Source organism: Triplophysa rosa, linkage group LG25, assembly GCF_024868665.1.
Source record: "Triplophysa rosa linkage group LG25, Trosa_1v2, whole genome shotgun sequence".
Taxonomy (NCBI): domain Eukaryota; kingdom Metazoa; phylum Chordata; class Actinopteri; order Cypriniformes; family Nemacheilidae; genus Triplophysa; species Triplophysa rosa.
Window position 1 is genome coordinate 13,585,740 of NC_079914.1, and position 141,015 is coordinate 13,726,754.

The 141,015-nt window shown below is 38.6% G+C and overlaps 16 protein-coding genes and 1 pseudogene across 30 annotated transcripts in view; 4 read left to right on the forward strand and 13 right to left on the reverse strand.

The window, feature by feature from the left end:
• Nucleotides 1–11,925, reverse strand: part of ccdc71 (coiled-coil domain containing 71) — a 19,613-nt gene extending 7,688 nt beyond the window's left edge. Inside the window, exon 1 of the mRNA XM_057326285.1 lies at nt 11,814–11,925. The gene's annotated coding sequence lies outside the window, so the exon portion shown is untranslated. The remainder of the gene's footprint in view (nt 1–11,813) is intronic.
• Nucleotides 11,926–16,182: 4,257 nt separating this feature from the next.
• Nucleotides 16,183–20,024, reverse strand: kctd6a (potassium channel tetramerization domain containing 6a). Of its 2 annotated transcripts, XM_057325841.1 has the most exons (3): nt 19,730–20,024; nt 19,184–19,277; nt 16,183–18,555 (listed from the first exon to the last, which is right to left on the reverse strand). In XM_057325841.1, exons 2-3 carry the CDS (start codon nt 19,208–19,210, stop codon nt 17,869–17,871), a joined length of 714 nt encoding a protein of 237 aa, XP_057181824.1. In that variant the 5' UTR covers nt 19,211–19,277; nt 19,730–20,024; the 3' UTR covers nt 16,183–17,868. The 2 variants fall into 2 exon arrangements, with proteins under 2 accessions (XP_057181824.1, XP_057181825.1); XM_057325842.1 differs by lacking the exon at nt 19,184–19,277.
• Nucleotides 20,025–20,630: 606 nt separating this feature from the next.
• On the reverse strand, nt 20,631–23,334 carry pdhb (pyruvate dehydrogenase E1 subunit beta). The gene is made up of 10 exons (XM_057325804.1): nt 23,260–23,334; nt 23,102–23,161; nt 22,490–22,597; nt 22,321–22,383; nt 22,197–22,232; nt 21,836–22,121; nt 21,655–21,765; nt 21,426–21,517; nt 21,167–21,308; nt 20,631–21,072 (listed from the first exon to the last, which is right to left on the reverse strand). Exons 1-10 carry the CDS (start codon nt 23,293–23,295, stop codon nt 20,927–20,929), a joined length of 1,080 nt encoding a protein of 359 aa, XP_057181787.1. The 5' UTR covers nt 23,296–23,334; the 3' UTR covers nt 20,631–20,926.
• A 677-nt stretch (nt 23,335–24,011) lies between these two features.
• On the reverse strand, nt 24,012–35,864 carry pxk (PX domain containing serine/threonine kinase). Of its 2 annotated transcripts, XM_057326016.1 has the most exons (19): nt 35,613–35,864; nt 34,323–34,373; nt 33,930–33,977; nt 33,557–33,743; nt 31,541–31,618; nt 30,998–31,071; nt 30,683–30,757; nt 29,611–29,715; nt 29,369–29,470; nt 28,941–29,102; nt 28,736–28,853; nt 28,549–28,627; nt 28,160–28,208; nt 27,990–28,067; nt 27,681–27,767; nt 27,528–27,591; nt 26,745–26,807; nt 26,270–26,297; nt 25,351–25,464 (listed from the first exon to the last, which is right to left on the reverse strand). In XM_057326016.1, the coding sequence occupies exons 1-18, from the start codon at nt 35,724–35,726 to the stop codon at nt 26,281–26,283; spliced, it is 1,551 nt and encodes a 516-aa protein (XP_057181999.1). In that variant the 5' UTR covers nt 35,727–35,864; the 3' UTR covers nt 25,351–25,464; nt 26,270–26,280. The 2 variants fall into 2 exon arrangements, with proteins under 2 accessions (XP_057181998.1, XP_057181999.1); XM_057326015.1 differs by lacking the exon at nt 26,270–26,297 and having other exon boundaries at nt 24,012–25,464.
• A 738-nt stretch (nt 35,865–36,602) lies between these two features.
• Nucleotides 36,603–37,424, reverse strand: LOC130548847 (hydroxyacyl-thioester dehydratase type 2, mitochondrial-like). Its single transcript, XM_057325876.1, has one exon. The coding sequence runs from the start codon at nt 37,422–37,424 to the stop codon at nt 36,912–36,914; it is 513 nt and encodes a 170-aa protein (XP_057181859.1). The 3' UTR covers nt 36,603–36,911.
• On the reverse strand, nt 37,415–39,032 carry rpp14 (ribonuclease P/MRP 14 subunit). The gene is made up of 6 exons (XM_057325877.1): nt 38,966–39,032; nt 38,414–38,539; nt 38,224–38,308; nt 38,017–38,093; nt 37,774–37,852; nt 37,415–37,527 (listed from the first exon to the last, which is right to left on the reverse strand). The coding sequence occupies exons 2-6, from the start codon at nt 38,485–38,487 to the stop codon at nt 37,456–37,458; spliced, it is 387 nt and encodes a 128-aa protein (XP_057181860.1). The 5' UTR covers nt 38,488–38,539; nt 38,966–39,032; the 3' UTR covers nt 37,415–37,455.
• Nucleotides 39,033–39,394: 362 nt separating this feature from the next.
• On the forward strand, nt 39,395–45,737 carry rbck1 (RanBP-type and C3HC4-type zinc finger containing 1). The gene is made up of 13 exons (XM_057325726.1): nt 39,395–39,574; nt 40,023–40,075; nt 40,226–40,370; nt 40,465–40,561; nt 40,675–40,873; nt 40,952–41,046; nt 41,451–41,627; nt 42,716–42,876; nt 42,962–43,073; nt 44,192–44,371; nt 44,472–44,570; nt 44,676–44,819; nt 44,911–45,737. Exons 2-13 carry the CDS (start codon nt 40,039–40,041, stop codon nt 44,989–44,991), a joined length of 1,527 nt encoding a protein of 508 aa, XP_057181709.1. The 5' UTR covers nt 39,395–39,574; nt 40,023–40,038; the 3' UTR covers nt 44,992–45,737.
• Nucleotides 45,738–45,847: 110 nt separating this feature from the next.
• Nucleotides 45,848–51,366, reverse strand: tbc1d20 (TBC1 domain family, member 20). The gene is made up of 8 exons (XM_057325727.1): nt 50,973–51,366; nt 49,662–49,847; nt 49,424–49,504; nt 49,162–49,348; nt 48,921–49,022; nt 48,284–48,425; nt 47,335–47,516; nt 45,848–47,215 (listed from the first exon to the last, which is right to left on the reverse strand). The coding sequence occupies exons 1-8, from the start codon at nt 51,028–51,030 to the stop codon at nt 46,948–46,950; spliced, it is 1,206 nt and encodes a 401-aa protein (XP_057181710.1). The 5' UTR covers nt 51,031–51,366; the 3' UTR covers nt 45,848–46,947.
• Nucleotides 51,367–51,793: 427 nt separating this feature from the next.
• bloc1s1 (biogenesis of lysosomal organelles complex-1, subunit 1) lies at nt 51,794–53,345 on the forward strand. 2 transcript variants are annotated; one of them, XR_008962079.1, is made up of 5 exons: nt 51,794–51,952; nt 52,097–52,169; nt 52,476–52,608; nt 52,756–52,922; nt 53,146–53,345. XR_008962079.1 is itself a non-coding variant. In XM_057325729.1 (4 exons), the coding sequence occupies exons 1-4, from the start codon at nt 51,892–51,894 to the stop codon at nt 52,864–52,866; spliced, it is 378 nt and encodes a 125-aa protein (XP_057181712.1). In that variant the 5' UTR covers nt 51,794–51,891; the 3' UTR covers nt 52,867–53,139. The 2 variants fall into 2 exon arrangements, 1 of the variants encoding a protein (XP_057181712.1); XM_057325729.1 differs by lacking the exon at nt 53,146–53,345 and having other exon boundaries at nt 52,756–53,139.
• A 112-nt stretch (nt 53,346–53,457) lies between these two features.
• rdh5 (retinol dehydrogenase 5 (11-cis/9-cis)) lies at nt 53,458–57,010 on the forward strand. Its single transcript, XM_057325728.1, has 6 exons — nt 53,458–53,666; nt 54,844–54,909; nt 55,035–55,357; nt 55,440–55,698; nt 55,773–55,936; nt 56,071–57,010. The coding sequence occupies exons 2-6, from the start codon at nt 54,878–54,880 to the stop codon at nt 56,289–56,291; spliced, it is 999 nt and encodes a 332-aa protein (XP_057181711.1). The 5' UTR covers nt 53,458–53,666; nt 54,844–54,877; the 3' UTR covers nt 56,292–57,010.
• Nucleotides 57,011–57,900: 890 nt separating this feature from the next.
• On the forward strand, nt 57,901–62,978 carry gls2b (glutaminase 2b (liver, mitochondrial)). The gene is made up of 18 exons (XM_057325689.1): nt 57,901–58,207; nt 58,338–58,440; nt 58,898–59,019; nt 59,114–59,243; nt 59,321–59,400; nt 59,482–59,645; nt 59,879–59,937; nt 60,455–60,487; nt 60,565–60,623; nt 60,705–60,771; nt 61,051–61,101; nt 61,442–61,618; nt 61,694–61,825; nt 61,911–62,003; nt 62,115–62,176; nt 62,259–62,335; nt 62,424–62,487; nt 62,669–62,978. The coding sequence occupies exons 1-18, from the start codon at nt 58,026–58,028 to the stop codon at nt 62,829–62,831; spliced, it is 1,818 nt and encodes a 605-aa protein (XP_057181672.1). The 5' UTR covers nt 57,901–58,025; the 3' UTR covers nt 62,832–62,978.
• Nucleotides 62,979–65,767: 2,789 nt separating this feature from the next.
• On the reverse strand, nt 65,768–82,385 carry LOC130548755 (natural killer cell receptor 2B4-like). Of its 2 annotated transcripts, none has more exons than XM_057325757.1 (6): nt 82,108–82,385; nt 67,623–67,931; nt 67,222–67,527; nt 66,951–67,061; nt 66,773–66,846; nt 65,768–66,571 (listed from the first exon to the last, which is right to left on the reverse strand). In XM_057325757.1, exons 1-6 carry the CDS (start codon nt 82,166–82,168, stop codon nt 66,527–66,529), a joined length of 906 nt encoding a protein of 301 aa, XP_057181740.1. In that variant the 5' UTR covers nt 82,169–82,385; the 3' UTR covers nt 65,768–66,526. The 2 variants fall into 2 exon arrangements, with proteins under 2 accessions (XP_057181740.1, XP_057181739.1); XM_057325756.1 differs by lacking the exon at nt 82,108–82,385 and adding an exon at nt 68,319–68,761.
• On the reverse strand, nt 70,994–78,590 carry LOC130548757 (natural killer cell receptor 2B4-like). 2 transcript variants are annotated; one of them, XM_057325760.1, is made up of 4 exons: nt 77,924–78,590; nt 73,132–73,200; nt 72,622–72,716; nt 70,994–72,164 (listed from the first exon to the last, which is right to left on the reverse strand). In XM_057325760.1, exons 1-4 carry the CDS (start codon nt 78,126–78,128, stop codon nt 72,120–72,122), a joined length of 414 nt encoding a protein of 137 aa, XP_057181743.1. In that variant the 5' UTR covers nt 78,129–78,590; the 3' UTR covers nt 70,994–72,119. The 2 variants fall into 2 exon arrangements, with proteins under 2 accessions (XP_057181743.1, XP_057181742.1); XM_057325759.1 differs by having other exon boundaries at nt 70,997–72,164; nt 73,132–73,245; nt 77,924–78,575.
• Nucleotides 82,386–85,219: 2,834 nt separating the features above from the next.
• LOC130548756 (uncharacterized) lies at nt 85,220–95,941 on the reverse strand. The gene is made up of 3 exons (XM_057325758.1): nt 95,652–95,941; nt 93,540–93,863; nt 85,220–86,441 (listed from the first exon to the last, which is right to left on the reverse strand). The coding sequence occupies exons 1-3, from the start codon at nt 95,872–95,874 to the stop codon at nt 86,107–86,109; spliced, it is 882 nt and encodes a 293-aa protein (XP_057181741.1). The 5' UTR covers nt 95,875–95,941; the 3' UTR covers nt 85,220–86,106.
• Nucleotides 95,942–103,254: 7,313 nt separating this feature from the next.
• On the reverse strand, nt 103,255–114,695 carry LOC130549270 (uncharacterized; annotated as a pseudogene).
• A 14,073-nt stretch (nt 114,696–128,768) lies between these two features.
• Nucleotides 128,769–136,114, reverse strand: LOC130548285 (uncharacterized). 5 transcript variants are annotated; one of them, XM_057324950.1, is made up of 11 exons: nt 135,696–136,114; nt 133,984–134,319; nt 133,498–133,773; nt 132,925–133,044; nt 132,563–132,630; nt 132,348–132,482; nt 130,998–131,086; nt 130,151–130,756; nt 129,714–130,013; nt 129,539–129,632; nt 128,769–129,423 (listed from the first exon to the last, which is right to left on the reverse strand). In XM_057324950.1, exons 1-6 carry the CDS (start codon nt 135,757–135,759, stop codon nt 132,432–132,434), a joined length of 915 nt encoding a protein of 304 aa, XP_057180933.1. In that variant the 5' UTR covers nt 135,760–136,114; the 3' UTR covers nt 128,769–129,423; nt 129,539–129,632; nt 129,714–130,013; nt 130,151–130,756; nt 130,998–131,086; nt 132,348–132,431. The 5 variants fall into 5 exon arrangements, with proteins under 5 accessions (XP_057180933.1, XP_057180934.1, XP_057180935.1 ...); XM_057324951.1 differs by having other exon boundaries at nt 130,151–130,344; nt 130,449–130,756; nt 130,998–132,482; XM_057324952.1 differs by having other exon boundaries at nt 130,998–132,479.
• An 812-nt stretch (nt 136,115–136,926) lies between these two features.
• Nucleotides 136,927–141,015, reverse strand: part of LOC130548284 (uncharacterized) — a 6,108-nt gene continuing 2,019 nt past the window's right edge. For 3 of the 6 annotated variants that reach the window (XM_057324947.1, XM_057324941.1, XM_057324943.1), the window contains 5 exons: nt 140,629–140,934; nt 140,062–140,334; nt 139,471–139,584; nt 138,937–138,996; nt 136,927–138,842 (listed from right to left, as the gene is read on the reverse strand). In XM_057324947.1, the coding sequence (XP_057180930.1) occupies nt 138,730–138,842; nt 138,937–138,996; nt 139,471–139,584; nt 140,062–140,334; nt 140,629–140,934 (866 nt within the window). In that variant the 3' untranslated portion in view covers nt 136,927–138,729. The remainder of the gene's footprint in view (nt 138,843–138,936; nt 138,997–139,470; nt 139,585–140,061; nt 140,335–140,628; nt 140,935–141,015) is intronic. The other 3 variants (XM_057324946.1, XM_057324944.1, XM_057324945.1) reach the window with 3 other exon arrangements.

A 141,015-nucleotide genomic window follows, 5' to 3' on the forward strand; every position in this document is an offset into this window, starting at 1 on the left:
AATTCATTTTTGTAGTGTGTTTTTGGGCATTATTCAAATATTGGTTCCCAACTTCCAGATTACATCACACCAATAGAATCCAACCAGTGTACACTATTATAGTTTCCATTAAAACAAATACAACTCCCATTGTAACCCTTAAATCCATAACATTTTCTATTGTGTTAGTGAATTATTAAAATAGTTCATAGGTTACATGGGCTGATTTATACTTTTTTAAGTATGTGGGATTTTTTAAAACAAGTTCAAAATGTGCTGAATGTTTAATTTCATCCAAGTGAAATTAGCAAAACAGTTAGATAGAATTTACATTTGTTTGAAACGCGGAGATAGGCGTGAGTTGACACAGGGTGCGCGCGTGCGTCAAGCCTCGTCCATATTGCCAGATGCCCGTGTGGAGCCGGACTCAAGTAGCCTACTATAAACGTCATTACGAAACAGCTGTGTGTGCGCATCAGTTTAAACGGCTCGTCCGCGAGTGCGCGAGTGTATGACACGCTGTGTGTGCGCATCAAGTTTAAACGGCTCGTCCGCGAGACCGCGAGACGCGCGAGTATGAAACAGGCTTGTGTGCGCATCAAGTTTAAACGGCTCGTCCGCGAGACGCAGCGAGTATGAAACGGCTATGTGTGCGCATCAAGTTTAAACGGCTCGTCCGCTAGACGCGCATGCGGGAAGATCGCGCGAGTATGAAACAGGCTTGTGTGCATCAAGTTTAAACGGCTCGTCCGCGAGACGGGAGTATGAAACGGCTATGTGTGCGCTCAAGTTTAAACGGCTCGTCCGCAGACGCGCAAGTGGGGAAGGCGAGTTACACAGGCTGTGTGTGCGGTCTTCTGAATTGGAGGTTCCTTAGTATTTATTTGCCTAAATGATCGATCTGACTCTGCAGATGCCATAATAACACACTCTCTCTCTCCCGCTTTCTGTTTTTTTTTTTTTTAATGTCGGACGTTTACGCAGTTGGCTAGGGCAGTTCTGATAGGCATAACAGAGGTGCGCTCACTCAGTTGGTTAGCAAGAATGCCACTCGAAGCGGGCTTGGAACAGACGCGTTTCTTATTTTTCACATCGCTTCCACATCGCAGCCTCTTGCGATTAGCAAATCGCAACGTCTCACATCGCGATTGCGATTCGATTTCGATTAATCGTTCAGCCCTAGTGCCTATAACTAAATTTCTTTAACTACCTGGTCTGAAAGCCCTTATACTTGTAACTAGGGCTGCAACAACATTATCGAATAATAATCGATAATGAAAATAGTTGTCAACGAATTTCATTATCGATTAGTTGGTCTGTGACGTCACTTGCGAGCTGCGCAGTTATAAATCAAGCCCTTCCCTTTTAAAATTACAATTTTAGACGTGTCTCTCCGTGCAGCATGAGCATTGCAGTTTTAAAGTCAGACGTGTCTCTCCGCGCAGCCCGAGCTGCGTTGTTTTTAAGTCAGATGTGTCTCTCCGTGCATCTCTGCGTGCAGCGCGATGTTCGCAGTTTTAAAGTCAGATGTCTCTCCGTGCATGTGTCTCTCTGTGCGGCACAAGTTGCACAGTTTTAAAGTCAGATGCCTCTCCGTACTGCGCGAGATGCGCAGTTTTAAAGTCAAACGTGTCTCTCTGTGCGGCACAAGTTGCGCAGTTTTAAAGTCAGACGCGTCTATCCGTACTGCGCGAGGTGCGCAGTTTTAAAGTCAAACGTGTCTCTCCGTGCGGTACAAGTTGCGCATTTTTAAAGTCGAACGTGTCTCTCCGTGCTGTACAAGTTGTGCAGTTTTTAAGTCAGATGTGTTTTGCATGTATGGTGGTTTTTCTAGACATATTATTGACTTTTCTTATATTCTAAATATATTACTGAGTTTTCTTATATAAAAGAATACATTTAAAGGTAGTTATAGAGGTCATGTACATGATCTTAACAAGGGCTATGGGACTCATGTATGAGTTTGAACACTTGAACACCTGCGTACACACCAAATATCTTATCACACTAAGACAGGAACTGCACGTACACCACACACACTTTTGAGAGAAGTTTAATTAAGAACGCTGGGTTGTTTATCATTTTCACTAAACAATGAGCTCATTTTTAATAAAACCACACACGTTTGTAGAGAAGTTTAACTTATCGCATACAGCCAAGGACGCTGGGGTGCTCATTATCACGCTAAACCATTAAGTTTATTTTAATAAAATTAAAATAATTTTTTAATAAATTTAATTAGTTAATTTTTAATAAAACCAATGTTAAATCATGTATTGTCTGAAAGCCCCCGGAAAGGTGTCAAGATAAAGAGCACATGATATACGTATGTGTTGATTGAGAGGTGCTCCCTACGAATAAATCCTAATATGGTAGGCCGGAAATATAACTGTAGCGAGTGCAGGCTGAAATGTAACTGTAGCGAGTCATAAGGGGATGGACTGATAAAAATAAGTGATGTCATGTAAAACCTGGTTGGTAGAAGATGATGTCAGGTAAAACATGATTGGTTTGAACTGTGATAACGACTTAAGAACAATGTATAAAAGATGGAGTCAGATGTGTATTTGGGGGACATCATTGGACATCTTCAGATGAACTCTGTATGTCTCTCTTTGACTTGTTCAAACAAATTAAAGATCGAAACCTTTGAAACTTGGCTTCTTGGTCTTTGTGATTTCTCTCAACATTTGATGATCGATTTTGCCACAACACATGCAGCTCTTCAAGCCGCGCAGTTTTAAAGTCTAAAGGGGAGAGGTCTTTAAAATTACAAAATTAAAGATTTTATTAGTAAAACCCAATTTGTGGCTACATACTCTGATTAGGGGGTTTATTTGGTTAAGAGGTGGGAAGTAACGAAGTTTATTATACATTTATTTGTACTGTACTTAAGTACACTTTTTGAGTATCTGTACTATTAAGTTTTTTTTTTTTCTAAGTAGGCCTACTTTTTACTGTACTTCACTACATTTGAATAACAAATATCTCACTTTTCATGCCACAAAAAAATGATTTCCTTGGCCAACCGTCCCCTCCCTCCCACGTTTGGGAGAGACTATTGTCAGCTGCTTTAATACGACGTACCTGAATCAACTCATCAGCCTTGGTGTGTTTATTAGGGAGTCATCCACAACATTTTGGGAGAAAGTCAATGAGCTCAGTTGTGTATACTTTTCCCATTTCTGATTTAGTTATAAGCAAGATCTAATTAGACTTTTTATCCGATTAATTGAAAAAATAACCGTCTAACTAATCGATTATCAAAATAATCGTTAGTTGCAGCCCTAACTTGTAACTAGGGCTGTGACGGTGGCAGTTTTTTACCACCGCAGTGGTAATAGACAAATCGACCGCGGTGGTGCGGTGGTTGAGAAATATATATTATTTATATAAATAATATTTATATTATTATATTTGCGTGTAGCAACCACATGACGAGTGGAAGAGAAATATAGACCTTATTTAAATACTTGAAATTGTTAAATAATTGAAATATGATATCTGAAATAAATGAGGATGAAACATCCGTCAATGTTTAACGTGCAAATCCATCAGTGAAACGGCACACTACAGCATATAAAACATTTAAATAAACATCAGTAAATAATGAAAACTTAAATGATATAAGAAAGCTAAATACTAAATAAAAAAGCTCTTGTTGCAGTAACTTCAGTCAGTGGCGTATTAACCCTTACAGTCCTTAACAATTCCATTTGAAACAAACTGTTTAAATCTTCATTGGCTTTCCTATTCAGATTGTCATAAAAACTTTACTTTTTCCGACTCGTTGATGTGAAAATTACTTGTTGACATTGTCCAGATTAAAATGTGTACAGCTGCACTAAATGCACGTTCAGAAGATGTGCACAGGAGCGCAAATGAAGAGATGTCTCTCCGCAACCGCGGCAAATCCTGCGCGCACTCCGACACTAAGCAAGCGGGTCATAGCAGTTTTGATTTTACGTATCTGTTCATTTCACAACAAGATTGTAGCGAGGAAGGCGGGACGAGAGCCGTGGGGCAGGAAGGCGGGGCCGATGGCGTGAGTGATAATGAGTAATGCTTTTGCGTGTGCCCGGATGGGACGAAGAGCTCACTGCCATGTGCCTGGGTCGAGGTGGGGTGGCTGCCATCCGAAAGGGAGCGGAGAGGTTAGCCCCGCTTGCCGTGGGCCGGAGCCTGCTGCCGTCCACCAGAAAGGGGAGGAGCAGGAAGCGGGGGACCTGCTACCGGCTGCCTGCAGTTGGAGGAGCCACCGCCAGCCGCCAGGACACCAGGGCCTCGCTGCCGCGCCCCTGGGTCGAGGTGGGATGGTCTGGGAGTGAGCGGAGGTGTCAGCCCCGCTTGCCGTGGGTCGGAGCCTGCTGCCGTCTGCCGGAAAGGGGAGGAGCAGGAAGCAGGGGAGGAGCTACCGGCTGCCCTCAGCCGAAAGAGCCATCGTCGGCCGCCAGGGGGCGGAGGAGGAACGAGCCGTCCACCGAGCGTCCAGTACCACCGCATGGCACCGCGAGGAAGAGCCTCTCGGTTGGCTGAGGACCGAGCGACAGCGTGTCCAAATTTTTTTTTTTTCTGTTTCCTCTCTCCCCTCTCTCGCCCCTGTCGTTCCTGGTGCTTCAGTCTGCAGGGGGTATGTAGCGAGGGAGGCGTGACGAGAGCCGTGGGAGGAGGAAGCGAGGCTGGGACGCGATTGATAATGAGTGTCAGCTGTGCGTCATTCCGGCCTCGTATCTCTCACGGAGGAGATCGGAAGCATAAAAGGACGAAAGGCAGGAGAATACGGCGAGAGAGGACCAGGCCCGGACATTAGTTAAGTTTTGTTTATGTTTGTGTTGCCGGCAGTCGTCCGCGAGGGGCTGCCGGCTTGTTACTTTTGAATTTTTGGTGTATTTATTTTTGATTAAATGTTTTGAATGTTCGCCGGTTCCCGCCTCCTTCCTTCCCGTTTTATTGAGCTTTATTACAAAGATCCATTGCAAAACCCGCAGAATAACCTGGGTTTTGCCGTGCAGGCCCGTGCTCGAACGCACCAACGGAAACGTATGCCAATAATTTCTGTTAAAGTAAAATCTTTTGAATAAAACCATCCACAACTGAAAGGCTACAACTAGCAATCGTTATCGCAACACTCATATTTATTACACCTATATTTGTCAGAATGACGTGCACTACCGCTGGTGGCAGTTCTCCACCATCATGGCACTTTACCACAGCGGTGGTGCAGTTGTCACAGCCACAGTCACAGCCCTACTTGTAACCATTTTATCGTTGCTGCGAGAAGCGTTAGAAGGCATTTGCACAAACAATCTGTTCATGAAGTACAATCAGTCTTTCAGGAAGGACACTTAGCCTTGATTGTATCCTATTGTTCCGCCGACTATCACTCAAGTACAATAGCTGCAGAACAACCTCGCTGATTGTAGGGCTGTAGCTATCGATTATTTTAGTAATCGAGTATTCTACCAATTATTCCATCGATTAATCGAGTATTCGGATAATAAGTACTTTTTCTTACTTTTTTGTGGGTTTTCCTGAATGGGCAAGGCGTTTATGAGTAATGAATGGGAAACATGTGCCCTTTCCTCTGGTCACATACGATCATGGTCTGATGAAAGGAAATGATTGGTTGCTACCAACTTGACACAAAGGGGAATTACAACTTGCCCTCGTTGTAAAATTTTAGCGTAGCTAGCGGACCAAGCTAACTCTTCAACTGTCAGGAATGCAAATGGCAATATAATCCATGCAATTTTGGCGCTTTAGTTCGGCTATTTGTTTCTATGTGGTATTCAGAAACACGTAAATATGAGAAGTGGTGAGACATAACTCATATTTCACCTTAGGTCAGCAAGGCTCCGCCTTCCCCCATTCTTCTCCACGTGAGGCCGTTTACATCAGAGTGCGTGACTGCGCGTGCGTATCTTGCTTACGCGAGTGTGTGTGACGCTTAAGCAGTATAAACGGAATGTTTTATCCAGTCAAAGGAAAAGATTTTTCATCACGGTGATTTGACGTGCCCGCAATAACACTACCGTGCATTTTCACTACCGTGGTGTACCGTATTACCAAACACCGGCACATGTCTAGTTGACACAACTACAAAACAAGCACCAACAGGCGGATGAGTCAACACACTGACAGCACATTTTTAAACATGGTACAACTACGGTATTTTAGACATGTGCCATTGTGTTTTTTCAAGTACACACAAGCACCACAACAAACTGATAATATACATCAAAGTACCATGCTTTACCAATTGATACCTTTACTGTACCACTGAATCAAACCTTAACCTCGCCTCACCACTAGGGTAATCAAATCCTGAGCAACAGTTATTGATAAACAAAAGGTTTTGAACGTAATTATCATCACAAACAGGTTTCATTAACATATTTTTACATAATGACAGAAGGATTAAATTTTCACTTTGAACAAGACTTTGAATAAAAACAACGCTTTCCTATAGACCTATTCACACTAGCGACAAAAAAAACAACCCCCCTGGGACCCCTGATTGCATACTATACATTTTTATCAGACATAGAAAGACAGCATTCTTATATCTGGTTCAGACCAGATAAAAGCGTCTGCCAAATGCATAAATGTAGATGATTTTTGTCTGTTACCATAGTTTACGTGATTCTAACACCTAATTTTTAGCTGTGTTGTGGACAAGACACAACGTCAGAATATACTCTTTCATCTTGTGATGTGCGTTAAAGGGGTGTAACAATACATCGATATGGATCGGATGTAGTGTTGTCAAAAATATCGATACTTCGATACGTATCGAATCGATGTTAGAAATTCCAGTACCGTGACAACACTAGATCGATGTAGTGTTGTCACGATACCAAACTTCGGTACTAGTCGGTACTAAATGTGACAATACTTGCATTTCCCACTATCATTTTGAGCGCTGTTGAACAGATTATGAAAGACCTCTGATTGGCTATTGTGTTTCCAAGCTCATCGGATATGTATTTGAATGGCTCCTTACCGAGCGCTTGCGCAACCAAACCCAGAAGCGCGTGAAATGATAATTGCATCGCACTCTCTACCGAGCACTACACAGATACACATGGAAGCGTTTGAAAGTCTATCAAAGTAAAAATCAAACGCTTCCGTGTGTATCTACTAGGGTTGGGAATCGAAAATCAATTCCAATTTGGAATCGGAATCGAAAGGCTAGGAATCGGATCGGAATCGAAAGGAATAGGAATCGGATACTTGAGATTAAAATTTGAATTCCTCTTATCAATTCCTGTGTGCATTTTTCAGAAAAGTACATGCGTTGCATGATCTGCTGATATCTCAATAAAAGCCCTTATGAAAATTATTGATATTTTTTACTATAGTAAGCATAGTTTAGCTATAGAATTTGCATTAAAAGCACAGAAATCACAAATTAACCATAGTTGTATTATAGTAACTGCAGTTTAACCATGATGTAGTTCAACTATGATAATACAAATTGTAATAAATCAGAAAAGGTGTGTTTCTATGTGTAAATATACACAAAACGGTGCTCATACATATATAAATATATATATATATTTTGCAAACAAGTCAATAAGCAGGTTAAATGACCATACAGGTTGATATATAAATGTTTTACTTCAACTGTGGAATCGAAACTGGGAATCGATAAGAATCGAAATTGATAAGCAGAATCGGAATTGGAATCGGAATCGATAAAATTGAAACGATTCCCAACCCTAGTATCTACTGCCCCGCAAGGGCAAGGTCTCGCATTCCTGGAGCAGAGATCACCTCTCTCTCTCAGCGTCGAAGTTTTCCATCTCCCTTTAGTAAGAGTATCTCTGGAGAAGCAACACATTCAGTTCACCGTACGGCGGCCGACTCGTGAATGAAAGAGTAAAAAAGCTGTTTGATATATAAATATGAAACAGACAATATGTACATGAGAATGGCTTTACTGGGCAATATGCTGTATTAAAAAATGTTTAGAAAGTAAAGCAAAACAGGTCTGAAGTTGCAACACACAAAACTACGTGATAACATTATCATGAATATATTAATTAGCCCATGACATCATCAAGCCCCATAGTTCTATAACATCCTAGCAGAAACAATGTAGTTTATTGTTGTAAATGTCCCATTTGGACAGAGAGTGTGCAGCAGAGGGATGTGACGAGACACTTATCTCATGAGACGAGATGAGACACGAGACTGGGTTCACGAGAACGAGACAAGATTTTTAGACGTTTTTAAAGGCGCAGTTCTTGAAAATCAGCGGCCACTAGCCGCTGATCACCTGATCACCTGACCACCTTTTGTAAAGTCAGGAACAACCGGAGTACGTACCGCAGGGACGGAAATACATTATTATTCGGAGGTCATATGGCCATTTGTATAAAATGCTAACGTTACCGTTTCAACAAAACAGTTGTTTGGTAAACATTGAAAAAGTGGAAACATTGAAAATGTTGAATTATCTTACCAGTCTAGCAGAAAACAGGCAACGCCTTGAAAACATTTGTCTTTCAACAGTGCCTTCCATCTGGTAATAGATACACCGATGTTTATCCTGGATTTCTGCCGCCGGTTGTCTCTAATTCGTCTGGCAGCATCACGTTTGAGCTTCTTTGACGACGGAGATTCACGCTCTGTCGGCGCTTGTGAACAATACGCATGGTCCTCCATTTTATCAAAACTTCTAAGACAGAACAATCAGTTGCTTCAGCTAGACGACAACTACTCCTCCTCTCCGTACTACGACTTACTACTTTGTGCGTCTTCAACTCAGTGATGACGCAAGCTGCGTCTAAAAACACACACGAAGACCAACATATACGAAACGCGCTCTGTAGAGCTGTTTGTCCGTTAGAGCTTACTGTACAAAACATGGCTGCGCAACATAACAAATTCCATGTAGATAGGCCCGCACCCTATGTAGATACAACTAGTTTATTCTAAGGTAATAAAAACATAACTTTTCATTACGTAAGGTTTTTATACACATCTAAAGACACAGTTTTGTATGTTATATTGCATTTCTGTTAATAGATCATACAAAACATACCGCACTGTACCTTTAAAGAAATCCGCAATGATGAAATTTATAGGGGAAAATATTCTTTTATTTATCTTAACACAAAATGCAAAAAATGTTGGCATTATAAAATCAACTTGTACTTTATGAAACACATTAAAATTCTATTTTAATTAATTATATTATGCAGTAATAAACAATATGTAAATACTGCAAAATGTTACGCAGGAGACATGCGCGAAGGTTGAAACCGTCCATCTAGTGCGTGTTTACATAGAAAAATGGTGGGAAAGTAGCACCGCAGGATCACGTTGTCTATGAATGGCCGGGCCGGTCACTGTAGCTCACAGCACGGCATGCACATACTTTGTGTCGTGATTAGCATGTTCTGTACAGTAATGAAGACAGGTCACACCAAAACAAAATGTGCACTCACACAAATGCTCCCAAATATATTTTGAGGTTGCACAGGTTAAATTTAGGAAGCATATGCGACTAAAAGGGTCGCAATTTCGAGCTCAGCACTCCATCATGCCAATTGTGTAAGGAAAGTCTCGTCACACCCCTAGTGAGAAGTTTTCAAAGAGTTTAATTAAACGTTCATCTTATATATTTTGCTTGCATTTGTGAGTTATTAAAAATGTAACTGCTTGTGTAAACTAGGCAAGTAATATCAAAATATCAATCATATCGGACAAAATTCTGAGGTATCTGCAAATATCGCATCATTGGTGGAGAAGATCGATATTGCATGGTATCGTGATGAACTGTCCGATTTAAACCCCTACTGAGTTACGCCTCAGAGAGCATAAACAAGAGCATAAACAAACAACCACTGCCGAAACTGTGTGTTTTGTACAATCTGAATTCAATTAATGGTTTACTAGCTTCATACTCCCAATACTCACAGGGTTGCTATGCGCCTCTACTATCGTTTAGCAGCATATATCTTTGATTATTGTGTCATGGTAGTTCATTGATAAGGCATGGTAAAGATTAGGGATGTAACGATTCACTCAGCTCACGATCCGATGCAAGTCACAATTCTGATCTCACGATGCGATTTATTCACGATTTACTCACGATTTATTTTTACAAAATGAGTTGAAACAAATTAGACCCCTTGCATTATTTCTTAAATGCTTCACGTTTCTTTGTGTAATAAAATAATGTTTTATTTCAAATAACAAAACTAAACTGCAATTTTATAAATTAATAATAGAAAAAGTCTCTTTAATATAAACAAACTAATACTGTCTGAGCTTTTCTTGGATTTTTTTGCATTTAAGAAATATCAGCATGTCCACGTTTAGGTTTGCAGTGAAAATAGCGGCCCCTGCTGTTCAAAAAATGTATTGCGATTCAGTTCACACCTCAACCGATTTGAATCGTCACTCATTATAACCGATTTTCAACCGGCTCACGGTGAATCGTTACATCCCTAGTAAAGATGGAATTACTGTTGTATATGTTGTCGCATGACGATAAAGTGCTGCATCCTGACGCCCGTTGTCATTTATGAATCACTTCGACACCCTACGACAAACAGATCAGGCCAATATTCGTATTGCATTTTAAACTTCTACAGGGATTAAGTCCATAGTTTATTTCAGTTTTATACATGCGTTACGGCATGCATAATCGCATGATCTTGGATTCCTCGCAAAACAATGGTTCAGGTTGGATCATAGACCTAGCGCAAACGATTACGCATGAATGCAAAAACTGCATGCAGGGTGCGCGTTAGTTATCACACACGTAAAAAAATACGTTTTAAGTTTAAAAATTAAATAAGGGACGTTTTCAACATTGTGCCTAATCTTCACAAACAAAAAAATATAAATAAGAAAATAAAATGGGTCGCTAAGATACACTGTTGTTACATATGTTATGATTGGTTGTGCAAACGATTACGCAAAAATGCAAAAACTGCATGCAGGGTGCGCGTTAGTTATCACACACATAAAAAAGACGTTTAAAGTTTAAAAATTAAATAAGGGACGTTTTCAACATTGTTATAATCTTCACAAACAGAAACATCTAAATAAGAAAATAAAATGGGACGCTAAGATACGCTGTTGTTACATATGTTACTTTTGGTTGCTGTATGTGCGTCGAAAACAAAATAATCACAAAACTGTAGATTGTTTACATGTAAATACTACTTACACAATTTTGACTGAAAAACAGATCAGTTTGAATACATAAGTATTAATAATTACAGGCGATAGTGTTAAAACACAGCCCTAAATTCATATACATGAATTTGTCTACGCAGATATGCATGTAGCTAGATCGCGCAGCGACACTTCACGCGGTTTGACGTAACTACGCGCATACTAAAACATAGATCCTGTCTCGCTATTTTAATCTTCCTTAGCAACCAAAGCAGCAAAAAGGTCCAATGATACGTAAAAGGCGAAATGATAGCAAAACCAGCGGTTTGTAGCAGTGAACGTCAATGATCTACAATTACATTTAATAAGATTTCCAACGGCGATGCAACGCAATACAATAGAGGAACATTCAGTTGACAAAAAGGGGAGATAAACAATCGCCTTATACTTGCCAGTTGGACATTTTAACGTTACGTTACTAAACAAAAGCACTTTAAAGACAACATACGTTATTCAGCCCCACTTTGGGTGTCTACTTGGGAAAACTAACAGGCAAAAAGGACCGACTGAAAATGTAGTTGAGCATATACCGCAAGCGAGGTCTCAATGGCGTAACTGCTCGAAATAAACGATATACTGATACAACACCACGCTTCGTCGATCAAACAGATGCATAATTTTGTAAAAGACTGTCTTACCATATACCGAGTACCTTCTGATAGCATTAAAAAGACACCCAACGAGCTCTGTGTGCCATGAAACAAAAATGGCTCTCACAGCTTCTGAGGGCGACAGTTTCGAGTGGCTGACGGGCGAAGGGGGCGGGGCCATCGCGAAAATCGCTAGCTAGGCTTTAAAATAAGTTTATATTTGAAGTGCATATTTAAAAAAAAATGGTTTAATGTTGTTGCGGTGGTGGAGGAATGTGGAACAAAAGCGATGTGTCATATTATGTCAACATAATTCAGGAACAGCCGAATTATAGATTTTTTTATGCAGGGCGACCACGTAATAAAGCGTTGTAAAAATAGTTTGAACATAGATATAGAGACATAATAGCCATAGTATGTAAAAGCTTATTCATACTGATTTATACTGATTTAATGACTGACTTTTGGAGTGATTGGTGTTTTTCAACTAGTGAGTGGGAGCCCACAATAATGAAAAATTGCTTTCATTTAAAATTGTAGTAGCCGTAGTTTTTTGTTTTATTTGTAAAAACCGAGGTCAATTTTTGTAAGAGAAGAAAAAAATGTATGATATTTTATCTAGCTTGTTTTAATAAAGTTAGATAGTTTCATAGAGGTTAGCATTAGCAAGCTAGCTAGCTTTGAAGGCATACAAGAGAGAAAGATCCCGCCCCATGTTTTTCAGAGACGTCTGTTTTTGCAACTAGTGAGTGGGAGCCTACAATTATGAAAATTTGCTGTCATTTAAAATTATAGTAGCAGTAGTTTTTTGTTTCATTTGTAAAAACCGAGGTCAATTTTTGTAAGAGCAGCAAAAAATGTATAATATGTTATCTAGCAAGCTAGCTTTGAAGGCATACAAAAGAGAAAGATCCCGCCCTCTGTTCAGAGATGTCTCCAAAACCACGCCTCCCCATGACAATTACCTTATGACTCCTGCTGCCTTCACGTACACTCGAATTCGATAATTCCCACTTCAACCCGGAAATAATTTATGCCACGGTGCTCTTTTAAGGTTAGCATATACTTGTAACGTTTTAATGATACTAAATCATTAGTAACATTCATGTTTTAATGTTACTAAATACTTCTAATGTTACTCATTCCAGACGTTACTTCCGGGTTGAAGTGGGAATTAACGAATTTCCGAGAGCACGTGAAGTCAGCGGCAGTCACCAGAAAAAATAGAACATTAAAAACAAATTACGTTATAATAATATTGAACGCAAACAAGTTGTGGGAACTTACAGTGGTTTAAGCTTATGTTTATGCTGACAGGTGATGTGGTAAAAGTCGATCTTGAAGTTCAAAAAATCTCTCAGACAAAGAAGGTTCAGGTGTCAAGGAGTTAACTTTATTTGATCAGGCCAAACAAAGTGAGATGTCCCAAGTCATCTGAAAACCAAGTGTTTTCCAGCCTACAGTTATAGAGAAACTTAGGAAAGGAGGTGCTTTCCTAATCCAATCAGGTAAATTCCCTTTATCTTTTATTTTTTATTATCCAATCATTCTAGTCTGCCACTATTATTTTCTAGGCAACAAGGTTTGTATCTAATGGTGGAATGTCGGCCTTCACTTAGTTTTTAAAAATAAGTTTTCCTGTTGGTACCAGTTTTCAGGCCACAAAGTGAACAACATGTTCAACCTTCTGAACTTTATCTAGGTCAGGCCTTAAACAGATCTCAAAGACATCACTGAATTTTGTATTGCTGAAATCTGTTCTATACTTGGTTAAAATGATTAAAATATACTTGTATGTTCAAACAACACTCAATCATTGCTTAAGTATACTGATTATATCATTAAATCATCTTCATATATTCACTTGTAACACTCAATCATTGGTCTGATTATTAACACGTCTATGGTAATATCATTCCTATGAATACTTCTTATAAGTGGGGTGTACAACAGAGCCCAAAAGTGCAAATACAACATCAACAAAATGATCAGAATTATGCACAATACAGGCAGGTAGAAAACGTAGAACTAAACCACACTGTTCCAATGCTGAACCAGAAGAACTTTATATTTCAGTTTTTAACACTGTGCAAGCGTTTTAATAAAATACAACTAACAGAAGATTTATAAACTGAATCGAAATGTTACATGAATATTTTAAGGTTAAATTACACGTGTAAGATTAGAAAATGGAAAAATAAATAAAAATGATCCCGGAAGAGCTTCTGGGCCAGTGTTTACATCTTGCGAAGAGGTCTATACATTGCTGTAGACTAGAGTAACCAGAAACATGTAATCTGGATTACATAATCAGATGATGTGATATTTTAAAATACTATGATTTACATTCTACATTACATGTTGGGGTTATGTTACATTTATGTAACATTTTGTTTCTGTTCTTCCAAGTGTTCCCTGTTTATTTGAATTCATTACCCTGTTAGTTTCCTTGGTTACAGATTGTGTTCTCATCTGTTTCTGTAGTTTCTAATTAACACCACCTGTGCCTGTGTTTATTTTATCTGTATATATTCTCCCTGTTCAGTTTGGTTCCTTGTTGTGATAGGCTTCTTGTTATTATCAAGTGTGTATGAAATGTTATTTTATTGGTGATATCTGTGGTAAGCCTGTTGCGTCGCGTCGCATTCTGTCGCGTCGCGTGTTGCGTTGTGTGTGTTGCTTCCCTTTTCCCTTCAGCTAATTATGAGTCTTTATTGATCTCCATTGTCAGTTGCCTTAGTTACTCTTTAGCACCACCTGTTTTTGTTTAGTTGTCTTTGTTAGTAGGTCAAGTTTTGTTTGGTTAGCTGCTGGTCCTCAGTTTGGCTTGGTGTTGTGTATGTACATTTTGTCCCTTTAAGGGCAACGTGTAATTTCTAGAAAGAATTTAGTAGATTCAACAAAAAGTGTTTATTATAGAAGATTCTTGAATCGCATATATGAAGCAGGCATGGGCGAGAATGGAAAAACAAGTGGCAATGCACAACATTTGATCACTGGATGTATAAAAGCTCTAAGGCTAGGGTCTGAGGATATTACTCTTCACGTGCATGCTCAGACTTTTAAACTGAACAGTTTACCAACCAAATGCATGCATTGATTGTATGAAATATATTATATTTCTTAAAATAGTCCTTCGTAATGCTTCTCACAGAAACAAAGCTTGGGAAATGCATTAATGAAGCAGCTGTTGAGGAACCATTTAAGAGCATATGTTGTATTATACCCAAGGTGGCTTTGTAAGATCGTTTGAGCTGGTTATGGTGGTTTGAATACTTTTAGCCTGGCGAATATGGGCTGTTGTAGATATACGTAGTTTGCAAATACGGTATATTTTCACAGATTGATCACTGTGAAAATGCAAAGCATCACTGTACTCTTTTAGAAAACAACCTGCATGCACTTTTGACACCATGATTTGTACATGTATTTGAAATGTATTGCTTTTATCTTATATATATGAAATATAGTCCACCTGTGCTTGCACCACATTTAGGGAGTAGACAGGGAAGTTATAAATATCGGTGGCAGGGCTGTGGAGGACCGCCAAAAACCAAAGAATGTAAATCACCCGATGATGAAATAATTGGTTGAAATGATATGAAATGGAAGCTGAAACTTTGATGGTACATATTAGCTTTGTTGTCCTGAGGAATAAAGTTTTGATTTCTTGCAACATTGAGAGACCATTTCTTCTAACTTAGCTAGCTGACAAATGTCCAAACCCATTTAAACTCTTAAACTAGAATCTCCTGTATGTATTATATATATACATATATATATATATATGTATGTATGTGTGTGTGTGTGTATATATGGTATGTCTTCATGTAAACATAGTAAAGATTAATCACTGTATTTTACATTCCCGAGTAAACAGCATTTGATTTGATTGACCTTGATTAATATTTTGTAGTTTGTAGAGAAAGTCTGGGTGTTTTCCAGGTCGCTACCATACCGTTTCAGCTCAGTAGCTTTGGGAAAACAAGTTTACCTGCACCATGGTAAAATAATATCAAGCGTTTTGTAATATGTGGTTTTTAACAAGTTCACTTTAATAAGTTTTTATAAATAGACTAGTTGGCGACTACCATTACAAAGAAGCCTAGAAATAAGAGAAATAATTGGGGGCAAATATGGGATGTGTTTATAAAAACTAACGATAACCCAATGAAGCCTGATCTGAGGATATCTGCTTTCATCTTTTGACATCTGTGATTTTTTTGCAGCATAGAGAGACCATTTTTGTCAGACCAGCAATGTCCAACAATGTCAGACAACATATTTTGAGTAAGTTTCATATTTTGTTATCACATTGGCCAAATGCTTTTTGTTTTGTTGTGCAAATGCTTTTTGTTGTTTTGTCTCCCTTGAAAAGAAATCCCAAGACGTCAAAAATCAGACTTTATTGGCTAAGACAACAAATTTGAAATGCCTGCATTAAACATCTAACATTTGCTGCATGATGTCATCTGTAGGATTTTCACTCTCTTTTTTTGGGGATCACCTTTCAAGTTATCACATTATTTTCTTGACTTCTTTTTAACAGTAGCACAAGTACAACTGGATACATTTTATTCTAAAATGATAAGACTTGGTTTGAAAAACCAAAAACTCAAACCACGTGTTATGTCTAATCAATATATCAGGCTGCAACTTCATTTGACGCCACTAGAGGCACAAAAACTACTGAATCTCTGAAAGCTACACAAATAGAACCATCTTTATCAAACATTTAGAATTTTGACTAAGTATTTAATATACAAATCTGTTCCACTGTAAAATGGGATCATTAGCCATCTTTTTAAATAAAGGTTTTACATATAATGGATGAAATCACATTTGAGATTGTTAGTTCAATTAAAGCGATAGTCCACCCAAAAATGAAAATTCTTTCATCATTTACCCACCCTCAGGTTGTTTCAAGCCCGTAAAAATGTATTTGTTCTTTTGAACACAAAGAGAGATATTTGGAAAAATGTTAGCACTTTTCAGTTCTGGGACATAAAATACTACCATAGTAATAAAATACATATTTTTTTGTTTTGTTGGACACAAAATGTAAGAATTTAGAAAAACAAACAGTTCTGGAGCACCTTTGACTCCCATTTAATTTGTCCTGCTATGGAAGTCAATTATGTTCCAGAACTGAAAGCTGCTAACATTATTCCAAATATCTTTCTCTGTGTTCATCAGAATAAAGTAATTTATAAAGGTTTGAAATTAAAGGGCGAGTAAACGATGACAGAATTTTCATTTTTGGGTGAACTATCCCTTTAAAAAGCAGTGTGTAAGGAACACAAAATGGACGATGAAACCTTGTTTTTAATGCGTAGGTCAATTTCATTACAGACATGATGGAACTCTTTCACAAACATAAAATCTGTCGGACTCAAGCCGTTAAATGTCCAGATGCAATTCAGTATTGGATCGATTTTATTGTGACAGACCTGCTTTGGCAGTGCTAACCCAAGTCCTATATACTATTATTTTAGAATGGCAAATTACCATTCACAGTGCAATTTAGTCCACATCCTGTCCAAATCTATGCACTTGAAACCATCCATAGAGGTATTATATTGATAAAAGAGTACATGTGGCACACTGGACACTCCAGCAGTTTCAATTATGCAACAACATGCGAATTACAAAGTATATACTTTACATACTAAAAGGGAAGGAACATACTAGATGGACAATCATGCAAACCAACACACCGAGGATCCATGACGCACAACTTACAGACTCACAAATCACACAATAAAACATCGGCAGAGATATTATACATACACAAGCTTAACACTGATGCCATATATATTAAAAATATTTTGATTCAGTTTTGCATATACAGATTTGAGAACAGGTATATGAGGTATATATCACTTGTCCTTAAAAGAAAACAAAATAAATTTCTCCAGTTCCTTACGTCCATAATCGTTTCTAAGGTACCTCTACACATTTAACGTTTGATAGAGTAATTTTATTATAGCCACATGTTTATGTTGCGCTATATTTATTCGTCAGTATTTCATCAACGGTATTCCATCAATGATAAAGTGATCATATGGATACATTTTGGCAGTACAAGCATTGCCATCATTATTTAGTCCTCAACCTTCTGCGCAACTCTACAAAACGTCCAATGGTGCTCCACCGTGTTCTCATTGGCTCGTTCGCTCATGTGATGCACCCTCGTGTTTCGAATCGTAAAACCTTGCTTGGAGATGTACTCCACTAGATGCACCCTCAAGGACACCTCCTGGTGGTAGTCACATGGTCCAAACGTAAATGACAATTGAAAGTCTCTAGTGTCCATCATATGTTTATTCCATCTGGTGAAGTTGTTGGAGATGCCTTCAAGCAACGCATGAACTTTGGTGGTGATGGTGAGCTGGGTGATAATGACAGCCACAGGGTTCGAATACTTGGACAGCTTGCGGGTGCTTGAAAGTTCTACCACCTGCTCAAACGTGTCCAGAGGGTAAAGCGGCTTGGTGTCGCTTAAACACTGAATCAACGGCTCTATCTGGTAGAAGTCTGCCTCCTTCCTTAAAAGTTCGGTTTCTTTGAAGTCAAAAGGTAGAGTCAGTTTTGAGGTCCGTAAGAAGTTCAAGATGTAACGGAATAGAGGGCCGTCACGATCGATGAAATAGTTACCCCGGGCATCTCGCGTGGTGGGGAAATCGCCACGGAACATGGCACCCAACATGGAGTCCGGATAACGCTGGAGAGTCGTCAGCGACGTTGTGTACAAGTGGCCACCAACATTTAGGGTAACGGTATCTGTCATCTACAACAAAGATCACAAAGGATAGATGTTGCAGTGTGTTGTTGAGTTAGCTGGCCATGATGGGGGGCAGCATTAAATAAGATTTGTTGAGCTGAGCTGACAATACTGCTATGAACAATGGTTACTATGGAAACTATAGTATGGCAAATAGAGCTTCAAGGATTAACTATTGTTAAAAATATCACATCGAATGTTAGTACTGAGGTACTAATTCATTCGGATGACATTTTGTGTGTCAGTAAGACCAGTGGATCTCAAATGGTGTTCTTTGTGGACATCAAATGGAGAAATAAGATGATGATTTACATTTATGCTGTTATTGCAGACATTTTTATCCAAAGCGAAAAAAAATGGTGTGTTCTGAGGATCGAACCCACAATCTTTGAGTTGCTAGCGCAGTGCTCGGTGAATTGAGCCATTATTTAATAAGCGATTACTATAAATCAAACAAATAAATTAAATGAACTGTAACACTTATTAATATTACCAAGAACTGTTCATACCAAACACTATACAAATGTAGTGAGAATTTGGTTTATAAATATTTTTATACATAAATGTAAAAATAAATGAATATATATAAATAAAATCGTGTTATTATTTTATATAAATAAAACAATTTACAAACCGTGTGTGTCCAGTCGCCATTCTCCATGAAGCCAATTGTTTGGTTCCTATTCAGTTCGGTAAAAAATGTCTGCAGCCTTCACCAACTTCACCTGCTTTAACAATAAAATGCACATTCATTTCAAAGTTTAAACTGTACATTACAAGTGTAGTACAAATGAGAGTCAGAACAGAAACATTCGTTATATATGCGTGATTATATTTTATAGGTGCGCACGACTTTATGCAGTACTGCGCAGACCGATCGGATTATGACGTCACGGCAGCGCGAGATCATATGCGCATACAACAACGCCCACTACGGGTTTCCCTGCATCCCACCACATAAAGATGCAACGCAATAAAACACAAACAAATAAATACATAAATGCAACTAGCTGTATAAAAAACTACTTCTAGATTATAATAAAACTTTCAATAGTGATCAAAGTCGATGCATTCGCGCATCACCTAAAGCGCCTGCAAGAACGCCGTATTAACGCCAAACAAACACTAATTAACGAATCGATTACATTTATGCGAATAGAAACGCTTGTATGTGTATTACCTCGTTTGAAACGCGTCTGATTTTTAGCCTCGACTCTTCGTCCGATGTAAAGTCCGATGCATCAGAAACATGGAGGACAGTGTAGATCTGTAAACGCGGTCGGTTGGTTTGCGTTCATGTGGGCTCAGTCTGATTCTTTTGGTAATTTCATTAAATATAAAGGCATTGTAAAGATATCGTTTCCCAAAGCAAATGATTTTACATGAGTACAGTTTGTACAATAAACGTAAAGTTGAGGTTAAAGATGAACAGGACAGATGAGACAAATAACAATGTGGAGTGACCGGAAGTGACACGCCCACCAAAAAGCCCCGCCCTATTGTTGCTCTCTAGCAAGTAGTTTTAATCTTTTCGAATCTAATCTACATTCATATAATATATATCTATATCACCTTAATAATCTATTACTTTTTCATTAAAAATTTAAATAAAATGAAACGAACAACACAGCATATTTCTTCTTTACAAAGATTGGCCCAGATATTGCCTGGCCTACTGTCCCCCACAAAATTAACAAATTTTCCCTCCCAGGTCTTAAACTTAAAGGTGTTGAGGTGTCTTGATCAAAAACAAATTCCACTGACAAATCTTAAAATATATCAATGTGATTGTGTTGTCTCAGATGCACACCAGTAATATTTTTTGTAAAGTATATATATATTTTTAATTGACTTAAATATCCTAATTTAACTGTGGCATAGTCCTGGTTTAAGATAATCCTTTTCCGGGATATCGCCCCATAACACTTCACACCACCCCTGAATACTGGCAAACACTCCACAAACTCTCTCATACAAAGTATTTAAAAGCGTCCTGGACTATAAACAACATACAAACAGGCAGTCTCAACAGCAGATACATTTTTCCCTAATGATATTTAAGAATCACGGTCAGTCTTGCAGCCCTTGTGATAAAAGTTTATTTTTCAGGTAAAGAATTTACATAATAATAATAATAATACACATGGTTCTTTGTTTATGGCCGTAATTTATGTCTGGTATGACATCATTTTTTAGTCAAAATGAGAACATTTTAATTTAGTGTGACGGCACCAATGCGGAAACAGGAAAGACCCGTGTAACAGAAAAACATGTACAAGATATAAGAGCAATTCCTATTCACCGATCACCGATGTAGAAACGGGAGAGCAGATGCGGTATTTATTATTCAACGTTGTCTTGATAGGGAGATAATGCGTTAAACATTCAACGTCTTTTTGATGGAGAAGATAATGTCCTTGATTTGTGGCATGCTGTTGTCCTCCAAGATCTTGGCGTATGGCATTGGAATATCTACGCCGGTGACTCGAACAGCCGGGGCGTCGAGGTAATTGAAAGCAGGACCTTGAATTGAAAAATAAAACAATCATTTATATCCGAGAGGCCTACAGAGGACTGTTCAGAGCTTATATCAAAACAACCACAGCAATGTTTTTACCCTCCATGAGTCGGGCAAGAATCTCCGCTCCCACTCCGAACTGAGGCCAGCCCCCCTCTACAGTGATGAGGTGATTGGTTTTCATGACGCTCGTCTCGATGGCTTCAGTGTCAAGTGGTCGGATGGTGCGCATGTTGATAACCTGCAGATTTCAATTTACTTAGTTTTGTAAAAATACAGTCATCATGCAAAAAATGCAGATTGAAGCTAGTGGTCTTCATTTAAATATTAAAGAATCAGTGAAAAGACGATTCAGTACCTCACATTCGATGCCCTCCTTGGCCAAAACTGCAGCAGCGTCGAGACACAGTCCGACCATTCGTGAATGAGACACGAGCGTGACGTGGTTGCCTGCATCATAACATTGATATTAATAACACGCAGTGATCAATTTAGCCCCAAAAATGTACCCTATTTGCATTTAGGGCTTCATAAACATCGATTCAATTTACAGCAATTCTACATTTATACATTCCACAGTTACCCACCCTGTCTTTCAATCTTTGCTTTCCCGATGGGTACGAGGAAGTCTTTCGATTGTACCTCTTCGGACATCTCAAACGGTACTCCATACATCAGTTCGTTCTCCAAAAACACCACTGCAATCACACAAAATGTCAGTCAAGAGTTCAAATCGTGAACATCTGCCTCATCGGCTGCAAAGCTCACCAGGGTTATCGTCCCGTATGGCGGATTTGAGGAGCCCCCTAGCGTCTTCGGCGTTCCAGGGACTGACCACCTTTAGTCCGGGACAGTGTCCATACCAGGCGGCGAAGCACTGGGAATGCTGGGCCGCCACACCGGCGGACGCTCCGTTGGGCCCGCGGAACACGATTGGAACGGACTGCAACCCAGCAGACATGTAGTTCGTCTTCGCAGCGGAGTTAATAACCTGGTCAATGGCTTGCATGGAGAAGTTGAAAGTCATGAACTCGCAGATGGGCCTCAAACCCGCCTGAAAGAAGAAGTGAATGTTTGGGATTTTTTCCTTTTAGCAGTCATATCCTGTACAGCTTTAGCAAAAACTCACCATGGCCGCACCGACAGCAATACCAGCAAATCCCATCTGAGAACATCAAAATATGAAGCAAAGTTCCGTTGTTAATAAAGTACATGGTATAACGTGCACACAAGGCACAAGAAAAAACTCTAACCTCTGTGATTGGTGTGTCAATGATGCGCTTGTCTCCATACTTTTTCCAAAGGCCTCTGCTAACCTGTAAGCCGAGCAAACGTCATTCAACCCATGTCCCTAACAATCTACAAATAAAAAACATACTACTTAACATCAGCGTCCTCATCACATCCTCGGATAACACTTACTTTATATGCACCGTCATACTGTGCAACTTCCTCTCCGAGCAGGAAAACCCGTTCGTCCCTCTCCAGCTCCTCATCCATGGCCTGGTTAAGGGCATCTCTGACTGTTATCTGCAATAATTCAAAGATTGTTAATATTACCGTGGTGCCATGTCCAATTCCTATGGTACGTGACCAAATTACAAAGCACACATTCGGTATTACTATGGTACACAGTAGATGTCCAAAAACAAGTTATTACTATTGTGCATAACCTGAAACATATATTGCAATAGTAGATGTAAAAAAAACGAGTTATTATTAATGTACACACCTCATAACATAGTATTTCTATGGTGGTAGATGTCCAAAAACCCCGAAAATGTCTAACAAACCGTTATTGCTACTGTACACAGTCCCAAACGAAGTATAACCACGATAGACGTCCAAAAATAAGTCACTTCCATGGTCTCTTTTTGTTAGTGCAGTTTAGTCTTGACATGCATGTAATACTAAACTTAACTGAAATACCAAAACATACTAATAATCATGTATAAAACATGGCGTTAAGAATGGTTATAAATTCTGCGTATAATGTAACGCAGAATCTGCTGAAGGTGAGGCAGCATCACTGACCTGCGCAGCAGCCGGCGGCGTCCTGTGAAACTCCCTCCGCAAAACCACTGAAACGGCATTCTGAGAGACAAACACACATCGAATATAATTCATAAAACGCTCTGCTAAACAACACGACTGTTATATCTTACAAACTATTAATATTTCAGTGTAAATACCCTTCCTGAACGCAAGAAACACCTCAACGACGCCATGTTTCACTGTCCTCTGTGTGGGGGCGGGACTGTCCTGACAGCGGTTTCGGCCAATCAGAGAGCGCGTTCTAAAGGCTGAACAGGAAACTCGGTGACCGCAGCCAATCAGCGCAGGGGAGTCATGACGGATTCGGAAGTTTCCGTCAGACTGTCATTTGGTGTCCAAGGGCAAGACCGAAATCTTTTTATAGAATACGAAAAATCAATCATTTAAAATCGGTTTGCTGCCCAACGCTTGATAAAATGTAAGGAAATTATGGAAATAAGTGTTAATCAAATGAAGGATAATTCATATACGTTTAGTTAGATACGTATCTGCAATATATTCTAGGTTATTATAATTAATATAAAATCAAATACACAATTATTATACACAACTAATTATAGCTTTAATGCGATTAGTTATACAAACAATATATACTTTGTACATACTTTATTATAAATATTATTGAATGTATTATTTTATCATTGTGTTCTATGGTGCGACAAAGCAAAACATTTAGAAAAAAACTAAAAGGTTTTTTATATTATAAATATGAATATATAAAATTATATATGATTAAGTTTTCAATTTTTTCCAGTCACACCATAGGACACATTTAGGGTTTATTACTTACCATTATGTATATATAATGTTTATATGTAAACATAATTTCATATTAGATTTAAATTATAAAGAAAATATATAATAAATAAATCACATAAGATCAGTTTGATTGACTTTTTGTCTTTACTTCAATGTTTACAACTAAAAACACAACAATAGAATTCTTTTAAAATATTGCCAATACAAGTTTTAGAACAGGAAAAACATTTGTTTTTTTAACCATTGAGGATGTTCACCTCCAGTGCTTTTAACTATGGTTGTGGCAACGTTACAGAGGGCAAATTTCTTCATTTTTAAAGATACTCAAGACATTGTCCCCTACTGACATAAACTCTGTAAACTTTATTTTTTCAGGACCACTGCTAAATATTCAGCGGTAAAGTGCTGCAGCGAAAAATGAAAACATTGTTCAACTTTTCCCCCACAATAATAATAAAGCAAGGAATTACTGTATTTAACTGCTATGAGTCTATATACAAATGGTTTTACTGTCACAAGAGCAAAACATGACGTTAAAGGTGAACTACTGTGCATGACTGTACATCATTCAGGGTTATAACTGGATCTTGTTTTCAAGTTGACCCTGAAGAAGTTTCTTTCTTCCAACAGGTGTGCAAATTTAGAATTGATTTTCTACTTATCAGCCCACTTGCTTAAAAATGATAACGACCAATAGGAATGGATTGCACAAATGACATCACAATGGCCATTATACAATTATATCAATGGTAAATCAGTAAATGTACTTTTATAGTCGTCTCATACAGCGTGTCGCAAGGGGCATAAAAATAAATGCATTTTCTTATTATTTGTGCAACGTACTGATTGTGATCTTGCAGAACAGGCATACAAATATTGATCTAAAGAGAAAATATGAACAATGCAGCTCCAAATTACAAAGAGAACAAAGAACGCTCTCAGCTTTTGTAGGCACAATGGTAAATGCGGCAAATGCTAAAAATCCTCACACCAAATTCTCCAAAATGAACCAAATAGGAAAACAAAACAGCAAAATACTGCAAGTCGTAGAATTAAAATGTCAGATTCAATTCACCTCATGAAATCATTGAAAATATAACTCTGCTGCGCGTTTTATGAACCAACCATAAAATCCAGTTTTTATTCATAATAAATGTGCCAGACAGCTGGTCCAAGCAGAATTTTTTGAGCAGCATAAGAAAAACGCTGACTCAATTATCATGGAAATAAAACAAACAAACAAGTGAACAAACATCATAGAGGTTTAAATATAAACATTTACAAGTCATTCTTCGCCCGCTGGACGCACGTAGCTAAAAGCCATGAAACAGTTCGAGTGTACGAATTGCCGCATTTTCGCTCCAGACTTCTTCACAAGCGTGGACCTCTGTGATCGACGGTTTCTGATTTTTTAAGTTTGCCTTTGTTGAAGGACTGGATGGAGCTGAGAAGAGCCCCTCGGCCCACGCCGTTGGCACTGGGGGGTGTGAGGGATGGCGGGCTGGGGTCGGTCCCTGGAGGAGGGGGAGGTGGTGGAGGAGGCGGAGCAGCAGGAGTGGGAAGAGGAGGTGCTGGAGGCGCTCCTGCGTTCATCAGAGGAAACAGTCTATTAGAATTGGTTACATTTTGAAAAACATACACACATACTTACCACAACATTTAAAGCCAACATGAAATGTTTAGTCGCACATTTCGTTATAAAACTTATTTAAGAGTGATGAAGAGTATTGAAAAAATGTAAGGCAGGACTAGATATCATCTATTGGGAATTGTTATATCATCAAATGTGACTGTTTTATAACATATTCGACTCATTTTTTTTATCTCTAAATCTTGCAAAAAATGTTATTAAGAAAGTGAATGGGGACACCTGAATTCACGTTGACTTTAAAGTATCTTGGTGCTGATTGGATACAAGGTGCACTTACAATCACCTTCAGAGAAATGAGTGATTGACAACATTGGTCATGCCTTTCTTAAGCAACCAGTGCAATGTCATCTCTTCTATAAGTGCACTTGTTTTCCTTATCCAAAATATTTGAAAAATCTAAAAAATGATCAATTATTAAAATAAATAAATATACATTCATGAGGAAAAAAAATCACATCACAATCCACAACATCCCAATCAAAGTGTCATGAGAGTTTGCTGCCGGAAAACAAAATCGCACTTTTTTCACCAAAACAGACCATTGCAGATTGTGAGGTTTTAAAGTTGCACAACCCTTCTCGGTAGACTAGGAACACCTCATTTGCATGCATCCGCATACATTAATATTGATGAGCGACAGGTTTATGTCGGTTGGGGGGGAATCGGAAGACGCTACTGAGGAAGGGTGAGTTGCAACTTTATGTTGGAAATAGATTATTATTATTGAATTACTTTACCCCACACATGTTCAAAATGGCGCATGCTCTAGTTTTGAAGACAGCCATAAGAAAGAGAGAGAGAGACAGAGAGAGAGGCAGACACAAGTTACTGATAATTTAAGAACGAGAAGACACATCATATTACAAATGATGATCATGATCTGGTAAAATGAATGCAGATGGCAACCAATTTCAGAGGATTAGGTGATCTGATGACTAATCTTGGAATTAGAAGGATTAGAGATGCTCCAACAGGTCAAGACTAGTCATTTTTGAAAAGGGAGAATGGGAAAAAAGAGGCCGGTGTGAACACATTGTCTAAAGCAAGTTACAACCAAAAACATTTTACCACATCATACGACAAATATAAAATACAGACCTGCACGTAATGTAGAGAAACTGTGATTGTATTGCTAACACTCACGACAAATCAACCAAGAAAGACAAACTCATTTGATGTTGAAGGATTGATGGAGTTATAAATGAGTCGTACCTGATCCAGGAGGTGGGGTGGGTGAGGACGGACAGGTGGGAGGTGAACTCGCCCCAGAACCTGCTAAAGGGCGAAATAACAATTCAGAATGTGAATACTCTGCCAAAGAATCTTTGATGTTGTTTATGAAATGACAAACGCTTCTGTAGAAGCCGCGAGTCAGTAATTCAACGTAATAAAGAAAAACGGCGAATTATAGGTTTGGAATGACAAAAGGGTGAATAAAAGACAGAATTTATTTTTAAGTGAACTATCCCTTTAACTTCAACTAATGTTAGCTAGCCTAGCTATCTACCTACGATCCTGCAGCAGGAGGGCAATCACCGTTACCATGGAAAGTATTAACACAGCGCTAAGCTTTGGCAGGCTAGGTAATGTTAGCTAGCTGCTTACCGATAATCCTAAAGCGAGAGGGAAAGCAGAGAAACTGCTGTTACCATGGAAACGGTAGTTAATGCTAGGTAATGAAAATGTATTTATGCAATTTGCATTTATGAATTATGCATTTTATTACCTAATTTGTATTTATTTATTTAATATAAGACACATAATTGATGACATATTAATTATGTATTTATTGTTGTCTTTTTATATATTGTGCAGCACTTTGTTTTAAAATAAAAAATACATAAAAAAGATCAAATCTGAACACCAATTGCAGTGTCCTCAGTCTTAAATATTTTGTAATATTTCATTATTTTTTTTAAATAAATGCTGCAATTGATCTTTTTGCTGGTCATTTTAGTTTATGGTTTGATTAAAAAATGCTTAAACAAAACATACCAGAGTTATTATTGTATTTCACAGAGAGATCCTCTTCATTTTCGTAAGTCGACTGTCTGGATTTCTGTAACCAAAATAGCCAGATTGATTTCAACATTATTTAAAAAAAAGACATTTTGACCACGCCACATTCAGTTTGTGAAACTCATTTACCTTTCTGGCCAAGATCTTCCTTTTCCTCTTCTCTTCCTCAGACCCGTGGTGTGACTGTGCTCTAGACAGCCTCTTCTGCTGATGGATCTGAAACACACAAAGTTTCAGTTACGTAATTTGACAGGACTTCTAAGAACAGTTTAGTACACACAACCAGACATCAGGGTTCATGAAAAAACAGGAACGTAATCCATTTTTTCACACTGATGTCATCAATTCATCTTTATTAAATTGCAGAATTTGCGTAACATTTCTTAAATAGAGTTAACACTATTTCCGCAAAAAAATACAACACAGACATGAACTGACCGTCCTCTGTTCCTCCACCAGACGCTTCTCTAAACATTCTTTAGACAATTTCAATGCCTCCTTTAATTTGGAGCTGATCTACAATTTCAAAAGAGTGAAAAAAGTGAGATTTTCCATATAAATGAGCTTTTAAATGTAGGTTATTTTCACCTCAGTTTGTTTTCTTTTACCTTAAACTGGGGTTTCTCTGAGTTAAACAGCGACACGTCACTGAACAACCTGTTACGACAAGAGTTTCTTTATAATATTGAAAATCACAAAAACTACAAACAGCTTTCAATGATGACAACATTAACAATTGTTTTTAAGTTTCCAAATGATTTAGATCTTAGATATTTACATGTCAATCTGAGCTACAGTCACTGTTAAAAAACTTAAATTTTTTCAAGTATTTTTGAACGACAGTAAAAAAACCATCAAATTACAAAAAAAGACTGCAAATTTACAAGAAACAGATGCAATTTTACGTAATATTTATTTCTTTTACGGTATATTTCTGGCGCTCCAGCTGCCTGAAAATTGCTTTTTTTACAGTGTAGGCCTGAACGTGTAAACTCACGGTGTTTGAAGGAGCTGGGAAACAGTTGGCATTCCCGTTTTGCAAGCATCAGTGGACAGAATGGATTGAAGTACAGATACTGCGGGGAAATTGAACAAACGGTCAGTGCTGCTTTCCGACACCTTATTGCTTGGTTGTATCCCAGAAAATATTTATACGATTCAAATAAACAGATGATTGTACTGACCTACGGAGGGGAACGGAGCGGGAGGGTACTGATCCACAGGTACAGCATCCGGCGGGCGTCCGTACATCATTTCATAAAGCAAGTGTCCGAATGAATAGACGTCAATGCTTTCTGTTGTCTGATAAAAAAAAATCAATCATATATAATATTGTGAGGGCGAATGATGGTTTTACCATTTAAGCAAGTGTCTGTAAAAGAAGCTTACGTTAATTTTCCTGAACTGTGTGAAATATGGTCTATAATATGACGCCAATCCCAGTAATGAATTCTCTATATCCAACAGTTTGCACGTGTTCTCTTCTACCAGAACATTAGATGCGTGGAGATGTCCGTACGGGAAACCCTTATCATGGAGAAATTTCAGTGCCTGTGATAACAAATGATACAACAAATACAAGATTTTCAGAATTAAATTAAAAACAATATTAAATTGGGAATAAGATTTTAGGTAAAATGATGCAAAAAGTAAGGGAAGCCAAACAGAGAGTAATATGAAATATTGATGAATAAATACATAGACACAAGATTACTCTATATATACACAAAACAAGTCCAGTTGTTTCATCATTATGGTTTGTGTTTAAGAAACAGAAAGTCTGAAGAGTATAAATAAATTGTTGTATCAAAACAGACCTCCAGAATCTGTCTTCCATATGTTCGGATCTGTTGCAGCTCCAAACCCTGGATCTTTTTGGGATTGCAGTACTTCTTCAGAAAGGGTTCTTTTGGCTTCACCTGAAGAATTGGCAAAATTCATAGCCAAACAAGGAAAGAAAGAAAAGGAATGACTTTTAATTTAACGGCTAAAAACAGGAAATACAAAAATATGTATGTAAATTCTTTTGCATATTTTAGAGCCAAGAAAACCAACTGACTTTGCAAATGTGATCCCTAAGCGTTCCCTTCTCGATGAAAACCCGAATTATTAGTGCAGACGATTCGCTCGCGGTGGCGAAACTGGCCGTAGAGATGTTTGGATGCTACACGACAAAAACAAAAGCACATAAAAAAACACAAACAACTCCAAAGAAACATTTCTTTTTGATTTTCTATAGCAATGCTCTCGCTTATTTGCTGGCATTCAGAACTCCTACATATTTTCCCAAGAGCCAAAATGACCTTGTCATGTATTTCACATTAATCGCTCGTATCGCTGTTGGGTTGTTTTAATCTGCTTCTCTGGAATGCAGACATCATGACTATACGTCTTCTTAAATCTGACGGTTCAGTTGAACTTTAATTCCCAGTTAAATTGTCTTTAAGTAACCATTTTCTATAGCTACGCTATTATACTGTATAGCACTTCTATGTTCATTTTGCCTAAACAGACTCTTTGTGAGCTTCATCTGTGAATATTATTGTACAGCCGCTAAAGTCAAGGAAGAAAACCAGGCGAGCAGGAAAAACAAGAGCACATGATGCCGCCGCATGACAGTCGCATACAAAACATCCAAAGATTCGGTCCCACACACAAAGAAAGGGTCAGTTCATCCGCAGGAACATCTTCACAACCAGCAGACTGTCTGCAACACTGCCATTATAGATCAACATGAAAAAAACTTTTTCAACAATGTTCAGATTTATAACACAAAGTACAAGGTTTCTGATGCACTTCAGATGCGTTTCTACCTGATTTTTTAAAGGCTTGTTTTACTTGTCCTAAACAACCACCCCAAAACCTTTTAGCAACCATCTAGTAACGTTACACCAACCATCCAGAATACCCTGGCAACCACTTAGCAACAGCCTCCTAAACTCATGCAAAAGCCTAGCATTGTGGTCTGTAGTTTATGTATGGACAAAGTGAATATATTTTCTTAAGAAACAGCCAATCATAACAGAAGGTCGAGGCCTTAAAGGTACAGGACACAATTTATTAAAGGTTTAGAAATAGACTGAAACGTATACAAGAAGTGTATATAGAAGTGTAGTATATAGAGGACTTACAGACAAACTAGGAAGCAGCTTCATTGCAGACTGGAGATCTTTGTCCGACAAGAATTTATCCGGACCCAAATCGACCTAGAATTGAAGAAACGTTTTATTGCTGATATGAATGTTGCTAAATTTCAACTTCCGCCACAAAACTGTTGTATAATGTGAAGAGATTAATACGTTTGTTAAATGGCGTACAAACAACACAAAGATCTACATCAGGGTTACATAATAATGAGAATTAAACATGTCGAGGTCAAAGTTCTGGATTAACACAAACTAAGAACGCTTTTATGCCTATTATTGCTTTGTGTTTGTGAAACTCACCCAAATTAAAACTAGTTTGTCTTTGGGCTGATCTTTGTCTTTGACTAAAAAGTACCGCTTTCGTAACCTCCAGCCTATAAAAAAACAAACATCAACAGTTTAAATCTAAACCTGTGATTGCAAATGATAAATCATCTTGAGTAAAGAGCAGAGAAAGTTTCCTCCCAAATGCATCCCGACTGTGAAACTCGCTTTGTTTTTGGAGGAAATATTTCCCACGAGTCTCTGAAATGGAGGTGTCATGAACACTATACATCTCAAAGTAAACTGCAGCGTCTGACACCCGGGTCTGAATATAAATGGTGTCATCACGAGGAACAAATCAATACAACTTTATAATTATTCTTTCAATCAAGGCTGATCTTTTTATAGATTTTGCTGCAACAAATAATTCTGATACCAATGCCAAACCACGACACGGCACTGACTACTTTTTCTTGCAAAATCTTCTTTGTGAAACAGATTTTTAGCAATAACGTATCAGGACAGATACAGGAACTATAGAAACAGAGCTTTAGATGAAAATTCAACGGCTTTACTCACCGATGTCTTTTAAAGGCTCGACGACCTCCCATTTTGGGTCAGATCTAAAGAACATGGACACCTGCTGTAAGGCGATTTCTGTAAAAAAAAAAAAGTATTATAATGCGCTTGATCTGTGTGTTTTAGGGCTGTCACGATATCAGATTATCGTAAACATAACGTACGCACTTACGACGTTATCACGATATCCATTACTTTTATCAATTTTTTTATAATGCTATCAGTCGAAATCATCTTTACTAGTTACCACTGTGGCTCTTGTTAAAGCAAACTTTTAAACAAGCACCGAATTATTTACGATATTACAGTGTAGTATTAAAGGGGCAATGAATTGGCCGTTTTTATTGTTTTATACTATTGTCTGAGGTCTACTTATGACGTTTGCGTGGTTTTTACATTCGAAAACATCCAAATCAATAAGTAACAGGCTATTTTCTACCCTGGTTTTGAGGCCGGCTGGAGAAAAGCTCGGTTTTTAAGGGCGGGCCGCATAGAAGACTTGGAAGTAAACACCCACTGCTATGATTGGATAGCAGCTTGCGTAGTAAACTTAGTTGGAGCCTTCTGTGAATTTGGTTAGACACGTAACGTTAGGTTACACATTAGCCCTACTGGCACGAGATTAGTATTATCTGGGGACCTGGTGTGATTTAGAAATGACCTCCCTACATCTGTATTTCATGTGGCGCATTCGCCTGTGATTTTACTCAAATTTACGGACTTATTTCCCGGATGTGATGGCAAGGCTTTGCGTATAGTTTGTATAGCCTATAGTTGTATGGTGTTTAATGATATATGACCGTAAATGTCAGCATTTGATATCAAAACACTTCAAAACAGCCTTCACTATTCGCAAACGGTGGATAAAACCTTGAAAAATGATATATGAGCCCGCCAAATCACAGAGATGCCGATTCGCACGGGACTAATATTATCACAAATATTATCGTCAAAATATGGTAGGTAATTTGTGGGGGAATTTTTACTTTACAAATTACAGACATGGCCGATTCGCACGGGATTAAGATCACAGACAACCTCTGCAATTATTACAAATGACTAGAGGTCCCCAGGTAATACTAATCCCGTGCGAATAGGGCTGTGACACATCGTACAGATATTTTTACTCGCATAAGATTGCTGCGCCATTCCTATTGGATCCAATATTGACGGCACAGCACTGCTTTTTAATTTTAGTCTCTCCGCAAATCCAGCGTCGACCTGTGGCATGTTCAAGGAATCCGCGGTGAAATTAAACGAACAAACGCTCAATGTTTTACCCACGTGAGCTGGAACGTCTTTAAAAATAAACTTCCAACCACGCATTACTAATGTCAGAATCCGAAGGAAGGTTATGCAGCGATTGTGTTCCACAACCAGGCACTGCACAATATTTTGCAATCTTTAACGGCATGTTTATTGCTTGCTTGCTCTATCTGGTTCCGTGCAGCTTGTGTTCAGTACTGTCATGCGCGAACCAGTGGGCAGGGCTAGAGAAGTAGTCATCGATATTCTTCTGTAGAGGCGGTGTTCAACCTAGATAGGTGCATTCCAGGACCAGGCGTTCGCTGGACCTGGTGTCAATAACAGTTGTTATTTCAGTAACAAGGGCGTTTTCAGGTCTGACACTTACAGGATGTTCGCTTGAATACGATTCCCTCTTATATAACAAAAGCTCGGGTTAAAATTGAGGTCTTAATTCATTGCCCCTTTAACACAATATATTGTGATATTTTTATAGCGTTTTTGCCGATTACAGTATATTGTGATACTCTGCCGTGTTTACATTTCTCTTTTTGGCACGTGGCTGCACGCGAGTGCACCACGAAATACAATTTTTTTTTTGCGGTTGACATTTTAGTCTGCTGCAACGATATATACCGCCCAGCCCTAAAGTATATATCCGTATAGGTAATCGTAAATAAATCGCAATAGTACTAAAAATGCTATCGCCTAAAATATCTTTGGGCATCCTAAATCAATAATAATCTTACAAACCAGCTGTGGTTCCCTTACCTGTGTAATTTGCGGAGTAATTGTTAGTATCGAGAAACTTCTTGACTAGCTCGCAGCTGGACAGGACGTGGTGATGCGTGATGTAGTTGAGATAGGCTTGAAGACCCTTCTGCCGTTCAGCTATAAACTCTCGGTCCATGTTTCCTATCAGCTTCTTAGGAGGAAGTGGCAGGTTCAGACCAGAGATCTACAAAAACGGAGGGTGGTGCATGAGAACCGGCCTGTAGATACTCTTTCACTTTACGGGAAGGGTAAAGTTAAAAGCTATTTGTATGGAGTCAGCAACAGTGAATTGTGGGCATTGTGAGAGCGATGCATTTAAATCATGCTGATCGAGCAGCAATGAAAGACCTTTTTCCATTCGGGCACTCACCAGTAAACTGTTATTTAGCATATCAAAGTCGCTGTATCGTCGGATGACCTGGAAAAAATCATGACAGCAAATCAATTCCAAGTCTACAGAATAAGATCATGGACAGATAGATATTAATAATTGATGTGCAATAGTGCTGAAAGGATCCGGAATAAAAAGGTACAGTAGTGTAACGTTCTGGAAACATCAGGGTAACGTAAAAAGAACGTCATGCCTAGTTTTTGGCACCCAGAACGTTGGCTGAACGGAAATAAACATTAAAATTCTAAATAACGTTCTGTTAAGAAAACTTCTGGGAACCAATAACCAACTGACGGATTTCACAATGTGTGAAATCAAGATTGCGTAGCTCCAAAGGTTTGCATTCACAAGTATGTTTCCGGTTTAACTTACCGTCCAGCTGTTGTCTGTGGAAACCCCCCTTTGCACCCGAATGATGTACTCCTGTCAACAGATGAAAACCCAAATTGAGAACTGCACAAAACCTCCGCAATCACCAAACTAGACCAGTCTGACAACTGGAAACCAGCTAAGACCAACGCACAACATATACATAACATTTCATTTTAAAAATAATATATGAATAAATGATGAAACAGTATTCTTTTGCCATGCTTATAGTAATAAGACCATAAACATTCTGGACTTTGCTTCACAATACTGTGCGTTCAGTTGACATAAATCAGGGGTTTACACATTTGTGGTTTTCACAGCAGAATTGTGAAGATGCAATCAAACAGGAAGTCTAAAGACATGCATCGACGGACGTTATTCTTCTGACACCCAGCAGCCCCCTCCGAACGACCCTGTCATTCTGTTACTCATACACTTTAATGTTTGACTCACCTTGAAAATATCACCTGACGCTTTATAAGACCAATGCATACGCTCAGTGCTTTTATTTCCATCATGCTTGAGAGGAGCACGACTATTTCAGATGACATCTGTTATATGACTGATGTTTCCGTTTACCATCAACAGTTTCAGCTTGTGCAATATATAAGGATAGATATCTATCAACAAACTATGATGGATATAAAAACATTCAGCCTATAGATTGACCACACTGTAAATAACTGACTTGTTATTACAGTGGACCATAAACAAAGTGTAAAGTTTACACTACTGAGAGCTGAAAGGTGTGCAGTTTCGTTTACAGAATAATGAAGAGTGAATTGAAGACAAAATGAGACGGAAAGCCAAGGTCTCTCATGTGGTTTTGGTTTCACAACATTAGGAAATTTCTTGCAGCAATAATACAAAGAATCATATTTAGCCATGAACCCACAAGATCAGCTCCAGAGCAGTTTATACTGTATGTCACATGAGACACATCTTTATATATATATGATTTATATTCGCCCATGATTTATATATATATATATATATATATAAATATAATTAATATAAAGATACTCAATAGTAATATAGACTTATTATATATATATATATATTAATATATAATAACCAATTAATAGAAGAATCGGTTCATCAACAACAGCTTATAAATCCAAAAACGTAAAGTTGGATTTGAATTCCCATTAACTTCACGTTCACGTTTCCGCCACTAAATGTATATTCATCATCTATACTAAAAGCTTTATGGATCAATGTTCGTCTACACGACACCCCCGGGTCTCACCCCGGACATAATCAAACGATCAAAGCGGTGGTTCAGTTTACCGTGTGCGACTGTAAACTCTGGCTGGCCTCGATCACGGCGATCAGCGGCACGGTGTCGTCCAGCGGCGACTTCCTGCCGGACAACGGCGCCGTCTGCTGCTCCATGAACGCCATCCCGGAGGTAAACAACACGAAACTGCCCCGATTCCGTAGCGCTGGGTTCGGTGCAACCGAGAGCCCGCCCCGGTCGGTAAAGGGACGTGACGGGGTTGCGCTTCACTTCCACTGCGCGTCTCCGGCGCTTGTGACAACGTGGGAAACGCGAATCAGAATGCGTGTTCGACTTCTCGCGCCACTGCGTAGATCGATCGGCAAATGACATAAATTACCGCGAGAGCAATTCGAGTGCTAAGATTTGGACTCACTCTCGCGGTACTTTGATGTCATACGTGCATCAGTCTGCGCAGCGCCACGGTCGAGTTGTTTACCGTGAAAGACTTCTTTTTAATGTATTCTTATATCTAAAATAAACCGGGTTTCCTTATTGTACCGTTTATTTTTGTATTCATTTATGTTTTTACGTTGTGTGTTATATTCTACCAAATGTGTATAGTAAGTGCTCAAACAGGAAACCACATAGCGCTCACGGCTAAAATCAGTAATCTTTCTTGTGAGGCTCCGTATTAACAAAGAAACGGTAAGATGGTTAAAAATAAACAATTTCAGGTTCATGTTGGCACTTGCTTACTTTATCTATCGTTATAATCTTGTAAAACAAGAAAGCATCTTTGTGATCCCGCTAGCAGTGCAGCTAAAGGTTAGTTAGGGAGGGAGTCATGTGATCAGTCGCAGAGAGATGTCTCTCAGCTTCCTTTTTTATCAAAATGTAATTATTATTTGGACAATACAACACAAGAATATATACAACAATAAAGTACTCTTGGGGAGTAAAATGCCTTAAGGGACTTGAAGATGTAAATAAACACATTAGTCAAAAAGCATTAAATTGAACCTTATTTTGAAGACCATGTAGATGATGAACCTCGAAAAATATACAGGTCATCATTTCTATTTATATTGAGTCATGCTATTTCTGAAACAGTTGAGAATTTCAATACTTTTATTCATAAAATTTTTATTGCTATAAATGGCCACACACACAAAAAAAAACTCAATAGGTTGATTATTTTCTCCACATAAAGTTAATTTAAACTCCACCTTGAGAGAAATTCAAACCTCAGAGTTAATCCATTTTTTTAACAGAAGCACTAAATCTTTCAAAAGAACAAAAATAAATGCATTCCTGGCAGCACATTTTGTACATAACGCAAGTGAACAACAACATCCACTCAAAGTTTCTCACAGTCGCTGCGAGTTCTCTGGTATCATAACCATGACCTCTCCCTCCATGACCACTTTGTCTTTGACGGTGCAGGAAACAGAAATGAAAGCGAAGGACATTTTGATTTTTTTTATCTCTGCTTCCGCCACCACCTCCTCTCCAATGTAGAGGGGTGCCGGGAAACGTATTTCCTGATAGAGAAAAATGCAACCTTTGCCGGGCAACTTGGTCCCCAAAACTGCTGAGATCAGGCCGTTGATCAGCACTCCGTGAACAATGGGGGTCTCGAAAGAGGTCGTTTTGGCGTACTCGGGGTCGAGATGGAGAGGATTCGTGTCTCCAGTGAGCTCAGCAAAAAGCGCCACATCTCTGGCACTGAATGATTTCGCCAGTGACGCTCGTTCCCCGACGTAGAGCGACCTGTGCCTTACTGAAAGAGGTGGAGGAACTGTCAGTACCCCGGAAAATGCCGAGTTGACAACACGGCACATATTTCTGCTGAAAATATTTCTGCTCAGAATCATCGTCATTTTTCCAAGGTATGTGTTCTGTAGGCCCTCCTCAAGATGTCGAACTCTCGCCGAATTGCAGTTCTCGGCTATTTCCAGACAAAGCTAGCAAAAAAGGTGACACCTGCGATGAAAAATAAAATACCTTTGGAAAACTTGGAACATACAAATAATATTATTTATGTCAAGTCATTGCTGGCAGATTTACAAACCATTCACAAGCTCTTTACTGACATCTACTGCTAATTCAAAGAACTCAAGGTCAGGGCACAAAATAAACCACCCCACATATTCCAAAGCTAAAGAAGCTCATTTGATAAACAATATTTGAAAGTACAAAAGCTTTAGATGTAATGTTGGAAAATCTCACCTGTATGACCCTAAAAGCACAAGCCTCATTCTGATAGGATCCCAGCAACGTCAAAGCACTCCACAGTTTCACCAGCCCCCTGTGTGCAAATGCATACATGTAAATAGAAAACATTAAAGGTTATAGGTTAAGGAACATTGAATTCATTTGAGACACCAAACTTGACTATTGTCACCAATTTAACAGTTCTGTGCATTAAAAAACATAATGCTTTAATGCTATTGAAGCAGATGAAGTGCTTACTTGTTGTACACACGCAGTATAGCTGTTAGCGAGCTCGGATCGAACTTAAGCAAATCAAATGGAAATGCAGCTCCAACCTGCCATACAGAAGAATAAAACACTATAAAGCACGGACTATATACAACACAACTAAGAATCTAAACAAGCACAACCCAGATTTTATGGAATTTATTTACATCTACAATGTAATATACACTATTCGCTCACCTCTCCATACAGCTCCTTAAGAGCAGAAATGATCAACTGTTTAAACTGTGCGTTAGAAAAACTTCTCTTTCCATTCTCCAAATCTCTGATAACAGGACATACAATTCAAGGTGAATTGGAGAAAAGTCAATTACAATCTTGACAAAAGTATATAGTCCAGATCAAAACTGACCTGTCCCATGACACTTACAGGGATATCTTCATATAGTGATACACAGAGGCGTTTTTGTACACATGTCGCTCAAATGTTGTGGGCTCCTCCATAATTTGTAGTACCGTGGTTGTAAACTCGTCTTTTAATCATAGAATCTGTGATCTGTTTCGATAAAGGAAGATAGACATTTGTTATTAAAAAGTCAACATGATGAACATAATGCGTTTAATGTTTACTGCCAATGAGTGGTATTGTTTATGTTAGATTTGTTTAGCTCTATTTGGATGAGTCCATCAGAAAAATTCTAATGGTTTTAATGGGAATTTAATTGTTTTTTATGGAAAACATAATGGTCTCCCTGTTGAAAAAAAAGACAAAAGTATTTTCGTCTCGCATGTCTTCTTGTACCGTAAATAATGAGAGTAACGTTAAACACGCACATTGTTGGCAAGCACAGCGTTTTGCAACTCACGCGCGAGTTTTGCATTTAAAACAGCAAAGCTCCAAAACAGATCAATCCATTGAATCAAGCGCTATGTAACAACGTAAATTACATGTAAGTGTGAATAACAAAACAACCAAACTTACACAATCACAAACTGTCAACGTCCATCACGTGCAGCAGCCACAGCGCCATGCAGTTCTGTCTTTTAATTCTCGCGAGAACAGCGTCTTGCGTTTCTCACACAACATCAAATGTCGCGAGAACCGCACCACGCCTTTTCCAATATGCTTTTAAACCTCGCGAGAACAACGCATTCGACTCGTTATCAAAAATTGCAGATAAACTCACTTTAATTTAATTTCATTCATAAAGAGTTATAAAACTATTACACAATATTACACTATTATAACTATTACTATTACACTATATAAATGGTTTTATGATTCATGGGTAATTTTTATTCTGACTTTTCTCAGTTGAATGTTATTTTATTTATCGATTTGTTTAATCGTATTAGTTTGAGTCATCCAAATGTCTTCATGCATTTCTCAGTTCGATGGAGAGTTGCGCAACTCTCATTCAGAGAGAGAGACGCCTTGGTGTTATCTGGGAACTTCCTGAATACGAGCTTCGTTTCACTTTCCATTTCTGCGCAGTTGCTTGGAAATAAACAAATGTTTTAATCGTCAGTGTCCACTGTAAAGAAGAACGACGAAGAAGACAAAGATTGAATCAAAAACATTGGTCATATGGTAAGTTTATGTGTGTATTACACCGCTGTCACTATGTTGCTTTGCCTTCACGAGCGCGGTTTCTGTGTAGTTTCGCTGTTTACCATTACTTATACTTATTCCAGTTCCGCGCGTAATTTATGTTTTATATATTTTTACTAATATGACAAAGTTGTAAAACTATTACATTTAATGCTGCCGTTTTTTCCTCGACATTGTACCATGCACTTTTGATTTCACGAATGGTATAGGAATAAGGAAGTCATAGGATCGATATTATTGTTGCAATCTCATGCTATTACTCCACACAACTTTACATGACATAAGAATATAACTTATAATACAATATCATAAAATATACTGTAATTAACGGGATATGTCCACAGTACGTTTTAATATAATATAATATAATATTTATAATAAAATACAATATAATATTGCTAACTAAACTTGTTTGTGCGGTTTTTAGTATTCAGGATCCAAGTATGGCTGCCCTAGATGCTTCCAGCAAAATTAAAGAAGGTGGGTGTTTTTAATAGTTCTGCCCTTCATTCTCTACAGGTAAATGATTTCTAAAGTGAGTGTTACATCTCAATTAATAAAGTGTGAGATCTATGCTTAGTTTCACATCGAAACATATCTGAGATGAATGTAACATTGCTGTTGTCCCAGCGGAGGACGTGGCCCGGCTGCTGAGCCAAGCCATCAACTACAGAGATAAAGAAGAAGCCACCAAATGTCTCGAGCAGCTGTTGGATCTGAAGCTCCCCGTGTGTGTCAAACTCAGACCAGAGGCATACAGCCAAGAAACCATCAGGCATGCTGTCAAACCAGAACTATGTGTGCCGGCATTCTTTTTGTTGAGGATCAAACCTTGTTGTGATGTTCTCCTGTGCTCTGATTGGCTGCAGGTTGAGGGTGGGAGTGACGGATGCGATGTCAGATGTTTGCATCCCTATTACATTGATGGTACCTGTTTACACGACCATATCAGAACTGAAAGAGAAGGTAAATAATGTTCTTGTCATTGTTTGTTTATTAGCGATGTTCCAAGATCTGTTGTTTGAATGAATTCTGGACTTTGACTTCCACGCATCCAAAAATCTCCCCAAAAAATACAGATCAGTAAGGACTATGGATTCCACCCGGCCATCCAGCGCTGGGTCATCGGGAAGCGTCTCGCCCAGGACAAAGATTCGTTGTATCAATATGGGGTCAAAATGCACGACGACTCGGCCTTCCTCTTTGTTCTGACGGCCAAGGCTGCTAATCTGAGCCGGGAGCAGGAGAAGAAAGACAAAGGAGAGAAACTCATAGACGGTAATGAACCAGATTTACTGGTTCACATGGTATAACTCAAACACAAGATTATTGATTCTTATGTGTTTTTATTGATAGATATCATAGAAAACATTGAGCTTCTAGATATTGCAGCTGCATGCCCTCCAGATGTGCTTCCAAAGCCAAATATTGCTTTACCTCCCAAACCTCAGGTAGGTTTATCGGACGAACAGATTTTGTTCCCAGAACATTTTATTTATGAATCGTTTGAACACAATTGTTGTTTACAGATCAGTTTATTTACGTATTGTGTTATTTACTCTATTCTATTTCCGTATAAACGACTTATTTTTCCTCTGTTGTGTAGGAAGCGCTCTATTTGTGAACGCCTAACGTTCTAAAAACGAACAAAAACTAACTTTACATGCATTATTTCTGTATTCTTTATTTACTCTATTTACATAGCATCCTGCGTTCTATTTGCGCTGCCCTAATGATCTGGAAACTGAAAGCTAACGTTATATTTACGTTGTCCCAACGTTTATTCTATACAGTTAATTACTTGATTTGTCTAATAATCTAATATATAATCTATAATCTAATAATTATGTTACAGCAGATCGGATGGTCGTGTTCAGAGTGCACGTACCTGAACAAACCCACCCGTCCCGGATGTGAGATGTGCAGCACAGCCAAACCCGAGAATTACAAAGTTCCAGACCTGTACCGCCCGGACGAGGAGGAGACTAGGAGACTTCAGCAGGAGGAACTGGCTAGCCTGCAGTACGAGCAGGTTAGCTGAATGGACATCATATATTGGACTGCTTGAGCAGATGCTGTTTTTGTAGCTCAGCTGGTGGAGCATAGCGCAGGCAACGACATGGTTGTGGATTTTCTCAGGGACGCACATACTGATACAATGTATGTTTAATATACTGTGAGTCGCTTTGGATAAAAGCATCTGCCAAATGCATAAATGCTAATGTAAGTGTGATGTAAATAAATGGCTACGCTGATTTGTTTGTTGGGTTAGGGTCAGGATACTTAGATGGAAGTCCAAGTGAAAAATCTGATGCAGATTTAAATTAACAGGTTTAATAATAAAAAGACAGAAAATGAAAATAAGGAAAGTTTCCATTTTGTTTGTGCAATGGGTTTATTTCAAAACAATTGAATTACACAACCGTGTTTACATCACGTGTTGTTTTTGGTTATACAAAACCAAACAGCAAAAATATGTAAAGCGCAAAAAAGTGTTCTTGACACAAAATTTATTCAAACCCGTTCAATTGAAATGTTATTTCAACAGCGCTTTTAACAATTTTGCATTGTTGAAAAGCAGCTTTACCGAAAATCCATGTCTCTAGAACAAACAGTAGAGACATAGAAAAATACGAAATTATGAAATAAAAAAAGGAAATATATAGAGTACATTGTAATATATAATATTAGTGCTTTTATTATTGAAAGAAACTTGAATTTATTATGTTCTTAAGATCTTTTTTTTGTAATGTAATGTAAAAGTTTACATTGGAATTACACTAGAATTTGAAGCCATTGGCATAGGAATAGAAATTCGGCACACATTCCTTTATAATCTGTGTTTATTTCTACAAACTAGGGCTGTTACAATATCCGATTTTCATTACACGGTTATCGCGAACAAAGACCACGGTAACGATATTATCACAGTGCTTGTTCACCTTTTTAAAGTAGATAATGCTATTATTCAAATTCATTGCCAACCACATATAGGTAATAATATTATAATATTATCATTGACATAATATACATAATCACTGTGACTAATATCACGATTATTGCGATATAAATAATATAGAATACAGTAAAAGATCTAATAATTGTGTCTGGTTCCTCTAGTCTATTATGGCAGAACGGGAGAATAATTACCGTGACCTCTTGGAAACAGATACTCGCAGTCTGGTGGGCAACACGGAAGAACTGGATTGCGCAATCTGCTTTTGCACCATCCAGCCGGGACAGGGCGCTGTACTGCGAGAGTGTCTGCACAGCTTCTGCAGGTACTTTATGATGGGTTTATTTCATTTAACTGTAAAACAGGCTTGAACCGTAGACTGAAGTAGAACTTGTGCATGTCTCCTGCAGGGAATGTCTGAAAGGAACAGTGGTGAACTGCACAGACGCAGAAGTCGCGTGTCCTTTCGTAGACCAGGAGTACTCCTGTAACTGCAAACTTCAAGACAGAGAAATCAAATCTGTAAGATTAAAGTCTATTTAATAGAAATAGAAATTGTAATGGTTTAGATTACAATACCATTATGAACCATCAGCTGTTTACCATTAAAACCTATATACTGTAAATATCTTTATGTAGTGTGTTTTGGGTCTTATTCTAGTAGGTGTTTTATTGGTTTTCATCTGCCACATCCCTGCTGAAAAAAACCATAGAAACCTAATAGAAACCATTACAGAAATTCCAATGGTTTCCATTAAAACACCATTATGAACCATTAGCTTTTTCCATAAAACCATTACAAAATGCCTTTTTGTAGTGTGTTTTGGGCATTATTCCAGTAGGATTTAACATCCCACCAATAGAATCCATCACATACCAGTAGAACCATTACAGTTTCCATTAAAACCAATACAAATCCCTATAAAACCATTACAACTTCCTTAATGGTTTCTATGGTTACCATTATGAACCATTAGCTTTTTCCATTAAAACCATTACAAAATGCCTTTTTGTAGTGTGTTTTGGGCATTATTCCAGTAGGATTTAACATCCCACCAGTAGAATCCATCACATACCAGTAGAACCATTACAGTTTCCATTTAAACCAATACAAATCCCTATAAAACCAGTAAAACCATTATAACTTCTTTAATGGTTTCCCTGCTGAAAAAAAACAATAGAAACCACTAAAGAAGTTATAATGGTTTTATTGGTTTTAAAGGGATTTGTATTGGTTTAAATGGAAACTGTAATGGTTCTACTGGTATGTGATGGATTCTATTGGTGGGATGTTAAATCCTACTGGAATAATGCCCAAAACACACTACAAAAAGGCATTTTGTAACGGTTTTAATGGAAAAATCTAATGGTTCATAATGGTATTTTATTGTAAACCATTAGAATTTCTGTAATGGTTTCTGTTGGGGTTCTATTGTTTTTTTCAGCAGGGTTCTATTGATTTTTTCAGCAGGGATCCCACCAGTAGAACTCAACACATTACCACTAGAGACCCATAGAGACCATTACAGCTTCCATTAAAACCAATCCAATCCCCATTACAACCATTAAAAACAATTGAAATGGTTTTCAAACATTAGAACTTGTATTTATTGTGATTGGCTGTCATTTCTTTCCTCCAGCTACTTACCCAGGAGGAGTATCAGAAGTTTCTGGAACTGAGGCTGAGCATCGCAGAGTCCCGCAGCGAGAACAGTTACCACTGCAAGACGCCCGACTGCGCAGGCTGGTGCATCTTCGAGGACGACGTGAACGAGTTCACATGCGACATCTGCAACGAGACCAACTGCCTTCTCTGCAAAGTAAACACGTGCACTTGTCAACTTTTATTACTTTTATTGAAGCTAACCGTTTGAGAAATTAGCACTAGAACTCGAAACTAACACAAAGCATGTGTTACAGGCCATTCACAAGAATATGAATTGCAAGGAGTATCAGGATGATCTTCGTGTAAGAGCACAGAACGACGCAGCAGCCCGGCAGACCACCGAGATGCTTGAGGTGGGCAGAACGTTTTTGGCTTGATAAAGGGTTCATTTTTAGATATTGATAGAAATTATAAGTTGTACGTTGGTCATTAAAACACTTGCTCATATTTGACCTCAGCAACTTGTCCGAACCGGCGAGGCGATGAACTGTCCCAAATGTCAGGTGATCGTCCAGAAGAAGGACGGCTGTGACTGGATCTGCTGTCTGATGTGCAAGACAGAGATCTGCTGGGTGACCAAACAAGCTCGATGGGGACCACAGGTCAGAGATATCGTGCTGTATTTTATGATGGTACGGTGTGTTATTAAATGTAATGAGAAAGCTGAGATCTGGTCGTGTTTTGTGACCGCAGGGTGCTGGAGATACTTCAGGTGGCTGTAAATGTCGAGTCAACGGAGTTCTCTGCCATCCAAAGTGTCAGAACTGCCACTAAACGCTGATCGCTGCTGATTTACTACATCAACACAACACTTCTACACATTCCATGACACCTCACGATGGGTCGACATGCTTCATCTGCTGTGACACTGTCAAATGTTTACTGCCTTTATTTGGCCGAATAATCCACATTAATTCAGGACTGTAGATATTCTAAAGATTACAGACCTGTGTTTTAAACATAGGCCTAGATCAAATCAGGACAAGAATTTGGATATTATTATTTAAAGATAGAAAGTGCCTTTAAGTTATTTCTATGCATTAAATGATATGGGATGAAGATGTGGCTACACGTATCTTGACCAAAGTGTTTACGCTAAACTGATGTCTTAAATCACTACTATTTTTATGTAAAATCATGCTATGGGACTTGTGCAATGATCAATAATCAAACCATTTCTTTTGTCATCGGCAGAATATTGGCGCTGTGAAACGAATTGTAAGAGGCTTCGTGGTGCATCTCGACTTGTAAAAGGGATTTTTTGTTTGCTCTGCAGTTGTTATCAGTCTAGTGTGATGTTCAAAATGTGTACAGCCAAGGTATAATTGAAACTATGAAGGATGTAATAGAAAGAAAATATTCTTGACTAATGCAGAGAAATTCTGGAAAACAGAAAGGGCTTTTTTATATACCAAAAAATATCTATCCCAAATATCATGATGACAGAATACTTAAAACGAGAATACATTTTTTGCAATTGTTTACAATATTTTATAAATTAATAAAGCTGGCACAAAACATTTATGACTCATTTCAAATGGCCTTATAATAGCTCTTTTATAGACATGATATAGATTTCGTGCAGTAATTAATTCAACAAAACATATTTCTTGTACTCTGTTATTTTTATTTAAATCAACATGGTCAAATGTGACACAATTAAAGACAATTCATAAGAATCTGTGCAAAACAACAAGCAAGAAACATGTTCTTTAGTGCAAAATAAAAGCATGAGCAATTATGTGTTTATAAACAGTAGTTCTGCGCGGATGGCATGTTATTTAAATAATATATTTACATTAATGAAATAACAAAGACGAAAGGACCATGAAAAAGAACCACTTGATGTTACTGTAGTGAAATGCTGTTTTTGTGGTATTGTGGTAGACGCTCTTATCTGGAGTTACACAAAAACTGACTATAAGAGCAAGCATCATTGCTAAAAATAAAAAATAAACTGTAATTAAGGACGTTTTAAGAAAAAATGAAGCAAAAACATGAACATATAAATTGTGAGCATAATAAAAAGATTGGTGTTCATTCCCATTTTACTGCATATATTTGTGTGTAACTAACATACTACACAAAACAAACTTTTCTGCATTTAAAGGGTTCTGAACAGTTTCAATTGCCAAATCTACAAAATATTTTGGTCTCAATATTCTAGGGCTCGTTGTTCGTAAGAAATGCAAGCAAAACTAACTTCTACGTTAAACATCCGTTAACCTTCATAAGATGGCACATTGAACTGAATGCAACAACTTGCGCAACAACCGATAAAACGCGAGCTGACTTTTACCTACACGGTTGCATTTTTTGCGTAAACTGTTGCATTCAGTTTGTATGATTACACTTTTAAACAATATACATAAATGTTTGTTTGAATGTTTTTTTATGCACATACATTTTAAAGTGCATTGTTTAAAGCGTTAAACGTCTTTACGAACCATCTACCTAAAAATAATTCTGCAACCACCAAGTATCGGTCTACAGCCTCACGATTCGCTTTTCTCAAAATATGTCAGACTTCGATCGTAAGGACAAACAACATGTTTGATTATAATTTCTATGAGCACATTATTTATTAGTCCGACTTCAGTGACATATATAAATACTTAAAAAAGAAAGAAAAAGGCAAATAAACCAAACGAACGCAGACATATTCACAGGTCCTTTCATATAAACTCTTCCAAACGTTGCGCTATCATTCTGTGTGGTTAATTGGCTTCTTTAAGGGAAGAGTATGTCCAGTTTAGGGGCCCATTCAAGAGCCGAGTTCACCACGGCCAACGCTGCGGCCCCCAACGCCACAGTAAGACCCATGACCGCCAGCTTCATTAAGCGTCGCGCCGTGGGTTGGACAACAGTGACTTTACCGTGCTTGGCCTCAAGGGTGCGCTGCTGTAACTGCTGCTCTTTTCTTCGCCGTCGGAGCACCACGTCCGGACGCTGCTGGGTGGACGCCAACTCAAAGTCTTTGAAAGTGGAGACGGCGGTTCTGAATGAAAGCGAACGTGTGTTTAGATTGAGTAGGCTGTATATGTAATGACTGCTTTTATGATTAAGTTTAATTGTAGGTTGCCGAACAATAAAGTCAAATGAAGTGGATGGACTCACTCCTGACTGCGCTGATGGACCCCTCTGGCCAGCTCGGATGGAGGAAACTGTACGAACAGATCTCCTGCCCGACTGATCAGAGTCTCGTACGGCAGATCTTCTGGGATTCGAGACAGAAGATGATGCATCATGGCCATATCACACTCACATTCCAACACCTCCTCCTCACGGTGAAGAACAATCTGAGGAGAAATGATGTTTTTTAGCATTACAAAATAGAACGATTGTGCACAATGCAGAGAAAAACCTTTTTAAAACAAAGGAGAGGATCCATATTGTACACGATTTAGTTTATTATGCTGCGTTTTTTTACTTTATCATGGAGAACGTACACAAAAGAACACATTGCGTTTTTGTTCATCAGACAAAGTAGTCCAGACCAGTGTTGGGTGTAATTAGTTACCAAGTAATTAGTTACTGTATTTTAATTACTTTTCCCATGAAAAAGTAAAATAAGGGATTACTCTGTATTTTTTTGTAATTTAATTACAGTTACTTCTGATGTAATTAAACTAAATACTGTGTGTAAAATGTGTGTGTGCAATAGTGGAATTGACACCAAAATTCAAGGTCTAACTTTAAAATCCGTGCTTTAATGTATAATTCTCACATTTGTAATACTTTGGACAGTTAATAATACTACTTTATGTAGTTTTATATTATTTATTTGAATGAATGAAAAGAGCCGTTTCATGTCTATCCTTGAATCACTTAACTAATCAAGGTTGATATAGGATTTAGAAAGTAATTAGTAACTAAATACTTTTTGGAGAGAGTAATTTGTACAGTAATCTTATTACACTACTGAATATGTAATTAGTAACTAGTAATTGATTACTTTTTCAGAGTAACTTGCCCAACACTGGTCCAGACCCACTTCTCCTGAAGATCAGACCAAACAGCCTCAAAGATTTAGAAAGATCAGATCATCAGACTAAAGAAAACGTACCACAGCGGCGAAATAGATGGGCATGAGAGGATGGCAGGCCAGGAAGAAGTCGTATAACCGAACGACGTGACGGAAATCTGACAGTACGTGTCCAAACCAGGTGATGAGCCAGCTGAGGGCGAATATGGTGCCGACTTCAGCCCTGCACACGAAATACAGACATGCTCATTTTAAGTCAAACAAATTAACGCATTTTTATAAAAACAATTTTTAGGAAATGATGTGTCGATGATGACGATGACTAAACATTGAAATCCCAACATAACAAATGTGACATCAAAGCCAACATAATATTTACGTTTCTGCATTTTGCAGATGCTTTTTTTAAGGTCTTACAGTAATTTGATAGATTCTTGTTCCCTGGGAATCAAATAACTTTGGCCCTTTGCTAAGGCTATGCTTTACATTAAGGTAATATAATAATAATTTTATTTTATATACCGCCTTTAAAAGTAGCATCTCAAAGCGCTTTACATAAGAAAGAGGAAATAAAAGTAATAGAAATTCACAATTATAATAAAATTCAAGGAAAATAACAACAAGATAGAAACAAACAAAGAACAGATAAGAATAAAAACTGACCAAACAAATAATACAAAGCAAAACTAGATACGCACACAAATCACAATATACTTACTGTTGCATAAAGTCGTAAACTTCGGGGTTGACTCGTTCTATAATGGGCATCAGGTAGTTCAAGATGTGTGTGGTGTTGTCCATAGTTGGGTCCATAAAGTCCCTGTGACGCATGATGGTGTTAGTCAACAATGCAAACAACCATTAAAAAAATCTGATTGGCTGCCATGAGAAATCTCATCGGTCCAAAATGTCTCTCCACGAATCTGTAATACATTAAAAACGTTCCGACTGGCTCAAACCTGAGATGATGCGTGGAGAGTTTCTCCACCAGGGCAGTAGCGAGCCGTTCCCCCAACACCAGCAGGAAGGTCACCACGATGTCATGGTAACCCTGATAATAGTGCAGCTGAGGGTTTTTCACGAGCACCTGTAGAATAATGTCGATCAGCTCTTCCTGAAGACCCGCACGCTGCTCGTCCGGCATCCCTGCGTCCGACACGGAAAGCAAACTCAGAACCGGCAACACTGATCAAATAAGCCGAGAATGCACGTTCTGCTCACCTGGAGGGAAGCGTCGCAGGGACCGCTGAACATCTAGGAGCACTTGGTTGAAATCCTTGTTATTGTCACGGTCTACCTTTTCTGATGGACAGAAGGCGGAAAAAATCATTGAGCTGTTGCAATTTCAGAAGAGGACACAAGTACTTGATGTCACCACAATAGGAAGTTGTGCAGACGTTAAGTAAACCCTTTGCAATCTTGATGAATCACGCACATTGATGTTTAACATATCTTTTACCTAGCTCTTCAGGTATCTGGTCTACCGACACGTTGAGCAGCCTGGGCCAAACCTGACGGCGGATCTCATCGGTCAGCAGACCGCCTTCGCTGATGGCCATACGCCTCAGAGTGGCCACGTCCGCAGGCGTCACGTTCAGCGCCTGAGCGATCTCGGCCGTCTTCTTCTTCCGTCTGGACTCGGCATCTGCCAGCATGATCACAAGAGTCAGCGCTGAAGCAAACCACAAGAACACTGCAGTCTCTCCCACACCACAGTTTCAATCGGTTTTTCAGCAGGAAACTGCAGGACAGCGAGACGTTGGCAAATATTTTCAACCTTTGCCCATCTTTTGCACAAGTGTGCTTATTGCAATTTTGACTAAACACCTCCCAGAGGGACGTTCAAGTAAAATGGCCTATTTTCTTATGCAAAATCTACATTCACACCGATTCATGTCTAAAATAATACACAACGTGTAATGACAAAATGAACAACCTACACTTCCTCCATCTGTACATACAGATATTATATTATTATGGTTTTACAAAATTAAATAATGCAAAAATTGACAGCCAAATGAAAGTAATAGGACACAGCCCTAAAAAAACAAGTATTTCAGATCAAATGATGATGAGCCAAACATAAATCATTCACACACCCAGAAAAAGAATATCATTACTGGACTGCACACCCCGCTGAAAAAAAACATAGAAACCATCACAGAAATTCTAATGGTTAGCATTAGAATACCCTTACAACCCAATAGCTTTTTCCATTAAAACCATTATAAAATTCCTTTTTGTAGTGTGTTTTGGGCATTATTCCAATAGGATTTAACATCCCACCAATAGAATCCATCACACACCAGTAGACACCATTATAGCTTCCATTAAAACCAATACAAGTCCCATTATAACCATTACAACTTCTTTAGTGGTTTCTATTGTTTTTTTTCAGCAGGGACAAACAAACTGTAATAGATGTAATGGTTAGAATGGGAATTGTGTTGGTTTTAATAGAAACCATAATGGTTTCTGTGTGTGTCAGTCTACTGGTAATGTGTTGGGTTTATTTGTGGGATGCTGTCTGGTGGATAGGAACCAATAAAACCACTTTAAACCTTACTGGAATAAGACCCAAAACATACTACAGTACATTAAGAAATGTTGTGATGCTTTTAACAGTATAGCTGATGGTTCATAATGATATTTGTAACGAAAACCAATCCATTTCTATTGTTTTTTATCCGCTGATCGTTCTTAACTTCATGTTTTCTGGGCTCAGATCATTGATACTGTACGCAAAAACAACTTAATTAAACAAACACACCTTGTTTTCCAAATCCATTCAATTGCGAAGACGCGCCGACGCTCCGTGATTTCCTCATATTCGTTCCTAACGCTAATGCCTGTCCCTTTCCTCCGGGCTTTCACTCGTTTAATCCGGCTACATCATTTTAATTCAACATACAAACACCCGATAGACTTTTACTTTAGCGTGACAGCTAATTTAAGAGGCCACATCATCACATCCAGGCCCTCGTTAGCCGTTTAAACTCATGCTACATTAGATCAAACTATCTCACCGATCTATATGACTCATTTCAAAGGGCGTAAATACGCGTGTCCTGCAGAACCGGAGCGGGATATCAGACTCTCATTTGGGTCATTTCACGAATGTCGCTTCAGAATCTGCAGCTGTAGCATCATGCGTGACGTTTATGAAGAGGATTCTGGGAAGTGGCGTTTTAGGAGCACGCGCGTACGGCGGTGGGGTCTCGGTGAGGGTTCAAAATAAAAGCCGCCACAATTCTTGACTTTCACACCCACAACCTAATGTTTGAACAAAATGACTTAATTTATTTTACTCATTATTTCAATACAATACAGCGAACTTAAATTGAAATGTACTATTTTCTGGAGTGTTTTCAAATCGTATTTTCACAAGTTCACAAACATAGATGAGTTTAACTAAACATTTTTTTCTACAGAAAAAATCCAAAAAAGACATCGTGAGTGCGTATTTAATTTATTTTAATATAATGAAGAAAAAAAATGTTAGTTTAGTATAAAGCAGTGTCGCTTTTATTTTGTAATGTCGTTTTGAAAAACCGATGATACTTTTTGTCCCTTCGCGTGTTCCTTAATGTTTGTAGATCCGCGTGTCATGTGACTTCTGCGACTGCCTAAACAGTTACAAGAAATTTTGTTTTTAGGGTAAAAATAGAAGTTATTTTCCTTTCGCCAGAATGCTCTCCCGTTTATTAAAAGAACATCAAGCTAAACAAAACGAAAGAAAAGAGTTACAAGGTTTGTGTTTTTGTTATCGACGATCTATAGTTTATACATTACGTGCGATGGAACATAATCATGTGTTTAGTGTTGTCATATAATTAAAATGCTGTGTAATAATAAAGTGTTTGATAATGTCACAAATAATGTGATAAACTGTAGAGAGGAGGCGACGAGATGCTATAGCAGCTGCCACATGTTTAACAGAGGCTTTGGTGGATCATCTCAATGTAGGGTGAGTACCTGACACAGAGACTTACTTACTAGTAGGTTTTATAGGTTTATGAATGTGTTATTTAATGCAAGACTGCAGTCAGCTCATGTGATCAGTGTGGTCATAATCCAGGACTTTTGTGACGCAATTCTGTTAAAGCAACTTATAAACTGCAATTGCAACATTTTCTCGCAACAGTCAAATTTATATAAGCAGGACTGCAAATGGCCCTTTAATGCACGAATTTCATTTTGATGTCCTTTAAAGTTTGTGTTGCAACCTGTGTTGACGTCTTATCACTTGTCTATCAATTTGTGATCGACCCAGGGTGGCGCAGGCCTATGTCAACCAGCGCAAACTGGACCACGAGGTGAAGACTTTGCAGGTGCAAGCTGGTCAGTTTGCCAAGCAGACCTCTCAGTGGATCAGCATGGTGGAGAACTTCAACCAAGCTTTAAAGGTGCACTGATGTTTATCTGGTAACAGGTTTTAGGGATGTCAATCAGATTCCGTGTTTGCTTTAAGATTTTTTAAACGGTCTACACTCATTTATTAACATTTCATTAATCCGTTAGATGACAGCTAACCTTTTCCACGTGTATGATAGGAAATTGGAGATGTGGAGAACTGGGCTCGAAGCATCGAGATGGACATGAGGACGATCGCGACAGCTCTGGAGTACGTGCACAAAGGCCCGGCTCAGCCCGCCACCTCATGAGCAAACAGACTTTCGCACTACTAGTGGACAGAAGCTTGGAGACTTTTACCCTTTGGGTACCTTGAAACTTGGACTCTTTTGTTTAAGACATTTGTGTCTTATTTATTCTAGTAAAACTGCTGCACCAGCTGTTTTTTCTGAAATATCGGTTCTTTTTTATTTAAGTTTTCTAACGTCAATGCATTTGCAAAATAAAAACTTCTGTTGTGTTATAGATCGTGGACTGTCACTTATTATAATACAGCTATATTTACACAAGGAAAACATTTGTATTTGCAGGGGTCAGCAGAGTGTGGACACGGGTCAATGTCCACTGCACGACTGAACTTCAGACTGGCTACTTTCCATACACCAGTTTTAAATGCAATTTACATACAATTTCTTATACAAGTATAACACAATTTAAATTGTATTATAATAGCCACAGAGATGACAAAGTACATTTGCTGTAACTCAATTTGAAAAAAAAAAAAAACGGAGGCAATCCCTTAATTATGGAAGAATAAGAACCATTTTTACATGACATGTTTTAAACTATTGTTGTCTACCCAAATACAAATAATAAAAAACACTGTTTCCTAAAATGGCATGTTTCTTCTCAATAGACCCGCCCACCCTGGCTATTTTGGGATCAGGCGTACACAAACGCTCAAAAATGCACAAACGGTGATATTGGAGATTAGAAATTGTGACTCTGTTTTAGAGGATCAGCATTAGGGATATATCTGAGTGGCAGCTCCACGTCAAACCACTGAACCAAACACACTCGCAACCTCCTGCTCCATCCAAGAAGGGAAACGGTAAGACCGATAATTAATTTCTATTATTATTGGTAAAGCCTATGTTTATACTTTTAAGAATCAGATTTGAAGAACTGTCATTTGTCTATTAGGTCTTTGAAATCCTTTTTAATAATTCACTTTTAGATTAAGGTAAATACTTTATGTGAAGAGTCTCTTGGATAAGCAGAAAATGTTTAAAACTTCTTTTTAATAAAAAAAACAGGTTGATAATTTGCTTTGAATTATTTATCTGTTTAGCAGGTGGATGTATGTTTATATGAAATCATAAGATTTTTATCCAAGTAGTTTCTGCTTTAGATCTGTGTTTTAGAAATAATGCTAAAGATGACAGGGGACTTTTAATATGGAAAACCACCAGTAGACACAGATGAAATCTAGATCACACCTTTTCTTATATTTTGGACTGTGTTAATGGTTTTGTTTTATTTTTGCGTTATTTTTATTCTTTTTAATATTACTATAACAAAATATATAATATTATTTAAAATATAATATTTATTATATTTTTTAAAACACTTAATTATTTAAATTATTTATAATGTTTTTTTGTACCATTGTAGACAATAAAGTCATGTATTTCCCAAAGCAAAATGCAATTTAGGCCTAAATTTGTCTCTGGTTGGTTTCATCCACTCTTTCTGAATGAATCATCTTTTGTTCTGTTTACTGTTAAGTCTCTAAAGCTAATAGGTATTGTGCTCTGAGAAGCTTATAGTAACTCTGTGAAACCGGATTGTCAATTTCTCGTAAAGGAACGGTCTCAGCCCTCTGTAAACCTCAACACTGATTCCAATGTTCCTCTGTGTTTCATAAGAGTCTTACCTCAAGATTTCTCATGTGCTCAGATATGACGGCCTTACGCATGTTACCCTGTGACCACATAATCTAAAACCATGCAAACTGTGTGTGTGGATCAATAATGGTTTAAATTCAATAGGCTGTAACTTGAATTTAACATCAGATATAAAATAAACAGTAGTTTACTTTAACAATTTTTTATGTTAAATTGAAGGAAAACTAAGATAATAAACAGTTTTTGTTGTAGGTTTTACAAATTTACAAAATTGACTTGCAAATAATGTCACCCCCTGTGTTGATTATGGGTACTGCATCTTCAACTTCCTGCACTAATTGTGTGTCTGCATTGTTATCTACTTGGCATTTTACCAAACAGCATCTGTTTACAAAACATCTTTGCCGAGTCAGACATGGAGATAGAAACTATTTTCGAGTACTTGAGGTAAGAACATCTAACTTTAAATCAAAGAAAAACATGACCAAAAACAAGCGACTAAACTTATACAGCTATACAGAATGTTATAATTTTGTTTGTTGTTTGTGTATTCTCTATTCCTGTGTTTACAGTAACTTCACATGGATACACGGCTTGGGTGCGTTCGTGCTGCTCTGGGCTCTGGTTTGGTTCTGCCGGGACAACCTAAAGATTGACAACGTCAAAGAAAAATACGTCTTTGTGACTGGTTGTGACACTGGTTTTGGGAATCTAGTCTGCAAACGCCTGGACAAACAGGGTTTCCGCGTCCTTGCCGGGTGTCTCACAGAAAAAGGGGCAGATGATTTGAAAAGGGCGACCGGACCTTACCTGAAGACGTGCATATTGGACGTAACCAACACGGCTAGCATTCAGAAGGCCGCGGAATGGACCAAAAAGGAAGTTGGAGTTAAAGGTCTGGGCGTGGAGCTAACTTATTATTCTCACCTGCTTCTTACAAATCTTGTAGCGTGACGTTTTTGTTCTGAATTTTACAGGACTTTGGGGTATTGTGAACAATGCCGGGCGCTCGCTGCCCATGGGTCCCTCTGAGTGGATGACAATCGAAGACTTTCAAAGCACCCTCAAAGTCAATATGATCGGTGTTATTGAGACGACCATGAACTTTTTACCTCTTATCAAAATGGCCCGTGGTCGAGTTGTGAATGTGGCATCGGTGCTGGGCAGAGTCGCGGCTAATGGTGGGGGCTACTGTATTTCGAAGTTTGGGGTGGAAAGTTTTTCCGACTGTCTGAGGTATTCATACGTCCATCTTTCCATCGATCTAGTTTTTAAATGTAGACCTAATCAAACCCTTCATGTAATTTCAGGAGGGATATCCAGTATTTTGGAATCAAGGTTTGTATAATTGAACCTGGATTCTTCAAGACTCAGGTGACCAGCTTAGAGCCCATCGAGAGGGAACTACATCGCCTCTGGAACCAGCTGCCCACTGAGGTGAAGGAAAGTTATGGCGATAAATACCTGGACAAATGTAAGTTATTTAACACTATAGACCAGCTTCTGTATTAACTGTTGTGTGATAAACTGAATGATCTTTAGCAAAAAAAAATACTTGCATTCAGTTTGTGTTACATTTTAGTCCATATTTTCTTCTTTAAACCCCAGACATCAAGATCCAGAGACTGATCATGAACACCATTTGCGACCCGGACATCAGCAAAGTGACCAACTGCATGGAGCATGCCCTGCTGGCCGTCCACCCGAGGACGCGTTACAGTGCAGGCTGGGACGCCAAGCTCTTATGGATCCCCCTGTCCTACATGCCTGCCTGTTTTGTGGACATTGCATTAAAGTTGGTGATGCCAAAGCCCGCAAAAGGCGTCTAGTGCACTGGTAAAGGAATTTTAGCCCAGAGACCCTGGTAACAGATTTTATTTCTATTTTTAGTCTTGGCCTCTGTTACCATTATGAAACACTGGATAATGGTCTATTTTTGGAGCCCCTTATTTTGGAGGTTTAAAATTGGGTTAGTGGGTGATGACAATAATAACGTGTAATTTTTACAAAGTTAAACAAGTTTAAACACAAAAAAATCTTTCAGGACTGTTAAAATGGATGTTAAAAAGATGCAAGGATGTTTACACACCGATCTGTGCCTGTTTTTCAGCTAGTTTTTTATGTTTTGTCAATAATTCAAGGTGATATTACAAGTTATTACCTTGCATATAGTAGTATATTACTATACTTTAATGACAACGTTTGTTGGCAAACAGTTCACATAAACAATTAAATAAACATTATAAGCATATTTTGAGTTTTTCCTTTTATCTGTGCACCCAACCTATAATCTTTAATGTGTCCAAATTCACTTTTTGCTTCGTCTCCCATAGTAACTAAAAATGTTTAAAAAATAATAAATGAATTTATTTTCATTTTAAATGTACTTATATTAATATATTTATATATAATTAATAGGGCTGTCAAACAATTAATCGCATCCAGAATAAAAGTTTGACAGCCCTAATAATCAATAATAAAAATAGGCTACAACTTTTAGAATGAAAAAATATTAAAAATAAAGTAATTAAACGTTTTTAAAAACAAAGATACGAGTTTGTTAATATTTTAAATAAGAAATATACCATTTATATTCAATAATATGCCATTTTTCTGCTTATCACAAGTTATTACCTTGCATATAAATATTAAATTTATTTATTTATTATTTATTTATTCATTTATTTATTAGATATTATTTATTATAATGATCTTGCTTGGTCTATAAACACCATGCACTGTGCTGTGTTTTACCTTTCTGTGTTTTTCTTATTTGCTCCTGTAAAGCTGCTTTGGAACAATGCACATTGTGAAAAGCGCTATATAAATAAAATTGAATTGAATTGAATATATTATTATATTACCATGACAACGTTTGTTGGCAAACAGTTCACATAAACAATTAAATAAACATTATAAGAATATTTTGAGTTTTTCCTTTTATCTGTGCACCAACCTATAATCTTTAATGTGTCCAAAATTCACTTTTTGCTTCGTCTCCCATAGTAACTAAAAATGTTTAAAAAATAATAAATGAATTTATTTTCATTTTAAATGTACTTATATTAATATATTTATATATAATTAATAGGGCTGTCAAACAATTAATCGCATCCAGAATATAGTTTGACAGCCCTAATATATTTAATAATAAAAATAGGCTATAACTCTTAGAATGAAAAAATATTAAAAATAAAGTAATTAAACGCTTAAAAAAACAAAAATACGAGTTTGTAAATATTTTCAATCATAAATATACCATTTTTATTCAATATTCAATGGTTCTGCTGACTTCTGATTCTTACTTGTATTTCTAAACCATGAATGCCTGATCGTACTTCAATCTTTGGACAGTGAAAGTTATTCTGTAATCCGTGACCCAGTGAACTCTGCGGTGATGTGACGTCACACGGCTGTTCGGCTCCCGACTCGAGCGCACCTGTTCACGCGTCTAGAAAACAAAACGCACGCGAGGGTGCGGGGACCGTTATCTGCGACACGGACTTTTACAACTCCCATTCTTTCTCTCCAACCTTCGAACAAGTTCTTATGAGACGTTTGAAATGATCTTTTTAAAGACTTTGCGACTGTACAATGCCGGGGTCATGGGGTTACTGTCGAAAGACTTCGTAAAGAACAGCGCGGTGTCTCTGAATGACAGAGTGGCGAGAAGATCGGTGTGCGTATCAACGCGGACACGCGCGAGGAGCGAGAGTCTCGCGCCTGCAGCCGCAGATTCACCTGCGTGAGTCACATTTCTTTCGCATTGGATTATGGCGCACAACTGTTACTTGAATGCATAAATATGAGCAAGGAAATCGTGTTTAAAGTTATTACATAGGCTACAATCTAACGGCATTCTTTTATATCAATAGCAGAAACATGACTGGTAAAGATTTATTCTCTGGTCTGGAGGACATGCTTTTCTACACCATAACTCAAGGAGTAGATCAAATTCCTGTATCTCACTTCATCGCCGTAAGATTTTTCTCTTTATTTTTTGGACATCTATATACACAGATCAGATTTACTCGTTTAAACTGGAGTTTGTGAATCCAACAAATCTGGTCCTTACGCAACATGTCAACAGGTTTCATCAGTCCTCATGCAGGTCTTCTACAGTAGCTGTATGACTGTTTATGAGCAACAGCTGAGACACATTTTTCCACACGTGTTGTGGGCTCGGTTACACGATGGGGGGTTTTAGTGGGTCCCTATATCCCCCCGACTGTACGGCTTAGTGCTTTTCCATATTTGACCCAACCATGAAACAACCCATTTATAGAGGATATGAAATATACACGTTGAGAAAACATGAGAAAAATGGACAACAGCTGGCAGAATGAATATTTGGTCATATGACAAGTGTGAACACGCACAAATACACGAATGTGAAACAGCATAGCTTTTTTGACTCATTAAATCTGTTTAACAGACCCTGAAAAGCACCGGCCTTCTTACCTCAGACCCCAGACTGCGCGACTGCATATTAAAGATCCGTCAGGCTGTCCGGGAGTCTTCCGGAGAGGCCATGATGGACCGTGAGCTGTTCCGAAAGTACGGTTAACACGCACGCATTTGATAAGAGCACCATCTTCTTGCGAAGGATTTCAAAATGTGCAGAAATGAATTGAGATTGATGTCGTGACAGGTGTGTGGGGGGCAACATTGTTCTGCTGAGTCTGGCTTTCAGGCGGAAGTTCATCATTCCTGAATTTGAGGCGTTTGTGAGCATCATCAATCAGATTTACGACAGCTGTACAAAGCAAGAAGATGGACAGGTAAATCTTCACACTTTCCTTCGGTTATTTATGCATCGTGAGGTTAAAGTCACAAAAATCGTTTGTGTATTTGTCAGGTGGCAAAGTACATTCCTCATCTCACCAAGTTTAGTCCTGATCTATGGGGCGTCTCTCTCTGCACAGTAGATGGGCAAAGGTAAATAAATATACGTTTCCACAAAATGTGTTTGCTTCATACAATTTTTGGGGTTGAAAAAGTGTTTATTGATGTCCGAAGGCATTCAGTCGGCGACACAAAAGTGCCGTTTTGCTTGCAGTCGTGCATGAAGCCGCTGGAATACGCCATCGCTGTGCACGAGCACGGGACGGATGGGGTTCACCGATATGTGGGGAAGGAGCCGAGCGGATTCACATTCAACAAACTCTCTCTGGATGAGGATGGTGGGTGAGAGCGCACAGACGATCAACTTCTAGATGTACATACAATACGCAAATGATACGCAACTGCACATGTGGAGTAAAGTTCACATGTGACTTGGAAATATATTATTTTGTAGAAAACAAAACATGTGTTGAATACTTCATAAATACAAATATTCATTAGCCAATTTTTGTAAATTGAACACGTAAATGTGATCTCGTCGTTTGGATTAATGTTGTGTCTCTGTCCTCAGATAAACCTCACAACCCCATGGTCAACGCTGGTGCGATTGTCATCAGTTCTCTTATCAAGGTAAACAGACACCCATGCTGCGCTCTGATTGGTTGAAGCCGTTGCATGACGCATTACATCAGTAAGGCTCGGTTCAGCCCAGATATGACAAGAGAGACATTAAAACGTAAATATAGGCCATATTTATTTACAAATCGGCACATTGTGGAGCATAAGGGAATAAAGTTGATTTTGTTGTTTTTGTTTGCACGTTTGATCTACTCACGTCCAAAACAAACACTCGTATTACGCACACGTATTGATGAACGGATCGAGCCAAGAATTCAGGTCAGCTGAAACCTTCGACCCAGAATGTCGGCACACAAGTGTGCGAACACACAGTGTTGTCAGATGTGTGTTGGCCACGCAAAAAGCTATGAACAGATGCATGGGGGGTCTGGCCTGTACCCAGCCAATTGAAAGTGTGTTTTACAGTAGGTGTGTAGGAATCGGTATGAGAGTCATGACTGAGATTGACAGCTCGGTTAGATCAGAACCTCTCAATCTGACCCCAACTCATTTCCATTTTTCTGTCCAGCCTGGTGTCAACAAGGCCGAGAAGTTTGACTATGTAAGTTAGAGCCTTGATATTGTTTAGAGCTGTTGATATTGGCTTCTCATTAAAGAAACATGGCATTGTTGTTCCAGGTGATGGAGTTTGTGAAGAAAATGACCGGCACAGAGTATGTGGGCTTCAGCAATGCATCGTGAGTCTCTGATTTGTCGATTTGTCCTCATTTTGCACGCGTTTCATTGTTGTTGATGTTGGTCTGATGTTTGCTTAACAGGTTCCAGTCAGAGAAAGAGACCGGAGACAGAAACTTTGCAATAGGATACTACCTCAAAGAGAAGAAGGTTTGTTCTGGAGTGATTCATCTCTGATAGGATAGTTAATCCATATGAATTTACTACTTAATTTAAAAGTAATTAGATTACTTATTACAAATTACTTATTAAAATACGTATCAACCTTTTTTTCAAGCAAATTCCACTAAATTTAGATTTGAAATTCAATATACAGTAGTGTCATACATATTTGTTGAAAGTATATATTGTACATATCTAATGCAAGTAATATTAATTTAATTACTTAAAAGCGATCTCATTGGGCAACTGTGATGTCACTCTTTGCAGTGTTTTCCTCCCGGGGCGGACATGATAGATGCTCTCGACTTTTACTTTCAGGTATGTTCCGGTGAATCTATACCCTCAAAGCCCACATACATCTGGGAGACGTCTATTTGATATCTGCATTTACTGTACATCTCCAAGACATATTTTTTATTGTTTGCTCATCTGCAATGACGTTTCCTGTCAGATGTTATATTGACATTTAGAAGATGTCTGTAAGATGTTTATGATTTATAATGTATGTAAAACTGCGTTTTCAAATGTTTTTCAGATGTTTTTACACAGCAGATGTTTTCCAGATCGTCAGATCTTTAGCAGACATCTTACAGACGTAAATGTGCTATCTGGGATATCAGTTAGACGTTAAATAATCTCTCTTTCTCTCTCCTCCTAGCTGTGCTCCATTGAGGTCACGTGCGAGTCCAGCAGCGTGATGGCGGCGACATTGGCCAACGGAGGCATCTGTCCAATCACGGGAGAGAGAGTCCTAAGTACAGAAGCCGTACGGAACACGCTCAGTCTCATGCACTCGTGCGGGATGTACGATTACTCCGGACAGTTTGCATTTCACGTAAGTTCGGACCTGAAGTTTAGACCACGAGTTAGATTTTATGACATGTCAAAAATGTCTGCATGTATGTGTCAGGTGGGGTTACCTGCAAAGTCAGGCGTGTCGGGTGCAGTGCTGCTGGTGGTGCCGAACGTGATGGGCGTCATGTGTTGGTCGCCCCCTCTGGACAAAGTCGGTAACAGCGTCCGCGGAATCCGCTTCTGTCAGGTGACTACGCTGGACGTTGGTTTGTGCGTTTCCTGTCATTTTTGACGTACATTTCTGTAAATGTACATCATCTTGTTTTCTTTAGGAGCTGGTGTCGTTGTTCAACTTCCACAATTATGACAATCTGAGGCACTTTGTAAAGAAGCAGGACCCTCGCAGACAGTCCGGTGACGACAGGGTAAGTCGTCCTTATTACAGCTGTTTTCTAGATGTTAGTTGAAGTTGTTTAATATAATGAATGATAATCCTTTTCTCAAACGTAAACTTTGATGCGTATACGATGTTTCAGAACAAGTCAGTGGTGAATCTGATGTTTGCCGCCCACAGTGGAGATGTTTCCGCTTTGAGGAGGTCTTTTTATGCACTTGATAATGTCTTTCTGTTTAAAAAAAAATCGTCAGCGCTGCTAAAATGTTTTTATTTATTTCCTCAGGTTTGCTCTCTCATCTATGGATATGGGACTGAAGGACTATGACGCTCGCACGCCTCTCCATGTGGCTTCTGCAGAAGGTAATTTATTTACTTTTGTAACTTACATTTTTAGAAATGGAGTGACGTTTTTTCTACAAAATGCCTGAAAATGTCTGATTTGTTTCAGGTCAAGTAGAAGTTGTGTTATTTCTGACAAAGGCCTGCCGAGTCAACCCCTTTGTGAAAGACCGGTACAGAACCCTCTTTATTCATAACTTTTCCTTAAAGGAATAGTTATCCCAAAAAAAGAAAATTCACTCATAATTGAAATTGAAATATAAACAAGGAGATGCCTTAAAATCTCATGTGTCTCATGACGTATGTAAACCAACTGAGGTTTGAAAGATATTGCTTGTTTCATTTTTTAACCAGGTGGGGAAACATTCCTCGCGATGACGCCATGCAGTTCGGCCACACGGACGTGGTGAAGATATTAGAGGAATATGAGCAGAACTTCAGTCCAGAGACTTCTCAGAGTGACGCAGGTGAAGGCAACAGTCATTCCAATCTGACGTCTGTAGAAGGAAGAGTGTGATTCGCTGGAATTCCTTCAGACTCAAAGACTGTTGTGCTATCACATTAATGGAAACCTATCACTACAGAGAAACAAAAGTGCGGTGTATTTTGCTTTGTAAATATGAGATTGCTGTAAATAAATTGTGTTATATTCATCTTATTGATTTATGTTCTTTGACTTTCATATTCTTTGACAGCGACCCATTGTGTCTCAGAGATCAGACGGAAGTTGTGGCAAACAGAGACAAGTGGTGTGAAACACTGTGTTCAAACAATAGCAAATAAAGCAAGACTCAGATGTTGATTTGCAGTTTTTGCTTTAACGTACTTTACCATGAAAACCAACTTGAGATTAAGGTTTGTCAGAATAAAACCCACAGTGCGATGTTGTTTGGCCTTTCACACACAAACTTCTCACGAATGTTCCTCAGCCCACAACACCAACGTTTATTGCTTAGCAACAACAGCAAAAAAAACTCTTTGATGTTACTTGCTCTTTTTGCCAGTGGGTTTTGTATGTGTGGACGGGGGTCTTCTTGCATCGTCATACAGTCATTGTTTAAAATAACTAAACTCGAAAATAACTAGATTATATATGGATGCTGTATTTAAAAAGAGTCACAAACCTGACTTTAATCTGCTCTGTTTGATAAAATATAGTAAGAGACAAAAAAATCTAAAAGCATGTATCACACTACTGTACATTATTACAATAACCATAATATGAAAAATTGGTCTTTTTGGAGAATTCTGGACTTTAATTATGACATATCTTTTATATATATATATATCATATCATATATAATATCATATCAAATGCTTAATTCTGATGATAACTTCCTCATGACAGTACGACAACAGCCGCTGGCTGAGTTTTCACCACCTGAGAACTGTCTTGAGTATGAGAACTACAACCACAGTAACATGAGCGATTTTAAAATGCTCTTGTGCTATGTAATCTGGTTTGTTATGATCACAAAAGGTAAGATATTAGTATTTATTATTTCTTTGATGAACGTGTTTCCGTCATTGTACTGGTTTCTAACCAGTTAATGATAATATTTTTTAAAAAACCAGCTCAAATTATTGTTGGCAGTGTTTTTATGACGATTTGATTGAAATTAAACTTAATTTTAAAGTGGTTTATCCAAGAACATTTAACAGACTATAATACTGTACATCCTGTTTTTTTTCAAAGGTTGAGTTTTACTTATGAATGTTTGAGCTGGTTTCTGAACTGATGGAACAGCAATTATTAGTTAATAACGTTCACTACAGCCTATTTAACAGAATGTTGTTTCAGGTGTGTCTGGTGTTGATGAAGTGAAGTCAGTGATGGAGGGAGATTCTGTCACACTACACACTCATCTCACTCACATACAGAGAGACGATCAGATACTGTGGATGTTTGGACCTCGTATAGCTGAAATCTATAAGGAAAGCATTGATATGTTTGATAGTAGCAAGACATTTGGAGACAGACTGAAGTTGAACAGTCAGACTGGATCTCTCACCATCACAAACATCAGAACGGAACATACTGGACTTTATAAACTACAAATCCGCAGTTACAGAGGAGATTCAGACAAGATATTCAATGTCACTGTCTATGGTGAGTTTATTATATATAATTCTCTTGAAAACTTGAATCCTGACAGGTATTAATATTCCCAAGCTACTTCATCATATTGTTTTTCAGCTCGTCTGCCTGTTCCTGTCATCATCAGAAACTCTTCTCAATGTTCTTCATCATCAGAAAAATGTGTGTTGTTGTGTTCAGTGATGAATGTGACACATGTGAGTCTCTCCTGGTACAAAGGAAAGAGTTTATTGTCCAGCGTCAGTGTGTCTGATCTCAACATCAGACTCTCTCTACCTCTGGAGGTGGAATATCAGGATACAAACACATACAGATGTGTCATCAACAATCACTTCACAAACCACACACAACATCTACACATCACTCATGTCTGTCAGCCGTGTTCAGGTATGATGTAGTATGACAGGTCTGTTTATTATCATAAACATCAAACAACCTTATATTCTTAACTGTGATATGTATAACGTATAACATTTATTTTATTTACACAGAGTTATACAGTCGTTGGAAGACAGTGACTCCCTCATTGGTTTACGCTCTGGTGGGTGTGATTGCTGTCGCTCTATTTGTTTATTATGTCAGATCTAAACAAGAGCCAAAAGTTTTATAATTTCGTGGACACCACAAACACATTTGAAATGAATTGAGGTGCCTTAACAATTATTTACTGTTCTTTATTCCAAACATCTAGTTTATTTCACTTTGTTTTATTCCCATTGTATCATATTGCATCATGAGATATGAATGTCTTTCTGTTCATGTGTTTTTATATTTTAATTTGCATTAAAAAATACACAGGAGTAAAATCAATGTCATTTTTGAAACTCACTAGGTGGTGTTGATGGCTATGTAGGCTAAAGCAGCACAGATTTTAATGGACAACCATCTGGTCAAAGAGCCACCACAAAGCTGAAGCTGTAAATGCAGTTTGTTTTACTTTCGCTTTACGATCACAATAATTTCAAACCAGTATTTTTTTTTGGGGGTGGGTGTTTGGTCATCATGTCAATTAACTGAACATAATATTAATGAATCAACTAAAAGCAAGCAACACATCAATCATCAGTTGACTTAACCATCCATGTGCTTTTGGTCTTTGTTATATACTGATAATGCTGTAACTTGATATCCAGCACTGAATGGCACTTTAGAATCCATTAGCAAAAGCCCTCATCCAAACACTCAACAATGTTGTCTTATAAACATGTTTTTTTGGTAACCTTGAAAATTAAAAACACGCAGATGCTACAGTGTACGTGCAATGAAATTGCTGGTTAACTAGAACAAAAAGGTTTAAACACGATATTTGAACCATCACATAAACCAGAATGAAGAACACGAGACGCTGCTGTTGTCGAAGCAAGATGTGTATTTGTCGTTTGAACAGTTTACACAGAATAATTAAGGCATTAAAATACTTAATTGAAATGACAGCGCTGAGATCACACAAAAATAAGATAGCCTGAGGGCAACAAACAAACAGCAATGGTGCTGGTCACCTGTTATCATTAAACTTTGAGGACATATATATCAGTGGTTTGGTTTCAGTTTTAACTTGTTTTTGTGCTGACTGCATATGCAAACCAGTCTATTTGCCAGGCAAATGCCAACACATGCCTTTACTCGGAACAAAGCTTGTCTTTGTCATATCAGACCAGTCCATTTATCCATCAGCTACTGTAGCCAAGTCCACTGAAGGCAAGTTTAAAAGAACCCAAATGAAGTGTTTATTAACTCAGAATAACAGGAACAAAATACAAAGTAAGCAAACATGAGCTAAAAAACCCATAAGCTTACCAACATTGAATACAATGAACAAAACTAGACAAGAGACAATGAAAACATGAGGGCATCTTATACAAGCACAAGACTAAATGACTAAACAAGAAACACCTGATGACAATAAACCAATCAGAACACATGAAGGAACTACAATGACCATAAGACAACAACTACAAAACAACTATCAAAATAAGAGACAAGACATCACAAACTAAAACACAACCCAAAACCAACATTACAGCTACAAAGATGTTTTCTTGTATTTAGAGTCTTAAAGCAGACAAACGCAGGAAAATTACATTAGGATGAGAGCTGTTCGATCGATCAGTGCCTCATATGACGCTGGAATATACAGTTTCATCTGTACCATTAGCTGTCTGTAAGAATGCAAAAAAGAATGACTATTTATTAAACTTACATTGCTAGCATTTAAGATATAATAGTGAAGAGAAAGCAAAGGACAATGTCTATTGAACAGAGGTTTTAATAGTCTAGTCTTGTTTTGATTACCAGACTAATAAAAGCTTACTTTCTAAGGTTAATGTAAAAATGAATGTGGTGTTTAATAAAAGTCTTACCTTCTTTTGTTCATTTTGTCTGTGAAACACTGTATCAGTGTATTGTACCTCTTCCTCTTCTCTTGTTTCAAGACCTTCGTGTAAACAAAACTTCCCCTTCTCAATAATTCACATCATCATCAAAATGTAAAAGCATTCATAAATTTCTGCTTGCTAAAGTAGCAGAAGTGGCACTTGCCTTTTTGGTCACTCGCTTGCTTGCGCTTCCTGTACAATAAGAGCAACCCAGCTGCGAGTACAATCATAAATACTGAAATAATTGTTGCATAGATCGCCTCCGAAAAATGGCCTAAAATAACAAAAAATCAAATTGGTAAACTGTAGTAAAGACTTACTTCTGAGATAAATATTCTGCATGCAATATTTAACCTATACATGAAATTGGAAGTGTATTTAACCTATACATGAAGTTGATTAGTGGGTACAGTAGTAGACATTGATTTGCATACCTGAACACGTCTGACAGACATCATTGATGTTGAGATGTTGTGTGTGGTTTGTGATGGGATTGTTGACGACACATCTGTATGTGTTTGTATCCTGATATTCCACCTCCAGAGGTAGAGAGAGTCTGATGTTGAGATCAGACACACTGATGCTGGACAATAAACTCTTTCCTTTGTACCAGGAGAGACTCACATGTGTCACATTCATCACTGAACACAACAACACACATTTTGACACTGAAGATCTTTCTGATGATGAAGAACATTGAGAAGAGTTTCTGATGATGATTACAGGAACAGGCAGACGAGCTGGAAAACAATATGTTTTGCATAAGTAGTAGCTTGGGAATATTAATACCTGTCAGGAGTCAAGTTTTCAAGAGAATTATATATAATAAACTCACCATAGACAGTGACGTTGAATATCTTGTCTGAATCTCCTCTGTAACTGCGGATCTGTAGTTTATAAAGTCCAGTATGTTCCGTTCTGATGTTTGTGATGGTGAGAGATCCGGTCTGACTGTTCAGCTTCAGTCTGTCTCCAAATGTCTTGCTACTATCAAACATATCAATGCTTTCCTTATAGATTTCAGCTATACGAGGTCCAAACATCCACAGTATCTGATCGTCTCTCTGTATGTGAGTGAGATGAGTGTGTAGAGTGACAGAATCTCCCTCCATCACTGACTTCACTTCATCAACACCAGACACACCTGAAACAACAATTGAAGAGCAGATTTGTTACATACGGCTATTAACTAACAGATGCTGTAACTTTTCCTAGTAAACGTAATGAATTTGGTACAGGACTAACCGATGATGAGAGGTTAATTTCGTGCTTAATGATTTAAATGACTTTACGCAAAGAAAAGCACGTATTATTTTCCTACGTATTCATGATAAATGCTACACCGCAAAACTTTACATTTCACATTAGTCAAGAGCATTAAGATCATAACACACTGTGAACAAAAATACAAACATGCCTCATGAAAGCAGACGCGTCTCTAACGGCAAATTTTTTTTATTATCATTCTGCCAAAGAAGAAATTAACAAAAGGAGACGCCACAAATGCATAGGCCTGAATATAGAGACTTACCGTTCATGACTAATATAAAAAATAACAAATAAAATAAGGTTGTTGCGCAAATGCTATTCCTCAACATTCTGATCAAAAGATTATTAAATCCCACATGCTGGTGAATCCGAGAGATCTAACTCTTCATTTCTTTTCGGAAAGACGAAGATCCAGACCAAATAACACATTTAATCTAAATGGAACCACACGCAAACCCGCACAGAGCATCGCCGGTGTTGTATCAAAATCAGACTCCCGTGAGATTACCACGACCCCGTTTTCCCCTACGCAAGGTTAGAGTTAGGATTAGGCGTTGGGGCGGGATTTAAAGATAGGGACCAATCACAAAGCAGCAACCTAAGCGAATGAACCAATCAGAAGTAGGGGGTTCGTAATCGCTCGGGGAGTCGAATTTCGGTACAACACCGGCAAATGCACACAGAAGGTCTCGCCCTTCGCTCGCAGCTACGTTAAACGAATTAATATAATAATAGGCTAACAATAGCAATAGGTTAATACCAGGCCTAATAATAATAATAATAATATTTACAGCATACATATATAGTATAGAATATATTCACAAATCTTTAAAAAAAAAACAATTTTATTATTGATGGATGATGCCAAAATTCAGTCCCTGGTTTGTTTCTTTTGTGTATATTTGTTTTTGTACTATACATTGTGATGCCGCAACGTCTTGCAAATTTTAAGAATTTAATAATATTTGTTAATATCATTGTTGTTGATATTTTTGCTTGCACAGATGTTTGTAACCAAAAAGATTGTAACCTTGTCGCACTCTTAAACTTAAACTCGAGTGTAACTCTATACAACGCATTAGTTTACGTTGAGGACAGTAAGAAGGTCAGGCGATCAAAAGCACCTCATGTCACCTGTACACTTGTGTTCAGACATGATGTGCTCATTTAAACCACTTTTTCTTACAGAACCTACTCACTGTAGCCTACATGACCTAGATTAACAGATATGGCATTGAGGTAAGACTGGCACGCGAACAACATTATCCCATGAGCATATTTTGCTTATTGTAATTCAACATCTGGCTATTTTTACCCATATATTTAATGCCCAGTTAAAATATGTCATGCAGTGCTGTCCTCGCCACAATCTAACTTGTTAAAACAATAAATGATTTTATATTCCAACAATAAATGTGGTTTTCAGCGATTCTCTAAACTCAAAGACCCCTTTTTTATTTTCCCTGCTATAGACAAACCGACGTTATTGAAGCCCACGATCTGACACAAACCAGAGATCACTTTGGTCTCTTTATGATGCTGGCATAGAAGAAAGATGTGAGAGTGGAATGTTCCTATTGGTGTGGACTAAGTTTTTCAGAGAATTATTTTTTTGCAGTATATAGGCCTACATTATAGCTTTTATAGGTCTGGGTTTATTAAAGAATCATCACACTCATCAAAAAAGACATCTAAAATATTGTACATTTAAAGTCATAAACCTAATTAGGTCATGATGGCTGAAGCAGCTCAGGCCACCACTTCCTGTTCAGATACAAACCTGCAGCACATCAGACAAGAGAAAACCAGCTGCTAGCCTATAGCCTGTATGCTATGCAAAGTCCTTTTGTGTAAACTGACTGTTTTTTTGTCAAAAGCTGTTCTTGAAAGAATGTAACGTTATCTGAATTAACCATAAGAATTAGACAGGATATTAAATGAGCCATTATACCTGAACACTTCATAAATTAATTATTAACTGTCGGTACAGGGTTGTGTTTAAAACGGTAACTGGTTCACACATGGCCACTCCCAGCTCTTTTCTCAATAGTGGCTCATTATTTTCATGGTCATCTGATGACCAAACAATGCCATTAAAATGGATGTCTGGGCAGAGGAGCTGTAGCCTACTGTTAGTTTCACACTTCTTACTGTTCTTGCAAGAATCAACAGCCAATACCGTATACAATAGCCTAGATGCAGTGTTTTCACAACATACAAATATATGGGTTTTCTTAGGAGAAAATAGACTGCAAAGTGATTACAGTAAACAGCACTTCAACCTCCAGTGTCACGTGATGGGCTACTGAGGCGTCTCTATCTCTCTCTTTTTTTTTACGGAGGATCTCTCATTTATCAACTTTCTCTTTCTCAGCATCACGTACTCCTCAACCAATCGTCACTTTTGAAACTTTCGATGCCTTTATTCTCTCAGAGGTGTAGCTATACACGCTTGTTTTTTTTTTACTACTTTTAAGCGCGTTTTAAGCGGCGCATCCCAGGTCACTCGACGCTGCGTATGACATCCCACCAAGTGTCGCGAGAGTGTAATTCGACAGCCTAGGTTTCAAACGGCTCTCGCGATACTTGATCCTCGCAGCGGCGCACGAAATCAGCCAAGGAGGTAATGGACCTAATAGTAACACCAGGCGACGCCATTAATGTAGAAATGCTCAGTCAGTTATGATGCCAGTGCGAATGTACAATAAAAGATGGATAAAAATATTGGCAATATCAGTTTGTAACAGTAGTGGGATCTCACCATAGAAGTTAAAAGTTTGTAAAACAGAGGAAGCTGACAACCCTGACTTTTAAATGTGTTGATGTTAAGATGAAAAAACTATTTTGAGTGTGAGATTAATATAAATAATTTGTTTGACACATGCTTTGTTGAGAATAGGTCTTGGTTTACATAAGAACCAAAACAAAACCCATGCTAGTGGGTTTTTAATGGGTTGTTTCTGCCTTTCAACAGCAGGCTGTGCTGTTTCTCCAGTATTTACACATCGTTTTGGAATTGAAGGTCATTTTCTCTTCCTTGCATTGTGACTTACTTCTTCTGTGGAACACAAAAGGGAAATTTATGATGACATTGTCCACCAGCTGGTATGACTTGTTTATAATGTCTAAATGTAAAAAACAAACTCTTTCAGAGATTTGTATAAGAAACTTTAATAGTTTAGTCATCATCACACTGGTGACATTCATTAATATGGACGGATGATGGCAATAGTCGTTTCATGCACAATTTATAGCATAGAAAACACTGCAAACTAAAAAAGTTAATGTTTTCCTTCATCAGAGAGAAAAAAAACTGTTCACATTTACAATTACATATACATTATTCACATGCAGCAAACAAATGCTGCTTCAAAATTGCAATAAAATAATGAAATGGTATAGAGAACGGAGCAGATTTACAAAGAATAAAAGGAGAGACACAGATAACAGAGTCGTATTGAATATCAGCAGATGCAGAAAAGCGAGTGTAATGTGATATGATGCTCTGCAGAAATTCAGTCGGGGTGGGTTCTTGTGGCTTTCTGTACAAGCCAGTTATCCTCAGAATAGAAATATAATAAATGGATCAACAGAGGACATAACAAATGTTGAAAGGGACTAAACATATTGATCAAAATCGTGTTTGGCTTTAAAAGGCTTTAGACTCCAGTGTGTCTATAGGTCAAGTTCACATTGTAACATTTGAGTTGAAATGCAAAATAAAAATGAAAAAAGGTGAAATAAATATAACATCAAAAACTTAGCGTGATGAAATCAAAGACCATAATGCTATGGTGGACTTACCCAAATGGTTTTTGTGATTTAACATTTGTGTGTATATGCAAATAACAAAATGAAAAATACTTAAATGACTTCAGTTGAAAAATTCCCTTGAGCTTCTTTGCTACAAAGACTGCTTCAGGCTCAAAGAATACAAAGCACTTCGTTAAACCTAAAGAAAATACATTCAAGAACAAAAACCTCACAATCCAGTGTTTTTAATGTAGACAAATGCATCTGAAATTAAATACTGGAGCTTGTCACTGATTCACAGCCGACTGATTCATGTCATCACGCTAGAGTATATTGTTTCTGATTCACACAGTCTCTGTAAAAAAAAACACACAAAGGAGAAGTTGAAATGATGGTGTGGATGAGCTATTTGGCAACAACTGCACAAAACATGTTCTTCAGAAAGCAGACTATCAGATATCTCAGAATAGTCATTTTCAGATGCCATTCCTTTACTTCAAAGCCTAGTTCTCAGAATCAACAGAATGGAAAGATAAAGAACCTAGAAGAAAGTAAAGTATCATTTTCTTATTAAACGCCTAGGAGTTGGAGTTTAAGGGACGTTCCATCCAGTAACAAAGAGTCTTTTCTTTGAAAAAAGGGTACTGTTGTTCCTAGATTTAAAACAAACAGTGTTTCAACACTGTGAATATTTTTACTATACACCAACAGGGCATGTGGTAAAACCATAAACAAATCTACAGATGATTTAAAGCAATAGCTTCTCGCTTTGTATGATATCATAAATATCTGGTGCTTTGTGAAACTTGTACCTTTTCTTGTGGATTTTGTTTACAAAACATTGTATCAGCGTAATGCACCTCCTCTTCTGATGTTTCCACTGTATGTTCAGGTGGTTCAAATCTACCTAAAGTCAACAGTAAAAGAAACAAATGCTGTCTTAATCATTCCCACACCAAGCACCAAAATGATCAACAAAAAAATCTATATTTTCTGTTATATGTATTCATACAGCATACAAAATTAAAATTTCAGCAAGCTATATTGTCATTAATTCCATGTGCACTTTATTAAAAAGCAAACATAGAAACAGAAACTAAACTTGGCTTGGCTAGGAACAATGAGTTGATGTGGACAAATGACAATGATAAACACTACATACACACTGCAATTAAGTCTAACAAGGAACAGCTAAACAATCAGGTCAGGGAAACATTAAAAGACTCCAAATGCCAAGGACATGAACTATTAAAGACAAATTGCAAAATAAAACATGACAAAAAGAACACAGAACGCTTACATATAAGCTGTGTGTGACTTGCCTTCTAACTGGTCTCTTTTGCGTTCCTTGCAGAGAATGTAGATAACACCTAGTGCAAGTACAGCCAGAACTGCAGATATAATTACTGCGAGAATTATATGTGTGCGGGAAGAATCTAAAATATAAACATGTAAAATAGCATATATAATTTAAATACATAAATATTTGCCCTCATTGTCACTTTTTACTGTACAGAAGATCTACACTAATAGTGTAGATTAATAAATTAATTAATACAAGTCATGTAGTTCAAGTTATAGACGGTTTCATCGGACAAGCATGTTTGGACTGCAGTTAACTTCCGGTCTGTGTTTGTTTATTAGTCTGGCTAGTGTCTAATAGTATAACCACTGTATTTATATTTGAGTTAATTCATGTTCATATTAATTCATATTATTATTTAATTGTATAATAACAGTATTAATTAAATGATTTATTGAATTTTGTTGTATGTTAATTAGCAATTTGTGAAATGGGTCCTGTAGTTCCCCTTCAGTCGGTCTGTCGATGTTGTGTTGAGAGACAGACTGGGGTTTGATCTTGAGAACCTATCATCTCCGAGAGGAATTTAAAACGCCAATGGGCTTTGGCGAATGGCACACGCACGCCAGTCCCCGCCCCGCGCATACGGGTATACAAGGGATGTGGCCGCGGCCATTCACTCATCCTTTGTTCTTCGGAACCTGCATGACGTACATGTCAAGCGCTCCATCTCTTCGAGATTTCTTCCAGACTGCTGTATTTACGACGCGAAGCAGCGTATTTCTCCCTCTCGGTAGTGGACTTCCCCTGGGCGTCTCGGCAGCAAGCCGCAGATATTTCAAAAAGAGCAAATTTCCTCTCACAGTCTGCGCTGTCTTCGGGCATGTCTCGCAGCTGTGTTCTTGGGTATGACAGACTCATCCCAGAGTCCGACGGGCACGACATCTGTATTGCATGTTGGGGTTCCAGCATGCAGTTGCAGGGCTCGTCGATTAAGGTGTTACGGTCACGGTTGGCCCCAGGGCGGTCGAGCCCAAGACGAGGCGACGCAGAGATGACAGCCGTGCTTGCGCGGGCTCGCGGCTGACCTGGAGGTGCATGAGGAGCTCACAAAGACGAAGACTTACGATGCAGTGGGTTAAACTGCCTCCGCCCTCCACTCTATGGTGGTCCATCAGGTTAATAATGCTATGGCGACCCATCGGGTCATAAGTCAAAGCGTTAAGATCTGGTTGATGGGAAGACTGACCCGGCTGCGCACCGCCACCGGCCTCGTGCGACGAAGGTCATGGTGGGTGCTCTGGGTTGGACGGCGTCCACGAAAGTGGTCCAAGGGAGACATCTGTGGCTCAACCTTGCGTAGTGATGCTCAGAAGGCTCGCCTTCTAGATGCGCCCATCTCGCAAGCGGGGCTGTGTGGTGACACTGTGGAGGTTCTCCGTGGTGAAGAAGCAGACTAAGCCGCCGTGACCCGGCCACCTATCGGTTGTCGAGGTCCCTCTGGTACTGGGGCACTCCAAGCAGCGGCCCGCCAGAAATGCAGAGCCCCACGGGAGAGGGCTTCTACCCCGTTGGGAACCCGCCTAGGAGACAGAGCGGCCCTGATGGGATGAGCCAGGGGGATTGAGAGTAACAGCGGGCCTGACCCCCCGGCCAGGTCATCGCCGACGGGTCGAAGCGAAATGCTGCCTGCCACATCTCCCACCCAAGCCGGGCCCTTTTTAGGGCCGGGCGCCCACTCTCTCTAAAAAGAGCTTCTCTCTCTCCGGGCTTCCCTGCAGCACTCTCGATACGACGGTGCGCTGGGTGACACAACTTCTCGCTGCCTTCTGCAATCTCCACTTGATGTTGCGTTGGCCGGCGGTAACACCAGGCAGGTAAGTCAGCAGAGCCGTCAACCTCCCCGGGGTCAGCCACCGAACCACCCCCCCACGGCACGGTGAAGCAGATCGTCCCTCTGGTTCCGCTGTCACGGTACTTGGGAGCTTGGGCGCCCGCCCAGAATTCAGGGCAATCTCCACACCTTGGTTCGAGGGGAGAACACTCCCGTGCTTCGGGCCAAGGTTGCCGCCCTTCTGGCGAAAGGTGCGATCGAACCCGTCCCTCTAACCGAGATGTCTTCCGGGTTTTACAGCCCGTACTTCATAGTTCCCAAAAAAGGTGGGGGCTGCACCCCATTTTGAATCTGCGCCTCCTGAACAAGCACATGCACAAGCTGCCATTCAGGATGCTGACGCAGAAGTGCATCTTGGAGTCAGTTCGTCTCCAAGATTGGTTCGAGGCAATCGACCTGAAGGACGCGTACTTCCACGTCTCTATTCTCCCTCGACACCAGCCGTTCCTATGGTTCGCGCCCGAGGGACGAGCGTATCAGTACAAGGTCCTGCCCTTCGGTCTGACCCTGTCTCCCCGGGTGTTTACCAAACTCGTGGAGGCTGCCTTAGCTCCCCTCAGGGAGCAAGGTGTGTGATACGCACAGGGACCTTGTGCTCCGGCACCTAGACCGACTGGGTCTTCGGGTCAACTCGAACTCTGTCCGTATGTCAGCGCGTCTCACCAGCGAGCGCGCACAGTCGGTGCTAACCTGTCTGAAATACTTTTAGATGGACGTCAGCGGTCCCGCTGAAGAAATTTCAGAGGCTCCTGGAGCATGGCGTCCTCGACAGGGGTTATCCCTTTCGGGTTGATGCACATGCGACCGCTTCAGCACTGGCTTCAGAGTCATGTTCCCTGGACGGCGTGGCACACCGGCACCAGGCGCACCGGCACAGTGACGCCTCAGTGCCTTCGCACCCTCACCCCTTGGTCAGATGTGGCTTTCTCCGAGCGGGGATTCCACTCGGGAAGGTTTGAGGCACGTAGTAATTACAACAGATGCCTCCCTTCAGGGATGGGGTGCCGTGTGCAAGGGGCACGCAGCATCAGGGCAGTGGATGGGTCCCCGACTGCGGTGGCACATCAACTGCCTAGAGTTGTTGGCTGTCCTTTTATCACGGAGGAGGTTCCAAGCCCTCGTGCAGGACAAACACGTGCTGGTCTGGTCGGACAGTACGACTGTCGTGGCATACATCAATCCAAGGCGGCATACGCTCACGGCAGATGTCACAACTTGCCCGACGCCTCCTCCTCTGGAGTCAGCAGGTGATCAAGTCCCTGCGAGCCACCTTCATCCTGGGCAACCTGAACCAGACAGCCGATGCGCTCTCTCGTCAGGGGACGCCCCACGGAGAATGGTGACTCCATCCCCGCGCAGTCCGGATCATTCTCCGTGTCCCGTGGGTGCCTAGAATTCGGGCCCGGTAGTTCTCACGTTATCCTGAGACCCCGGCCTGGTTACGTGCCCAAGGTTCCCACCACTTCCTTCTGGGACCAGCTCTTTGTCTGTTATGAGGGACAGCACCAGAGGAGGGCTGTCTCCAAACAGAGATTGGCGCACTGGATTGTGGATGCCATCACTTTGGCATACCAGTCTCAAAAGATCGCCCGTGCCCGCTTGCAGTGAGAGCCCACTCCACTCGGGGTATGGCCTCCTCATGGGCACTGGCTCAGGGCACCTCTCTGGCAGACATATGTAGTGCTGCGGGTTGGGCTACGCCCAGTACCTTCGCGAGGTTTTACAACCTCCGCGTGGAACCAGTGTCAGCCCGTGTCTTTCATGCTGCCGGCGTATAAGGCCGGCAACTGGTTTGGGCGTACGTCTGTGAAAGCGCCTTCTCCCCTCTCCAGGCGAGTCTAGTGCGCTATCTTAGCCTCCCTACTTCCCCCCTTAGGGCGAAGTATAGGCATTCCATCCATCAGTAAGCATTGGCATTATGGTAACAGACCGGCAGAGCGGTCTGTTGAAACCAAGTCCAGTACTGGTAGAGTTGCCCCTGCTCAGGTGGACCCCTATACTAGGACGGTTCTGTCCCCCCATTTGGGCTGACACAATTTCTCACATGTTGTTCTCCCCACTGGTGAGACCATGTTGGTGTCTCCACATGTAACCTCCCCTTGTGGTAGGATGTGGCCTTCGTAACACACTCTTCATTGAGGAGAGCAGTGTTTCCCCAGTGTTCTTACGGTGCCGGACGGCGTCTTGCTAATAGAGACGAACGCCACCGCCCGTGATGGCCAAAGAAACACAACGTCGAGAGACCGACTGAAGGGGAACGTCTTGGTACGACTGTAACCTCCGTTCCCTGAGGGAGGGAACGAGACGTTGTGTCTTCATGCCACGTTTTGCCGACCCGCTGCAGCGACCGGGAGATGTCTCTCAGGTTCCTCAGCCCAAAGGGTGAGTGAATGGCCGCCGCCACCTAGCTTTTATACCCATATGCACGGGGTGGGGACTGGCGTGCGTGTGCCATTCGCCAAAACCCATTGGCATTTTAAATTCCTCTTGGAGATGATAGGTTCTCAAGATCAAACCCCAGTCTGTCTCTCAACACAACGTCTTGTTCCCTCCATCAGGGAACGGAGGTTACAGTCATAACCAAAACGTTTTGTTGCATTTAAAGAAACCGTATGGTACATTGACATCTAGCGGTTGAGCTTGGAATCGCAGTCTAAATTCAAAATATTGGAGCGACAAGTTTGGCCAAGTAACGGTTCTTCTCGGTTTCTTTTGCTTGTTAAAAGAAATAATCTACAGGCACTTTATTGTTTGCGAAATGTGTGTCGGAAGTTAAGGGCAGTCCACGAACGCACGCATACGCAGTAACGTTTGTTTGTTTTCACTTTGAAATCATTTATAATTATCATAATCATTAAAAAAATCCATATTTTAATAATTATATAATATGATATAGAAAACAAGTCATTGACATCACCTGAACATGGCTGACAGACATGAGTGATGTTGAGATGTTGTGTGTAGTTTGTGATGGGATTGTTGATGACACATCTGTATGTGTTTGTGTCCTGATATTCCACCTCCAGAGGTAAAGAGAGTCTGATGTTGAGATCAGACACACTGATGCTGGACAATAAACTCTTTCCTTTGTACCAGGAGAGACTCACATGTGTCACATTCATCACAGAACACAACAACACACATATTGACACTGAAGATCTTTCTGATGATGAAGAACATTGAGAAGAGTTTCTGATGATGACAGGAACAGGCAGACCAGCTGATGAACATGAGAGAAGAAATGTGAGTTATCCCAATAGAAAATCCAAAGCCGTAAATACACAGAAAATGACTTAATCATATCTCCAAAGTAATCTGTCCAATGATTGATTAAAAAAATTACTTGATCAAAATAAACTATATAAACCTGAGGAGGTCAGTGCAGTAAATGAGAGTGCTGTAGTCTCTTTAATATCTCAATGTGTGATGCACTGTCTGTTCTCATAAAAATAACTGAAAATGACATTGTTTAACATAGCCCAGTCCTAAATGTCACTAATCTCTTTAAATCTTATTTAGTAAGACTTTTTTCATAAAAACAATGGACTCAATTTGCAGCAGCTGAATAAAAGGGGAGAGTTCAAACTGTATTTTGTCAGGATGATTTCTAAATCACTTTTACTTTGAAAGAGATAGTGATATTAAACTCACCATAGACAATAACATTGAATCTCTTGTATGAAATTCCTCTGTAACTGATGATATGTAGTTTATAAAGTCCAGAGTCTGTGATGATGATGTTTGTGATGGTGAGAGATCCAGTCTGAGTGTCCAGCTTCAGTCTGTCTCCAAATGTCTTATTACTGTCAAACATATCAATGCTTCTCTTATATATTTCAGCTATACGTTTCTCTTGAGGTCCAAACATCCACAGTATCTGATCTTGTGTCTGTATGTCAGTAAGATTAGTGTGTAGTGTGACAGAATCTCCCTCCATCACTGACTTCACTTCATCAACACCAGACACACCTGAAACACAGTTATAAACAGTTTTCAAGGCCGGTGTGTATAAAACTTAGAGAAATGCTCACACGAATAATCTTTAACTTTGACTTTAAGTCCAAATAAATCATAGAAAAAATTAGGACCTGCCTACGATTAGGAGACTTTTATAAAGAAGCCAAAAGCAAATTCTAAAGCCGCAGTCAGACTTGACTTTGAGCATGCGAAGATCGTTCAGGAGGGCGCGATTCCTCCATTTTTTGCATTTCTGTACCGAGAGGTCCTCTATTTGATCTTCTATTGGTCTCACCCACTCACGTGACGCAGGTCAGAGTTCAACAAACTTGAACTTTGCTATGCAGCGAAATGTGAAATATCGTTGGACGGGCTGGCGTTTCCGGTCTGTCGCGTTCGCATGCGTATGAATGGAAGTCAATGGAGGGAAAAATCAAGTGTGACCAAGGCTTAACTGACTGATTGTTAAGTGCTGACTGAAGTGGCATTTGAGATAAAGGACTACAATGGTATCAACCCAAAATGCCCACCTTCAGCCTCTGAATTGGCCAATAGTAAGCCTGAAACTGTAAATTCACAGCAACATGACACCATACATACATGATTTACATGACATTAAAAAAATTATTTTAATATTTAATATTTTATTTGAATATTTGCTTTGCATTACTAAAAACTAATTCTTTTACAAATCTTTGAGTATTTTATTAATGACTTTAGGATGAGTGTGACGGCCCATGCAATGTGTCATTGCTCTGTTCTCCAATTAATTGATTGTTCCCAGATGGGATTATTGAGGACACCTGTGGTTGGTTTCCTATCTTGTCTTTTAAAAAGCAGTATGGCAATTGGCCAGGGCAGGTGGCACTTTGGACTTGGTTTCGTTTGGGTTCTGTTTAACTTTGCTTACTGTATACATCCAATATTGCTAAGGTTCATTACATTCTCATACATACACTTAACTTTAAACCAGTGATTCTTGACTATACCATGCTACATTGTTTTTTCTTGTGTATAGTTGTATTCTGTTAATACATTTTGTATATTTTTACACTTTCTTGTGTGTCCCCATTTTTGTTAAGTCCTTTTTGAGCCATGTGGCGTAACAATGACATATCTCCTTTTACAGGGCTCTAGTCTAATTTTTCCCACTGGTCGCACTGGTGCGACCCACTTTCTCAGTTGGAACCACCAACTTACAATTTGGTCGCACCCTTTTTAGTAGTAATCATCAAGACCTTGCATAATGACCTATCCTGTCGGTCTAGTGGATCTCACCCAAGTACATGTTCCTGTCGGTCTAGTGGATCTCACCCAAGTACATGTTCCTGTCGGTCTAGTGGATCTCATCCGATTGTATTTTCCCTGTCGGTCTTGCGGATTATCCAAATACGGTTTTCAGTTGGTCAAGAGGACGTTTTGTCCTGTTGATTTCCTTCGCAGTCTGGAGGACTGCAGAGATGTTCTGCTAACCCAGCCTTGTGACTTTTCAAGCTTTTCTTGTGGATTATTGTGAGCTCTCCAGTGAAATTGCATTTGCAAGCATTGTGGTCGCAGTCTAGCCCTGTTTTATATACCAGGCATGTCCCCTATTTCAGTCAGCGGGAAATCAACATTTGTGAAAATGTCTGGGATTTGGCTTGCGTTTCCTTATGATGTGCTTAGTCTAATACTTCATTCTCAATCTCTCTGTAACTCCTGCCTTCTCACACCCATCTCAATTTTAGCTAATAGCAACTGTTAAATACCCATCAGACACCAGGCATCAAACAGCTGCTTAACACTAGCACCATATGACATATCTATCCTGAGCTCGTTTAAAATTGGCATAAATGTAATTTTCAACTTTATGGATGCCCTATTTGCATTGCATTGCTTTATATTGGCCATTTAAATATGTACATGATTGCAGAAGGTACACTCATGGCATCTAATACTTTACTTCATTTACTTAACATTTAAAATAATGTTAATGAGTAAATTTGTATTTATTTATATATGTTTGTGATGCTGTTAGTGTTTCTTTATCATTCTCTGTTGCCATTTGGTGGCCTCTCCAGCTCTCTTAAATAGGCCTAATTAAAAAGATGAGTCCTAACACTTAATCTTCCCTGAGAGCACACATACATCTTGGAGATGTCTATTTGAAGTCTGCAAGATGCATTTTTTGATTGTTTGCTCATCTGCAATACGTCTCTGAGATGTTTGCTGTCAGATGTCATTTAGACATCTAGAAGATGTCTGTAAGATGTTTATGATTTAGAATGGATGTGAAACTGCCCTTTTTAACTCATTTACCAGATCTTTAGCAGACATCTGCATTAGAGTTTAAGTGAGCGGGAATGCCTTAGTTGCATCCTAATAGAATGGTCTTATTATGGAATTACGTTAATTAAGGGAGCAGCTATAAATTAATTATTGTGTTTACAACTGTTGACATTTAGAAAATTGGTGTGCACTTACTTGTTAATCTTGCTTTGAGTTATAGTCTATTAAAGGGATACTTCACCCAAAAATGAAAATTCTGTCATCATTTACTCACCTTCGAGTTCATCCAATTCTGTATACATGTCTTTGTTCTGATGAACACAGAGAAAGATATTTGGAAGAATGCTTATAACCAAACAAATCTTTCCCTCCATTGACTGTAGATTGTAGTAAAAAATACTTATTTTTGTTCCGTTGAACACAAAAGAAGACATTTTGAAGAATGTTGGACAGCAAACAGTTCTTGGGCACTTTTAACTACCATTGTATTTTTTCCTACTAAATAGTCAACAGGGGGCAAAATCTGTCTGGTTATAAGCATTCTTCCAAATATCTTTCTCTGTGTTCATCAGAACAAAGAAATTTGGAACAACTCGAAGGTGAGTAAATAATGACAGAATTTTCATTTTTGGGTGGAGTATCCCTTTAAGAACGTGCGCAACGTTAAAAAAAGAATGTTTTTTTAAGCACGTTCTACTTTTTAGATTTGCGTGTCATTGTGTAGCATATTAAATAAAAATGATCACACATAGGTAGCATACTTCCCATTAATTATGATGCGACATCCTCGTTAACAGCTAAACTTAAACATGTCGAGGTGATTTAAAGGAACAAACAAAAGATGATGTCACCGAATAAAACATAGCATACACTTACCGTTTAAGGCCAATAAGAAGAGACCAAATGAGGTTACTCTGTAAGTCATATTCCTCAACATTCTCACCAAAAGATAAATTAATTTCACATGATGATGAATCCAAGAAAGATCTCACAGTATATAAAACGCACCAAAGACACGAACACAAATCATATCCGCATCATAGTCCATTCGCGTTGTCCCGATAGAACAACACAATATTTAGCCAAAACGTAAAAGATATTAAATCAAGCGCGAGCGGACAAGAAGCACAGCGCGATCACGTCACCTGCGCACATCACGCAGCCCCGCCCAAAGTTAACAGGCGATACACCATTAACCATCATTTGTGGCTCCTTTAGCAAACGTTTTTTTTTGTTTATTACTAAACATTTCTGGGTTTTTATTGCATCTAACAAATAATAAAGATGATGTAAGATCATTTAGGACTGGAGGATGTGGAGGTCGGATGAGGCGGACTGGAATCCAGGGGGTTCCAACATCTCTAACTTAAAAACATCCGATCATAAACACTCATATTTTCTGCAGTTTTGCACAGTTTATTAATCTTTATCAATATGCCAACAGAATTTTTCACGTGAGTTAATTTAACTAGCCTAATGTAAACAGATACAACGTTTGGTTTTGTGTCAGCATGTATCAGTATATGCTAAAATTCACATGAAGAATAAAAACTGTAGAATTGTTGTTCATTGTTAATGCATTAACTAATAACCAATGTTAAGCTTGCTGAAAGTGTTACAAAAAAGAGCTTATTTGTCATGATTGTTTCCCTTCTAAAGCATCATTTAAGTCTGTCTTACGACCCTTTTCAAGCCTCATGTGCATATGTTTTCTGTATAAAGATATACATGTGTTTAATGTCTTTATGTTGAAGTTTATATTGTGTAGGAAGGTCAGGCCTCATGTCACACGCTTCTCAGCCCACAACAAACCAAACTTACAGAACTACAGTATACTGACCTACATTAAGCAACAGATATGACATTACACATAATGAGGTAAAACTGGAACATGCAACATATACATAAAGCATTGTTAAATGCAATAGTTTGCTAATTGCACTGACATACAGTATATGAAGACTGATTTATGTAATTATAATGTGTTGTGCCGTCTTTTACCACAATGCAAAAACTCTTGCTCTCTAACCTTGAGTGTGGTTTTCATCTGTTCTCTGAATTCAAAGCCTATAACTCTTATTTATATTGTGATGCAAGCAGAGAAGAAAGATGCACAAATATGCAAAGTGTTCAGGACTATCTTAATGAACCATAACTCCATTAAACAAGATCTCAAAGGAGCCACAGAGTCTGAAACACACCTCACAGGTTTGAAGATGGGTAGGTGATTCAGACAGGTCAACCCACCACAGCTCTTTGGCTCCACAGTTGTTCATTATTCTCAAAGCCAGTCTGGCCAGTTTCACTGTATGTACTGTACTATAAACATGCTGACCCAACAGAGTGTTTTACAATGACAGGAATCTAAATGTCTATTTCTTTTAAATTCACACACGCACGCACGCACGCACGCACGCACGCACGCACGCACGCACGCACGCACACACACACACACACACACGCTATAGTCTGATCTAGGTGTGAAACCCAGTAAAACATTTTTTACAGATTTTTTTACTTCGGGGGTTCTGGTTGGCCACCATTTCCTGTAGATCAGAGAGATTGTGTTTTTTCCTAGCAGTCTCGTAGATTAACACTGTCATGTTCATGTGCTTTGAGGTGTTTTCCCAAAACAGGAGGGCGATGATTCTCAATCCAATTCTGTTCCGTCCTTTGTTTCCTCCATCATTTGTTTGCTCATATTATACTGTATAGAAGCGAACAGGTTTCTGACGACTTTTGTCGTCACGGTTATCAAGTTAGGTCCCAGATGGCCACTATCATCTGTCATATGGGTTTCTCTTTCACTTTAATTTGCATCCTGGGCATAAAAGAGCAATCGCAGACAACAAAATCAAAAGGGGGATGTTATATGTTCCTGTAGCTCAATCGGTACAGCGTTGCACTAATGCAAAAGTCATGGGTTTATATATAAATATGTAAAGTTGGTGTTCCGTGATCATCTACATCATGAGTAAGTTTTTCAAGTTTCATGGCCTCTAACAATGTCTTCACACTCATTTCCTGTTTGCGCTGTTTCTATTTCTAAACTTCCTCAGATGGGCAGTAATGCACAACATCCATTAGACTCAAAGCATGACTGTTTGAGTAGCACTATAGAATACTGTAACTTGTGTTGAGTGCCTTTACAGCTTTTCTGTGAATGTCTGATTATTGTACAAACATTTGTATGGTTGGTTGTGTTTGGTTTGAAGGTAAGGCTTATTTGTACATTTTATGACCTGGGAGTTCCTGATTTTAAAGCAGCAAGGTAGCTTCCTGTTTTAAGACTTCCTAGTTACAACGTGTTTGTTTCATGGATGCATTGTTACACTTCACAACACGAGAGGGGGCGGAGCTTGTTTCCCGCCCACATTCAAAGGTGACTTAAAGTATGACATTTAGCGGCATGTAGCGGTGAAGTTGCGAATTGCAACCAACGGCTCACTCCACCCCCTATCGAAGCACTACGGTTGCTGACACAGGACTAAGATGTCGTCGCTTTTGCTTCTTTGCTGAAGGAGATAACATATTTACAGACACGTTCTGTGGAGCAGTTTGTCTGTTTGGGCTGCTGTAGAAACAACATGGCGAATTCTATGTACGTAAGGGGACCCGCCGGTGTATGTAGATAGAAATAACTAGATAATAAAAACATAACACTTCGTTATGTAAGGTCTTTATACACCTCTGAAGAAGACATAGTTATGTATATTATATTGCATTTCTGTCAATAGATCCTCCAAAAAATAACACACTGGACCTTTAACACATATTCACAGGCTTGGTTTTTTTCTTTCAAGCAGGTTTCACGCTTGGGCTCAAGTCATTTGCGGTTTGCACACCATCATGTTGTAGATCAATCAGCCATGACACCAGTGTGGGGGGTCAAAAGGTGGACTATCCTGTTAGAAAACATCTAGTTGGTTTTAGCTGGTCTACCAGTCTGATTCTTCACATGGAAAAGATAGAAACCCGTTCTCTGAGTTTATTTTCTTTATTAAGATTTGTTCACAAATCTAAAGACAACTCTGTTACCAAAAAATATCCTGTTGAGCAATTGAATCATGTGCGATACATACAATCGTCAGCGCTTAGACCCCTAAATGCTATATTGAATCTGAAAGTGCTGATATTTATGTAAACAGAAATCTGTAATACTTTATTTTCTGATTCTATAATTGTCTACAGCCTCAAGGCTAAAATAATGCACATTTTAAACGATCACCTTAACACAATATAAAACATCTATAAAAAACACACCTGACAGTGGATGAGGGTTGATACAGCAGCTTATGACTCTTGGCAATATCTTACTTTAAGGGACTGCTGTATACATTGTGTGTACCTTAAAGCCTTCAAAATTGCACATTTAAACCCATTCAAAACACATATTGGTTGAATTTACAAGCAGCATTTCTATTTATATTGTACGTACACAGACTTGGCATCATTTTTACACCTCCATTAAGCCAATGTAATAAGGATGAACATATTAATACTCAAAGCGTATCAATAGAATTTTGTTCATATTATATTGCACTTCAATAACACGGGTAAATAGTCATATAATTACTATGATCAGTACTATGACCAGTAGCAGCATCAAAGCGGGAGGAGCCATCAGCCATCTGGATCGTAAACATGGGTAGCGTTCTGTAATTAACAAAAAAGACATTTAGTTTGAAGCTAATTCAGTTGAAAGTTTATGATGGTGAGTATAAAATGCCGTAATTATTTTAACAGAAAGAGAAGTACACTTTTAGAAGTACACTAACCTGAACTGTATTAGGCATGGACAAAAAAAATCTAATGATGGTTTATTTTAACAAATATGTCAGAAGAGAAGAGACAGAAGAGGGGCAATAGATCAGTTCAATAAATAATAATATTTATTGCTGTCTTACCAGAACACGGCTGACAGACATAAATGATGTAAAGATGTTGTGTGTGGTTTGTGATGGAATTGTTGAAGACACATCTGTATGTGTTTGTATCCTGATATTCCACCTCCAGAGGTAGAGAGAGTCTGATGTTGAGATCAGACACACTGATGCTGGACAATAAACTCTTTCCTTTGTACCAGGAGAGACTCACATGTGTCACATTCATCACCGAACACAACAACACACATTTTGACACTGAAGATCTTTCTGATGATGAAGAACATTGAGAAGAGTTTCTGATGATGACAGGAACAGGCAGACCAGCTGATGAACATGAGAGAAGAAATGTGAGTTATCCCAATAGAAAATCCAAAGCCGTAAATACACAGAAAATGACTTAATCATATCTCCAAAGTAATCTGTCCAATGATTGATTAAAAAAATTACTTGATCAAAATAAACTATATAAACCTGAGGAGGTCAGTGCAGTAAATGAGAGTGCTGTAGTCTCTTTAATATCTCAATGTGTGATGCACTGTCTGTTCTCATAAAAATAACTGAAAATGACAATGTTTAACATAGCCCAGTCCTAAATGTCACTAATCTCTTTAAATCTTATTTAGTAAGACTTTTTTCATAAAAACAATGGACTCAATTTGCAGCAGCTGAATAAAAGGGGAGAGTTCAAACTGTATTTTGTCAGGATGATTTCTAAATCACTTTTACTTTGAAAGAGATAGTGATATTAAACTCACCATAGACAATAACATTGAATCTCTTGTATGAAATTCCTCTGTAACTGATGATATGTAGTTTATAAAGTCCAGAGTCTGTGATGATGATGTTTGTGATGGTGAGAGATCCAGTCTGAGTGTCCAGCTTCAGTCTGTCTCCAAATGTCTTATTACTGTCAAACATATCAATGCTTCTCTTATATATTTCAGCTATACGTTTCTCTTGAGGTCCAAACATCCACAGTATCTGATCTTGTGTCTGTATGTCAGTAAGATTAGTGTGTAGTGTGACAGAATCTCCCTCCATCACTGACTTCACTTCATCAACACCAAACACACCTGAAACACAGTTATAAACAGTTTTCAAGGCCGGTGTGTATAAAACTTAGAGAAATGCTCACACGAATAATCTTTAACTTTGACTTTAAGTCCAAATAAATCATAGAAAAAATTAGGACCTGCCTACGATTAGGAGACTTTTATAAAGAAGCCAAAAGCAAATTCTAAAGCCGCAGTCAGACTTGACTTTGAGCATGCGAAGATCGTTCAGGAGGGCGCGATTCCTCCATTTTTTGCATTTCTGTACCGAGAGGTCCTCTATTTGATCTTCTATTGGTCTCACCCACTCACGTGACGCAGGTCAGAGTTCAACAAACTTGAACTTTGCTATGCAGCGAAATGTGAAATATCGTTGGACGGGCTGGCGTTTCCGGTCTGTCGCGTTCGCATGCGTATGAATGGAAGTCAATGGAGGGAAAAATCAAGTGTGACCAAGGCTTAACTGACTGATTGTTAAGTGCTGACTGAAGTGGCATTTGAGATAAAGGACTACAATGGTATCAACCCAAAATGCCCACCTTCAGCCTCTGAATTGGCCAATAGTAAGCCTGAAACTGTAAATTCACAGCAACATGACACCATACATACATGATTTACATGACATTAAAAAAATTATTTTAATATTTAATATTTTATTTGAATATTTGCTTTGCATTACTAAAAACTAATTCTTTTACAAATCTTTGAGTATTTTATTAATGACTTTAGGATGAGTGTGACGGCCCATGCAATGTGTCATTGCTCTGTTCTCCAATTAATTGATTGTTCCCAGATGGGATTATTGAGGACACCTGTGGTTGGTTTCCTATCTTGTCTTTTAAAAAGCAGTATGGCAATTGGCCAGGGCAGGTGGCACTTTGGACTTGGTTTCGTTTGGGTTCTGTTTAACTTTGCTTACTGTATACATCCAATATTGCTAAGGTTCATTACATTCTCATACATACACTTAACTTTAAACCAGTGATTCTTGACTATACCATGCTACATTGTTTTTTCTTGTGTATAGTTGTATTCTGTTAATACATTTTGTATATTTTTACACTTTCTTGTGTGTCCCCATTTTTGTTAAGTCCTTTTTGAGCCATGTGGCGTAACAATGACATATCTCCTTTTACAGGGCTCTAGTCTAATTTTTCCCACTGGTCGCACTGGTGCGACCCACTTTCTCAGTTGGAACCACCAACTTACAATTTGGTCGCACCCTTTTTAGTAGTAATCATCAAGACCTTGCATAATGACCTCAGTTGATGAATCGTTCTGTTAATTTGTCACTGTCTTTTAAAATAGTCGGCTATAAACCACTTCATATTTGCGCTTTAACACTTGCGAGCCCAATAAATGCAAAATAAATGCAAAGAAACTTTGTATTTGTTATTTTATACAGTTGTTATTATTTAGTTTTATATATAAGTTATATATTGGCTATGAAATGATCTGACACAAATATAACCTGTCACTCTTCACAATCTTCCTTTATTGCCCTCTTTGCAAAAAGCTGTAATTTTGCCACTAGCCTTCTTTATTTTTACCACATAAAATTAAATGAAATTAGCTAGCTCAAAACTCAAAAGTAACTCAGAACTAAATTAGTATATATGTGCTTTACTACACATTGTCATAAATAAACTTTAAATACTAAATCTTACTAACCACTCTTGTTACATGGTCTAAGCATGCTTGTGTTCTGAGGTGTTTTGAGTGACTGATTTGATGGGTTCAGACAGTGAGTCTCGTGAGGGTTTTGACTAGAAGGGATACACCTACCTCCACTGGGCATGCGCATTTCAATACCGCATAATTTTTGTCTAGCTGAAAACTGTTGATTAATGTTTTTTTATTATTGTAAGGTTAGGTTTAGGGTTGGGGTAGGTGTAGGCGTTAGCTAATGTAATTTTTTGTAATTATATGGCGAGATTTTGCACCACTTCCAGCCGTAGCTGTTTGCCTTCTAGCAACAACGGCTGAATCCAAAATCGCATACTCAATGAGTAGGTACTTAATTTCAGTAAGTACGTACCTAACGGGGCTAAATGGGTACGTACTGTTTTCGCTGAATGGGTGTAGTATGAATGCCACCTACTGTACTGGAATGTGGGCCAGAGATTAGCCATGTGATGTAATGACAAGCGCAACAACTGAAGTTATGAGAGACAGGTTCCATTAACACCGTAACATGGGTTTTGTACAAGTAAACAACACAAGTACAGCACATTCAGAGCTTTTATTTTCATGTATTTTCATTTTTACCTTGTAGGGCGATGTGCTTTTGATAAAAGTAAACAATTAAAACGAATACAGCAGCTTTGTGATTTTGCGATGCGTTTTCCCATCCACATTTCCCATTGTGGAGAATGATTATGCCAATGTTCTTTTTGTAACAGAAAAATGCTTATTGCTTGTAAACTGCTGCTAATTATTCTTTTGTCTGTATTCTGCCTATTGTTTGATGTCTCTCACGTAGATACGTTGCGTATTGTAGTATTAAAAACAACCTGAGAAAATCTCTTCTGTGGTGTTTTTTATGTGCTAAGCATGTTTTAATGGACGTTATCCAAATGTTATCTGACCACGCTCTCATTTAACTTTCACTTCCTCATCTGTTCTTTTCTTCCCTTGTCCATAAAACTACACCATTTTTACATGTCTCTTAATTTTTAGTTTGGATAAATAAGTAATTTAATTTTGGTAATTAATTGGTTTAGGACTTATTTGTGTTTTGTAATTATTTGTTTATGAAAGGTGATCAGAAAGTTGAATTGCGCCAAAGTGTATCCTTTAAAACAGTGGTTCTCAAACTGGGGGCCGTGGCCTCCTGGGGAACCCCAAGATGGTTCCAGGGGGGCCACAGATTTTGTTGCATTTTAGAAATATAGATATTTATCATACATTTTGTGCAATCAAACATCAGAAAAACAACGCCACCAACCAAAAATGGATGTTTTAGCATTGTTTAACTGAATATTTTCTTGGTTTAATTAAAATTTAAAGTTTAAGATTATAAGCCTTTATTTGGGGGGCCGCAAAGCAATGCACTCTACACAAAGGGGACCTTACAACAAAAAGTTTGACAACCACTGCTTTAAACCACCTGATTAAAATGATCTTGTGAATAATTATCATGTATTTTGTTATGTCTGTGAGTTAAAAACATTTAAGCAATATATAATATTGAAAAGGGCAAATATACATATAAAACACAAAAGTAAATAAACTGCTGAAAATAAGCTCAATATTAATGCTTCATATTTAAATTCTATGAATTAAAACTATGCACAATATAAAACACAGTCAATTTAAGAACAAAGCAAGGTCAATGTTAGTGTTACATTAGCTTTACAATAATTAACAACATGTTTCATTGTACATGAAAGTCGGCTGAGGCTGTTTTTGCGGGCTGTGCGTGGCATTCTGCCCGTCGGCTCATGGGATATAGAAGCATCTCAAGATCCATCGCTGAGTGCTTCAGAATCTAGGCGTAACCAGTAGGCCTATGTCATCCAGGAATTTCTCACCTACTCTTTTATGAATACTGAGGATTCGGACATACTATAGTGTTTTCTCTTACTACATAGTAGGTTAGGAGGCATATTCTGACGCAACATTAGTATACGCACGTCCAAATTTCGCGAGAAATAGTGCACCAGCCAGGTATTTCTCACCTACTGTTTTTTGAAGACCGAGGTTTCGGACATACTATTCATTTGCCTACTGCTTTTTGCCTACTATATAGTGTGAAAGTAGGGGTGTAACGATACTTCGTATTACGATATTTTGTGATGCAAAAATGATACGATGCGCATCGTAGAGAGATGGGGATATTTTATGATATGTTTAATTCTATTCGTTCAGCGGTCAAGACGCTACCTACTCTGCGCTCTCTGTGAGAAGGGCAAGCACAAGACACAATCTGTGTCTCCAAGTGGTTTACAAAGCGTCATATTTTCCTCCACAATCGCTGTTAAAACACAGCAAACTTGAAGCGTGACTGCAGGCGAGTCACCCCGAAACTCATTACAAAGGCAGCACAAACGTTTTTAAATGCCAATGTTAGTTTATCCGCTAACGTGAGCTGCTTCATAACGTGATATGCAACATAAAGTAAGCCAAAAGAAACCAGCGCTGTTCCGATCAGAGAAGCGATGAAGTGAGTCGTACTGTATATTAAAAGATCGAATGACATGCTAAAAAACAAGTATGTGATCTGCATGATTGAAAATATGTAATACAGTTTATGTAATATGTCTTTTTGAAAGATTTTTCTCATTCATTACTGTCTCAAGCAAAGACAGCGCAGCTTCAAAGAGACACGAGCCAATAGCACTTGAGCATGAGCTCTGTCAGAGCGTTTCATTGGTTGAATGTACTGAATGAACACGCCCTTCACTGAACGAACGAGTCAATTGAGTCAAAATGAGACTGAATGAACTGCTACATGTCGTTCATGGTCTAATATTCCATGTTCCAACAATGCAAATCTAGTTACTGAACTTTATAAAGGTAATGACCTGGTTTCATTTAATTCCAAGGTAAAGTAAACTATGTCGAAACAGTTAAATCTTTGTATGGAACATTTATTTACACCAATTAAATGAGTTAATCCAGATAGATTTTAGTAGACTATTATAATGTAGATATCGTCGACTAAAATAGACTAAAACTATGATAAATTGGGATGACTAAAACTAAATTGCATTTTAGTCAAAAGACTATGACTAAAACTAAATCAAAATTTGCTGTCAAAATTGACACTGATCTTAATTCAAAGTTCAGTTAAGCTTTAAAATTCTTTATTAAGTTGTATGTGCAACAAAATAAGTTACTGAAATTGTTAATATTTTGAAAATAAATGTTATTTGAATTTTTTATTTTGTTCAAAATATCGAGATGTGTATCGTATCGTGAACCCAGCATCGAGATATGTACCGAATCGTGAGCTGAGTGTGTCGTTACACCCTTATATGAAAGTATGCGATTTCGGATGCAGCCAACCGCTCGTGAGTTCAGTGTTTGACATATGAGTTGTTTCAACAAAATGAATTATTACGTCATGAATCGGACATTAGCGATTGTTTTTCACAGCTGTTAGGACATCGCAAAAGGTAGAAGTTAACACTGAAAACACGTCATTGGATAGGATTTTTCCTTTATGTCAGCTGCATGTGCGGAACACTTGTCAGGGAAGAAAAGGCACCATGTTTTGAGCACATTAACACTCAGTAGCCTAATTGTAATTCAGGTATAAATATTCTCTGAATGCGCCACGTGAAACATGGATTAGGAGGATTTGCATACGTGCCTTTTGCAGTCACTTTGCGTGCATTCGCATTTATAATACGTCCATCTAAGCGGCTAACGCGTCCGTTACGGCCCCATACGTTACCGGCCAACACATCCGTTACGGCCCCATACGTTAGCGGCCAACACGTCAGTTCCGGCCCCATATGTCAGCGGCCAACACGTCAATTCCGGCCCCATACGTTGGCGGCCCACCGTGAAAACGCCCGGTACGCCAGATGGCCAGTCCGCCCCTGTGGTTGTATCATCTTGGGCGTTGTGTTAATCACCCTTTTTCGTCTAGGCTCCAGAGCTGTGTTTGCCACATGGTGTCTTCCTCTTGTCTGCCTGCAGCGTCTCCCTCGCTTCAGGGATACTGGTCTCCCGTCTGGCTGGGTTGACCGATCTGGAGGTTTTTCCCCATCTGCCATGTAACTCTGCCTCCCGAGGGACTGCTCGCCAGTCTGTAGGACTTCCTCTGGTATGCTTCTCCTGTCGGTCTAGTGGATCTCACCCAAGTACATGTTCCTGTCGGTCTAGTGGATCTCACCCAAGTACATGTTCCTGTCGGTCTAGTGGATCTCACCCAAGTACATGTTCCTGTCGGTCTAGTGGATCTCACCCAAGTACATGTTCCTGTCGGTCTAGTGGATCTCACCCAAGTACATGTTCCTGTCGGTCTAGTGGATCTCACCCAAGTACATGTTCCTGTCGGTCTAGTGGATCTCANATTGTTGATGACACATCTGTATGTGTTTGTGTCCTGATATTCCACCTCCAGAGGTAGAGAGAGTCTGATGTTGAGATCAGACACACTGATGCTGGACAATAAACTCTTTCCTTTGTACCAGGAGAGACTCACATGTGTCACATTCATCACTGAACACAACAACACACATCTTGACACTGAAGATCTTTCTGATGATGAAGAACATTGAGAAGAGTCTCTGATGATGACAGGAACAGGCAGATGAGCTGGAAAACCAAAAGAAAAAACAAAACAAGTAAATCCTTTGGAGGAAATTAAAATTAGTAAACACATTAGATTTATATCATTGTGCTGAGCAAAACTCACCATAGACAGTAACATTGAATCTCTTGTATGAAGTTCCTCTGTCACTGATGATGTGTAGTTTATAAAGTCCAGAGTCTGTTATTGTGATGTTTGTGATGGTGAGAGATCCAGTCTGACTGTCCAGCTGTAATTTGCCTTTAAATCTCTCATCATCATCATATATAGAGCTGCCATGTGTATTGATTTCAGCTATACGAGTCCCTCGATTAACAAACTGCCACAGTATCTGTATGTCTCTCTGTATGTGAGTAAGATGAGTGTTTAGTGTGACAGAATCTCCCTCCATCACTGACTTCACTTCATCTGCATCAGCACCAAACACACCTGAAACACAACAAACAACAGTTTCTCAGGCAAATTGATCACTTTAAAATGTAATGGTGTTTACCACTGGTAGGTTACTTAACTGTTAACTAATATTCATGTGCAGTCCGATCGGCACATGACATCAAAATACGAGAGTGACTAAAAGCATTCAGCAGTCTATCCTAGTCGGTATTTTGATGTGTAGTGTGCCCTTAACGCACAATAAAACCACACTATCTTGAATACCGCTTCCGAGATTTAAAGCTAATTTATTCTCGGGAAGACACGTCTTTAAACAGTATAGTGCACAATAAGACACCTGTTATAACCAAATAAGGTATAGAAACTATATGGAACAAGAATGTGTAGGGTCTGTTTATAACCTAACAAACAACATCTCTCCGTGGCCTCATACAATAGGCTATATTTATTTGTGTGGGGAACTAAAACCTAACAAACACATAATTAGAAACACCACATTAATTACATGTTTGCACTTGCTAAGTGTGTCCAGTCGGGTAGGGTTAGAAATATCACATGGACTAGAACGCCCACTAGAACACTTGGGCCAAAAACAGGAAATACGTCATGAAAGTAGTCAAGTGGTCAAGTGCAAAGACCTGTCCCAAATGGCGCACTTGCGGTCTCGTGGACTTAAATTGCGCGTTCTCGCCAAGTCTACGAGTCTGTAAGGTGTCCCATTTGTCTTTTTAGCGCTCAGAAGTCTGCTCGCGAGCGCCTCCTTTGTGCCCTCGATGCGGTCTTCGGCGAAGCCCGTATTGACGCAGACTCCACTGAAGTCCCCTACCCAGGAATCCTTGCAAACGCCCAATGACAGAACGGATGGGAGGAGTGTCGTGGATGTCAGACATATACGTAAACATGACGGATACATTTTTAAATGTATGTTTTGATAAAATTGTAAGTTAATTTATTAATTAGTTACTTATTCATCTTATTGCTTGTTTATTTTCTATTAAGCCAGCTATTCAAGAATAAAAACTTTTAATGCAGTGCATTTTCTTACTTAAGGTAATAAGTCATGTTTTGTTGTAGATTTATATTGTCTCTGGGCTCTGTAAAGCTGAACAACACAGCTTCTGTATTATAGAGAAATATTAAATAACAACATACAGTATATGCATATTAAGAACACATTATGCACATTAAGTATAGTGTAAACAAATTAATAAATATACATTCACGTCATGACAAATGAATGCATTACAAACATAAGTATCTATTGCATAATGCTCGGGTGGCATATCAGCATATGAAATACAAACATATGAAATACAGAATACAATAAAAACCGGCAGCTCCAGTCCCAAATAACAACAGTGGGACAACAAGTGGTCGACTTCACGCGGCGCTCCGCAGACTGATCAGCGAATGACAACAAAGTACCGCGAGAGAGATTAGAAAGCACCGCTTGCTTTTTCCGGTGTGATGACCTCAAATCTGTCCCAAAATGCACTCCCATGTACCCTTATGGACTCGTGCCTAGTGCCCTATAGGTCTGCACTTCCTGACGTCACCAAGTGTGGACTCAGAGGAGGTCCTCAAGACCGGAGTGAGACATTTGGGACAGGACCTTGGTCGCAGTCTTTGTGTTAGTGGGTCAAATATTCTGTCCTGCGTTTATTGGCACTTCCCGTGACCATCATAAGTGTTTGTATAGCTAAAATGAGAACAACGCCTCGCTAAGCATAAGTGAACAAATACAAATCACGCAGGAACAAACAAACAACGTCAGTAACACAAGTTACACAACGTGTAACGTCAGCAAAGAAAACATACACTTACAGTGCACGACCAATAAGAAGAGACCAAATGAGGTTACTCTGTAAGTCATATTCCTCAACATTCTCACCAAAAGATAAATTAACTTCACATGATGATGAATCCAAGAAAGATATATAAATACATACAGTATATAACACAGTATATAAAACGCATCAAAGACACGAACACAAATCATATCCGCATCATAGTCCATTCGCGTTGTCCCGATAGAACAACACAACATTTAACTAAAACGTAAAAGACATTAAATCAAGCGCGAGCGGACAAGAAGCACAGCGCGTTTGCGTTCACGTCACCAGCGCACATCACGCAGCCCCGCCCAAAGTTAACAGGCGATACACCATTAACCATCATTTGTGGCTCCTGTAGCTCAATTTTTTTGTTTATTACTAAACAATTCTGGGTTTTTATTTCATCTAACAAATAATAAAGATGATGTAAGATCATTTAGGGCTGGAGGATGTGGAGGTCGGATGAGAATTCAGGCCTCTAGCTTAAAAACATCCGAACATAAACACTTATATTTTCTGCAATTTTACGCAGTTTATTAATCTTTATCAATATGCCATAAAAAAAATTCGTGAGTTCATTTAACTAGCCTAATGTAAACAGATACAACGTTTGGTTTTGTATCAGTAATGTATCAGTATATGCTAAATTCACATGAAGAATAAAAAATGCTGTAGAAGTGTTGTTCATTGTTAATGTTGATACATTCATGTTAACCTTGCTGAAAGTGTTACAAAAAATAACTTATTTGTCATGATTGTTTCCCTTCAAAAGCATCATTTAAGTCTGTCTTAACCTCATGTGCATATGTTTTCTGTATAAAGATGTTTGATGTCTTTATGTTGAAGTCTATAGTGTAGGAACTTAAGGTCAGGCCTCATGTCACACCTCCACCTGCACGCTTCTCAGCCCACAACAAACCAAACTTACAGAACTACAGTATACTGACCTACATTAACACAAATCAACAGAGATGACATTACAATAATGAGGTAAAACCGGAACATGCACAATAGCCTAAAGCTTTGTCTAATTCAACAGTTTCCCACAGATGCAGTTACATTTGAAGCCAGATGTAATAATAATGTTTAGTCTAAATGATAAACCATGCGGTTTTCAGCTGTTCTCTGAACTCAGAGCCCCTTCCTCTTGTACTACAACAACCAACGCAAACCAAGCCCGATCTGACTCAACCATCAGAGATGAGGTGTGTTTGTGATGCAAGCAGAGAAGATGCACAGATAGTGTTTAAGCGGAATGTTCCTATTAGTGTGGTCTCATTATTTTTGTTCACTTTTATTTTTATGTTCAGCACACATGCTTTCCGGGTTCTTTGAAGCACCTGCGCATAGATGCTTTTCTAAAGAACTAAATGGTGAGATGTTTTGGTTATAATTGGAACCTTTATTTTTGTGTATTATTTTAACAAATGGTGAATGACAGCGTACAAACGGCATAAACTTAATCAGGTCATGATGGATGAAGAAGCTCAGACTGTGAGTGACCGCCACTTCCTGTTGAAATGCAAATCTGCAGCGCAGTAGCTACAACACAAAACCAAATGCAGTCTGCATGCAATTCTCTCAGCATGGATGGATCACACGTGCATGTGAACTTGTACTTTCATCATTAATAATCAACAATGCATAGATGATATTTTCTAATGACGCTTATGCAATTTACTAAAAGCGATTCAGCATTTTTTTTACCGGTGAATAAACCGTCCCAGTAACATGAAAAGCTGCTCTTTTAAACAGGATCTCAAAGGATCCATTGATTCAGATGCAACAATGATTAACCATGAACAAAAATGGGAAGGTAGATGGTTCGGAGAGGTCAACCCATCCCATCTCTTTTTGGCTCCACGGTGGTTCATTGTTTTCATGTCACACCTGATCTAAACTAAAGCCAGATGTAGTTTAAACCACAGACGCTTTATAATCCAGATACATGAGCATTGCTATACAGCCTGATTTAGGCGTGAAACCCACTCGCACAATTTTTTGACACTTTTGGGGTTCTGGTAGGCCACTGTTTCCTGTAGATCACAGAGACGGTGTTTCTTCCCAACACGTGCGTGTATAGATCTTCAAAAGGGAAACAACTACAACTACAAACCTTCCTTGTGTCCTCTCTAGACAGGCCGACCAAACTCCCTCGTGTATGAAAAGACAGTGAACCGGTTTCCATGTGTTGACGCTTGTCGTCATGATAGCGGTTGTCAAGTTATAGGTCTCAGATGGTCAGGTTTCTCTTTGTCTTTAGTTTGCATGCTAGGTGATATAAAACCATCAGACAAACCAGCAGTTGTTGGAAAGGAGGATGACGCATTCTGAAATCATCTATATTATGAACAACAGTCCTTCAGTGTGACAGCGTCTGACCATGCACTCATTTCCCGTGAGCGCTGTTTCTGTTTTTAATGGGCTGTAAGCATCCATTAGGCACGGTTGTGTATGTGTAGATAATGGAAGTAGGCAGGAAGGCTATAACATGAGATAAGCGTCTTCATGGCTCTTCTGTAATTGACATCACTGAAAAAGAACAAACATTTGCATAGATGTGTTTGGCTTGAAGGTTGGGCTTATTTGTGTATTTGATGACCTTCGGGAAAAACGGGAAAGTCCTGGCTTGATATTTGAAGCACCAGGTGTATACAGCAAGGGCTTTGATGTAGTTCCTCATTTTAACACCTCCTATAGTTTTCTTTCGCGTAGTTCCTCATTTTATAACTGTTGAAAAAGCAGCATAATAAGTTTTAGGCATTACACTTGCCATCAAGAGTGGTTTCACAAGCGTTTATCTTGGTCTGTCACTGTTTCACTCATCGACCGCATCCTGTGCTTTCAGACCATGAGAAGTTACATATATATCACGTCCTGTGGCATCATAAAGAAATTGACTGCCACGTCCTTTAATCTACAAATATTGACTTTAGTTTGACTTTAGGTTCACATTTGCATTTGTTCGTTGAGGGTACACCTCAATCCGATATTTTGACAAGATAATAAGCATAAGCACATCCATGCATGCTTCCTTTCTGTGTCTCTGTATGTGCATATAGTTAGATACATGCAAGTTTGCATTTGATAAATGTGTGCCACCGTGGTCCTATGAGGCACGACATTTTGTTCTTTTGTATGTACAAGCACACCTGCTGTAGCTCAGAGCAATACGAAATAAAGTACAATACACAGCGATGACTGGCACACAATAAACCACAGAGGGATGGTTTATCCTGCACCTCCCCCCTCCTCTCTTTCCTTTAGGGCATACTATATTTGTATTTTAAACATAAAACGACCGTACAGGTTTTTCCAGGGTGACATTTATCTGATGCTAGTTTAATTACAGTAAACAGCAACCCAGTGTCACATATCGACTTATTCTGCAAAAGGACCTTGACTAAACCTGTGACACCAATGACTCGTGAGAACAATGATAAATTCACTGATACCAGTTGTCTCTGGCATCTGATAACAGTTTGAGGTGTCTGCTTGTATATGTTTATTAAAGAGTAAATATTTTGTGATTTTTAAGGTCCTACTTTGGTTTATGGAGTGTCCAACAACAAGTTTACGTACATAGGTGTAAAAACACTTTCATTTTCTAAACTATTTTCTAATAGTTATTATTGCCTTATTCTTAACTGACTCTCAAATGATTCGTTCAGCGATTCATCTGTCTAATCCCCTCCTTGCTGTCAGCCAACTCTGATCTGATTGGTCAGATGGTCTAGTCTGCTGTGATTGGTCTACAGCGTCGCAGATGGAACGTATAGGCGTTACGCCGAGTGACGCAAATCCGACCCGGAATTGAAATTAGAACGACAGACAACTCGTTCTCATGATTCAGAGTCGACTCCTTTTTTCTCAAACCAACTTTGTTTTTCGTTCACTTTTGGCTTTACAACTTGACGGACTGCTTAAATTATGTCACACACAGCAACATTGCACACTGCATGAAATTTAATTTTAAGGACATTGTAATAGTTACTCTTTAAAATGCATATATTTTGCATCTTTATATAACACAATGAAATATATGAACATTTTTCATATCTCTGAGGTGCTTTCCATTTGTGAATGTGCGGCCTCGGCTCAAAAAAATATAACATGGCTGAAGTTGGTCCAAAGAATGTTATTACGTTTAAATTAAATGAAAAACTTATGTTAAACTTTTGTAGTGCATTAAAATGAAGATGGCTGTTGTTGAAAAATGATGTATATAAAAAGTAATTTATCACATTTTAAAATAAAAAAATAAAATACTGCGTTGCGTCTGCAGTACCACAAGTTGACCAACAGGTGGCGCATATATTTGAGCATGTACCAGTGAAAAGTACATTCGCCTTGTATAGGAACCCAATTCAAAGTTTCTTATTAATTTTTTTTTTTAAAGATCTTTGGATTACCCTCTTAAAATAAACTTTATTGGAATAAATAAATATTATATGCAAACAAATCCGGTTACAGTGAACCTGTTGACAAAGTCCAACATACTTTTTGAGTGTTTATCAGGCATTTCGACCCAGAACCGTAACAGATCCTCTCCTATTTTATAACCAGCTGGAAACTTCTTTCTGCTGCCTTCACCATTCTGAAAACAGCTGCCTTCCTCGGATAACACCCATTTTGATGTCTCACTGGGCAGGGAGTCCTCTGCAGCTGACCATTACAGCTGAACAACCACGCCTGCAATTCTTTCTGCTGACATCCTGTTATTTGAATGTCAAATATTACGGATATAAATAATTATGTCAAATATTTGGATGTGCTTAAGCCTTCCTCTCGAAGGCTAGTCACACCTTTCCTCCCATAGGACTGTGTTTTAGGACAATGGGTTACGTTTTCTCTGACCACAGAATCAGGTCCTAGAAATGTCTGGAGGACTGGAAGAACATAAAATATATCATTTAAAATATGATGACATAAATTTTTGTCTTTATCATTTCACTAAATGTTTCAGAATAAAGAAAGTGCACCAGAAGAATACAATAGCATATTAGACAGAAACTGAGTGTCATGATCCTGCCTCTTCTTGTCTTGATATTCTTCCCTTGTGGCAGGGTCATGACAGCCCCACGTGGTTAGTGTGAAGAGAGACATGGCATTGTTGGTTTTGGCATGCCATGCGCTCTCTCAAGTCTCGTCTCTTGACCCCGCCCCCTCGTTTCCTTGTTTAGCTTCCCATCATTGTTTGATTCCCCAACCCTGCCTGTTGTAATTCTCCCTTGTTAGTTCCCATATTTAATGCCCTTGTGTTTGCTGTCCTGCGCTGTTTCGTTTTGTATTTTGTACAAGTGATTTTGGACCCTGTACCCTTGTAAGTTTGCACCTTGCCTCTTGTTGTGATGTCGTTATATGACCTAGTCTTGTCTTAGTCGTTTGAAATATCCGTTTAGTTGTCCTGTTTTCTCGTTTTTGCCCCCTTGTGGGTAGTTTTTGTTTTTATTAAATTAAAGTTGAGTTTTTCCTGTAAACGCTGCCTGCATTTGGGTTCTTACTGTGAACAACCGTGACACTGAGGCCCAATTGTGCATGACATCATGACAGAAAAGCTTTCAAAAAGTTCTTATAGCCTTTAGTCTTTGCACGTCAAATCATTATAATTTAAACTATATTAATGCTGATTATTATGTTCCGATATAAGATTTAGAAATGAATAAAGAACCCTTTCCGTTTAACAGTGTTATTAAACTCTTAAAACTTTACCGCCCCCTTGTGGTACTATGCTATTAAAACATGCCATTCACAGCATCTTCAAAATGTATGCATGTCTTCAAATCAGCATGTGACGTAGCAAGTTTCCTTATAGACGGTTTCAGCGGCAACAACATGAACAAACATTATGTGACACAAACTTAACTTCCGGTAGACCTCCACAAAGAATCAATAGCTGTTGAGTAATTTTAATTTAATTTAATTTAATACAATTAATGTAGCCTACAATAAAATATTAGTATGGATTAATATTAGAATAGGTTGAATTTAAAATAAATCGTTAGAATATAACCAAACACAGACCGGAAGTTAACTTCGGGCCAACTCGTGCGTCCAATGAAACAGTTTATTGTTGAGAGTATGCTCATAGCTGCATTTATAAGTTTAATATTTTTATTTTTACGTGTTACTTTCAACAATGAACAACAGTGTTATGTCAACAGTTGATGTCTGTTAAATCCGTGTCTGAAATTAAAACCTGTTTAAGATTCACAAATCCAAAGCATTATGAATAAATGTCAAGTGTTATCTATGTTATGTCATCACTCCCTTGTGACCTTGTTCTGTTTGTGTGTCAGTAATTTTTGTGTATGAATCGCCTGCCCCAGTTCGTAATAATGATTGAATTATAATTTAATGCACAAGAATCTCAAAAATGTAATTAATTTATGCAGTCATATATTTAGCGTATTAAAATACACTGAAAGTCGAGTGCATTGACTATCACCACAACTTACAGGATTAATTCATTGAAATAAGTTGCATTTAATGGTGGAAATAAACGATTAAACATAGAAAACACACAGCACATGCATCTTAAAAGAGACAAATTTAAAAAAGAAACAAAACATACACAAGACTTTAAACTTGGATCTTTGCTGCCACCTAGTGGAATAATGAAGTCATTAAAGTCTATGCTTTATCAGCCAGTGAAATATACTCCAAAATAACCTGATATTTATCTTTATGCACGAAAATAGTTTAGCTTTACTTTTTTGAGGTGTCAACGGTAGGTGTTTAACCCCTTAACTGTCAGAGCCCTTTTTGAGCCTATACATGGGTCTCATTTGAAAGAAGAAGAAAAAAAGAGATAAAAAAGAAAAAGTTATTTTATGTTTATTGGGGAAAAAATCTATAAAGGGTTTGTGTATTTCTTTTATAAAAATACAAAAAAAAAATTACGGATCAGTCCCAAAATTGTATAAGTCAAAGTCCCAAGGGTCACCAAGTGTTGTATCAAGTTAGTCTTGATACACCAAATTTGCTGCTCTACCACAAAAGTCCACTAGGGAGCCCCATAGACTTCCATTGGTTTTAACACTTGATCTGAAATTTGACCACAAGTTATTGAGATGCTTTTATTCACCTTTCCAATTAACAGACACAATGAAAAATACAAAAGCACTGGAACGTGTAAAGAAAAAAATATATAAACAATAAATTTGTGTGAAACTATACTTTTGATGCACACTCATTTATGAATCATTTATCATTTATGTAACAATTTCTCTTCCTACATAAATTATTCTTCTAAACACTGATCAAATGTGTATTCTAGATTCTTAGAACTTTCCAATTATATAAGGTTTGTCATGATAAGATAAGAATTCACATTGAAGTATTGAAGTAAAAGTAGGTGTTACGCTTGAGGTATTTATTTTTGATACACACTCTTGTCATTTATGAATCAATTACACTTCCTACATACCTTTATAAAACACTGATCAAATATGTATTCTAGTGAATCAGACCTTTCCAACGATATATAGTTTGTCATCATAGAATTTTGTTAATATTATATTGCACTTCAATAACACGGGTAAACAGTCATATAATTACTTTCTAAAAAAATCATCACATTTTAGGATCGATCAAGCATGAAAATGAATTCCAGAAATGTCTGGAATGAAAGCACACTGTGTGAGATAAAAAATCTTAATTAGTGATTAAAACAATGTTTTACTTTCCCGTGTAAATACTTTTTTACGTTTTAGGACTATGATCAGTACTATGACCAGTAGCAGCATCAAAGCGGGAGGAGCCATCAGCCATCTGGATCGTAAACATGGGTAGAGTTCTGTAATAAACAAAAAAGACATTTAGTTTGAAGCTAATTCAGTTGAAAGTTTATGATGGTGAGTATAAAATGCCATAATTATTTTAACAGAAAGAGAAGTACACTTTTAGAAGTACACTAACCTGAACTGTATTAGGCATGGACAAAAAAATCTAATGATGGTTTATTTTAACAAATATGTCAGAAGAGAAGAGACAGAAGAGGGGCAATAGATCAGTTCAATAAATAATAATATTTATTGCTGTCTTACCAGAACACGGCTGACAGACATCATTGATGTGTAGATGTTGTGTGTGGTTTGTGATGGGATTGTTGACGACACATCTGTATGTGTTTGTGTCCTGATATTCCACCTCCAGAGGTAGAGAGAGTCTGATGTTGAGATCAGACACACTGATGCTGGACAATAAACTCTTTCCTTTGTACCAGGAGAGACTCACACGTGTCACATTCATCACTGAACACAACAACACACATATTGACACTGAAGATCTTTCTGATGATGAAGAACATTGAGAAGAGTCTCTGATGATGACAGGAACAGGCAGACGAGCTGGAAAACCAAAAGAAAAAACAAAACAAGTAAATCCTTTGGAGGAAATTAAAATTAGTAAACACATTAGATTTATATCATTGTGCTGAGCAAAACTCACCATAGACGGTAACATTGAATCTTTTGTAGGAAATTCTTCTGTTGCTGTTTATAAAGTCCAGAGTCTGTTATTGTGATGTTTGTGATGGTGAGAGATCCAGTCTGACTGTTCAGCTGTAATTTGCCTTTAAATCTCTCATCATCATCATATATAGAGCTGCCATGTGTATTGATTTCAGCTATACGAGTCCCTCGATTAACAAACTGCCACAGTATCTGATCGTCTCTCTGTATGTGAGTAAGATGAGTGTTTAGTGTGACAGAATCTCCCTCCATCACTGACTTCACTTCATCTGAACCAACACCAAACACACCTGAAACACAATTATAAACAGTTTTCAAGGCCGGTATGTACTGTATAAAACTTAGAGAAATGCTCTCACGAATAATCTTTAACTTAAGTCCAAAAAATCATAGTAAAAGTTAGGACCTGCCTACGATTAGGAGACTTTTATAAAGAAGCCAAAAGCAAAGTCTAACTGACTGATTGTTAAGTGCTGACTGAAGTGGCACTTGAGCTAAAGGACTACAATATTGTCAACCCAAAATGGCCACCTTCAGCCTCTGAATTGGCCAATAGGAAGCCTGAAACTGTAAATTCACAGCAACATGACATCATACATTCATGATTTACATGACATTAAAACAATTATTTTAACATTTCATATTTTGTTAGAATATTTGCTTGCATTATTAAAAAACTATTTCTTTTACAAATCTTTGAAAAATTTATTAATGACTTTAGGATGACCATACCTCCTTTTACATACCAGACATGACATCAGGGGCGCAGATGGAATTTTTAAACTGGGGGGACCAAGCTGTCAGCAAATGATTTCAACTATTGTGCGTAATTTGGGCTAATGGTTTGCACTAAAAAGCCATTGGAGGATTTTTATTTGAAATCATGGATAAACAAAAATGAACAAAGGCCACTATCAACACTATCAATGCATAATAAAACAAGTAAGCCAATCAGCCACCAAAACTTAAAAACAAAATATGTTTTATTTAAACATTAATCAGTAAATTTACCTCAGTCAACTTATATAGTACATTGGGTTAGATGATCATGTTATGCAAGGACCCTAATTTAATCTTGCAAATCCAGATAAAACATTATTTCCTGACGATAAATTGTTTGAGTTATTCAACTATTCTTTTTGTGTTAATTGGCTATTTGCCTCTGTCCACTCACCTAATTGCATAGTCATGCTCTCCACGTTTTACTGTGTTTGCTAAGTGCAAAAGATTAGCTATACAAATAAATAACAAAACTAATCTGCCACATCTGGGAAAAGTCAACAGGCATAGGGTACTTACATTGTTTGGTTTTTGAAAAATCGAGGTGATTGTTTTTTGTCTTTTCATTGCCTTTATGTGGCAATTATGCAGTCCATTTTTTTCAGCCAAGAAAAATAACCAGCTCAGTCATAGACGATGAGATTTGATCACTATGGTTACCTCTACTACAGGCACAAGAACCCCGGGGGCGGGGTCAGGAGTCGTAGCAGGCTAGCAGCTCCGCCGCTCCTTAAGTAGTGTGAAGCAGTGAAGGCAAAATAATTAAGGAGCGGCGGGCCTATCCGCCACTTCTTAGGCTAATATACATAGTGGAAACCCTGACTAATCCTCAGTTTTACCGATGTTTGTCGCCTTTCATAGGGACAGTGAGGGGGACAGATCAGGTCACTGTGAATGGGGGTCATGTCCCCCCTATCCCTAGTGCCATCTGCGCGCCTGCCAGACATGATCCCTATTTCAGTCGGTGCGGGAAATCAAGATTTGTGAAAATGTCTGGGATTTGGCTTACATTTCCTTATGATGTGCTTAGTCTAATACTTCATCAAGTGTGCACATATTGCCATTGTCAATCTCTGTAACTCCTGCCTTCTCACAACCATCTCAATTTTAAAAAGCTTTCAGCAACTGTTAAATACCCATCAGACACCAGGCATCAAACACTAGCACCATATGACATCTATCCTGAGAGGAAACAATGCTCATTTGACATTGCCATAAATGTAGTTTTCAACTTTATGGAGGCCCTATTTGCATTGCATTGCTTTATATTTCATGGCCATTTAAATATGTACATGATTGAAGAAGATACACTCGTGGAATCTAATATTTCACTTCATTTACTTAACATTTAAAAGAATGCTAATGAGTAAAAACCTATTTTATTTTTATAAAACGGTCAGTTCTGGTCCTTGATTCTGATTGGCTGAGTGGAGTTCTAAGCCGTTATAAAATACCCCGATATATAACGGCTGACTGCACCACATAGCCTAAATATCATTCTATTTACTTTATTTTATGAAACCTTGCTTCGCATATGGAATAACCGTTTTATAAAAGCAATAAGCCCCGCTTCGCGTCGTGCCACAACGCCCTTAGCTGTTATAAAATGCACTGTAACCCACTGCTTCTTGGGGCTTATTGCTTTAATATATGTTTATGTGATGCTGTTAGTGTATCTTTATCATTCTCTGTTGTCTTAACACTTAATCTTCCCTGATAGCACACATACATCATAGAGACGTCTATTTGATGTCTGCATTTAATTATTGTGCTTACAACTGAAAATTGGTGTGCACTTACTTGTTAATCTTGCTTTGAGTTATAGTCTATTAAAGGGAGACTTCACCCAAAATAGAAAATTCTGTCAACAATTTGTTGGGTCTCGGGTCTAGCACTTCTGGTTTTCTTCCGTGTTGTCTTCTGTGTTTGTTTTGTTGGACACGTGACGCTGTTTTGACAGCTCGCCACATGTTCAGAGTCCGCGTGCTTCACCCCTCCCCTCTCGTTACCTGATCTACTACTCATTAGTTTTCACTGCTGTCACCTGGATCTCCCCTCAGTTTTCACTCACCACGGCTGGTTCCTTATTTTCTGCTCTGTCTCCTTTCCCTATATATTCCTCCTGTTTTCCTTTGTTTGTTGTCAGACCTTTTGAGTTATGTTCCTGTGGTATCGACCGCTCTAGCAAACCTGTCTTGTCTTGTCTTGTCTAGGCTTCCTTAAGCTAATTTTTGAGATTATACTCACCTTGTCGTGTTTTGTCTTGGCTCCTGTGTTTAGCTCACATCCGGGTGTCTGCACTTCTTTACCAGTGTCTACTCAGGGATTGCTTCTGCCATCTCGTGAGGGTTCCAGCCGAGTGAGTTCTACTCCAGCTATGGAAGTCTCTGGTCGAGAAGGTTCTCCCCGGTGATGAAGGATTCTTTATATGGACTACACTCACCTTCAGGGGACTGGCTATTTTCAAGTTTGTCTGGCCTTGTGGATCACTCAACTCTTGTGGATATCTCAGCGCAAGGGGCTTGCATGGCGGATTACTGTTCTCCCTCTCTGGGTTTTGCTGTTTACGGACTTCGTTCACTGGGACTTGGAGAAATCCCATCTCAAGGATTATCTTTCCCTCACTGGCTGGTCTCGGAGGCCCTGGTGCCGCTTAACCACATCGGTCACGGAGACCATTTGTTGACTGGAGTTTTCACCACGAGGTGGTTCTTTCCCAAGGACTTTATGAGCTCTATTACCTCTCTTGTTGTGTGTTCCCTCCCGGCCGAGCGCTCGAGGCCTTAGTTCTGTGCTTGCCCTGTATGTTGCCAAGTTTTTCCTGCTGCAGTGGTTGTTACTCCCTGTTGACTGTCTCGTTGAGTTGCCAGTGACTATTATTAAAATAATTTGTTCCCTGCACTTGACTCCATAAGTGATTCCCGACACAATTACTCACATTCAAGTTGTTCCAAAATCTGTATATATTTCTTTGTTCTGATGAACGCAGAGAAAGATATTTGGAAGAATGCATATAACCAGACAGCTTTTGCCCCCATTGACTCCCATAGTAGGAAAAAATACTTATTTCTGTTTTGTTAGGACCGCAAACAAACAGTTCTTGGGCACTTTTAACTACTATTGTATTTTTTTCCTACTATGTAGTCAACAGGGGGCAAAATCTGTCTGTTATAAGCATTCTTCCAAATATCTTTCTGTGTTCATCAGTACAAAGAAATTTGGAACAACTCGAAGGTGAGTAAATGACAGAATTTTCATTTTTGGGTGGAGTATCCCTTTAAGAACGTGCGCAACGTTAAAAGAATGTTTTTTTTTAAGCACGTTCTACTTTTTAGATTTGCGTGTCATTGTGTAGCATATTAAATAAAGATGATCACACATAGGTAGCATACTTCCCATTAATTATGATGCGACATCCTCGTTAGGCTAAACTTAACGGCTAAACTTAAACATCCCACAGCTAAACTTAAACATGTCGAGGTGATTTAAAGGAACAAACAAAAGATGTCACCGAATAAAACATAGCCTACACTTACCGTTTAAGACCAACAAGAAGAGACCAAATGAAGGTACTCTGTAAAGAGTCATATTCCTCAACATTCTCACCAAAAGATAAATTAACTTCACATGATGATGAATCCAAGAAAGACCTCACAGTATATAAAACGCACCAAAGACACGAACACAAATCATATCCGCATCATAGTCCATTCGCGTTGTCCCGATAGAACAACACCCTATAACCACACTGGGATCATCTTTATTCTCGGCAGCAACTAATTTTTGCCTCCGTTATTTATTAACATTAAACTTAAGCGGCTCGCCCATGGCACAGTCATAACACAGTCATAAAAAAATCACAGCACCCCCCTGCTCAAAATACGTTCCCGCGGCTATGTGTAAGATCATTTAGGGCTGGAGGATGTGGAGGTTGGATGAGTCAGAGTGGACTCGAGTCGAGGGAGTGAAATTCAGGGGGTTCCAACATCTCTAGCTTAAAAACATCCGATCATAAACACTCATATTTTCTGCAGTTTTGCACAGTTTATTAATCTTTATCAATATGCCAACAGAATATTTCACGTGAGTTCATTTAGTCTAGTGTTAACAGATACAACGTTTGTTTTGTGTCAGCATGTATCATGGGCCTATGCGCTTTATTCATTCATTCATTCAACTTTTATTTCCAAACTCAAGGTCCATTAGAAAAGAAACATACAACACATACAATACACAACATTTAAAAAAGACAATTATACCAGTATTTTCTCATAGATGACTGGTATCGGATCACACTTTGCTTAGGATTTGACAACATCTGTGAATTATCCAGCCGACAAATAAATGTATACATAAAATTTCTCATTAAAGACATAACAGTTCTTACTCTTGACATACAAAGCAGATTACTTGCACTGCTCCACCTCGGTTTTTTTCACAATAATTCTCATACAATCATTCTAGGCAGTTTGAAGCTGCCTATAAGCTCACTTTTTTAAACTTGACCCATAAAGGAGCAGTATAAAAAGCGGTACAAAATGTACTAAAAAGGTATATCTTAACCTGATCTGAACACATATAAAATGTTCTTACTAACATGTTGTCTTGGGCATATGGCATACAGCGCTGCCTGTACATATCCTCATCATCACCCATTTCATCATTAATAATATGTCCCAAATATTTTATTTTAGTGCGTACATTTAGTACTTGCCCTGCCAGATAAAAATCTGGAAAATTAAGATCCATATCTCCTTTCCTTCTACATATCATGACAGCATTCTTTTTTGTATTATATTGCACATCATATTTGATCCCATAATCAGAACATATATTTAGCAGCTGTTGAAAACCATTACTACTTGGAGAAAAGATAACCAAATCGTCAGCATGCATAAGATGATTAATTAAGGTATTACCAAGCATACAGCAGGTTAAATGGTCACTTTCCATCTCATTCTACAAAAAGCACGTGCTGTATTTTGACAACACGTAAATTACAACACATTTAAAGGGAGCACTAATTTGTTTGGTGGTGGTGATTTGGTCTTATACCTACTGACATCTAGCGGCTGAATGTAGCTTCACACAGACGTTCATGTTGCTTACGATGACGCTGGGTGCGTTTATGTTAAGAGTCTCTTTAGTTGTAACCCATTTAATGAAGAATTGCGTAAAAGCAACATTTCAGAACACGCGAGCTAAGCATTTCAAAGCATATAACAGTTAGTCCACTACCTCACCTGCAGTTTTAAAAACCGCTTTCCATTAACTCTAAAGCAGAGCACCCTCTTGTGGTCTGGAGAAGTAAGATTGTGACTGAAATCTATCGAAAAAACGAAATGTGAGGGGTGGCAATATTACAAGCAATATAACTAATCATGTATTATTGACACCAGACAGAAATATAAATAATAGGAAGACGTCGAAAACTGTCTAAAACAAATAAATGTCCCGTTTCGATAGCAAACCTCCATTTCAAGGTGGATATTTGTGATAGGTAATCTGCGTACTGTGTGTACTTGCACAAATGAAGACGGCTGTTTGGTTTGTGATGGGATTGTTGATGACACATCTGTATGTGTTTGTATCCTGATATTCCACCTCCAGAGGTAGAGAGAGTCTGATGTTGAGATCAGACACACTGATGAACATCGCCCCTTAGCGGTTATAAAATGCACTGTAACCCACTGCTTCTTGGGTTTATTACAGCAGGTGTGTCACCAACATCTAGTCACAGACTGCCACTCCCTTGAGTTAAGTGCCTCTGTCTGTCCCACAGCTCTTCCACTTTCAATTTCGATTTTCTGGCAGGTGTTTCTCTCTAACCTCTTTATATTTATCACAGTGAACGAGAAAGAAGGAGAGTCTGTAGATTGTATCTGTTTAGGACCTGAAAACCTTCTAGTTTGGTTTTTACCTAGATTTTTTCCGATAGTCCAAATAAAATTGAGACAAGAATACGACCAACAGTACACCTTGGACTGAATGTTGATTGGTCTAGGGGTATGTTGTGGCCAGTGTTGGGTAAGTTACTCTGAAAAAGTAATTAATTACTAGTTACTAATTACATATTCAATAGTGTAATTAGATTACTGTACAAATTACTCTCTCCAAAAAGTATTTAATTACTTTTTACTAATTACTTTCTATATCCTACATCAACTTTGATTAGTTAAGTGATTGAAGTATAGACATGAAATGGCTAATTTAATTCATTCAAATAAATAATATTAAACTACATAAAGTACTCTTATCAACTGACCAAAGTATTACAAATGTGAGAATTATACATTAAAGCACGGATATTAAAGTTAGACTTTGGATTTTTATGTCAATTTCACTATTGCACACACATATTACACAAAGTATTTAGTTTAATTACATCAGAAGTAACTGTAATTAAATTACAGAAAAACAAGAGTAATCCCTTACTTTACTTTTTCAAGGGAAAAGTAATTAAATTACAGTAACTAATTACTTAGTAACTAGTTACACCCAACACTGGTTGTGGCTGGGTTATTTATTAAGACTATTCCATTTTTCCCAGAATTGATTATTATTAATTGAATATCTTAAACTTTATTAAAAGTATGCTTGCTGGTTTTCATGAGTTGTGTTTGTGTGATGCTCTCTTTGTTGTGGATTGTTTTTGTAATCCCTGAGTGTTTATCATCAGGCTGTTTGAGTTACATTTCTATCTTAAACACTTCCACCCACTCCCAGTCTCTGTTCGACAGCTGTCAACGTCATACCCTGCTCTGCATCCCTCTCACCCTAAAGCTCCATGGCAACAGCACAGAAAAACAGCTTTGGTCCAGAAGCACTTTCCGTTTCAGTTTTTAACAACTACATTACACGGCTATTAACACGAAGCCAACAAACGCCAACAAAACATTTTTTTTATTTTGCATATCTTATTAATCATTTTGTGATTAATGTTTTGGCTGCTTCACATTAAAACAATATTAATAGGGTGTTAAAGTCCACCTGATGTCAGATGTGAAAACTGACTCCTAAACAAATGCATGACCTGTAAGGTCATGGACGCAAAACAAGTTTGAGAACCACTCATCCAAATCCTCTTTTAAATGTAATATATGGTTATTTGCATTATTTAACTATTTTAATGCTGTTAATATGTGGGCTGTGATCTTAACATCCCATAAAGGATTTGATACAATTTGCCCATGTAAAGGGACTCTTAAGACTTTACCGCTTTGTAGTATGCTATTTCTTAATAGCATCTCCAAAACGTTTCCATTTTTTGTGTCGTGTAATAACTTTGTGTATTGCTGCTATGCAGTTCATAGTAGTAATAATAACTTTTTAAATAAAATTTTATTACTTTTCTACAGTGCACAACCATGTTAGGTCAGCACTCGATGTCACATGTTTAATCTGAGTCTGAAAGCAAAACCTGTTTGAGATTCACTGACCTAAAGAATCATTCTAATCAAATGTCAGATGTTATGTCTTCCTCACTTCCTTGTGACCTTGTTCTGTTTGTGTGTCACCCTTTTGTGTGAATGAATCACCTGCCCCATAAAATATTCTTAGTTTGATGGCTTAATTGAATCACACCCTTCCCATCCCACACTAACAATGGTAGGACATAACTTTATTAACAATGCAGGTTTATGTCAGAACTTTATTAACAAAGCAGTAATTATGGCAAAAATGTTACCAACCACCACCTGGGAAAAAACACCTGTAACCCCACCTGTGTAGTACTTCAATTACAACATATCAGTGATAATCCTTACATATTGACAACAGTTGAATTTAATGCTTGAAAATATATCTTTTAAAAAGATTTAAAAAAAAGGTTTCTGGACAGATACTATCATGTAGAAGGAAAAGAAGATCAGGAATGTCTCGTAGATCACACGTCCCACAAAAAAAAGAGTTAAGCATACTATACTGCACAATAAACTATTGTACCAGAGCCCATTTTGTTACACGCATGAAGTGCAACATACCACAGCAAGTTCTGTGCGAAAAAAAGAGACAAAGAAACACATTAGAGAGGAATGATTTTTACACACCTTCACAAGCTAAAGAAACTGCTTTCATGTCTGAGTGTAATGTCTAGCAGTAGATAATACTTACGTCCACAACAACAACAAATAAAAATCAATATCGCAGCTTTGATGACCACAGCCAATGCTACCAATCCTAGAATTAGGGCAATTGCAACAGGTTCTGTAAAATAAAAACAGCACAAGTTTTACACATTAATTCTTTCCAATAAAATGATCAACACTGTCTTACCTGAACATTGCGGACAGACATCTTTGATGTTGACACGTGTAGTCTGGTCGCTGACCGGATTGGACACCACACATCTGTATGTGTTTGTATCCTGATATTCCACCTCCAGAGGTAGAGAGAGTCTGATGTTGAGATCAGACACACTGATGCTGGACAATAAACTCTTTCCTTTGTACCAGGAGAGACTCACATGTGTCACATTCATCACTGAACACAACAACACACATTTTGACACTGAAGAACTTCCTGATGATGAAGAACAGTTTGTGGATGCTGTTACTTTAGGTGTGGGCAAATTATCTGAAAAACACGAACAATAAAACGACAGAGAATTTACCTTAACTCCTGTAAATGGAAGCCTGTCAGAGGGTTTAGCTTTAAATGTTAAACATTTTTAAATAAATAACCTCGCATCTGAAAACATATCAAGACACTCACCAAAAACAGTGCGATTAAATATCCTCGGCATCACTCTACGTTCAGCAGTTGTGACAGAATTTTGATAAAGTCCAGAGACTGTGGTTCTGATGTTTCTGAGTTAAAGATCCCTCTCCAAATTGTTCAGCATTATTATAATAAACACCCTTAACATTTATTTCAATTGTTAAATCCACAAATCCATATTGTACACTGTAAAAATGATTTGTTGTTTTAACTTAAAAAATTAAGTTACCTGGCTGCCTTACAATTTTTAGTTAATTATTTAGTTGATTAGTTAACAACAGTTTTGCATCAAATTCAACTGACGTTTTTATGTTGAATTAACTTAAAATTTTAAAGCAGCCTGGTAACTTGATTTTTTTAAGTTGAAACAAATACATTTTTACAGTGTATGATTTATTTATCCCTTTATAGAACCAAAAACTAGTAACATTTTCTCCCTCCATCACTTTTTAATGTTCTGATCATTATCTATATTATCATTAACATCATTTAGATCATCATTTGAAAAATCAATTATTACATTAGTAAGTTTTGTCTATACATATCTTTAGGATACTTCATCCCCATGTTGTTTTCAGGACGTTTGATCTCCGTTTCATTTTTAGGAGACTCCATCTTTGGATCATATACAGTATGTTCCATCTCTGCAGTATCTATAGCGCCCGCATTGTCTCTATAATGATCAGCGTCAACACCAAACACACCTGAAACAAAAATGATTTTTAGGCTGTTAAAACAAAGCAACATTTGAAACATATACTAACAAATGATGTGTTAATTATTAACACATTGTTTGTGTTATGCGATTTAACACAGTATGTCATTTTAACACAGCTATTTTTAGAGTGTTGTAAAACTGATAGTAACACAATTAATGATAATTACTAATGAAAGAACTGCAAATGATAAATATAGATAAAAATATTAAATTTAATAATTTAGGTGCAACACTATGGCAAGAGTTAAAACAATAAATGTTAACCTATACATCTACCATTGAGGAGACACAGGCAGAGCACAAGGAGTGAGATATCCATGTTCTTCAGGCGCTTCAACAGCATGTAAGGGATGATTCGGTTTGAGATGGTTAAGATGACAGGGAAATCGAATTTAACAGCGAGTCAAACTGAAAGTAAGGGTATTTAATTGAACAGAGATTAAATGGGAGGGATGAGGTACAATGCTCTATTCTGTGCGTGTCTGTGCATTAGTGACTATACAAGCTTATACAATCATAACAAAGTGTCAATAAACGCTTTCATTTTCAGCCTATAAGCTTTTCAATGGGGAATTTAAACAGTATGAAAGACAAAGCGCCTCATAAAACTGAAAAAAAAAATGTGGAGATGGACAGTTGGACCAATATTGACTCAAATTAGTGCATGTGTTTGCAATTAACCCCCAGTGGCTCAAAAATGGGGTATGCAGTATATGCGGTGCATGGGGCGCCACACAAGGGGGGCGCCATTGTGCCAAAATATTATTTAAAGTTTTTTTTAAATAAAACGTTATAAATAATAAAAAATATAACAAGAAAAGTCATTACCTAAAATGTTTTAGTTTCACTTTTGTCTAGCATTTTAAACAAGATCGATAAATATATATTTTATTTAATCAAGTTATTGTCAACCAATCACTCTTTGACAGTCAAATGACCAAATGGATCGAGCAAAGAAACTTCCCAAAGGGCAGAACCAGGGCTGGACTGAGAAGAAAAACCAGCCCTGGCATTTTTAAGCCCGCATCGGCCGTCCACCAAATCTGTCGACGGGGGGATGCATGCATAATGTCTTTTGCATTCGCGTTGCGTGCATTCGCATTTATAATACGTCCGTCTAAGCGGCCAACGCCTCCGTTACGGCCCCATACGTTAGCGGCCACCGCCTCCGATCCGGCCTCATAAATTAGCGGCCCACCGGGAAAACGCCCGGTACGCCAGATGGCCAGTCCGCCCCTGGGCAGAACAGAACATGAAAATGAAAAACAAGTAAATTGACAAGTAAAATCAGGACAACAATGTATAAGTGGATAAATATCAATTATTATTTCATCTAAGTAAGTTATTTAACGTTGCCTGAGAGGCAGTTCATATCATAATATAATATCAGTTCACCTCTAGGCCTACATCTTTGTCGCTTATAAAATAAATCTATGTTTGTGAAGGAGCTTTATAATTACATTCGGGAGAGACGGTTGTTAAAGCTGGTAAGTCTCCCACTATCACGCATTTAAGCTAGTTGTCGGGTTCTTTATTAAACGTCAGACGCGTCTTCCCCATATGACGTGAGCTGTGCAGAACGTCAGGCCCGTGTTCTTCATATAACGCGAGCAGATGTATGGGGTGTGGTTTATGCATCTGCATTGCAAACTAAGCAATCAGTCGTGTCGATCGTCGCGTACTTTGCCATGACAAGCGTGAAACTTTCGTCGCTCCACGTTGTCTGAAGTAACTTTATGCCTGTTACCACAAAAAATAACCAATATGTTTGCTTTCACCTGTTGCTGAAAACGCTCTTTAACCTTTTTCTATTACTTTACAGACCATAAAGGCATTTGTTTTCACTAAAATTGATTTAAGACTTAAAATTCACTTTTATTCATAAAGTTTAGGGTAAGGTTAGGGGTAGGTGTAGGGCTTTAATATCTCAATAAGTTGCCATCATTTGAATATTTTTTATAAATATAATGATTTAGGCTCTGTTATTATTGCATAATGTTCAATGCACAACTACACTGAGGTGCAAATTGTAACGTTATGCTTTAATGCTAGGCACTGGGCTGTGTCAGAGAAGACGATGTTGTCTGTCTTTTCTGTGGCATTGCATATTCATGCCGAATTTGTCACAACGCAGTGTTAGTTGGGTTAAAACATTGTCATATTACTGTTGCTTGTATGATTTTGCTTTAAATGTGTTTGTCGCTGTGTTTGATAGTACAAAATCAGGACCAATGAAATACCAGAGCTTTTAGGCTGATGAAATAACCAGAAGATATTTACCCTCAAATTAAAAATGTGACATAAAGCACCTGGTGTTCGGCAGAGTCAGTAAGAAGAGTGAAGAGAATGAAGTCCTGTCCAAATATTGCTTTGTTTTTCCGTATTATAACACCACTGTGTATTCCTTCAAATTTCATTGCATTCCGATGCAATGACAATAAAGATTGATTGATTGATTGACTACTTTAACGGTAGCCTATGTAAGATGAGAGAAATGGCATACAGTAAACTCACTTTGCACTCCCTTTAAATCATGATTGTCGTACTTATTTGTACACATTTTTAGTTACTGTATTTTACCAGTAAAAAGGCAACGCCAATATTTCTCAACCCTGTTCCTGAAGGAACACCAAACACTACACATTTTCCAACACTTCATAACCACATAACCACAACTCTAGGTCTGAACAATTCGCTGTGCAGCTGGATCCTGGACTTCCTGACAGGCAGACGGCAGGTGGTCAGAGTAGGCAGCAACATCTTCTCCCCGCTGACCCTCAATACTGAAGCCCCTCAGGGCTGTGTTCTCAGCCCTTTCCTGTACTCCCTGTACACGCTATGACTGTGTAGCCACGCACAGCTCCAACGTCATCATCAAATTTGCAGATGACACAACCCGGATAACTTCTTACATTTTAATGAGAGTAAAACTGAATTTATTATGTTCGGCCCGTCAGACTCTCGCTCTTCAAATGTAAATCTTGGTGAGCTAACCTCCTCCGTAAAACCGTGGGTAAAAAATCTGGGTGTTATCTTTGATGATGGCTTAAAGTTTGACAAACAGATTAACATGGTGGTCAAGTCCTGTTTCTTCCAGCTTCGACTTCTGGCAAAAGTAAAACCTATCTTGTCCAGTAAAAACTTTGAAAAAGTAATTCATTCTTTCATTACATGTAGATTGGATTACTGTAACACTCTGTATTTCGGGATCGGTCAGTCAGCCCTATCACGTTTGCAGTTAGCACAAAATTCAGTTGTGAGGCTGTTAACAAGCACTAAAAAACTGATACACTCCACAAGCTCACACTTCTTTTTACCATGCACTACAGTTTCATGGACTAGAATGCATCATGCATCGCACCTAATGCAATAACCATCCATTACCAAACTTACATACCTATATCTGTGCACTATATGGTTGATCCACTATACATACACGTTCATGTGTACACCTGCATATTTAATGTGTATGTTCAACGTCTAATGTGTATATCTTGTGTATATTGTGTATATACTGTCCATATGTGTATAATGTATATTGTCTTTTTTGTACAGTCTGTCTATTTATACTTTGCACTGTTCGTCTGCACTACATACTGTCACTTAAGTCTGTAAAGTCACAGTTGTTTGTCATACAGTTGTCTGTCCAACTGCATTCTACTTTGTATGGAGTAAGCCCCCAAGACTTTCACTCACCACACGTGGTGATGTGACAATAAAAGTGAGTTGAGTTGAGTTATATACTTGTGTTTGTTCTTGTTGACAGTTATTTTCTACTTTTTGAGAATAAACGGATTAAATGAATGTTTAAATAAATAATAAATAAAGTGAAGTGAAAGTGAAAGTTACAGACAGTGGTCAATAAGTGTTAAGTCATTTAAATTGAATTAAATACAATGAATATACAATAAAATATTAGTATGGATTAATATAGGTTGAATTTAAAATAAATTGTTAGATTATAACCAAACACAGACCAGAAGTTAAATTTAGGCCAACTCGTGCGTCCAATGAAACATATGCTCATAGCTGCATTTATAACTTTGATATTTTTATTGTTACGTGACACTGTTACTTTCAACAATGAACAACAGTGTTATGTCAACAGTTGATGTCTGTTAAATCCGTGTCTGAAATTAAAACCTGTTTAAGATTCACAAATCCAAAGCATTATTAATAAATGTCAAGTGTTATCTATGTTATGTCATCACTCCCTTGTGACCTTGTTCTGTTTGTGTGTTAGTAATTTTTGTGAATGAATCACCTGCCCCAGTTCGTCATAATGATTTAATATATTTAATGCCCAAGAATCTCAAAAATGCAAGTAATTTATTAAAATACGCTCAGGTTGAATAAAGTTCAACCTGAGTCGAAAGTCGAGTGCATTGACTATCACCACAACTTACAGGATTTATTCATTGAAGTAAATTGCATTTAATGGTGGAAATAAACGATTAAACATAGAAAACACACAGCACATGCATCTTTAAAGAGACAAATTTAAAAAAGAAACAAAACATACAGAAGACTTTAAACTTGGATCTTTGCTGCCACCTAGTGGAATAATGAAGTCATTAAAGTCTATGCTTTTTCAGCCAGTGAAATATACTCCAAAATAACCTGATATTTATCTTTATGCACGAAAATAGTTTAGCTTTACTTATTTCAGGTGTCAACGGCGGGTGTTTAAGGAAATACATCTTTGTGAGGCAGTTTCGAAATTTGGCAAGCTAACTTAAATCACACCACACCCTCCCCATCCCAAATCAACAATGAAGGTATAGGCCTATGTCATAACTCTATTAACAATGCAATAATTATGGCAGAATTTCTTTACTAAGTAATGCAGCTAACAAGGTCAAACTTGTCATTACGGGCAGTTATTCCTGTTATTCTGATCCTGTAGAATCAGCGGTTTCTGGACAGATACTGTCATGAGGAAGAACAAGAAGATCAGGAATGTCTCATATGTCCCACAAAAATGACATACTGTATTGCACATTGAACTAATGTACTAAATCCTGTTTTTGTCATACTTTAGTTCACCGGAAGATCAGAATGGTTCCTGTGAGAAAAAAAAAGAGACAGACAGATCAGAGGAATGATTTTCACACACCTTCACCAAATCAAAGCTGAAGTCCAGAGATGTCCATCAGTACATAACACTTACTTCTTCGCTCTCCATCACAACAACAATAGCACATCCCCAGTAAAACGCCCAGAACCGCTGCTAACGATACTAAAAGAGGGTGAAGTTGTCATGGCTCTGCTTCCTTAGTCATGTTTTTCTTGGTCCTGTAGCAGAGCCATGGCAAAGCCTTAGGTTTTATGTGAGAAGACCATGAGATGTTTGTTTTTTGACATCTCATGTGTTTTCTCAGGTCTTGTCATTGGTCCCGCCCCTCTCGTTTCCGGTATTGTCTCCCTCTTGTGTCTTATGTTCTACACCTGCCCCTGCTCGTTATCCCTCGTTTGTCTTCTCTATTTATACCCTCATGTTTCTTTGTCTTGTGCCTTTGGATTGCGTTGAGTGTGTACGTTTGTCGAGCTTACCCGTGGTTGATGTCTGCTTTACGTTCCATGTGCTCCCTGTTCCTGTTTCAGTAAGTGTTTAGTTTAGTCTTTGTCAAAGTATTGTCTAGTTTAGTGTTTAGTTAGCCTTGGTCCTGTTGTGTGTATCATTATTTTGTTACTTTGTCATTTACCCCCTCGTGGGTTTTTGTTTTGTCTTTTGTTTCTTTGTTAAAATAAAGTCTCTGTTAACCCCTTACTGTCTGCCTGCATTTGGGTTCTTCTGCCAGTCGTGACAGAATCCAAAGGCCAGAAACGAACCCAGCAGGCATGAACGGTTCCCTGCGAGCCCGCCAGACTTGTTTGTTGTTTGGGCTTCGGCAGGGGGATCGCGGGATCAGAGATTTCGCCCGGGAGTTTGTGGCTGCTGCGGGGGAGACTGAGTTCGGTGAGGCAGAGCTCAAGGTTATTTTTAACTGCTGCCTCACCGAGCCTCTCAAGCGGGCCGAGGTGGAGATGTTGAGCTCCCCGTGGTTGGGTGACATGATCAGGTACGTGGTCAACCGGGATGATCCCTGGCCTTTAGTGCCAGACTGGGTATCCACTCCCTTGGCTACCGTCCCGGAGGATCGCGTCCTGGCCACCCTTACCCTGGGGAACTCGGCACCTCCATCCGCCTCACCCCAGCCTCCACCACCAGCTAGCCTCCGTGGTAAGCGTGGACGGAGGGAGTCGTGGGACTCCCCGTCCGACTCCTCCAACACGGAGCTAGTCGTGTCCCCCACCGCTTCCCTGCAGCCGGCCACACGTTCTGTGGGCCGGTCGGAAAGAATCCGAGGAGCACCAGTCGGTGCACCGTCCAGTCCGCGGTATCCAGCCGGCATCCAGCCGGGCGTCCGTCCGGGTATCCAGCCGGCGTCCAGCCGGTGATCCAGCCGGCGTCAGCCCTGTCCAGCCGGCCTTCCAGCCGGCGTCACAGCTCCTGTCCAGCCGGCCTTCCAGCCGGCGTCAAGCCCTGTCCAGCCGGCCTTCCAGCCGGGTCAAGCCCTGTCCAGCCGGCCTTCCAGCCGGCGTCAAGCCCTGTCCAGCCGGCCTCCAGCCGGCGTCAAGCCCTGTCCAGCCGGCCTTCCAGCCGGCGTCAAGCCCTGTCCAGCCGGCCTTCCAGCCGGCTCAAGCCCTGTCCAGCCGGCCTTCCAGCCGGCGTCAAGCCCTGTCCAGCCGGCCTTCCAGCCGGCGTCAAGCCCTGTCCAGCCGGCCTTCCACCGGCGTCAAGCCCTGTCCAGCCGGCTTCCAGCCGGTCCCTGGGAGACTCCCAGGGTCAAAGACTGTCCCCCCAGGACTTCCTAAGTCCCCAGGACTCAGCGCCCTCGAGCGCAGCCGGGGACTGGGACTATTCCCCACCCCCATGGACTGCCCCCTATGAGCCCTTGTTTTGCCCCACCCCCCCTCCCATGGTTGTTTTTGTTGTCCCACCCCAGTCCTGTGGTCTTGTTGTCTGTCTGCCCCTTGTCTTGTTCACCATGTTTGTCTGGTTTTTGTTTTGGTCCAGTCTGTCGGTCTTGTTAGTCACCCCTTGGTGAACACCTGGAGGTGTTCATTAAGGGGGGGGCTCTGTCACGGTCCACCGTCTTGTTTATGAAATTCTAGTCGTGTGGTGGGATCGGGGCAGAGTCCTTGGGTTTTATGTGGGAAGGCCATGAGATGTTTAGGTTTTTACCTCTCATGTGTTTTTCCAGTGTCTCGTCTCTGTTCCCGCCATCTCGTTTCCTCGTTATCTTTCCCTGAGTGTTTAATGTCCCACACCTGCCCCATGTAATTATCCCTCGTTTGTCTTCCCTATATATACCCTCTTGTTTCTTTGTCTTGTGCTCTTGTATTGCGTTGTGTACTGTGTGCGTACGGTGTACTGTGGTCTCTCGTGGTCTTGCTGGTGTTGCTACCCGTGGTCCTGTTCCTTGTCCTGTTCGTGTTTTGTGAGTTTTGTTCATTGTATTATTTAAGACGTTTGGTCGTGTCATTTAGTTTTACTGTTCTTGTTTTCATTTTGCCCCCTCGTGGGAAGTCTTTTGTTTTCTGTTTGTTCCTTAGTTTAGTTCTTGATTTATACCCCCTCGTGGGTTTTTGTTTTGTGTTTGTCTATTAAAGTAATTTGTTAACCCCTTCACTGCCTGCCTGCATTTGGGTTCTTCCCCTTACCATTCGTGACAGAAGTTGTTTAGGTCCTGAGACAGAGAAAGACAACAAGTTATTCACATTAAAAATGTTCCAATAAGATTATCAACACAAGATTAAAACAGCATCACTACTGTCTTACTTGAACAGGGCTGACAGTGTTGAGTGATGTTGAGATGTTGAGTCTGGTTGACGACCGGATTGGACACCACACAGCTGTATGTGTTTGTATCCTCCGTAGATAGAGAGAGACTGATGTTGAGATCAGACACACTGATGCTGGAGTGTTCATGGCTTCCATTATACCAGGAGAGAGTCACATCCGTCACATCCGTCAAATTCACCACTGAACACCACAACACACATTTTGAGCTAGAAGATCTTTCCGATGATGAAGAACAGTTTGTGGGACCTGTTACTGTAGGCGTGGGCAGGTGATCTGGATAACTAGATGCTGGAAGACAAATGACAGAATTGACAGTGTTCATCTTCAAATGTTACATTTGTTACACAAGAATAAGCTCGTATTTGAAAACATGTCAAGACTCTCACCACGAACAGTGAGACTAAAGATCTGTGTCCTCACGCCCGTGCTCGAGTTCTGAAAATAAAGTCCAGAGTCTGTGCTTGTGATGTTTCTGATGGTGAGAGATCCAGTCCGAGGGTCCACGTGCAGTTTGTCCCCAAACTCTTCAACACTATAATTTCTTCCAGTGCCAGTGTTGAAGTTTTGAGGTCTAAAAGTCCATTTTACCTGATAATTTCCCCTCATTCTGGAAGCAGAACCTGGAAGAGTAACATTATCTCCCTCCGTCACTCGTATCTGTTTTATGTTCTGTCCATTAGGTATACTATCATTATTCAGATCAATATCGAAAGAATTGCTTATATAAACTTCAGGAAGTTCGGTCGTTGTATTATCTTCAGAATGTGTCATTTCTGTATTATGTTCAGGATAGTTTATTTCGGTATTGTTTGTAGAATGTTCCATCTCTGGATTGTCTCCTGAATGTTCACCAAACACACCTGGAACACAAAAATGAATGATAAAATACAAGTGTCTTTGTTTTAATAATTTACATCCAATACGGTTAGATACTCTGGAAAAAGTTAAAAATTTACCATTGAAGAGTGTTAAATGTGCTTTAAACTTTAACTTTAAATGTGAAGATGACACAGAAATAAAACAATAAGTAGAACTGAAGATAAAAGCAAGGGCGTTTCATTGAACAGAAATGATGAACGCAGTACAGCGCTTCCTTCTGTGCTTGTCTGTACATGAGAGACTTTTACAACCCCACCAAAGTGTCAATAAACCCTTTCATTTTAAGCCCATAAGCTTTTCAATGGGGAATTTAAACGGTATGAAAGAATCTAAAAAATGGAAAAATGTGGAGCTGGAGAATTTGACCAATTGGCTCCATTCAGTACGTATGTTGGCAACTGGTGGAGCATCGCAAATTGTGACCTCAAGCCAAAGTTACAACAACTTTTGCTTTAACAATTTTGTGTTATCTATCTATGTTGACAGTTGTGTAAAGTAAAACAATAGTCAATTTTCCTGCTAAACAAACTATCGCTAATATTACTTGCTGTGTCAGAGAGGGTGAATCAATATCACACGTCGTGTAGACCCAAACATTGTAATTGATAAACTAACACGATACAAAAAGATGAAGGAATTTATATTTATTAAGTGACGACGCCACAGCACAACCGTTTCAAGATGGCGGACGCTTCGACTTGTCTGGAGCAGACAAACGTCACGTGATGTATATATTTACATTTAGTCATTTAGCAGATGCTTTTATCTAAAGCAGTGGTTCTCAAACTGGGGGCCGTGGCCTCCTGGGGGGCCCAAGATGGTTCCAGGGGGGCCACAGATTTTGTGGCATTTTAGAAATATAGATATTTATCATACATTTTGTGCAATCAAACATCAGAAAAACAACACCACCAACCAAAAGAATTGACGTTTTAGCATTGTTTAACTGAATAGTTTATTGGTTTAATTAAAATTTTAAGTTTAAGATTATAAGTGTTTATTTGGGGGGCCGCAAAGCAATGCACTCTACACAAAGGGGGCATTACAACAAAAAAGTTTGAGAACCACTGATCTAAAGTGACTTGCAAATGAGGTAAACAATAGAAGCAACTGGAACAACATAAGGACAACAAAAAGCATAAGTGCAGTAAAACTGGTCTCTTATAGCCTACCACAGTATACAATGCTAAGGTTTGTTTTTTTAAGGATAGAAAGAGCAGAAAGTAAGCACTAATCGGTCAGGTGTTGATGGAAGAGATGTGTTTGTAGCAGCGGGCAGATCATTCCACAAATGTGGAACAGATCCCGAGAAGGTACGTGAGAGTGATTTTTTACCTTTTTGGGATGGCACCAAAAGACATCATGTAGAGCGTAGGGATCTGGCGGGTACACAAGACTGTAATAGCGAGTGAAGATATGGGAGTGCCGAACCAGTGGTGGTCTTTAAGTCCAAGAGCAGAGCTTTGAATTTGATAAGAGCGACTATAGGGAGCCAATGTAACTTAATGAAGAGAGGAGTGACGTGTGCTCTCTTCGGTTCATTGAAGACCACTCTTGCCGCTGCATTCTGGATCATCTGTAAAGGTTTGGTTGTGCAAGCTGGGAGTCCAGCCAGCAGCGCATTGCAATATTCCAGTCTGGACAGAAAAAGAGCCTGGACTAGGACTTGCGTAGCATGCTCGGAAAGGAAAGGTCTAATATTCCTAATGTTGTAGAGGATGAATCTACAAGACCGGGTGGTGCTGGCAACATGATCAGTGAAGTTAAGATGATCATCGATCACCACTCCCAAGTTTCTGGCGGTTATGGAAGGAGTGATGGTTGATGGGCCTAGTTGAATGGAGAGGTTGAGATTAATCTTTGGGTCGGCCGGGATTATAAGCAGTTCTGTTTTTGCAAGGTTCAGCTGCAGGTGATGGTCATTCATCCAGAGCGAAATATCACTCAGGCATGCTGAAATGCGTGCAGAAACAGTCGGACTGTCGTGTATTAAAAACCAAACCAAACCAAACCAAAGGCAACATCAAAAGTAGAATTTATGAGGTATGACAGAAGATTTGGAAACAGGTGTCAGTTGTTATTATAAAACAGGAACATTACAAAACTGAAACTATATAAAAACTATAAATGAGAAATGGCAGACAGGTGCATGGATTGGACACATTGTGACGTAATCGAACCGCACATGGCATGTGATCCGTTACTTTAGAAAAAAGAAATGCACATATAAAAGTTGTTGTTTTATACCAAGAAAATGTACATTTGGTGTAACATATATTAAAGAAAAGTCAGGTAGGTGCAGTAGGTGTGTAAATGTGTTTTTTTTTCAGAACTGTTTAAAAATGTGGCAGGCTAAATTGAATCACAACCTCCCAATCCCACATTAACAATTCATGTGTCATAAATGTATTGAAAAAGCAATAATTATGGCAAAATTATACTAGTTACTAACCACCACCTGGGAAAATCAACTTGTGTAATACGTCTAATACAAAACTGCTGTCCCACGCACAGACAGGACAAACCTTTTTCATAATAACGTCATCAACAACAGTTGAATTTAATGCTTGAAATTATTTAATAAATGTTGCATAAAAAATATATCTTAAGATAATTATTCCTCGTGCATCTCTGAATTAATATAATATGTGGCATTGGATTTATTCTGAATATTCATGATAAAAAAAGTGCCAGAAATAGTCGTAACAGTACAGGTACTAAACTTTGGAAATGAAAATAACACGTGGCTGACCCAAATACTAATATCAAATATTGATTTTTTCGCAGAAAAGCATGTAACAAGGTCAAATAAGGACACTTGGCATTACTGGCAGTTAGTCGTGTTATTATGATCCTGTTGTCGAGATGGATCAGCTGTTTCTGGTTAGATGCTGTCAGAAGAACAAGTAGATCTGGAATCATACTGGTTTGCAAAATTAACAAATGTAACAGAATCCGTTTTTGTTAAGTTCACCATACGATCAGAAAGGGTCCTGTGAGAAAAGGAGACGAACAAACCGATCAGAGAGGAACGATTAAGAAATACTTCACAAAATAAAAGCTGAAGAACTACCTTCATATGTCTCAGTCTATCATGTCTAGCAGCACATAATACTTACTTCTTACGTCTTACATAACAACAGCAAAAGCATATCCCAAATATGATGATCAAAAGCAATGCCAACAATCCTAAAAGAGAGCGAGGTTGTGTATGTTCTGTAACAGAGAATAACAACATCGCAATAAAAATTCACAATAAGATAATGAACACAAGATGAATCTCCCCACTCTCTTACTTGAACACGTCTGACAGACATCATTGATGTTGAGATGTTGAGTCTGGTTGATGACCGGATTCTTCACCACACATCTGTATGTGTTTGTATCCTGATGTTCCACCTCCAGTGGTGGAGAGAGACTGATGTTGAGATCAGACACACTGATGCTGGAGTGTTCATGGCTTCCATTATACCAGGAGAGAGTCACATCCGTCACATCCGTCACATTCATCACTGAACACAACAACACACATTTTGAGCTAGAAGATCTTTCCGACGATGAAGAACAGTTTGTGGAGCCTGTTACTGTAGGCGTGGGCAGGTGTTCTGGATAACTATGGAAAGATGCTGGAAGACAAATGACAGAATTGACATCAACTGCTTCAGAGTGTTCAACGTCAAATGTAACATTGTTTGTCAAGACTCTCACCAAAAACAGTGAGACTAAACCACTCTGTCCTCACAACTGTTCTTGTGCTTGTGACAGAGTTCTGATAATAAAGTCCAGAGTCTGTGCTTCTGATGTTTCTGATGGTGAGAGATCCAGTCCGAGGGTCCACGTGCAGTCTGTCTCCAAACTCTTCAACACTATAATTTCTTCCAACTCTGGTGTTAAAGCGTCGAGGTCTAAAAGTCCATTTTATCTGATAATTTCCCCTCATTCTGGAAGCAGAACCTGGAAGAGTAACAATTTTTCCCTCAGTCACTCGTATCTGTTTTATGTTCTGTCCATTATGTATATTATCATTATTCAGATCAATATCTAAAGAATTGTTGTTGTAATCTTCAGAAAGTTTGGTTTTTGTATTATCTTCAGAATGTTTCATTTCAGTGATATTTTTAGCATAGTTCATTTCAGTATTATTTTTAGAATGTTCCGACTCTGGATTATCTCCCGAATGTTCCGTCTCTGGATGATCTCCTGAATTTTCCGACTCTGGATTATCTCCCAAATTTTCCGACTCTGGATTATCTCCCGAATGTTCCATCTCTGGATGATCTCCTGAATTTTCCGACTCTGGATTATCTCCCGAATTTTCCGACTCTGGATTATCTCCTGAATGTTCCGTCTCTGGATGATCTCCCGAATGTTCCGACTCTGGATTATCTCCCGAATATTCCATCTCTGGTGTATCTATAAAGTCTGCATTGTCTTTATTATGTTCAGTCTCAACACCAAACGCGCCTGAAACAAAAATGATTAATAAAAAAATCTTTTCATTTTTGAGGCTTTTAAAACAAACAAAGCAACATTAGAAAGACATACAAACAATAATAGAAGAATATAACTAGTATAATTAGGCCTAGTTATATTACTGATATAGCCTTCTACTGGAAGAATTACCAACAATACATGTTGATAAAAAGTTACTATGAGAATTTAAAAAAAATATTTACATACAATTCTGTTAGTTACTCTGGCAAAGTAAAAAAAAACAAATGTGAATCTATTCATTTACCATTAAAGAGACAAAGGCAGAGTACAAGAAGTGAGAGATCCATATTCTTCAGGAGCTTCAACAGCATGTCAGGGATGATTCAGTTTCATCTGCTTAAATGCGAAGATGACACGGAAATAACATTTAACAACAGGTCAAACTGAAGGTAAAACCCAGGGCGTTTCATTGAACAGAAAGGATGGACGCGAATGTATCCTTCTGCACGTGTCTGTACATGAGAGACTTTACAACTTTTACACCCCCACCAAATAAACATTTTCATTTCAGCTTTCAGTGGGGAATTTAGACAGTATGAAAGACAAAGCGTCGCATAAAACTGGAAAAAAGTGGAGATGGAGAATTGGACCAATTGACTCAAATCAGTACATATGTTTGCAGCTTGTGACAACTAACCCCCGTATTTTACCCTTATTGAGCACCACAAATTGTGTCCTCTGAATGTCACATCTACGTAGCTATGTATATATTTACATCAAAAACTAAACCCAACATCAAATGAGAGAGCTGTTTTGGAAACAAGTAAATATTATAAAACAGGAACATTACAAAAGTAAACTAAAAAACTATAAATAAGATATGGCAGACAGGTAATGAGCCGATCTAGTACTGACATCTAGTGGTGAGTTGAATGAACAGCAGGCGTTTGTGTCCCCTTACTGAACCAACAATACACATCTGAATAAATGTGTGTGTATTCTAGAAATTTAATAAACTGTGAATGTCTCCATTAGACACCAAGAAACCCGCCTGTATTCATCCAAACAGAAGTTTTCACTGTGTGGTCAATTCTAGTAAGGCTGAATCAGGCCAGAAGAAAACAATTGGTGCAACAATCTTAAAAGTCAGCAGTAGGTGTTTGAGGAAATATGTTTTCTTTTTTGCAGGCATGTTTCATAATTTTGCAGGCTAAATTGAATCACACCCTCCCCATCCCACATCAACAATGCAGGTGTATGTCATTAATTTATTAACAATGCAGCAAATATGTCAACATTTCAGCAAGTAACCAACCACAACCCGGGAAAATACACCTGCAACTCCACCTGTAATACAAAATATGTAACTGCTGTCCCACACACAGACAGGACTAACCTTGCTCATATAAAACATCCTCTCCTTACTCATTTACAACAGTTGAATTGAATGCTTTCAAATATGAAATAAATGTCACATACATAAAGCTATTTTTTCACTTGTGTATCTCTGTATTCATGTAATATGTAATATAATATCTGGCATTTGATGTTATTTACAGTCAAAAAAAGTTGCTACGAAAAGTGCCAACATTCAATTTTTTAAGCTTTGGAAATGAAAATAAAATTTCAACATGGTTGACCCAAATACTGATACCAAACACTGATCTTTAACAATAAAAGCAGGTTACAAGGTCAAATAAGGACACTTGGCGTTGCTGGCAGTTAGTCATGTTGTTATGATACTGCTGTTAAAATGGATCAGCGGTTTCATGTAGAAGAACAAGAAGATCAGGAATGTCTCATGGATCACGTGTCCCACAAAACAGAGAGTTAAAGGTATTGCACAATGAACTAACGTATCGAGTCCATTTCTGTTATACTTGAGTTCACCAAATGATCAGGAGCAGTCCTGTGAGACAATAAACAGATCAGAGAGGAATGATTTTCACACACCTTCACAAATTAAAGCTGAAGAACTACCTTCATGAGCTTATCTACAAATGCCAACAGTACAGAATACTTACTTCGTACGTCTTGCGTAACAACAATAAAAGCATATCCCAAATATGATGAGAAGCAACGCCAACACTCCTAAAAGAGGGTAAAGTTGCTGAGGTGCTGTAATGGAGAAACAACACAGATCTTACATGAGACTTTCCCAAAAAGACGATCAACACAAGATTAATCTCACTCACTTACATGGACATTGCTGACAGTGTTGAGTGATGTTGAGATGTTGTGTGTGGTTAATGATGAGATTGTTGAAGACACATCTGTATGTGTTTGTATCCTGATATTCCACCTCCAGAAGTAGAGAGAGTCTGATGTTGAGATCAGACACACTGATGCTGGACAATAAACTCTTTCCTTTGTACCAGGAGAGACTCACATGTGTCACATTCATCACTGAACACAACAACACACATTTTGACACTGAAGATCTTTCTGATGATGAAGAACAGTTTGTGGAGCCTGTTACTCTAGGCATGGACAAGCGTTCTGGAAAAACACGAGCAAGAGAAAAATGACAATTTACAACAACTGCTCTCAAATATGCCGGTCAGAGAATTCAATTTCAATTGTTGAACAGTTTTTAATGAATTACCTCATATTTGAAAACATATCAAGGCACTCACCAAAAACAGTGACATTGAATATCCTCATCGGCTTTTTTTCTGGGCTTGACTTAAAAGCATGTTGATAATAAAGTCCAGAGTCTGTACTTGTGATGTTTCTGATAGTGAGAGATCCAGTCCGAGGGTCCACGTGCAGTCTGTCTCCAAATCGTTCGACATTATCATAATAAACATCACTAGCCTTTATTACAATACTAGGATAAGAATGATGAGACACAAAAGTCCATATTATATTATGATCTCTCGTTATTATAGAAGGAAAATCTAGAGTAATATTATCTCCCTCCATCACTTTTACCTGTCTATTATCTACATCATCATCATAATTTTGATCATAACCTAAAAAAGAATATGTCTTTTCAATTTCATTTTTAGGGTCATCCGTTGGTTTAGCTCTTGGATGTTCTATCTCTGGATTTTCTCCCGAATATCTCGTCTCTGGATTTTCTCCCGAATATCTCGTCTCTGGATTGTCTTCCGAATATCTCGTCTCTGGATTGTCTTCCGAATATCTCAGCTCTAGAGGATCTCCCGAATGTTCAATCGCTGCAGTATCTACAGGGTCTGCATTGTCTCTATAATGTTCAGTCTCCAAACCAAACACACCTGGAACAAAAAAATGTAATAATAAAACACAAGCGTTGTTTCATGTCACGTTTCATTTTTGTGGCAGTTAAAACAAAGCATTAGAAAGACATACCATAATAAAAGAAGATCATAATTATTAGTAATATAATTACTCATGACTGCTAATTGAAGAAATACCAACCATGTTTTATTAATTTACGTAATACCGTTAGTTACTCTGGCAAAAGTTAAAATAATAAATGTGAATTTATTAAGTTACCATTGAAGAGACACAGGCAGAGCACGAGAAGTGAGAGATTCATGTTCTTCAAGAGTTCAGAAGCATATCAGGGATGAATCAGTTTTAATCTGCTCAAATATAAAATTGACAAGGAAATAACATTGAACAAAGAGTCCAACTGAAGGTAAAAGCAAGGGCGTTTCATTGAACAGAAATGATGGATGTGGTTCAACGCTTGCTTCTGTGCATGTCTGTGCATGAGTGATAGTTTAAAATAAAAAGGTTGAATTCTGTCATTTAATTACCCTCAAGACGTCGAAACCTGTATTTGACTCAACAGCGCCCTCTGGGGTTTAAAAGTTGTATTGTTTTAAAACCGCAACTAATCACTTTCCAGTATGTTAAATCTAAATAGTCCTTCATCCAAACTCGAGCTTTGCTTCTTTGACCTTTTCGAATCTGGTGGTAAATATGGGAAATTTCACATTTTGGAACAAATCTAGGAAGGGAAACGAACAAAAATGTGAATGAGTGTTTCTCATAGACTCTCATGGTGTAGTTTTGCGTATTCAGCGCTGGAAAAAACAGCAACAAAAAATACAAACCAACGTCCATTACAAAACTATTTGTTGTTTACCATTAAATCATCACAAAATTAATTTATAGTGTATCTTTCCTCTTATTCCAGAAGGATTTAATTACATTTATTTGCATTTCTGTGAGTTTTGTTTTTCAGCAGGGTCGTGAATGCAATTTCAAACATATTTGCATAGAAGCACGACAGGTACCAGCTAGCACTGGTACGTCTGTAAGACGTCTGGTAAAGATCTGGAGATCTGCTGTGTTAAAACATCTTAGAAAGAGCAGTTTTACATCCGTTCTAAATCATAAACATCTTACAGACGTCTAATAGATGTCTATACGACATCTGACAGCAGACGTCTCCGAGACGCATTGCAGATGTCTAGATGTAATGCGCTATCAGGGCAGTTGAATTTAGGAAGATTTTTGTGATTTTATTCTTTCCAAATATCCCAAATATATTGACTCCAATTGAAGACTTCTGTTGTCTTATTAGTAACTTCAGCTGAATTTGCATTTGTGTCATCGCAGCAGGTGCACTTTTAACACTTTCCCTATCGAACATGCACCTACTAGTCGAACCCACACAGACCACTTTCGCAGATCTTGTTACATAATAAGAACGAATGTCAAAATGTGTTTTGGGATTACCTAAAAACGGTAAAAACGTTTTGATATGGTTAGATGATAAAACACATAGCTGACGTATAAATATGACATTTAGACAACAGAAACAATAAACCCCATTAATTTGAACACAATATTATAAAATAAGGAACAGTTAATGATATGTAATATAAATAATACTGTTTATGAAAGAAGGTCAGTGTTTGCAGCAATTGATATCAAACGGCATGGAGTCCTGTGATGATGATTATGATGTATGAGCTATCAGATGTGTCTCTTCTCGTCTGTTGTCCGGGCAATTCTCTCCAGGTTCTGCTGTTGGACACACAATTTCTTATAAACATCCAAAATCAGATTGCGTAATTCGACAAACCATACAGTGGTTTAAAATATACCTGAAGATGTAAAATGTCAACTTCTTCTGTAAGCGTGTCATTGGCCACATCTTGATCTCCAATGGCATCTGTTAAACACGCAACGAGTCTCATCACTGTCTGACTGACAGACTCACATTCATTTGGTTAGTTATGCAATGTCTTTAAAAGCTAAGACAAGGTTTCCCTGCAGAGGATCTCACATTTCTTTTCATTGTTTATTATTATACAGTATTTACTTTGTCAGTCTAGTACAGGGGTCAGCAAAATTGTTTACATAAGGTGCCATTTTTCCATTTGTAATCACTGTACTACATCGACCCACCATGGATCTAGTTTCAAGTATCCTGTACAAAAGAAAAACGGCGATAGGTGATACTTGCCCTCATGAGTTCCTTGCCTCAAGCATATCATGACAAAAAACATTAGTCCCACAACGCAAAGAATAAAAGTAACAACGCCAATAGGCTTTGTATAATCGACATCTGATTGTTGGCTGTCATCTGTAACACACAAAACAGTTATTAGTGTATAACTGACTCCAGACAAACAGATTTTTAAGTTTAAATAAGAGTTTTCAACAATTCTACAATTTGAAAATACCTTTAAAATCAAACGATGATAGGCCGACTGAGGTTGGTTTTCCTCTTTTAGAAATGTTTAGTGTATGAAATTAAGCGACATCTAACGGTGAGGTTGCGAATTGCAACCAACGGCTAACTCCATGCCTCCCCCCACCCTTTTCAAAGCGCTACGGTGGCTGACACAGGATTAAGATGTCGTCACGTTTTTGCTTCTTTGCCGAAAGAGATAACGTATTTACAAAACGTGCTCTGTACAGCAGTTTAAGAGAATAACCTGTACTCTACACAAAAGTCTTACTGTAAGTTACAGTACTTCTGTTCAAATGTTTTAATAACAAGTGATTCATTCATTATTATCAACAGTTGTCATACCTTTACAGAGATCAGAGACGTGGAGATGTTGTGTGTGGTTTGTGATGGGATTGTTGATGACACATCTGTATGTGTTTGTATCCTGATATTCCACCTCCAGAGGTAGAGAGAGTCTGATGTTGAGATCAGACACACAGATGCTGGACAATAAACTCTTTCCTTTGTACCAGGAGAGACTCACATGTGTCACATTCATCACTGAACACAACAACACACATTTTGACACTGAAGAACATTGAGAAGAGTCTCTGATGATGACAGGAACAGGCAGACGAGCTGAAAAAAACAAAGAGAAACTGGACTTTTTGACTGGACTGGTGTTTTTAAAACGAACATTTATTTTAGAACAGAATAATCGCAATTCATCGACTTGACAGCACTAATTTTTATGTGTGTGCTCAATGAAAAAACACGGATTTAAATGCACATTACTGATGTACACTGGGCTATTTTATCAAAATGAAATAAAAGTTGTACTAAGCTCACCATAGACGGTAACATTGAATCTCTTGCTGTAAGTTCTCCTGCGGTTGATCAGTAGCTTATACAGTCCAGAATTCGTGATTTTAATGTCTGTGATGGTGAGAGATCCAGTCTGATCATCCAGTTGTAGTCTGCCTTTGAATGACACATCATCATCATCATATATGGAGCTTAAGTTGGCATGTTTATTGATTTCAGCTATAAGAACCGCATGAGGAACAAACTTCCACTGTATCAGATCATCTGTCTGTAGTTCAGTAAGATCAGTGTGAAGAGTGACAGAATCTCCCTCCATCACTGACACTGACTTCACTTCATCTGCATCAGCACCAAACACACCTGAAACAACACAATACACAGCTACAGACAGAGACAAACAGACATTATATTTTCTGAAGATAGCTGTTTCACTTGCTCAGCCATATTAGTAAATAATATACTGTTTTACAAGCTGTATAACAATTCTCCAATGATCAAATACATGATTTCAGCATTACAGTGGACATGGTTGCTGATTAACATAGTGGTTCGGTAACGCTCCCATATTAAAACCATATGGTTTAACTACAGTTAACACCCCCAGATATCGTACACACATCTGTGAGACGTCTATTTGACATATGCAAGACGTAGCCTATTTTTTTAATTGTTTGCCCATCTGCACTGCGTCCATGAGACGTCTCTTGTCAGATGTCATATCTGGCCATCTGGCGTAGCGGGTGTTTTCCCGGTGGGCCGGTAACGTATGGGGCCGTAATGGAGGCGTTGGCCGCTTAGACGGACGTATTATAAATGCGAATGCACGCAACGCGAATGCAAAAGACACGTATGCATGCACCCACACCCTGTCACGGCTTCGGATGGAAGAACCCAAGCGCAGGCAGGCGGTGGGTAAGGGGTTAACAAGGCTTTATTTTACAAATAACAAACAAAAACCCACGATGGGGTGCAAAAACATACAAGAACTAGAAACACGAAAACAAAACAAGAAGTCAAAACGAAACACTTCCCATGAGAGGGCAATAAACCGAACACAATCTAAAAACGAGACACTACGTATAAACACACGGCAAGGTAAGGTAAGGTATGAAACGAGACTATGGCGAGGCATCAAACAATCACACACGCACATACATACACGTACAGGGTACACAGTACAATGAATACATACAACGGACGAGCAACAAGACAATGAAACATGAGGGCATTTTAAAGGGAAGACAAACGAAGGGTAATCAACGAGGGGAAATATTAGACACGGCAGGGAGGCAATACATGAAATGAGAGGGGCGGGGCCAATGACAAGACACGAGAAAACACATGGAGTGTCAAAAGATAAACACCCCATGGCTTTCGCACACTAAACATAAGGCTTTGCCACGAATCTGCCACAAGACCAAGAAATCCATGACAAGATAAAGCAGAGTCGTGACACACCCACCTACACCCCCCCTCGACAGATTCGGTGGAGGGCCGATGCAGGCCTAAAAATGCCAGGGCCGATTTTTCTTCCCAGTCCAGCCCTGCATATAGACATCTAGAAGTTGAAAAAATCTGACTCTAAACGAAATATAAGACCGACAGTTCTGGACTGACCCGTTTCTCCAAGGTTGAGAAAAATCTGGTAAAGACTATCTGGCTTTGTTAAAGAAGCTTTTTAATAACGAGTTACCAACATCTTTTGAAAACAATAGTTTGAATATAGGAGTACTTACTGTTGGCGATGATGTTACACAGGCAAAAGTAAACAGAAGCCGAGGAAACAGCGCCTTCAGACATATTTTTTGCAAGAATGAAGCTTCAACGAAATGATATCGATGTGACACGAAACAATATTTCGGAAAATAAACCGCATTAAGAGTTTGTTTTTTGTTTCAGGTTAGTTTATCCAGCCCAAACTCCAGCGCACCTGTGCGCATCAAACCCGCACATGATGTGTCTTGTGTTGGATGTGTGAGAAGGGACTGAAGTTTGCCGATGCTATTCAAATCCGACACACCCAAGGCATATTGAATTCTTTCCATGATATCCGTGCTGCTCAGATTCCTGACACAATAGTTTCTAATAAAGCATTCACATACTGTACATTCATGCTCAACATCTCAGGCCCCCGGCACTGCAGATTTCACCTGTTGTGTTTTTTAGTGTCGTTTTTATTACTTTCTTTTACAACAGGGTTCTAGATGAAGAATGAAGTTTATTTAAACAGGAGGGAAGGTGTAACACGTCTTGACTAGGTTGAACAGTTGCAATGACAGGAATAAGGTAAACTTTAGACCTTTCCGAAGCTTATTCCCTTCTTTCGTTCCCTGTCCTGTACGCAATACAATACAAGACAAGACAAGAAATTCCAATCACATGACTTTGAAGACAAGGCTTAAGAGCTCTCTTGCCATTAAATCACACTGTTACTTACTTTCTCAACCATTTTATATATAACCCATCCAAATAACCCTAGGATTTTTTAGCTTTGCAACAATCAAACGCACATGTTCTTTTCACTCTTTTTAAACTGTCTTTGTGAAATGCATTTTTGAATTGGTTTTTAAAAAAAGGTTCAATATAACTGTAGTGCCACCGAGCTCTGAAAACATTTAATGCAGGTAACGGGTCTATTGCAAAAAGTTCAAATAATAGTATAATTGTGTATCTGGGCAAGTCTAGAGACGAAACAATTAAAGATGCTTGCTTTTCATAAATCAAAATGAACTATTTCTTGCATGGAATGTTGTTGCCATGTCGCCATGTTGTTTCTACAGTAGCCCTAAACAGACGAACTGATCTACAGAACGTGTTTCGTAAATGCGTTATTTCTTTCGGGAAAGAAGCAAAAACTTGACGACATCTTAATCCTGTGTCAGCCACTGTAATGTTTCGAAAGGGCTGAGGGGTGGCGTGAGCCGTTGGTTGCAATTCGCAACCTCACCACTAGATGCTGCTAAAGAATTACACACAGCACCTTTAATGTTGATTACTTTGATTTTATTTTAATTGTTGTATTTTATGTTTACAAAAGACGGTAATACACCATAAAGACGCTGTGTTTCTCCAAAGAAAACAATAAAAATACTTGTAAGACTAACTTACATGCAAAATTCCAAATTCTAGTGTCTACTACTCAATAAAAATTCATGTATAAACCCCACTGAAATATATTATGTATTTTTTTGCCCAATGATTTGCCTTATGTTACCATCACTGGTTTATCGTCATTGCTGCTGTGGCCGACTTCATTTTCCACTGCAGATCAAATTCACAGATAACAAAGTAACACAAACAGCCAGTCAGTGGGGTGGACAAATGTGCACTAGGTGATTGTGCAATATAAATAAAAACAAACACAATTTATGGCTTGCATAAAGCAATGAATACAAAATTAAACATAAAAATGAATAAAAAGTAAACATCAAGGGGCAGTTTCCAAGACAGGGATAAAGACTAAAATAAATATTAGAGCACTGACATGTCTTCAAATGCATCAATGCCATTGTTAAGATGCACAGAAGTAATGTTTTTGTAAGGCATGTTTGTAAAAACTACTTAACTAATTACTAATTTAACTAAGGCTAGTCCTGGCTAAATCTAATGCCTGTCCGTTTTTACAAAAAATAAATAAAAAAGGAAATCTTAACATGAATATGTGGCTATCAAAAAGACAATATTATATATATATATATATATACAGTATAAACACACCAGTGTTGGGTAAGTTACTCTGAAAAAGTAATTAATTACTAGTTACTAATTACATATTCAATAGTGTAATTAGATTACTGTACAAATGACTCTCTCCAAAAAGTATTTAGTTACTTATTACTAATTACTTTCTATATTCTATATCAACCTTGATTAGTTAAGTGATTCAAGGATAGGCATGAAAGGGCTCTTTTAATTCATTCAAATAAATAATATTAAACTACATAAAGTACTCTTATCAACTGACCAAAGTATTACAAATGTGAGAATTATACATTAAAGCACAGATTTTAAAGTTAGACTTTGAATTTTGATGTCAATTCCACTATCGCACACACATATATTACACAAAGTATTTAGTTTAATTACATCAGAAGTAACTGTAATTAAATTACAGAAAAAAATAAAAGTAATCCCTTACTTTACCTTTTCAAGGGAAAAGTAACTAAATTACAGTAACTAATTACTTAGTAACTAGTTACACCCAACACTGAAACACACACACATACCTGGTGACATTATAGCCACCAGCCCATAATACAGGAAGTGCTGCAGAAATCCTTATGAAACGGCAAGTGATGCATTTACTTTAAAACAGAAATAGTAATTTTTAATACAAGATGTACTGTAAATATTATAAACAATTTTCTAGTAAATAAAAGCATTATATGAGACAACGATTTCTTAAACCTTTGAACGATTTAAAGGCCCAGTCAGTAATATCTAGCGGCAAGGTTGCGAATTGCAACCAACCGCTCACTCCTCCCCTCCCTTTCGAAACACTATGATGGCTGACAGAACATGGCGAATTATGCAAGGGGACCTGCGGTGTATGTAGATAGAAATGGCTTATTCTAAGGTAATAAAAACATAACGCTTCACTGTGTAAGCTCTTTATACACATCTGAAGGCATAGCTATGTATATTATATTGCATTTCTATCATCAAATGGATCATCCCAAAAATTACACACTGGACCTTTAATTACATTTACAGAGCGGTACTTTTATCTATTGCTTATAGTTATGTTTTTATAACATAAGGTCATTGTAACTATTTGCAGCAAAGTGTATTTACGGGGGTGAACTCTTGTGATGATGATGTTGGCTGATCCAACAGATGTGTGTCCTCAGGTTCATTGTCTGTGATGTTCTGTCCAGCCGTCCCTGTTACAAACACAGTTTTGTTTTTCTGATGTCTACATAATGTCATTTGACTATTCTATGGTTTAAAATGTACTGTCAGGATGTAAACAATTACTGTAACCATTGACGTCTACAGAGGCGTATCTGACATTAAGTTGATCTTCACTGGCATCTGTTAAATACACACAGACACAAATACACGCACACGCACACGCACACGCACACGCACACACACACACACACACACACACACACACACACACACACACACACACACACACACACACACACANCACACACACACACACACACACACACACACACACACACACACACACACACACACACACACACACACACACACACACACACACACACACTTATCTTTAAGGGACATTAACATAAAGTCTTAACAAGTAAAAAAGTATTAATGGGGAAAAATTATTATTATTAAAAGTTATACAGCTGACCTAAAATTTTTTGTTAATTCAACTTAAAAAATATTAGTTAACATAACAATTGTGCGTCAAATTCATGTAATAACTAATATTTTTACGTTGAATTAACTAAACTAAAAATTTTAAGTCAGATGGATAACTTAATTTTTTAAGTTGAAACAACAAATCAATCAACTGTGGGTGATACTTGCCCCTTTGACATCGAAACCTATTCCAGCAGCAATAGACCAGCACAACAGCCAGAACAATAATAGATAGAACAACACCAACAGAAATACCAACGATAAGAGGAATATTCCAAGGTGCTGTGATGAACAAACACAAAACACTCATTAGACTGATTTACTTCTGATTTCCACCAAATCTCAGTCAAAGAACAAACAGTTGGGATAGAAAACATCATCAGTAGTCTTAACAGCCACATGACCAGGAAGTTAAAGGTGTCTCGGCAAATCAGCTTCAAAAATGTGTAACTCGCATTAAACCTCTAAGTAGTCAAACATTTAGAGACACTGACCAAGTTGCAGTTTTTTATTCTTCGGATCAATAAGCTCAAATGCTTCAGATTTTAGACAAATTGAAATAGACGTTTCGTACACAAGTCTTTATACTTTAGGTCTCTACTCATTTGACTTGTGTCCATGGTGTGCTTTTGACGTTTGTTGGGAATTTCACATAGTTAGCTAATAGATCATTTATATCACATAAACCATAAATGCAATGTAATGGATATATACGAGATCAGCTTTGTTAATAAACAGTAATCTAAACCGCTGTCATACCTTTACAAAATTCACTGATGTTGAGTGGTGTGGTTTTGTTGGTAAAAAAATTGTTTACAACACAGCTGTAGTTGTTTCTGTCCTGATATTTCACCTCCAGACACAGAAAGTTGCTTTTGAGATCAGACACGTTGATGCTGGAGTTTAATCTGCTTCCATTGTACCAGGAGAGAGTCACATCCGACACATTCAGCACTGAACACAACAACACGCATTTTGATGCTGACGAACATTGCGTTGAGTCTTTGGTGATGATTGGAATGGGCAACGGATCTGAAGAACATCAGGGAGTAAAGCCATTAACAACATGATCATTCAAAGCCATCAAAATTGTAGTTCACGTAGAATAATCGATGTTGTCAGTTTGTTCATAAAAATGTTCTATTGTAATCAAACAGAGAAGCTTAAATTGTGATGGGTGAAGCTTTTGTTCAATAGCTGATAATCTCAGGGAAGAGTCTAAACATTCAGTCCTGTCAATCATCATTAAGAGCATCCGCCCAAGCATCCCTCCTCCTCCCCATGTCCTCCTCCTTTAAGCTGAATGGGCAGACTCGTGAAACTCACCATAGACAGTAACATTAAATCGATGGCATTCTTGATGTTTTCCGTTAGTGATCAGTAGTTTAATGGTTCCGGTGTGGATTTTACTGATGTTGGTGACGGTGAGACATCCAGTCTGGCTGTCCAGCTGCAGTCTGTTAATAAATCTTTTATCTTGACAGTCATAGCATGCCGATACGTTTTCAAACAGTTCAGCAATGAGACGGTTTTCATAAAGCCACATTACGTGATCCTCATACTGCACTTCAGTAAGGTTTGTTGGTAAAATCACAGAATCCCCTTCACTCGCTGGCTCTGGTATTTCTCTCTCTGTTTCAGAACACATAAAACAATTTGTGTCTGAATTATAATTTAAATGCACTGTAAAAAATGATTTGTTGTTTTTTGTTG

Coding starts and splice junctions, on each gene's coding strand:
- kctd6a (XM_057325841.1), bottom strand. CDS start 19,210: ATGGAGAATGGCGACTGGACACACACG. Junction 18,556..19,183: donor ATGGCGACTGGACACACACG/GTTTGTAAATTG, acceptor TCTTTGTTGTAG/ATGACAGATACCGTTACCCT.
- pdhb (XM_057325804.1), bottom strand. CDS start 23,295: ATGGCGTCGTTGAGGTGTTTCTTGCGTTCAGGAAGG. Junction 22,384..22,489: donor AGTATGACGGTGCATATAAA/GTAAGTGTTATC, acceptor CTCGGCTTACAG/GTTAGCAGAGGCCTTTGGAA. Junction 22,122..22,196: donor TTGCTGTCGGTGCGGCCATG/GTGAGTTTTTGC, acceptor TTCTTCTTTCAG/GCGGGTTTGAGGCCCATCTG.
- pxk (XM_057326015.1), bottom strand. CDS start 35,726: ATGGCGTTCATGGAGCAGCAGACGGCGCCGTTGTCCGGCAGGAAGTCG. Junction 33,744..33,929: donor TGCTAAATAACAGTTTACTG/GTGAGTGCCCGA, acceptor CCGTTTTTGTAG/ATCTCTGGTCTGAACCTGCC. Junction 26,808..27,527: donor GAAATACAATAATAACTCTG/GTATGTTTTGTT, acceptor TTCGCCCTTTAG/CAGGTTCTGGGGCGAGTTCA.
- LOC130548847 (XM_057325876.1), bottom strand. CDS start 37,424: ATGACGATGATTCTGAGCAGAAATATTTTCAGCAGAAATATGTGCCGT.
- rpp14 (XM_057325877.1), bottom strand. CDS start 38,487: ATGGAGGAGCCCACAACATTTGAGCGACATGTGTACAAAAACGCCTCT. Junction 38,094..38,223: donor TTAAGGAGCTGTATGGAGAG/GTGAGCGAATAG, acceptor TCTGTATGGCAG/GTTGGAGCTGCATTTCCATT. Junction 37,853..38,016: donor ATACTGCGTGTGTACAACAA/GTAAGCACTTCA, acceptor ATTTGCACACAG/GGGGCTGGTGAAACTGTGGA.
- rbck1 (XM_057325726.1), top strand. CDS start 40,039: ATGGCTGCCCTAGATGCTTCCAGCAAAATTAAAGAAG. Junction 40,076..40,225: donor TTCCAGCAAAATTAAAGAAG/GTGGGTGTTTTT, acceptor CTGTTGTCCCAG/CGGAGGACGTGGCCCGGCTG. Junction 41,628..42,715: donor CTAGCCTGCAGTACGAGCAG/GTTAGCTGAATG, acceptor TGGTTCCTCTAG/TCTATTATGGCAGAACGGGA.
- tbc1d20 (XM_057325727.1), bottom strand. CDS start 51,030: ATGAGGAAATCACGGAGCGTCGGCGCGTCTTCGCAATTGAATGGATTT. Junction 49,505..49,661: donor CCAGATACCTGAAGAGCTAG/GTAAAAGATATG, acceptor TCTGTCCATCAG/AAAAGGTAGACCGTGACAAT. Junction 47,517..48,283: donor CCATCTATTTCGCCGCTGTG/GTACGTTTTCTT, acceptor ATTTCTCCTCAG/ATTGTTCTTCACCGTGAGGA.
- bloc1s1 (XM_057325729.1), top strand. CDS start 51,892: ATGCTCTCCCGTTTATTAAAAGAACATCAAGCTAAACAAAACGAAAGA. Junction 52,170..52,475: donor GTGGATCATCTCAATGTAGG/GTGAGTACCTGA, acceptor TGATCGACCCAG/GGTGGCGCAGGCCTATGTCA. Junction 52,609..52,755: donor ACTTCAACCAAGCTTTAAAG/GTGCACTGATGT, acceptor CGTGTATGATAG/GAAATTGGAGATGTGGAGAA.
- rdh5 (XM_057325728.1), top strand. CDS start 54,878: ATGGAGATAGAAACTATTTTCGAGTACTTGAG. Junction 54,910..55,034: donor ACTATTTTCGAGTACTTGAG/GTAAGAACATCT, acceptor CTGTGTTTACAG/TAACTTCACATGGATACACG. Junction 55,699..55,772: donor AGTTTTTCCGACTGTCTGAG/GTATTCATACGT, acceptor ATGTAATTTCAG/GAGGGATATCCAGTATTTTG.
- gls2b (XM_057325689.1), top strand. CDS start 58,026: ATGATCTTTTTAAAGACTTTGCGACTGTACAATGCCGGGGTCATGGGG. Junction 58,441..58,897: donor CTGTATCTCACTTCATCGCC/GTAAGATTTTTC, acceptor TCTGTTTAACAG/ACCCTGAAAAGCACCGGCCT. Junction 62,336..62,423: donor CCATGTGGCTTCTGCAGAAG/GTAATTTATTTA, acceptor GATTTGTTTCAG/GTCAAGTAGAAGTTGTGTTA.
- LOC130548755 (XM_057325756.1), bottom strand. CDS start 68,385: ATGTTGAGGAATAGCATTTGCGCAACAACCTTATTTTATTTGTTATTT. Junction 67,062..67,221: donor TGTCTGTCAGACGTGTTCAG/GTATGCAAATCA, acceptor TTGTTATTTTAG/GCCATTTTTCGGAGGCGATC. Junction 66,847..66,950: donor GCAAGCGAGTGACCAAAAAG/GCAAGTGCCACT, acceptor GTTTACACGAAG/GTCTTGAAACAAGAGAAGAG.
- LOC130548757 (XM_057325759.1), bottom strand. CDS start 78,128: ATGAATGTGACACATGTGAGTCTCTCCTGGTACAAAGGAAAGAGTTTA. Junction 72,717..73,131: donor CAAAAGAGACCAGTTAGAAG/GCAAGTCACACA, acceptor TGTTGACTTTAG/GTAGATTTGAACCACCTGAA. Junction 72,165..72,621: donor AACAAAATCCACAAGAAAAG/GTACAAGTTTCA, acceptor TTTTTTTTACAG/AGACTGTGTGAATCAGAAAC.
- LOC130548756 (XM_057325758.1), bottom strand. CDS start 95,874: ATGTTGTGTTGTTCTATCGGGACAACGCGAATGGACTATGATGCGGAT. Junction 93,864..95,651: donor CTTCTTATTGGTCGTGCACT/GTAAGTGTATGT, acceptor GTTGTGTTTCAG/GTGTGTTTGGTGCTGATGCA. Junction 86,442..93,539: donor ATTCAATGTTACTGTCTATG/GTGAGTTTTGCT, acceptor CATGTTCATCAG/CTGGTCTGCCTGTTCCTGTC.
- LOC130548285 (XM_057324948.1), bottom strand. CDS start 131,040: ATGAATCTCTCACTTCTCGTGCTCTGCCTGTGTCTCTTCAATG. Junction 130,014..130,150: donor ATTCAATGTCACTGTTTTTG/GTGAGTGCCTTG, acceptor GTGTTTTTCCAG/AACGCTTGTCCATGCCTAGA. Junction 129,424..129,538: donor TGTTACGCAAGACGTACGAA/GTAAGTATTCTG, acceptor ATTGTCTCACAG/GACTGCTCCTGATCATTTGG.